Source organism: Tachypleus tridentatus, chromosome 1 (assembly GCF_004210375.1).
Source record: "Tachypleus tridentatus isolate NWPU-2018 chromosome 1, ASM421037v1, whole genome shotgun sequence".
In the NCBI taxonomy this organism is placed as follows: Eukaryota; Metazoa; Arthropoda; class Merostomata; order Xiphosura; family Limulidae; genus Tachypleus; species Tachypleus tridentatus.
Window position 1 is genome coordinate 170,423,704 of NC_134825.1, and position 107,245 is coordinate 170,530,948.

The 107,245-nt window shown below is 36.2% G+C and overlaps 3 protein-coding genes across 4 annotated transcripts; all 3 read right to left on the reverse strand.

Annotated features, from left to right (window-relative positions):
- Positions 1-571: 571 nt before the first annotated feature.
- LOC143233601 (uncharacterized) lies at positions 572-43,120 on the reverse strand. Its single transcript, XM_076469983.1, has 9 exons — positions 43,067-43,120; positions 40,329-40,470; positions 17,445-17,605; positions 16,456-16,533; positions 13,295-13,474; positions 12,630-12,702; positions 9,350-9,529; positions 2,411-2,584; positions 572-727 (listed from the first exon to the last, which is right to left on the reverse strand). Exons 1-9 carry the CDS (start codon positions 43,118-43,120, stop codon positions 600-602), a joined length of 1,170 nt encoding a protein of 389 aa, XP_076326098.1. The 3' UTR covers positions 572-599.
- Positions 40,339-65,236, reverse strand: LOC143233606 (uncharacterized). The gene is made up of 11 exons (XM_076469998.1): positions 65,224-65,236; positions 64,701-64,866; positions 63,996-64,141; positions 62,812-62,876; positions 57,787-57,987; positions 56,132-56,224; positions 53,835-54,059; positions 53,034-53,294; positions 48,477-48,695; positions 46,864-47,021; positions 40,339-40,470 (listed from the first exon to the last, which is right to left on the reverse strand). The coding sequence occupies exons 1-10, from the start codon at positions 65,234-65,236 to the stop codon at positions 46,902-46,904; spliced, it is 1,509 nt and encodes a 502-aa protein (XP_076326113.1). The 3' UTR covers positions 40,339-40,470; positions 46,864-46,901.
- On the reverse strand, positions 59,028-88,089 carry LOC143230178 (E3 ubiquitin-protein ligase NEURL1-like). 2 transcript variants are annotated; one of them, XM_076463298.1, is made up of 7 exons: positions 88,029-88,089; positions 71,585-71,970; positions 70,770-70,923; positions 64,701-64,866; positions 63,996-64,141; positions 62,761-62,876; positions 59,028-59,162 (listed from the first exon to the last, which is right to left on the reverse strand). In XM_076463298.1, the coding sequence occupies exons 2-3, from the start codon at positions 71,890-71,892 to the stop codon at positions 70,812-70,814; spliced, it is 420 nt and encodes a 139-aa protein (XP_076319413.1). In that variant the 5' UTR covers positions 71,893-71,970; positions 88,029-88,089; the 3' UTR covers positions 59,028-59,162; positions 62,761-62,876; positions 63,996-64,141; positions 64,701-64,866; positions 70,770-70,811. The 2 variants fall into 2 exon arrangements, with proteins under 2 accessions (XP_076319413.1, XP_076319422.1); XM_076463307.1 differs by lacking the exons at positions 59,028-59,162; positions 62,761-62,876; positions 63,996-64,141; positions 64,701-64,866; positions 70,770-70,923 and having other exon boundaries at positions 71,181-71,970.
- Between the last annotated feature and the right edge of the window lie 19,156 nt (positions 88,090-107,245).

Here is a 107,245-nt window from a genome sequence, read left to right on the forward strand (position 1 = left end):
ATCCCTTTCTTCATAGCACTCAATAAAGTCTATTCCCAGCTATTTAAATAATAAGTATAATTTTATAATGTCTTTGCGTTTATCATTATTGAAACCCATCTGCCATTTATTTGTCTAACTCACTGAATGATCTAAATCCTTTTGTAAATCAGCAGCATCCTCTTCACAGCCAGCAACACACAAGACCTCGACATCATCTGCAGCTTTTAGTAATTGATTGATCATTCCTTCATTTATGTCATTCATGCAGATCAAAAGAGAAAGGTCCTAAGACTGAGCCCTGAGGTATCCCCACTTGTGACACTATATGATGTTCTACAGCTGATTTATGGGCTTTCATTGAAATAACATTGTTATCTAAATAATCTGCCAACTTGAAACTTTCAGTCTTAATTAACAGTTTAAATAATTATACACATTTCATAAGCGCGACCTATTTAGATCTTCATCCACTGTTTAAGGAAAAAAATAATTTACTTTAAATTCGAATACATTTTGAATAATAACTGTGTATTTAGGGTAAGGAACAACTTATTCAAATCGACCTTTGCTCCACTAATGCTAACTTCATAAATCTTCCCATAAAGAGAATCTCCACCTCAAAGCTGGCCAACGTCCATCCAACACGGGTAGCCAGCAAGCTCCAACCTCCTTCGAAGTTCAAGTACTAACTCTTGGGCATCCCACTGGTAACTAATGAACACAGACGGACAAGGGATCTCTGGCTCTGATACAAAAAAACAAACAATCTACATTATTAAAAGATTGTTATGTAAAGTTTCACTTGTTCTTTCCAATCTAACCCTCTTGATCAAACCAGTTGCTGGTGAACTCCACCACTCTTCACTTTCTGCTTGTCCTTGACCTTAAACAAAACGTGTTAAATGTATTTAAAATGCGGATTATTGATGTAGAAAGAATATTTTTAATGTATTTTTTCATCAGAGTTGATGATGTAAAATATTGAATTGAATCTTGTAGTCATTTGGACTAGAAAATCACATGTTGTCCGAGTTATATGTGAAAAACTTCACGATATGATAAAAAAATGTTTTCAAAGGATACATGTTTAACTAGTTCACTAAGAAATTACAGTTAGAGGAATATATGGGACGTATCAAGTGTCCTTTTTCTGTTGCTGGGAAGAAGACACTTGCTGTTTCTATAAGTTGAAAATGCTGGCAAACAACATCTTTACAGAAAACTTGTAGTGGGTCATTACCATTACAGGGTACATTGTGTATGTTTTATTCCTTACTACGTTCTACTATAACTGTTTTTATTGATTCTAATTATGATTATATTATAATTTCATATTGTAATTGATAATTTAACATGGATAACAACTAACATACGATATTGCGGTCCTTTTCCTTTAATACTGGCTTGGATTTTTAGATTAGATTATAATTGATTATAACAAGGATTAAAATGATCTCCTTGTTGTTTTGTAATCAATTACATTGTGGTCCAAAACTGTCTGTATTATTTTAAACTTTAATAACTAGGGAAATACAATCATGCAGTTTCAAAATCTTGTAGCGCAACTCAAACAGTTCTCACTGACATGTCAGTAGACTTATAAGTGTGCACCACTAATGGCTCTCATAACATCAGCCGATATTCCAGTTCAGTCCACGTTCGCTGCAACCTGACAAAAGTTATGGTGGCGATGGTATCTGTTATCCTACTCTTTAGTTCCGTAATGTTTGCTATATGGTTGCGATCACGATGTCTTTAACATACCCTCAAAACAAGTTATGTTATGCCTGACGAACACAGAATTGGACTACCCCAACCAATCTATTTCATTGAGAAGTAATCATTTTACTGTATAACACTACATATTGAGAGAGAAAAACAATGACAATAAACACTGTTTGAGTACTGCTACAAGATTTTGAAAACTGATATTCTATTTTGGCTTGAAATTCGCGCAAAGCTACTCAAGGGCTATATGCGCTAGCCGTTCTTAATTTAGTAGTGTAAGACTAGAGGGAAGGCAGGTAGTCATCACCACCCACCGCCAATTCTTGGGCTACTCTTTTACCAACGAATAGTGGGATTGACCATCACATTATAACGCCCCCACGGCTAAAAGAAAGGATGAGCTTGTTGGTGTTACGTGGATTCGAACCCGCGACCATCATATTACGAGTCGAGTGCCTTAACCCACCTTGCCAGGCCGGGTACCTTGAAAGCTGAAGTTTCAGAGTTATTAAAATAGTAAATTATCTTTTCTTCCACACAAAAAACGTAAGAGCATGACCTTAGTGTCAATCCACTGTTGTAACACAATTAAGGTTACAGTTAATGTAAAATCATATAATAAAATAAATATATTATTATATTCTCGCATTTACTTTTCAATTTTCTAGAAACAAATTATTTGTTAAATGCATGTTATTACCTAGATTCGCCTGAATTTTCTCGCATATGTCTTCTCTCCCCATCTGACTTAAATAATACATCAGTAGCTCCACGCAGTAGCGGGTTCTGCCATTATTTTTTAACCAATCTTCAATCATGGCCTGACTTGGGTTAACTTCGTCTTGGAACTTCATGGTTATTCGTTCGCTGTAACCTGAATATCAACTGATACATTACGAATCTTCACAATAAACGTTTTGTTGCATTAAAACGTTAACAAAGATGAATTTCTCAAGAATAACATAAAAGGCGAAACGTACATTTGTATACGGAAATTTAAGAAAATGAAATATACTTTTATACGAATATTACAAAATAAAAAACACCTTTTATAAGGAGATTGCAAAATATGGAATATATTTTTATATGGAGATTGTAAAATACGAATATCACAAAATAAGAAACACTTCTTTATTGAAATTGCAAAATATGGAATATACTTTTAGATGGAGATGGTAAAATATAAAGATTGCAAAATAAGAAACTTTTATACGGAAATTGCAAAATATGAAACATTTTTATATGGAGATTATTAAATACGAATATTTGCAAAATAAGAAACTTCTACAGGGAAATTGCAAGTTCTACCTCTAGTACAGCAGTAAGTCTACGGATTTATGAGGCTAAAATCAGGGGGTTCAATCCCCCTCAGTAGACTCAGTAAATAGTCCGATGTGGCTTTGCTATAAGAAAACACACACACACATGGAAATTGCAAAATATGGAATATATTTTTATATGAAAATTGCCCATCTAGCAAGGAAAAAGAGTTGTGAATTTCTAAATCTCTTTTAACCCTTTCACTGTTTGTTTCTTTGTTGTTAACGTTATACCTTCTCTGTCCACCATGGGTATCAAAACCCGATTTTCAATCATTTTTGACAGTAAAAACTGAAACATGTTACCTATCAAGTACATTCTCGAAACACATAGCCAATGAGTTAACATACCAGACTGTTTATTTGAGAGTCCAATGTTCGCTTCTCGTTGCCGATAAAAACGTGCTCCGGCCTTTATGACTGTGAATGTGTTGTAAGAATAACGGTTAAATCACGATATATGGTTAAAGTTGTTCGAGAAGTTGTTAGTTAAAAATTAGGGACCACTAGCGAAGATAGCATTTATTATACTTGTGAAGACATTACATAAATAAAACAAATCCTAGCGCCATCTATATTCGTTTTGATCAAAGTTCACTCTACTATTCTTCACTTTCTGGCATTCTATCATATTTTAGTTATCCTTACCCTACTACTCATATTCTGATTGTCCTCACCCTACTACTCATATTTTGATTGTCCTTACCCTACTACTCATATTTTGATTGTCCTTACCCTACTACTCATATTTTTGATTGTCCTTACCCTACTACTCATATTCTGATTGTCCTTACCTACTACTCATATTTTGATTGTCCTTATCCTACTACTCATATTCTGATTGTCCTTACCCTACTACTCATATTCTGATTGTTCTCACCCTACTACTCATATTTTGGTTGTCCTATCCTACTGCTCATATTTTTTGAATTGTCCTTGCCCTACTACTCATAGTTCTGGTTGTTATCCTTACTACTACTCATATTTTGGTTGTCCTTATCCTACTGCTACTCATATTTTGGTTGTGTATCCTGCTACTACTCATGTTTTTGGTCATTACCTTACACTACTTTACTCATGTTTTGGTTGTCCTTACCCTCCTACTGCTCGTATTTCAGTTATCCTTATTCTATTACTCATGTTTTTTTTTGTTGTTACCCTACTACTCATGTTTTGATTGTCCTTATCCTACTACTCATATTTTGGTTGATTTTGATAACCTTCCTGCACTCTCATATTTTTGATTTGTCATTTGCCCTACTACTCATGATTCTGGTTGTTCCTGCCCTACTACTCATATTTTGAGTTGATGTAACATCTACTACTCATATTTTGGTTGATGTACCCTACTACTCATATTTTTTGTTGTCATACCTACTACTCATGTTTTTGGTTGTTCGTATCCTGCTACTCACATTTTGGATTGATCGTTGCCCCACTACTCATATTCTTCTGTTGTTCCTTTCTCCTTACTACTCATGCTAATTTTGGTTTGTCCTTATCTCTACTGCTCATGCGTGATTGTTTGCCTTGTCCTACTGCTCATATTTTGTTGTCCTTACCCTACTACTCATATTCAGGATTATCCTTATTCTACTACTCATATTTTTGGTTGATGTGTCCTACTGCTCATACTTTCGGGTTGTTCCTTACCCTACTGCTCGTATTCGGATTATCCTTGTTCTAATGCTCTCTATTTTGATTGTCCTTACCCTACTACTCTGTATTTTTTGGTTGTCCTTACCCTACTACTCATATTTGGAGTTGTCCTTACCCTACTACTCATATTCTGGTTGTTCTTCCCTACTCACTCATTTTTGCGGTTGATCCTACCCTACTGCTCATATTTTTGGTTGTCTTGCCCTACTGCTCATATTCGGATTATCCTCTGTTCTAATGCTCTCATATTTTGTTGTCCTTGTCCTACTACTCATATTTTTGGTTGTCCTTATCCTACTACTCAGCGATTTTTGATTGTCAGCACCTACTGCTCATATTCGATTAATCCTTGTTTATACTACTCATATGTTTTGAGTTGATCCTACCCTACTGCTCATATTCGGATTGTCCTATCCCTGCTACTCATCATTTCGTTGATTGTCCTTACACTTCTATGCGGTTGTCATTTCTACTGCTCATGGCTTGGTTCATGCCCTTGCATACTACTCATATTCTGGTTGTCCTTGCCCTGCTACTCATATTCTGGATTGTCTGCCCTGCTACTACTCGTATTCGGATTGTTCCTTACCCACACTACTCATGTTCAGTTGTTCTCACATCTAATGTTCATCATTGCATCCTCAAAGACTCATATTTTTTGGTTTGTTTACATCCTGCCCAATCGTGTTTTTCCATTGTCCTACCCTACTGATCGTGTTCGCGTTGTCATTGCCCTACTGCTCATGTTCTCATCGTTCCTCATGCCCTACTATTCTCATGTTCTTTATCCTTGTTTTTCATTGCCCTACTATGATTTTGATTGTCCTGCCCTACTACTCGTGTTCTCGTTGATCATTGCCTACTGCTCATGTTTGATTGTCTACTCATATTCTGGTTGATATGCCCTGCTGCTCATGTTTTTGCGGCGTCGCCTGCTGCTCGTATGTTCTGGTTGTCATCTGCTCCTGCTACATGTTCTCGTTGCTCAGCCGCCCTGCTGCTCGTATTTTCTTCGTTGTCACTGCATGCCCTGCTACTCTGCTCATGATTCTCGTTGTCATTGCCCTGCTACTCATGTTCTCGTTGATCGTGTCCCTTACTGCTGTACGTTTCATTTATGTACCTCACTCCATCGCGTTGTCATTCCAGCTGGTTTAATTCCGTTGTCGGCGCTTACCTGCTTTGCCTGTTAAATTATTTCTTGATCATCGCCTGCTACTGCGTCATTTTGTAGTTGATCGGCCCTGCTGCTTGCATCGTTCTCGTTGTCATAGCCCTGCTTTGCTCATGGATTTCTCGTTTAATCCTACTGCTCGTCGCCTTATGTGACTGCTCATGCGCCCGTTTCATTATTCATCACCCTACTGCCCATGTTCTCGTTGTCTTGCCCTACTGCCCGTGAATTCTCGATTGTCTGTGCCTTACTGCTGCTCATCCATTCTGGGTTGTCCGGCTTACCTACTGCCCGTAATCATCATTTATCCATGCCCTACTGCTCGTCGGTATCCTTCTCCCTAATCGTATGTTCCTTGTACCCTACTGCCCATGTTCTCGTTGTTGTCATACCCTACTGCTGCTTATATTTCGGTTTATTTTTCATTTCATTTCACTGCTCAATGTTTTAGAATGCAGTCTTCACCTCCTGCTCCATGTTGCGGTTACTCTTATGTCACTTCGTTTCACTTGTATGTTACCCTTAGGGCATCGTTTAAGAACCTTTCTCTGGGCATCTATTGGTCAGACAGCTCCAGAATACCCTCCTTTTGTTGCTGTGTATCCTTGCTCATCACAACATTGTTTTCTATACAGTTTCTCCTCTCTTAAATTTTATGTTAGTAACTCACGATGTAACAAGATACGGAAGAGAGGCGAGTGTTTGATCAGTAATAGGTTACTTTTAAAAAGATCTTTTAATTAGTTTCATTGGTTTAAACGGCATTTTTAACTTTCTAACTTTTCTAGTCCAATGAAAGACGGTTATTTCGCATGTGCTCCATATCCACAATTACATACCAATTTACGTAACTGATTTCACAACTTGTGAAAATAGAAAAGTGTAAGATACTCAGGAAAGGTAGGCCTCAAAATGACTCAAGTTGTTTCTCACGACGACTTGTGTGGCTTGGTTAGCTGTTTCTCACAACAACTTAAGTGATTCAGTTAGCTGTTTCTCACAACGACTTATGTGATTCAGTTAGTTGTTTCTCACGACGAATTGTGTGGCTTGGTTAGTTGTTTCTTACAACGACTTCTGTGGCTTGGTTAGCTGTTTCTCACAACGACTTGTATGGCTTGCTTAGCTGTTTCTCACAACGACTTATGTGATTCAGTTAGTTGTTTCTCACGACAGGTGTGTGGCTTGGTTAGTTGTTTCTTACAACGACTTCTGTGGCTTGGTTAGCTGTTTCTCACGACGACTTGTGTGATTCAGTTAGTTGTTTCTCAACGACTTCTGTGGCTTGGTTAGTTGTTTCTTACAACGACTTCTGTGGCTTGGTTAGCTGTTTCTCACAACGACTTGTATGGCTTGATTAGCTGTTTCTCACAACGACTTGTGTGGCTTGGTTAGCTGTTTCTCACAACGACTTAAGTGATTCAGTTAGTTGTTTCTCACGACGAATTGTGTGGCTTGGTTAGTTGTTTCTTACAACGACTTCTGTGGCTTGGTTAGCTGTTTCTCACGACGATTGTGATTCAGTTAGTTGTTTCTCACAACGACTTCTGTGGCTTGGTTAGTTGTTTCTCACAACGACTTAAGTGATTCAGTTAGTTGTTTCTCACGACGAAGTATTGTGGCTTGGTTAGTTGTTTCTTACAACGACTTCTGTGGCTTGGTTAGCTGTTTCTCACAACGACTTGTATGGCTTGCTTAGCTGTTTCTCACAACGACTTATGTGATTCAGTTAGTTGTTTCTCACGACGAATTGTGTGGCTTGGTTAGTTGTTTCTTACAACGACTTCTGTGGCTTGGTTAGCTGTTTCTCACGACGACTTGTGTGATTCAGTTAGTTGTTTCTCACAACGACTTCTGTGGCTTGGTTAGTTGTTTCTCACAACGACTTAAGTGATTCAGTTAGTTGTTTCTCACGACGAATTGTGTGGCTTGGTTAGTTGTTTCTTACAACGACTTCTGTGGCTTGGTTAGCTGTTTCTCACAACGACTTGTATGGCTTGCTTAGCTGTTTCTCACAACGACTTATGTGATTCAGTTAGTTGTTTCTCACGACAATTGTGTGGCTTGGTTGGTTGTTTCTTACAACGACTTCTGTGGCTTGGTTAGCTGTTTCTCACGACGACTTGTGTGATTCAGTTAGTTGTTTCTCACAACGACTTCTGTGGCTTGGTTAGTTGTTTCTTACAACGACTTCTGTGGCTTGGTTAGCTGTTTCTCACAACGACTTGTATGGCTTGATTAGCTGTTTCTCACAACGACTTAAGTGATTCAGTTAGTTGTTTCTCACGACGAATTGTGTGGCTTGGTTAGTTGTTTCTTACAACGACTTCTGTGGCTTGCTTAGCTGTTTCTCACGACGACTTGTGTGATTCAGTTAGTTGTTTCTCACAACGACTTCTGTGGCTTGGTTAGTTGTTTCTCACAACGACTTAAGTGATTCAGTTAGTTGTTTCTCACGACGAATTGTGTGGCTTGGTTAGTTGTTTCTTACAACGACTTCTGTGGCTTGGTTAGCTGTTTCTCACAACGACTTCTGTGGCTTGGTTAGTTGTTTCTCACAACGACTTGTATGACTTGATTAGCTGTTTCTAACAACAACCTGTGACACCAATAAGACAGCGTACTTTAAATAGATCAAGGTTAATATTCTTGTCGTCACATATTGCTTCAGTTATTAGTATGTCAGTGACTAAATAAAAGCAATGGTTGCTATTCCCAGGTGTTTTGTATATATTATAACGCCAAAAAGTAAAACATAGTTTTGACAATATTAAATAGGGTTGCGTTCACTTTGCTGAATTTCGTGCAGAGCTACTTGAGGGTTATCTACACCAGGTGGATATTGATTTTGAAATGATAGCCTGGTCAATAACGCTCACAACAAAATCTTATGAGACCGAATAGCGAGATTTGAGTCACTTTTATTATGTTACTGCGCTACCAATGTACAAAATGATTTTTTTTATTCTTAGCGGTAAAGAAACGCGAGCTGCAGGTGATCTGATCCACAGCGCAGCACGCAAATCATTAAATCAGGCTAAGCCTATGTTGCATAAGATTCACGTTTGGCCTAAACGTTGTACTGTTTTTTTTTTTTAATAATAATAATAAACGTTTTTTCTTTCTTTAACCTACTTTGTTTAACAGCTTATTGACTCTAATAAGTCACCGACAGTTTTTGTGTAAAAACATACAGAAGCTTTTACAGTTTCTAATATTAAAAGAAATCCATATCTGTTAAGATTTTTCACTTTACTTTTGCTCAATAACTCAATCAAAAATGATCAAATTTTTATGAAATTTTGTGGACATATCAAGGATATTGTTCCTCATTGTCCTGCCAAACATAATCCGTGGCCATTGATAGCCACGGACATACGGACACATTTACATATTTTTTATGAGAGCCGAATATGACCAACAATGGATGGCAAGAGATACGGACTCTCCTGAGTGTTCCTTCGGTTGTAAACAATTTTGTTCCTACCTAGTCGCTTTGCTAAAGCAAGCCAGTCTTTTCCCAAGTTAACATCATTGAGAAGACTCGAGACAACTTTAATACAGTCATGTTCTTTCTGATAATAGGTGTCACAATCCCAACGATACTTCGTCACTTCATTCTTAAAAGGAAGATGGCGGAGGTCAGCGTAGCTTGAGGCTCCGCAGTCTGAAATAAAATAGAAAGATTGAATTAAGTGAGCAGTTTAAAATTAATTTAAAGTAGGTGTTTATATCAATGTTTTTAATGCAAAAATTCCCATTTGTGTTTTATTTAAATAAACGTGTGTGTTTTCTTATAGCAAAGCCACAGCGGGCTATCTGCTGAGCCGACCGAGGGGAATCGAACCCCTGATTGTAGCGTTGTAAGTCCGTAGACACACCGCTGTATTAGCGAGTGGCCATATTTAAATAAGTTTTCTTTAAAATGTTAAATAACTATATATAATCCAATGTTTGTTTGTTTTGGAATTTCGCACAAAGCTACTCGAGGGCTATCTGTGCTAGCCGTCCCTAATTTAGAAGTGTAAGACTAGAGGGAAGGCAGCTAGTCATCACCACCCACCGCCAACTCTTGGGCTACTCTTTACCAACGAAAAGTGGGATTGACCGTATTATACGCCCACGGCTGGGAGGGCGAGCATGTTTTGGCGCGACTCGGGCGCGAACCCGCGACCCTCAGATTACAAAGTGCACGCCTTAACGCGCTAGGCTATAATCCAATGAATTATTTAAATTAATCTATACTGATCGCTCTTGCTACTACATAGATTAGTAAAAAAGATATACTAACCTTGAACTTTGAGGAGAGTGATATAATACTGTGTGATTTGTTATAATATGACACAAATAATTTAAAATATTTGCCCTCCAGTATCAAAACCCAGTTTCTAGTGGTGGACACAGCAGAGATAGTCTATTGTGTAGCCTTGTGATTAACTACAAATGCGCGAACATACATGCATTTAAATTACTAAAGTGTTTGCTTTGAAAACGCAAAAATTACACACCGGATTATTTGCTCAGTGCTTACCTAAAGGATCGAACGCCAAACTTTAGAATTATAAGCCCTCAAATTTAATGAATCGATTGATACGTTTATTATCGAGAAACCTAAAATACCAATAGAAAAAAGTATTAGATTTTCTAATACTTTTCCTAGTTTTTTCTATTCCTAGTTTTGTTACGCCCCATCACCTTTTTATTTTTACAAACACAATGTCAGTAGACACTAAAGAACGCACCCGGCATGGCAAGGTGGATAAGGCATTGGAATCGTAATCTGAGGGCCGCGGGTTCGAATCCTCGTCGCACCAAACATGCTCGCCCTTTCAGCCTATGGGTGTGTTATAATGTGACGGTCAATTCCACTGTTCGTTTGTAAAAGAGGAGCCCAAGAGTCGACAGTGGATGGTGATGACTAGCTGCCTTCCCTCTAGTCTTTTACTGCTAAATTAGGGACGGCTAGGGCAGATAGCCCTCGTGTGGCTTTGCGTGACATTCAAATCAAACAAACAAACAAACACCATTATTAGAAAATAAATTTTTGAAATGTCTTGAATGTGTTGCGAAATAAATTTTACTACAGATGTGCATCGTTTCAACAAACTTACGGTACCTGATGATTAAATTACGTTGTCGAAACGTTGTACATTTATTACAAGTTCCTTTCATTGCCCATTCAAGCCGTTTCGAAACGTTACAACGTCAGTTCAATAACTATATGCTGGATTTCTAACCACTGTTCTAATACTTCAAATAACGTAAAATATATTTCAGTTTTTTAAAATAATTACCAGATCACGATTTTATTTCAAGTGAAACTCTTTGTTTTGAGGAAGCAGTTTCACAAAAACGTACTTTAAATTTATTTAAAGAAATAGTTTGTAAGTTTAAGTTCTACTTAGCAAACCCTACCGAAGTGATCGATTTCCAGCATTGACACTAACAGATGTCTGTTGAAACAGTTCAACAGTAGCTGTCTTTAAAATAGTGATTAAAAATATAAAATGTACAGTCAATACAATTTCTTGGATCAGAGTGTATACGCAATATGATTGTCTAGTGGGCAGTTTACAACCGTCTTTTGACATTCTATGTCTTATATCAATAAACCAAATTGCAATACGTTTGTTTTTAAGCCAAGAGAACTGACTGCAAAGCATGTTGGCAAAAATGTTTCAGTTTCAACGCAATGGGTGCATCCAATACAGTAAAGCGATTAACTTCACTGAATAGCCACGAAAATATTTTTACACTGGATGCCACCGTTCCCCGTCATTGTACTGAGCGCAAGAAAATAACGCTACCGAAGTGAACGCTTTGTGACAATTGTCTTCTCCATAATGAAGGAGAAATATATATTCAACCAAATTCAAACTAATTTACTGGAAATGGTAAAAAAATAATGCATGTATAAAATACCGACATGAAATATATATATATAAATTGAACAACAACAAATATGCTCTCAAACCAGTTTCTCTCTTTATGCGTTTTTCCCTCCATACTCCTATCTTCAGAGTATTTCTTTCAATCAGTCGATGGAGAAAGTCCAATTTTTCTCGTGAAATTTCCTCATAAAAAGTCACATCAGAATGGGTGTTCACCACATCGAAAACTGGCTAATCTCACATCAGAATGGGTGTTCACACCATCAAAAACTGGCTAATCGTTGTTGACATTTTGAAATTTTAGGAATTGCAAAAAACGAATAATTTTCCTCTGGTGTATTCTTAAAAGTAAGTATTTTAATACATGATTACTGTTGTGCGATTAAGCGATGTTTTTGCTACAAATCTTCATATTGCATGTGGTTAATGCAACAACGTGCCATATTTATAGTCAAAAGAAACTATTGTTCTAGAAACAATGCAGACAGAGATATTATTTGCTTCCTTCTTGATGTGCACAAGTTTTTACATTATGAATTTTTTTTGTGTATGCTTTGTTGTTGAGTCATAAACTTTCTTGTAGTCAAAAGAAGTTAGTCGGTGGTACAACAATAACTCTGAGGGGGGTTTATAACCAGCGGTAGGCTGAAAATAGATAACTCATTGTATAGTTTTCTATTTAACAATAAAAAATTTAAGAAATCGAAATAAAGAAACGCTTTGTTTATAACCTCTCCCCCGGTGATTCATTGGCAAGTTGTGAAGTTGATATTAAAATTCATGCTTCGATACCAGCGGTATTTACAATGTTTTAATTTCCAAATTTTACTACTTTAATAATATATTAATATAATATAATAAGATATATTAACTTACCGTTCAACGAGGAAAATGGGAAAAATGTTCGAATGAAGTCTGTTTTTACAATTCTGTATTCACACTGGATTGTCTGCAGAAATTGGAAAAAAGGAATATTTAGAAAGAAGAACTTTGTGTTTTCATTTTTTCATCTGTAAAAAATGGTAATTTGTGCCCATACAGTAACATTAGTACGGGGTTACTTAAGGAACGTACAGACTTTAAACAAGTTACGAAATATTTTTCGTAATATTTAAATGAAATATGTATCCTCAATACTTTTAACGGATATCAGATTAAACTGTATCGAATTATTAAGTAAAGAAAAGTTAAACTCAACTTCTTATTTACTTCAATTACTTCTTATTTTTCTCCATTGTTAAGACAAACCATCCATCAAAGTCCTCAATGTTGGAGTAATTTGTTTATTTCTTTTTTCAGAAAAAACTGTTACATTGTTACCGGCGTTGTGAGCGAAACGTACTTAACTTCCTAATACAACTTCCATCAACAATCCTATATGGAAAATACTATAAAACTCAATGAACACATAAAAGGAGGGGAGACAATAGAAAGGGCGAAATACGATCAGGTTTATTTGGTGTTATCCAAAGAAGTAAACATTTCCTTGGTCACGTGTGCCTATAGAGCAGTAAAGTAAATCTGTCGGCCATTTTTCTCACCTTCTGGACTAGGCAATCACTGAGTGGTAGCAGATGAAGACATGAATGACCTACACATCCTGGTATGCCGTGTTGTACACAAGTCTTCTTGCATGGACATGACACGCAGAGACTGAAGGACAAACGTTTATACCAGCTGTTACGCAATGTTTCAAGCTCAGCTTCCAAAAGATGGCGCACCTATGTTAATATTCTATGAGTTAATAATAATTTCAGGTAGTGAAATAATTAACAGTTAAGAGTTATACATAATCAACAAGTGACTTAACAATGACGTTTGAACGAACAGATATACGCAAAGAAAACTTTGTTTGTTCGTTATTAATGCAAAGGACCACGATGGCTTCAGCGTTACAATCTTTACGACTGAGCCGCTGTAGAGGGTTATGAACAGAAATATTTAAAATAAATTAAATAATCAATAGAAAACAACAAATTATGTTCGTTTAATGGTAGAAAATGGGAGAGATTAACCATTCACCAAAGATTTAATAAAACCTGTTAATGTTAACCATTTTAACAGTATCAAAATGGAAATAATATTACGAATTTGGTTTCCACTATTTGTGAAATGTTGTTAAGATAAAAGGCAAAATAAAACAAGAAAAGATTTTTTCTAATTTAGATTTCTTTCTTATTTCGTATACTTGACATGTTTGCTTCGGAATGAAAAGAAACATTGGATTTTATTTATGAAACGCACTGCAGACATATACTATTCAAAAAAAAAAAAACGCAAAAGGCAAAATTTGAGACATATTGTTTACAAGTTTATTCCGGATAGTTCAGTATGACATGTGTGAAACTTTGCACATTCACTGCTGAACATCTAAAGTCTGCAAAGGCGAAGTCCACGATCACTAGGTGAAGTTTAACGTCACTCAACGTCAATAACGAGTATGCCCCGCGTGAGCATCAATAACTTCTTGGCATCTCCTGCCCATGGAAGCGATGAGATGACGAATCACATCCTGTGGAATGGCTGTCCACTCAGCCTGCAAAGCTGCTGCAAGCTGAGGTAGAGTCTGCGGTTGAGGTTGTCGCCGTCGCAGACGTCGGTCCAACTCGTTCCAAAGATGTTCGATGGGGTTTAAATCTGGTGATCTGGAGGGCCAGGGAAGAACGTTGATGTTGTGGTGTCTCAAGAAGACAGTGGTGAGTCGGGCTGTGTGAGGACGGGCATTGTCATGTTGAAAAACGTCGTTGACGTTCACCATGATGGGTTGCACATGGGGCCTAAGAATCTCGTCGACGGTTGCGTACGGTCTGATCGAAAATCCTACGTAGCCCTGGTATGGTTGAGGCAGTAGACGTCACAGTGGTGGTCCTATCCCGAAGGTGACGTAACCGGATGTAGCGATCTTGTCCGAGCGTGGTCACGCAAGGTTTGCCACATCGTGGACGGTCACAAGTTGATCCATGTTGTTGGTGACAATTCCATAGCCTTGTGATGGTGCTTGGGTGGACATTCACAGCTCTGGCAACATCTGATCGAGATTCGCCTGCTTCCAAGCGACCAATGGCGTTGTTGCGTTGTGCTTCAGTCAGTCTTGGTGTAACTGTATTGTGTGTCGGTGGCTTAACACTGAGCTACGGAAACCGAGAACCCGTCACTTTTATAGGGATTTTGCACATGTTGCACTTGCAGAACATACAGATTTCTCAAACAAATTTATTGGACACGCATGCATTTTGGCGAAAAATCCGATGTTTTCTTCCGTTTTCAAAGTGCACAACTTTTATTGTCATTTTGGTCTGACAATCAGTGCCTTAACACGTGTAACATCACATACTCTGAGCTTGTAACGTTATTACATATATTTCTCTTTAAAATAACAAAAATATCCCTTTTGCGTTTCTTTTTTTGAAGAGTATATTAATAAAGGTCTGGGTTTGTCAGGTGGTTAAGGCACTTGACTCCTAATCTGAGGGGCGCGAGTTCAAATCCCGTCACACCAAATATGATCGCCCTTTCAGCTGTGGGGCGTTATAATGTGACGGTCCATCCCACTAAGAGTTGGCGGTGGATGACGATAACTTGCTGCCTCTCTCTAGTCTCGAACTGTTAAATTAGAGATGGTTAGAGTTGAGAGCTCTCGTGTGGCTTTGCGCGAAAATTCAAAACAAACAAACACATTAATAAGGTACAATAGGAGTGTCTGTATACACACTATGTATGTGATTTAAACAATAGTTTTTATATACGAAATTATAACTTGGTAGCAAGCTTAAGGAAGCATATAATACTAAAATTCGATCTGTAGAGTAAGCACAGTACATGAAATGTTGTTTAAACAAAACAAATTAATTTATCGATGTATTTAACTCTTTCAAGCATCCAACAGTGTTAGAATTCAAGTACAGGATGATTATTAAGTAAACCACTCAGGTGGGTGTAAAAAAATAAAATTTTAAATGGTTTTCTTAACTAACTTCTGAGAAAGAGAAGTATTCTCCATTTCAATTGTTTTTACATCAAACTTCGTACTTTAGAGTCAGTATACGTACAGTTGAGATTTTAAAATTACGTACAATATAAACGTTTATTTTGTAGTTTAACTTTACGTGAATCAGTTCACATGTATATAATCATTATTCATCGTCATGTAATTATTCACCTATAGATGGCGCCCTATCCCAGATCAATTGATTTTTTTTTTGTTATAAGTCAGAACTGAATCAAATAGCCAAAAAATAAAAACGAAATACGCATATTTTATTATATTGTGAATTAAGGTACAGGCCCACAATTTTTCGGATTTAAGAACAAATGTTTTTTAAATCATACACAATGGTACTTCCGACACCATATTCTTCAGTGAGACGCCGCATACACACACGCCACGATCAAACTTCTGCAATAACTCCACTTTCTGTGTTATTGATGACGTCAAATGTTTCCTTTTCTTTCTCACTGTTACCTATAGGGGTCTCTGCAGCTCTTTTTTCTTACTTTTTCACAGTGAAATTAAACACAAAGTCACAAAATAAAAAGCAATAAAAAATACCAGCTTACAGCAGACACACGTGTGACCAGTAGGAGCGCTGAGACACAACTGACACGTCTGTGTGAGGTGGGTCAAGTGGGTGTGAAGCTGGGTCAGCTGTTATACTTCGGACACGAACTGTGGACCTGTAGAAGTTAAGTTAAATTAACTTACTTTCTCACAGACTTGCACTGAGGGTGGTTTTCCACTCCAGTCTGAATGGTCAGGTTTGAAAACTCTAGTTACAGTAACCTACAAATAAATACAGAAGAATTAGATAACTGTGTAATTTAAATATTAATATGTCATTACGATAACTTAATTCTAGATTCGCTGTTGATAACTAGCTTTATTCAAGCTCGGTTCACCGAAACGTCGTTATGTTAGATTTTGAATCTGTTCGTGGACTTTCATTATGTTTCCAATTTATGTGCATAAGATATTTTTAAACAGTGTGTTTGACTCTCGTAATTAAGAATTGCACAGATGTTTCTAATTTATGTACATGACATATTTTTAAGCAGCGTGTTTGACGTTCATAATTAAGAATCGCACAGATGTTTCTAATTCATAAGTACACCGTTTACGGAATCATTCTTATGCTAGGTCCAGCGTTTATATAACTACACACAGGTTCGGTTTGCCGAAGCATCGCGACGCTAATGAAACTGTTTTTGGAGTATTCATGAAGTAATCTGTTCACGTCAATGAAACAGGTCACATTCCACACAACAGTAACGGCACAGCATGCACATAACTAATGTCCTAACGTTCAACGTTTCGTTTTGAAATACTCCTTCAGTGTAATCTAAGATCTACGATATGTTCTTAACTGTAGTCATATGACAGTAGGTTCACTAAACTTTGTAAACCTTGTTACCTTGAACCTATCTATCATTATTCTATCTATCTACAATGATAAAATAAATTACGATAAATGATTAAAGTTCTTCTTTCCAAACAGAAAAAAAAATCCACATTTGAACAATGAAATTCAATTCCTGTCTTTCCGAACAAAAAATTAGAAGAAACGTCAGATTTCCTTTATTCAGTAAAACAGACTTTGAGGTTTGCACGACATACGAGGATCATATTCCAAGCCACAACAAATGAAAATAGAATTAACTTAACACTTGAGTGATTTTTATAGTAACCTAACTTACTACAATTTGGGCGTGAGCAAACAGAGCTTTCTCAATCAGTAAATCATGTCCCGGATGTACAGCTATTCGACACTGATCAGCAGATAACTGAGGTAACCTAGTCCACTCCTGTCTACATGACCAACCTCCAAGTCTCGCCACCAGGCGGGAAAAGAACCCTACTGGAATATCCAAAACGATGCCATTAACACTCCCTCTACAAGATCAGTTTTATTCACAACATGTACAATTTATATGCAAAATTGAATATTAAGTTCGTTTTTCTCACAATGTTATTCACCAATCAGAGAAAAAATAAATTAGACATAGATTCGACATTGAGTGCTCTAATAAGAAATTGTGAACAAAAACATATTTACTACAGAAATCCAAAGTAAATTAGAAAAATACTATATCTTAACTGAGAAAAAACAAACAAACTAGAGCCTATAACGTTAAGATTTCACTACCTGGATTTACTTGCTTTTAAAAATAATTTATCGTCTTGTTTTAACACCAGCTGGAGAACCCGTCTCCTGGGCGAGTTTAATGAAAAATTCCTTCCTTTTTTATAGTTGTAAAAAAAACCAACAACTCAAAAACGTCCATAAAACTGCAAAACACAGAATGTGAAACCATAAACATGCGTGGATGTCCGCATAGACCCAACAAATCTTTATACCAATGTTAATGAAGATCCATCTACACTCTGCGAAGTAGTTACATGGACGTACAACAGACAGTACTATTATATTTATATAGATAAGTAGTTGCATGGACACACAATAGACAGTAGTGTTATATTTATATATATAAGTAGTTACATGGACACACAACAAATAGTACTGTTATATTAATATAGATAAGTAGTTACATGGACACGCAGCACACAGTAGTGTTATATTTATATATATAAGTAGTTACATGGACACACAACAGACAGTAGTGTTATATTCATATAGATAAGTAGTTACATGGACACACAGCAGACAGTAGTGTTATATTTATATATATAAGTAGTTACATGGACACACAACAGACAGTAGTGTTATATTCATATAGATAAGTAGTTACATGGACATACAACAGACAGTACTATTATATTTATATAGATAAGTAGTTGCATGGACACACAATAGACAGTAGTGTTATATTTATATATATAAGTAGTTATATGGACACACAACAAATAGTACTGTTATATTTATATAGATAAGTAGTTACATGGACACACAGCAGACAGTAGTGTTATATTTATATATATAAGTAGTTACATGGACACACAACATACAGTAGTGTTATATTCATATAGATAAGTAGTTACATGGACATACAACAGACAGTACTATTATATTTATATAGATAAGTAGTTACATGGACATACAACAGACAGTAGTGTTATATTTATATAGATAAGTAGTTACATGGACACACAACAGACAGTATTGTTATATTTATATAGATAAGTAGTTGCACGGACACACAACAGACAGTACTGTTATATTTATATAGATAAGTAGTTACATGGACACACAACAGACAGTACTATTATATTTATATAGATAAGTAGTTGCATGGACACACAATAGACAGCAGTGTTATATTTATATATATAAGTAGTAACATGGACAAACAACAGACAATACTGTTATATTTATATAGATAAGTAGTTGCATGGACACACAAGAGCAGTAGTGTTATATTTATATAGATAAGTAGTTACATGGACACACAACAGACAGTACTGTTATATTTATATAGATAAGTAGTTGCATGGACATACAACAGACAGTACGATGATATTTATACAGACAAGTAGTTACATGGACATACAACAGACAGTACTGTTATATTTATATAGATAAGTAGTTACATGGACATACAACAGACAGTACTATTATATTTATATAGATAAGTAGTTACATGGACACACAACAGACAGTGGTGTTATATTTATACAGACAAGTAGTTGCATGGACACACAACAGACAGTAGTGTTATATTTATATAGATAAGTAGTTACATGGACATACAACAGACAGTACTATTATATTTATATAAATAAGTAGTTACATGGACATACAACAGACAGTACGATTATATTTATATAGATAAATAGTTACATGGACATACAACAGACAGTAGTGTTATATTTATATAGATAAGTAGTTGCATGGACACACAATAGACAATACTGTTATATTTATATAAATAAGTAGTTACATGGACATACAACAGACAGTACTATTATATTTATATAGATAAATAGTTACATGGACATACAACAGACAGTAGTGTTATATTTATATAGATAAGTAGTTGCATGGACACACAATAGACAATACTGTTATATTTATATAGTTAAGTAGTTACATGGACATACAACAGACAGTACGATGATATTTATACAGACAAGTAGTTACATGGACATACAACAGACAGTACTATTATATTTATATAAATAAGTAGTTACATGGACATACAACAGACAGTACTATTATATTTATATAGATAAGTAGTTACATGGACACACAACAGACAGTGGTGTTATATTTATACAGACAAGTAGTTGCATGGACTCACAACAGACAGTAGTGTTATATTTATATAGATAATTAGTTACATGGACACACAACAGACAGTAGTGTTATATTTATATAGATAAGTAGTTACATGGACATACAACAGACAGTACTATTATATTTATATAGATAAGTAGTTACATGGACATACAACAGACAGTACTGTTATATTTATATAGATAAGTAGTTACATGGACATACAACAGACAGTACTGTTATATTTATATAGATAATTAGTTACATGGACACACAACAGAAAGTAGTGTTATATTTATGTAGATAAGTAGTTACATGGACATACAACAGACAGTACTGTTATATTTATATAGAATGTTTATTCTCTTCGTTCATTTGTACTTTCCATAGTCCCTTCACATTCACCCAGTTTGTTATACTTATCTTTAATAGTATTATATCTTACAGCTTTCCTTAATCCATTGCTAATCTAATCTTTCTAAGATAATCTCTTAGGTTTACTGTAGTTTTTTTTCAGCCAATCTTTTAGGTTACACATATTTTTACTAGTATTACATCTTACCACTGGTCTTAAACTACCATAATGTTTCTCAGGCTGTCAACTAGGTTTTTGTATTAAATAATTTATTAATTAAATATGCCTATAAATTTATAACTAACCACTGGTTTTAACGCAAATATTGAATTATAATATTTATGAGCCACTCTTCGTGTATTACAGTATTAAACCAGCCTGTAAACCTGAAGTTTATTATAACAATCAACCTCAATATTTATTTAATATATTTTACCAAATTCCTACTAAATTTACTACTTTCAACACATTATTAACAGAGGAGTTTAATTCTATCTAAATCCCGCATCTATCCTCTTTGTCTCTTAATCTACCTGTGACCAAACTAGTCTCTCCTCTTTGTCTCTTAATCTACCTGTGACCAAACTAGTCTCTCCTCTTTGTCTCTTAATCTACCTGTGACCAAACAAGTCTCTCCTCTTTGTCTCTTAATCTACCTGTGACCAAACTAGTCTCTCCTCTTTGTCTCTTAATTTACCTATGACCAAATTAGTCTCTCCTCTTTTGTCTGTTAATCTACCTGTGACCAAACTAGTCTCTCTCTCTTTTGTCTATTAATCTACCTGTAACCAAACTAGTCTCTCCTCTTTTGTCTGCTTAATGTTTACCTGCTGACCAAATTGGTCTCTCCTCTTTTGTCTCTTAATCTGCCTGTGACGAAACTGGTCTCTCCTCTTTGTCTCTTAATCTACCTGTGGTGAAACTGGTCTCTCCTCTTTGTCTCTTAATCTACCTGTGACCAAACTGGTCTCTCCTCTTTGTCTCTTAATCTACCTGTGACCAAACTGGTCTCTCCTCTTTTGTCTCTTAATCTACCTGTGACCAAACTGGTCTCTCCTCTTTTGTCTCTTAATTTGCCTATGACCAAATTGGTCTCTCCTCTTTTGTCTCTTAATCTGCCTGTGACGAAACTGGTCTCTCCTCTTTGTCTCTTAATCTACCTGTGACGAAACTGGTCTCTCCTCTTTGTCTCTTAATCTACCTGTGACCAAACTGGTCTCTCATCTTTGATATCTTAATCTGCCTGTGACCAAACTGGTCTCTCTCTTTGTCTCTTAATCTGCCTGTGACCAAACTGGTCTCTCACTGTTTGTCTCTTGTCTGCCTATGACCAAACTAGTCTCTCCTCTTTGTCTCTTAATCTACCTGCGACCAAACTGGTCTCTCCTCTTCGTCTCTTAATCTGCCTGCGACCAAACTGGTCTCTCCTCTTCGTCTCTTAATCTGCCTGCGACCAACCTGGTCTCTCTCTCTTTGTCTCTTGTCTGCCTGTGACCAAGGCTAGTCTCTCCTCTTTTGTATCTTAATCTGCCTGCGACCAGAGCTGGTCTCTCCTCTTTGTCTATGTTAATCTGCTGCGACCAAACTGGTCTCTCTCTTTTTGTCTCTTAATCTGCCTCTGACCAAACTGGTCTCTCCTCTTTTTTATGTAATCTGCCTGTGACCAAAGCTGGTCTCTCCTCTTTTGATATGTAATCTGCCTGTGACCAAACTGGTCTCTCCTCTTTTGTCTCTTGAATCTGCCTGTGACCAAACTGGTCTCTCCTCTTTTGTCTCTTAATCTGCCTGTGCCATGACTGGTCTCTCCTCTTTTGTCTCTTAATCTGCCTGTGACCAAACTGGTCTCTCCTCTTTTGTCTGTTAATCTACCTGTGACCAAACTAGTCTCTCTCTTTGTCTCTTAATTTACCTGTGACCAAATTGGTCTCTCTCTTTTGTCTGTTAATCTGCACTGGGCCGATGACTGGTCTCTCCTCTTTTGTCTGTTAATCTACCTGTGACCAAACTGGTCTCCTCTTTTTGATATGGCCATTTTGCCTGTGACCAAATTGGTCTCTCTCTTTTGTCTCTTAATCTGCCTTGTGATGAAACTGGTCTCTCCTCTTTGTCTCTTAATCTACCTGTGACCAGAAACTAGTCTCTCTCTTTTGTCTCTTAATCTACCTGTGACCAAGCTAGTCTCTCCTCTTTTGTCTCTTAATTTACCTATGACCAAATTGGTCTCTCTCTTTGTCTCTTAATCTGCACCTGTGACAAAACTAGTCTCTCCTCTTTTGTCTCTTAATCTGCCTGTGACCAAACTAGTCTCTCCTCTTTTTGTCTCTTAATCTGCCTGTGACCAAACTGGTCTCTCTCTTTGTCTCTTAATCTACCTGTGACCAAACTGGTCTCTCTCTCTTTTGTCTGCTTAATCTACCTGTGACCAAGAGCTGGTCTCTCCTGTTTGATCTCTTAATCTGCCTATGACCAAAGCTGGTCTCTACCTCTTTGTCTCTTAATCTGCCTTGGCCAAACTGGTCTCTCCTCTTTCGTCTCTTAATCTGCCTTGTGACCAAACTGGTCTCTCTCTTAGATCTCTTAATCTGCCTTGCGACCAAGCCTGGTCTCTCCCGATATCTTGTCAATCTGCGTGTGACCAAGCCTGGTCTCTCTCTTTGGTCTATATAACGATAGTCTGCCTGTGACCAGAGCTGGTCTATATGCTCTTTTTGTGATATCTAATACTTGCGAGCCAGACTGGTCTCTCCTCTTTTTTGTCTCTTAATCTGCCTCGACCATGCTGGTCTCTCTCTTTGTCTAGCTTGATCTGCCTGTGACCAAAGCTGGTCTCTCCTCTTTGTCTGTAATCTGCCTGTGATGAAACTGGTCTCTCCTCTTTTGATCTTAATCTACCTGTGACCAAGGCTGGTCTCTCTCTTTTGTCTGTTAATCTACCTGTGACCAAACTGGTCTCTCTCTCTTTGTCTGCATGCCTACCCTGACTTCACTGGTCTCTCCTCTTTTGTCTCTTAATTTGCCTATGACCAAATTGGTCTCTCACTATTTTGTCTCTTAATCTGCCTGTGGGCCAAACTGGTCTCTCCTCTTTGTCTCTTAATCTGCCTGTGGCAAACTGGTCTCTACTCTTTTTGTCTCTTAATACCTGCAGACCAAACTGGTCTCTCCTCTTTGTCTGTTAATCTGCCTGTGATTGACTGGTCTCTCCTAACTTTCTGTTAATCTGATATCTACCTGTGGCGGATAAGCTGGTCTCTCTCTCTTTGATCTTGCAATCTGACCTGTGACGAGAAGCTGGTCTCTCCTCTTTTGTCTCTTAATCTGCCTGTTGTGACCAAACTGGTCTCTCCTCTTTTATGTGCAATCTACCTGTGACCAAACTGGTCTCTCTTTTTGTCTCTTGTCTGCTTGACCAAACTGGTCTCTCCTCTTTAGTCTCTTAATCTACCTGCCAGGGAGGCCACCAAAGCTGGTCTCTCCTCTTTTGTCTCTTAATCTGCCTGTTGAGCCAAACTGAGGTCTCTCTCTTTTGTCAATGTAATCTGCCCTGTGACCAGAATTGGTCTCTCTCATCTTATCTCTTAATCTGCCTGTGACCAAACTGGTCTCTCCTCTTTTGATGCTATGTAATCTGCCTTGCGTTGGCCAAACTGGTCTCTCCTCTATTGCATTCTGTTAATCTGCCTGTGACCGGTAAGCTGGTCTCTCCTCTTTTGATATCTTAATCTGCCTTGTGACCAGGCTGGTCTATATAACATCTTTTGATCTCTTGCCTGTGACCAAACTGGTCTCTCTCTTTTTGTCTCTTAATCTGCCTGTGACCAGAGCTGGTCTCTCCTCTTTGATATGTGATCTGCCTGTGACCAGAGCTGGTCTCTCCTCTAACATTCTTAATCTGCCTGTGACCGAGCTAGGTCTCTCCTAACGATGCTCTTAATCTGCCTGGCCGACCAAACTGGTCTCTCTCTTTTGATCTTGAAATCTGCCTGTGACCAGAGCTGAATCTCTCCTCTTTTATACTCTAGCCAATCTCCACCTGTGACCAAACTGGTCTCTCTCTCTTTTGTCTCTTAATCTGCCTGTGACCAAGAGCTGGTCTCTCCTCTTTTGTCTCTTAATCTGCCTGTGACCAAACTGGTCTCTCCTCTTTGTCTCTTAATCTACCTGTGATCTGCTGAGTCTCTTTTTGTCTGGTCTGCCTGTGACCAAACTGGTCTCTGCCTTTGATATGTAGGCTACCTGTGACCAAACTAGTCTCTCCACTTGTCTTAATCTGCCTGTGAGCCAGGCTGGTCTCTCACCTGCCTTAACTTGTCTGCCTGTTGGGGCCAGCAGCTTCAATGGTCTTTTTGATTCGTCCTTAATCTGCCTGTGTAACCAAACTGGTCTCTCACTCTTTTTTTGTCATCTTAATCTACCTGTAAACCAAGGCTCTCTGTTACTGTCTACCTTTTGACGTTAGGCCTGGTCTCTACCATAACTTTGTCTTGATCTGCCTGTGGACCAAGACCTGGTCTCTCCTCTTTGTCTCTTGAATCTGCACTTGCCATTGACCAAACTGGTCTCTCTCTTCCTTTTGTGGCCTTGGTTGCTTTGTGGGCACCAAGCTGGTCTCTCCTCTTTGTAGTCTCTTGTCGATGATCTCTTACCTGTGACTTCATAAAAGCGATGCTCTCTCTTTTGTCTCTTGATCAGCCTGTGCTGGTTGTCTCTCCTCTTTTGTCTTTTTTTAATCTGCCTGGCGAGGCAGCCTCCGTTCTCTGTAACGTGTAGCCGATCTTGCCTGCCGGCCAGAGCTGGTCTTAGCTGGGTCAGCCTGCTGAATCTGGTCTCTAACGTGTAATCTGCCTGTACGACTAGGCTACGTCTCTCCTCTTTTGATACTTCTTAATTTGCCTGTGGCCGAGCCTTGTCTCTCCTCTTTTAGTCTTTTGGCGTCTGCCTGTGACCAGTAGCCTGGTCTCTCTCTTACCTTGTCTCGCGGCTGGCCTTAACTGGAACTGGTCTTGCTTAAGTCTGCCTGTGTGACCAGCCTGGTCTCTCCTCTTTTGTCTCTAAATCTGCCTGTAGCCAAACTGAGGTCTCTTAATCTGCCTGTGGCGATGACCTGGTCTCTCCTCTTTTGTCTGTAGAATCTGCCTGTGCCAAACTGGTCTCTTCTTTTGAACGTGTATGCAATGTACACCTGGAACCAAACTGGTCTCTTAATCTGCCTGTGACCAACCTGGTCTCTCCTCTTTTTTGATGCTCCTTAATCTACCTGTGAGCAGGCTACCTGGTCTCTCCTAACGTTTTGTCTCTTAATCTGCCATGAAACCAAACTGGTCTCTCTCTTTGTCTCTTAATTTACCAGCTGACCAAGTGCTCGTCTCTCCTCTTTGATCTTGCGTAATCTGCCGTAGCCAACCTGTCTCTCACTCTTTTGTCTCTTAATCTGCCTTTTGACCAACTGGTCTCCTCCTCTTTTGTTGTCTTTTGATCTGCCTGTGGTGACCGATAGCCTGGTACTAACTCTTTATGGCAATCTGCCGCAAGGCGGCCAGGCTGGTCTCTTAATACTACCTTGTGACCCATTGCCCTGGTCTCTAGCTCTTCTTTTGATCTCTTAATCTGCCTGTAGCCAGGCTGGTCTCTCTCTTTTGTCTCTTAATTTTACCTGTGACCAAACTTGTACTTCTACTCTTTTGTTTTGCAGTCTGCCTGTTGACCATACCTGGTCTCTGTGACATTATGTCACCTTGTCTGCGCAGTGCCAAACTGGTCTCTTAATCTTGACCTCGGTGACCAGCCTGGTCATCTCCTATCTTTGTCTCTAAAATCTGCCTGTAACCAAACTGGTCTCTTAATCTACCTGTAGCGACCAAGCCTGGTCTCTCTTCTTTGTCTCTTAATCTACCTGTAGCAAACTGGTCTCTCCTCTCGATATACCACCCTGTCTTTTTACCAATGGTCAAACTAGGTCTCTCTCCTCTTTGTCTCTTAATCTACCTGTAGACCAAACTGGTCTCTCTCCTTTTTTTGTCTTTTAATCTGCCTTTGACCAAACTGGTCTCTGGCACTTTGTCTTGTAATACTTGTGAGGCAGCCTGGTCTCTCTCTCTTTTGTCTCTTATCTACCTGTGAGCCAAACTGGTCTCTCTCTTTTGTCTCTTATGTTAACCTGCATGAGACCCAATCTCGTCTCTCCTCTTTTTGATATGTTATCAACCTGTGACTGGCCTTGTCTCTCCTCTTTTGTGCTCTTAATACCTTACCTGTGACCAGGCTTGGTCTAATCCTCTTTTAAATCCTTTCTCTTGTACCTGTGTTGACCAAACCCTGTTCTCTCTATATGTCTCTAATCTGCCTGACCAAACTGGTCTCTTGTTGAATCTACCTTGGCTGCAACTAGTCTCTCCTCTTTGCGATCTCTTAATCTACCAGACAGCAAACTGGTCTCTTAATCTGCCTTGTGACCAGCCTGGTCTCTCTCTCTGTTTGTCTCTTAATCTACCTGCTGACCAAACTGGTCTCTCCCTCTTTGTCTTAATCTACCTGTGACCAAACTTGTCTCCTCCTCTTTCCACTCTGGGCTTTTTAATCTTACACTGTGACCAAGCCTGGTCTCTCCTCTTTTTGTTCTTATCTACCTGTGACTAACCAAACTGGTCTCTTAATCTGCCTGTCCTACTCCAGCCTGGTCTCTCCTCTTTTGTCTCTCCTGTCTTACCTGTAGCCAGGACTAACTGTCTCTTCTTGATCTAATCTTGACCAGGTTCAACTACGTTCTCTTCTTTGTCTCTTAATCTGCCTGTAGACTAACCAGAGCTGGTCTCCTCTCTTTAGACCCACCCTGTAACTAAACTTTTTGTCTCCTTGCTGAGTCAGCTACTGGTCTCTAAACCTATAATCTGTGAACTATGCTAATCCTGGCGGTTAAGGCTGGTCTCTCCTCTTTTGTCTTTGATCACCTTTGACCAGCCTAGGTCTCTCCTCTTTTAATCTCTTAATCTGCCTGTAACCAGAACTGGTCTCTCTCTTTTGTTCTTAATTTTACCTGTAATGAAACTGGTCTCTCCTCTTTTGTCTTTTGTCTACCTGTGACCAACCCTGGTCTCTCACTCTTTTGTCTCTTAATCTACCTGTGACAGGCTGGTCTCTTAATCTGCTTGGCCAAAGCTGGATTCTCTCCTCTTTTGTCTTTTAATCTACCTGCGGGCAACTGGTCTCTTCCCTCTTTTTGATCTACCTAATCTAAACTAGTCACCCATTGCCAGAGCTGGTCTCTCTCTTCTTTTGTCTCTGGCTTTAATTTGCCTGTGAGGTAACTGGATGTCTCTCCTCTTTTGTCTCTTAATCTGCCTGTGGCCAACCTACTAATCTCGACTCATCTTTTGATGACTCTTAATCTGCCTTTATTCAAAAGCTGGACTATACTCCTCTCTTTGTCTCTTAATTTTACCTTGTCTTGACCAAACTGGTCTCTTAGTCTCCCTTGACTCCAGGACCAAACTGGTCTCTCCTCTTTGTCTTCTTTAATCTGCCTGTGGGCAGCCTGGTCTCTCCTCTTTGTCTCTTTGTAATCTACCTTGTGACAGAGCTGTCCTCTCTTTTGTCTTACCTGTGACCAAGCTAGTCTCTCCTCTTGTTCTGACTTTTTATTTTAATCTGCCTGTGACCAACCTGGTCTCTCTTTGTCCTCTTAATCTGCCTGACTAACCAAGAGCTGGTCTCTCATTTCTATGTCTAACTGACGTGCAATTTGCCTGTACTAAGCTGGTCTCTCCTATGTTATGTAATCACCTGTTGACCAGCCTGGTCTCTCCTTCTTTTGTCTCTTAATTCTGCCTTGTAACCAAACTGGTCTCTCCTCTTTTGATATCTTAATTTTGCCTGTGACCAAACTGGTCTCTCCTCTTTTGTCTTTAATCTGCCTGTGACCAGCCCTGGTCTCTCCTCTTTGATGTTCTTCTACCTTGTTGACCAAGCTAGTCTCTCTCTTTGCGTGCTCTTGGTTTACCTGTGACCAAACTAGACTCTCCTCTTTTGTCTTTTTTGATCTACCTGTGACCAGCCTGGTCTCTCTCTTTTTGTCCTCTTAATCTGCCTGCTAGTAACCCAACTGGTCTCTTGATCTGCTGATAATTCCAGCCACGGACTATACTAGCTTTTGTCTCTTAATCTACCTGTGACTAACCCAAACTGGTCTCTTTGTCTCTATCTACCAGGACTAACCTGGTCTCTCTCCTTTTGTAGTCTTAATCTGCCACTTGGTAACTAAACTAGTCTCTCTCTTTGTCTCTAACTACCTGGACTAACTCTAGTTATCTACCTAGTGACCAAACTAGTCTCTCTCTCCTTTTTGTCTCTTAATCTAGCCTGTGACTAAACTAGTCTCTCCTCTGTTTGTCTCACCTGTCTACCAAACTTGACCTTAATCTACCTGACCTAACCTGGTCTCTCCTCTTTTTATTCTTAATCTACCTGTGACTAAACTAGTCTTAATCTCTCCTCTTTTGTCTCTTAATCTACCTGTGACCAAACTGGTCTCTCCTCTTTGTCTCTTAATCTACCTGTGACTAAACTAGTCTCTCCTCTTGTAAAAATTTGCCTCTCTTTAATCTACCTATCTACCTAAACTAGTCTCTCCTCTTTGTCTCTTAATCTACCTGTGACTAAACTAGTTCTCCCTCTTTGTCTCTTAATCTACCTGTGACTAAACTAGTCTCTCTTCTTTTGTCTTAATCTACCTGGCACTAAAACTAGTCTCTTTGATCCTTCTTTTGTCTCTTAATCTACCTGTGACTAAACTAGTCTCTCTCTTTGTCTCTTAATCCACCTGTGACTAAGACTAGTCTCTTCTCTTTGTCTCTTAATCTACCTGTGACTAAACTAGTCTTCTCCTTCTTTGTTCTTAATCTGCCTGTGACTCAAACTGGTCTCTCCTCTGTTTTGACCTACCTAGACTAACCTTCTAGCTCTTGTTCCTCTCTAGAACTAAACTATTCTTTAATCCACCTGTGACCAAACTAGTCTCACCTCTAACTAAACTGTCTTAATCTACCTGTAACCAAACTAGTTCTCTTGTCTCTTAATCTCACCTGTGACCAAACTAGTCTCTCCTCTTTGTCTCTTAATCTACCTGTGGACTAAACTAGTCTCTCCTCTTTGTCTCTTAATCTACCTGTGACCAAACTAGTCTCTCCTTTGTCTCTTAATCTACCTGACTAAACTAGTTCTCCTCTTTGTCTCTAATCCACCTGTAGACTAAACTCTCTCCTTCTTTGTCTCTTAATCTGCCTGTGACTAAACTAGTCTCTCCTCTTTGTCTTAACTGGTCTACCTAGGTGACTAACCTAGTCTCTCCTCTTGTGTCTCTTAATCCTACCTACCTAGCAAACTAAACTAGTCTCTTAATCTACCTTGTGACCAACCTAGTCTCTCCATAACATTGTGTCTGATCTACCTGTGACCACAAACTAGGTCTCTAATCTACCTGTGACTAACCTGGTCTCTCGTCTTGTCTCTTAATCTACCTGTAACTAAACTGGTCTCTCTCTCTTTGTCTATTCCACCTGTGACTAAACTAGTCTCTTACTCTTCTTTGTCTTAATCTACCTGTAAACTAAACTCTTCCCTCTTTGTCTCCTAATCTACCTGTGACTAAACTAGTCTCTCCTCCTCTTGATCTAATCTGCCTGGACTAAACCAGTTTCTGGTCTCTTAATCTACCTGTAGACCAACCTAGTTCTCCTCTTCTTGTCTCTAAATCTACCTGTAACTAAACTAGGTCTCTCTAATCTACCTGACTAGGCCCCTTGTCTCTCTTCTCTTTGTCTCTTAATCTGACCTATCTAGTGACTAAACTAGTCTTCCTCTTTGTCTCTTAATCTACCTGTGATCAAACTAGTCTCTCCTCTTTTGTCTCTTAATCTACCTGTGACTAAACTGGTCTCTTCCTTCTTTGTCTTTTAATCTACCTTTGACCAACCTGGTCTCTCCTTCTTTGTCTTTCTCTTGTAATCTACCTGTAACCAAACTAGTCTCTCCTCTTTGATCTCTTAATTCTACCTGTGACTAAGACTAGTCTCTTAATCTACCTGTGACTAAGCCTGGTCTCTCCTCTGTTTGATCTCTTTAATCTACCTAGAGCCAGCCCTGGTCTCTCTTAGATCTTTGTCTCTTAATCCCACCTGTAACTAAACTGGTCTCTTAATCTGCCTGTAGACCAGAGGCTAGTCTCTCCTCTTCTTTGATGTTTTTAATCTACCTGAACTAAGGCAGTCCTGGTCTCTCCTCTTTGTCTACTAATCTCCCTGTAACTAAACTAGTCTCTCTCTTGTCTATAATTTACTCTGTGACTAACCTTGTCTCTCCTCTTTGTCTAATTATAATCTACCTGCTGACTCAACCTAGTCTCTCCTCCTTTGTCTCTTAATCTACCTGTAGACTAAACTAGTCTCTATCCTCAGACTGAACTTGTCTCTTGGATTTACTCCACCTGACCAAACTAGTCTCTCCTAACCAAGTCTTGTCTTTTAACCTACCTGTGACTAAACTAGTCTCTCTTCTTTGTCTCTAAATCTACCTGTAAACTAAACTGGTCTTTAATCTACCACAGACTAACCTAGTCTCTTGGTCTTTCTTCCTCTACCTACCTAACTAAACTAGTCTTAATCTACCTTGACTAGCTCAACTAGTCTCTCCTCCTCTTGTCTCTTAATCTACCAGACTAACTATTCCTTGTTCTTAATCTACCTTAGACTAACCCTAGTCTTCCTCTTTGTCTTTTAATCTACCTGTAAACTAAACTAGTCTCTCCTCTTTTCTCTAATCTACTCTAGACTAAACTGCCTCTTGACTCTATCTAGCTAAGTCTGGTCTCTTAATCTACCTGTGACTAACCTGGTCTCTCCTCTTTTGTCTCTTAATCTACCTGTAACTAAACTGTCTCTCTTAATCTAACACCTGTGACCAAACTAGTCTCTCCTCTCTTTGTATTTAATCTACCCAGACAAACTAGTCTCTCATTCTTTTGACTAACCTAGTTCTTGAATTTACCTGTGACTAAACTAGTCTCTCCTCTTTGTCTCTTAATCTACCTGTAGACTAAACGTCCTGGTCTCTTCCATCTACCTAATCTAATCAGACTCCTATGTCTCTTAATCTGACCTGTAACTAAACTATTCTCTCCTTTCTTATCTAATATCTACCTGTGACCAAACTCCCTTCTCCTCTTTTTGTCTTTATCTACTGACTGGTTATCTGTAACCTACTTTCTTGTTCTCTGTACTTCTAACCTACTAGTCTCTCCTCTTTGTCTTGATCTACCTGTGACCAAACTGGTCTCTCCTCTTTGTCTCTTAATCTACCTGTAACCAAACTAGTTCTTAATCCTTTTGTTCTAGACTAACCTCAGACTAAACTAGCTTCTCTTGTCTTTAATCTACCTGTGACTAAACTAGGTCTCTTCTTTGTCTCTTAATCTACCTGTAACTAAACTAGTCTCTCCTCTTAATCTACCTGTGACCAAACTAGTCTCCTCTTTGTCTTGATCTACCTGTAACTAAATCTAGTCTCTCCCTTTTGTCTCTTAATCTACCTGTGACCAACCTGGTCTCCTCTTCTTGTCTTAATCTACCTGTGACTAAACTAGTCTTCTCTTTGTCTCTTAATCTACTCTGTGACTAAATCTAGTCTTCTCCTTCTTTTGTCTCTTAATCTACCTGACCAAACTAGTCTCTCTCTTCTTTTTCTCTTAATCTACCTGTAACCAAAACTGGTCTCTTAATCTACCTGTGACCAACCTAGTCTCTCTCTTTGTCTTTTAATCTGCCTGTGAGGCAACCTAGTTCTCCTGACCTTTGTCTCTACTTACCTGTAACTAAACTAGTCTCTCCTCTTTGTCTCTTAATTTACCTGTGATCAACCTAGTCTCTCCTCTTTTTCTCTTAATCTACCTGTAACTAAACTAGTCTCTCCTCTTTGTCTATTTAATTTACCTGACTCAAACTAGTCTCTTAATCTACCTGTGACCAAACTAGTCTCTCTCTCTTTGTCTTTAATCTACCTAGAGCAACCTAGTCTCTCCTCTCTTTGTCTCTTAATCTACCTGTAGACCAAACTGGTCTCTTAATCTGCCGCAGGACCAAACTAGTCTCTCCTCTCTTTGTCTTTTAATCTACCTGTAACCAGACAGCCCTAGTTCTCCTAAACTTTGTCCTCTTAATCCACCTGTAAGCAAACTAGTCTCTCCTCTTTGTCTCTTAATCTTACCTGTGACTAAACTAGTTCTCTCCTCTTGTCTCTGTAATCTACCTGTGACCAACCTAGTTCTCCTTCTTTGTCTCTTAATCTACCTGTAACTAAACTAGTTCTCCTCCTTGTCTCTTAATTTACCTGTGACCAAACTAGTCTCTAATCTACCCAGCTGACTAAACTAGTTCCTTGTCTTTTTTTAATCTACCTAGAGTAACCTAGTCTCTCCTTCTTGTCTCTTTAATCTACCTGTAACCAAACTAGTCTCTTAATCTACCTGTGACCAAACTAGTCTCTCCTCTTTGTCTTTTAATCTGCCTAGAGCAACCTGGTCTCTCCTCTTTGTCTCTTAATCTACCTGTAACTAAACTAGTCTCTCCTCTTTGTCTCTAATTTACCTGTGACTAAACTAGTCTCTCCTCTTTGTCTCTTAATCTACCTGTGACTAACCTAGTCTCTCTCTCTTGAGTCTTAATCTGCCTGTAACTAAACTAGTCTCTCCTAACTTTGTCTGTCTTACCTTGCCTGTGACCTAACTAGACTAACTCCTCTTTGTCTTTTAATCTACCTGTGACCAACCTAGTTCTCCTCTTTGTCTCTTAATCTACCTGTAACCTAAACTAGTCTCTTAATCTACCTGTGTGACTAGCCTGGTCTCTCCTCTTTGTCTCTTAATCTACCTGTAGCAAACTAGTTCCTCTCTCCTCTCTTAATCTATCTAGTTTCCTAACCCTAGTTCTTCTTTGGTCTATTCCATTACCAGACTAAATCTGTTCTCCTCTTTGTCTCTTAATCTACCTGTAGGCTAAACTAGTCTCTTCTCTTTTGTCTCTTAATCTACCTGTGACTAAACTAGTCTCTCCTCTTTGTCTCTCTTAATCTACCTGTAACTAGAAACTGGTCTCTCCTCTCTTGTTCTCTTAATCTGCCTGTGACCAAAGCTAGACTAACTCTCTCTTTGTCTCTTAATCTGCCTGAATTGACTAGACTAAAAGTTCTCCTTCACCTCTGGTCTACCTCTAAACTATCTCCTCTTGTCCTTAATCTACCTGACCAAACTAGTGTCTCGACCTGTCTCTCTTCTTTCTCTCTTAATCTTACCAGTGACTAAATCTCTCCTCCTCTTTGTCTCTTAATCTACCTGTGACTAAACCTGGTCTCTCCTCTTTGTCTCTTAATCTACCTGTGACTAAACTAGTCTCTCCTCTTTGTCTCTTAATCTACCTGTGACTAAACTCGTCTTTCTCGTCTTTGTCTTAATCTACCTGTAACTAAACTAGTTCTCCTCTTTGTCTTTTAATCTACCTGTGACCAACCTAGTCTCTCTCTTTTGTCTCTTAATCTACCTGTAACTAAACTAGTCTCTCCTCTTTGTCTCTTAATCTACCTGTAACTAAACTAGTCTCTTAATCCACCTGTGACCAACTGGTCTCTCCTTTGTCTTTTGACCTACCTGGGAGCAACCTAGTCTCTCCTCTTTTGTTAAAGATCTGCCTGTAACCAACTAGTCTCTCTCTTTTGTCTCTTATTTTACCAGGACTAAATCCTCGTCTCTCCTCTTTGTCTCTTAATCTACCTGTGACTAAGCCTTGTCTCTCCCTCTTTGTCTCTTAATCTACCTGTAACTAAACTAGTCTCTCCTCTTTGTCTTTTAATCTACCTAGACTAACCTAGTTCTCCTCTTTGTCTCTTAATCTACCTGTAACTAAATCTGGTCTCTTAATCTACCTTGTAGACTAACCTAGTCTTCCTCCTTTGTCTCTTAATCCACCTGTAACTAAACTAGTCTCTTAATTCCTACCTGTAGACCAACCTAGTCTCTCTTCTTTGTCTCTTAATCTACCTGTAACTAAAACTGGTCTCTCTTTTTGTCTCTATTCTACCTGTGACCAAGGTTGTCTCTCCTCTTTGTCTTTTAATCTACCTGTGACCAAACTAGTCTCTCCTCTTTGTCTCTTAATCTACCTATGACCAAACTAGTCTCTCCTCTTTGTCTCTTAATCTACCTGTAACCAAACTAGTCTCTTAATCTACCTGTGACCAAACTAGTCTCTCCTCTTTGTCTTTTAATCTACCTGTGAGCAACCTAGTCTCTCCTCTTTGTCTCTTAATCTACCTGTAACCAAACTAGTCTCTCCTCTTTGTCTCTTAATTTACCTGTGATCAAACTAGTCTCTCCTCTTTGTCTCTTAATCTACCTGTGACCAAACTAGTCTCTCCTTTTTGTCTTTTAATCTACCTTTGACCAACCTAGTCTCTCCTCTTTGTCTCTTAATCTACCTGTAACCAAACTAGTCTCTCCTCTTTGTCTCTTAATTTACCTGTGACCAAACTAGTCTCTTAATCTACCTGTGACCAAACTAGTCTCTCCTCTTTGTCTCTTAATTTACCTGTGACCAAACTAGTCTCTTAATCTACCTGTAACCAAACTAGTCTCTTAATCTACCTGTGACCAAACTAGTCTCTCCTCTTTGTCTTTTAATCTACCTGTGAGCAACCTAGTCTCTCCTCTTTTGTCTCTTAATCTACCTGTAACCAAACTGGTCTCTCCTCTTTTGTCTCTTAATTTACCTGTGACCAAACTGGTCTCTCCTCTTCTTTGTCTCTTAATCTACCTGTGACCAGCCTGGTCTCTCCTCTTTGTCTCTTAATCTACCTGTAACCAAACTGGTCTCTCCTCTTTTGTCTCTTAATTTGCCTGTGACTAAATCTAGTCTCTTAATCTACCTGTGACCAAACTAGTCTCTCCTCTTTGTCTTTTAATCTACCTGTGAGCAACCTAGTCTCTCCTCTTTGTCTCTTAATCTACCTGTAACCAAACTAGTCTCTCCTCTTTTTTGATCTCTTGTCTACCTGTGACCAAAGCTGGTCTCTCTCTTTGTCTCTTAATCTACCTGGGACTAAACTGGTCTCTCCTCTTTGTCTCTTAATCTGCCTGTGACCAAACTGGTCTCTCTCTTTGATCTCTTAATCTACCTGTGACTAAACTAGTCTCTCCTCTTTGTCTCTTAATCTGCCTGTGACCAAACTAGTCTCTCCTCTTTTTTGTCTCTTAATCTACCTGTGACCAAACTAGTCTCTCCTCTTTTGTCTCTTAATCTGCCTGTGACTAAACTCGTCTCTCGTCTTTGTCTCTTAATCTACCTGTAACCAAACTAGTCTCTCTCTCTTTAACTTTTAATCTACCTGTGACTAACCTGGTCTCTCTCTCTTGTGTCTTAATCTACCTGTAACTAAACTAGTCTCTCCTCTCTTTGTCTCTTAATCTACCTGTAACCAAACTAGTCTCTCCTCCTTCTTGATCTCTAATCTGCCTGTAACCAAACTAGTCTCTTAATCTGCCTGTGACTAAACTAGTCTCTCTCTTTGTCTTTAATCTACCTGTGAGCAACCTGTTCTCTCTTCTTTGTCTTGTTAATCTACCTGTAACCAAACTAGTCTCTCCTCTTTTGTCTTAATTTGCCTGTGACCTAACTCGTCTCTCCTCTTATTACCTAATCTGCCTGGACTAACCTTGTCTCCTCTTTGATCTCTTAATCTACCTGTAACCAAACTAGTCTCTCCTCTTTGTCTTTTAATCTACCTGTGACCAACCTAGTCTCTCCTCTTTGTCTCTTAATCTACCTGTAACCAAACTAGTCTCTTAATCTACCTGTGACCAACCTAGTCTCTCCTCTTTGTCTCTTAATCTACCTGTAACCAAACTAGTCTCTTAATCTACCTGTGACCAACCTAGTCTCTCTTCTTTGTCTCTTAATCTACCTGTAACCAAACTAGTCTCTCCTCTTTGTCTCTTAATTTACCTGTGACCAAACTTGTCTCTCCTCTTTGTCTTTTAATCTACCTGTGACCAGCCTGGTCTCTCCTCTCTTGTCTCTTAATCTACCTGTAACCAAACTGGTCTCTTAATCTGCCTGTGACCAACCTGGTCTCTCCTCTTTGTCTCTAAATCTACCTGTAACTAAACTGGTCTCTTAATCTACCTGTGACTAACCTAGTCTCTCTTCTTTTGTCTCTTAATCTACCTGTAAGGCAAACTGGTCTCTCTCTTTTTGTCTCTTAATTTTGCCTGTGATCAAGCTAGTCTCTCCTCTTTTTGTCTTTAATCTACCTGTGACTAAAACTGGTCTCTCCTCTTTGTCTCTTAATCTACCTGACTAACCTGGTCTCTCCTCTTTTTCTCTTAATCTACCTGTAACCAAACTAGTCTCTCCTCTTTGTCTCTTAATTTTACCTGTGACCAAATCTAGTCTCTTAATCTACCTGTGACCAAACTAGTCTCTCCTCTTTGTCTTTTAATCTACCTGTGAGCAACCTAGTCTCTCCTCTTTGTCTCTTAATCTACCTGTAACCAAACTAGTCTCTTAATCTACCTGTGACCAAACTAGTCTCTCCTCTTTGTCTTTTAATCTACCTGTGAGCAACCTAGTCTCTCCTCTTTGTCTCTTAATCTACCTGTAACCAAACTAGTCTCTCCTCTTTGATCTCTTAATTTACCTGTGACTAAACTAGTTCTCCTCTTTTGTCTCTTAATCTGCCTGTGACCAACCCTGGTCTCTCCTCTTTGTCTCTTAATCTACCTGTAACCAAACTAGTCTCTCTCTCTTTGTCTCTTGAATTTACCTGTGACCAAACTAGTCTCTCCTCTTTTGTTTTTAATTTACCTGTGACCAAACTAGTCTCTCCTCTCTTTGTCTTTTTTAATCTACCTGTGACCAACCTGGTCTCTCCTCTTTGTCTCTTAATCTACCTAACTAAACTAGTCTCTTAATCTGCCTGTGACCAACCTAGTCTCTCCTCTTTGTCTCTTAATCTACCTGTAACCAAACTAGTCTCTTAATCTATCTGTGACCAACCTAGTCTCTCTTCTTTGTCTCTTAATCTACCTGTAACCAAACTAGTCTCTTCTCTTTGTCTCTTAATTTACCTGTGACTAAACTGGTCTCTCCTCTTTTGATCTTAATCTACCTGTAACTAAATCCAGTCTCTCTTTCTTTGTCTTGATCTACCTGTGACTAAACTAGTCTCTCTCTCTTTGTCTCTTAATCTACCTGTGACCAAACTAGTCTCTCCTCTTTGTCTCTTAATCTACCTGTGACCAAACTAGTCTCTCCTCTTTGTCTCTTAATCTACCTGTGACCAAACTAGTCTCTCCTCTTTGTCTCTTAATCTACCTGTGACCAAACTAGTCTCTCCTCTTTGTCTCTTAATCTACCTGTGACTAAACTAGTTCTCCTCTTTTGTCTCTTAATCTACCTGTGACTAAACTCGTCTCTCGTCTTTGTCTCTTAATCTACCTGTAACCAAACTAGTCTCTCCTCTTTGTCTTTTAATCTACCTGTGACCAACCTAGTCTCTCCTCTTTTTTATCTTAATCTACCTGTAACCAAACTAGTCTCTCCTCTTTGTCTCTTAATCTACCTGTAACCAAACTAGTCTCTTAATCTACCTGTGACCAAACTAGTCTCTCCTCTTTGTCTTTTAATCTACCTGTGAGCAACCTAGTCTCTCCTCTTTGTCTGTTAATCTACCTGTAACCAAACTAGTCTCTCCTCTTTGTCTCTTAATTTACCTGTGACTAAACTCGTCTCTCCTCTTTTGTTCTCTTAATCTGCCCTGTGACCAACCTTGTTCTCTCTCTTTTGATCTCTTAATCTGCCTGTAACCAAACTGGTCTCTCCTCTTTTGATTGTCTTTTAATCTACCTGGGACTAACCTGGTCTCTCCTCTTTTTCTCTTAATCTACCTGTAAACCAAACTGGTCTCTTAATCTGCCTGTGACCAACCTGGTCTCTCCTTTGTCTTAACCTACCTGTAACCAGAACTGGTCTCTTAATCTACTTCTAGACTAACCTAGTCTCTCTTCTTTTGTCTCTTAATCTACCTTAAACCAAACTAGTCTCTCCTTTTGTCTCTTAATTACCTGTGACTAAACTTGTCTCTCCTCTTTGTCTTTTAATCTACCTGAGACCAACCTAGTCTCTCCTCTTTGTCTCTTAATCTACCTGTAACCAAACTAGTCTCTTAATCTACCTGTGACCAACCTAGTCTCTCCTCTTTGTCTCTAAATCTACCTGTAACCAAACTAGTCTCTTAATCTACCTGTGACCAACCTAGTCTCTCTTCTTTGTCTTAATCTGCCTGTAACCAAACTGGTCTCTCTCTCTTTGTCTCTTAATTTTACCTGTGATCAAACTAGTCTCTCCTCTTTGTCTCTTAATCTACCTGTAACCAAACTAGTCTCTCCTCTTTGTCTCTTAATCTACCTGTAACCAAACTAGTCTCTTAATCTACCTGTGACCAACCTAGTCTCTCCTCTTTGTCTCTTAATCTACCTGTAACCAAACTAGTCTCTTAATCTACCTGTGACCAACCTAGTCTCTCCTCTTTGTCTCTTAATCTACCTGTAACCAAACTAGTCTCTTAATCTATCTGTGACCAACCTAGTCTCTCTTCTTTGTCTCTTAATCTACCTGTAACCAAACTAGTCTCTTCTCTTTGTCTCTTAATTTACCTGTGACCAAACTAGTCTCTCCTCTTTGTCTCTTAATCTACCTGTAACCAAACTAGTCTCTCCTCTTTGTCTCTTAATCTACCTGTGACCAAACTAGTCTCTCCTCTTTGTCTCTTAATCTACCTGTGACCAAACTAGTCTCTCCTCTTTGTCTCTTAATCTACCTGTGACCAAACTGGTCTCTCCTCTTTTTGTCTCTTAATCTACCTGTGACCAAACTGGTCTCTCCTCTTTTGTCTCTTAATTTACCTGTGACCAAACTAGTCTCTCCTCTTTGTCTCTTAATCTACCTGTAACTAAACTAGTCTCTCCTCTTTGTCTCTTAATCTACCTGTAACCAAACTAGTCTCTTAATCTACCTGTGACCAAACTAGTCTCTCTCTCTTTGTCTCTTAATTTACCTGTGACCAAACTAGTCTCTCCTCTTTGTCTCTTAATTTACCTGTGACCAAACTAGTCTCTCCTCTTTGTCTCTTAATCTACCTGAAACCAAACTAGTCTCTCCTCTTTGTCTCTTAATCTACCTGTGACCAACCTAGTCTCTCCTCTTTGTCTCTTAATCTACCTGTGACCAAACTAGTCTCTCCTCTTTGTCTCTTAATCTACCTGTAACCAAACTAGTCTCTTAATTTACCTGTGACCAACCTAGTCTCTCTTCTTTGTCTCTTAATTTACCTGTAACCAAACTAGTCTCTCCTCTTTGTCTCTTAATTTACCTGTGACCAAACTAGTCTCTCCTCTTTGTCTCTTAATCTACCTGTAACCAAACTAGTCTCTTAATTTACCTGTGACCAACCTAGTCTCTCCTCTTTGTCTCTTAATTTACCTGTAACCAAACTAGTCTCTCCTCTTTGTCTCTTAATTTACCTGTGACCAAACTAGTCTCTCCTCTTTGTCTCTTAATCTACCTGTAACCAAACTAGTCTCTCCTCTTTGTCTCTTAATCTACCTGTAACCAAACTAGTCTCTCCTCTTTGTCTCTTAATCCACCTGTGACCAAACTAGTCTCTCCTCTTTGTCTCTTAATCTACCTGTGACCAAACTAGTCTCTTAACTTGCTTCTTCAGTTCTCTTTTTTCAATTTAAATTTAACTAAATCAATAACTTAACCAAAATGCATCTTTGTTGTCATTTTTCCCAAAAAGCTTAAATATATGCATATATATTTGTTTTTAGGCTTACAATAAAAAAAAGCTTTGACAAGTTATTTTGATACAATTGTGGACTGTATTGACAATGTCTACCTGGTAGCAAATTATGAAAGTCTATGTACAACCGTAGACAGCATGATTCGTCTCTTAAAGTCGTGGTGTGTGATCTCTGTTTCCTAGCAATCCAAGGAATCCAATATGTATTCGCTAACTTCTTGTCAACGCCATCTGGGTCCTGGTTAAAAGAAAAAAAAAGAGGATCTTTAATTAATGGCCTAGCATGGCCAGGTGGTTAAAGTACTCGACTGCTAATCCGAGGGTTGCTGGTTCGAATCCCCGTCGCGTCAAACATGCTCGCCCTTTCAGCCGTCTGAAGTATCTGAAGATTATTGACGTTATAATGTTACAGTCAATCCTACTATTCTTTGGTAAAAAAGTAGCCCAAGTGTTGGCGGTGGGTGGTGACAACTAGTTGCCTTCCCTCTAGTCTTACACTGCTAAATTAGGGACGGCTAGCGCAGATAGCTCTCGTGTAGCGTTGCGCAAAATTCAAACCAAAATAGAAACAAGAAAGTCCATTAGAGATGCTTTAGGGATTTGACAAGCATGTGGTCAGACTCGTCCATTGTCACTCCAGTTTGTTTGTTTTTTTAGTCACCTGCAACCACTGATTTCGAAGTGTGGCTGTAAACGTTTAGATCAGCTCTAAATCCTTGTTTCTTGCAACAACTTTTTTGGGTCGGAAGGATACTTTTCATAACCACAGGCTTTACTTTACCAATGATAATTTTTTTACAATTGGCTTGACAAATATTTACAGTGCTTTATATTTTAAACATTCTGCTGCGGTGGTTCTTTTGCTTCCTTAAAATTTACTGAAAACTTTTTTATGTTATTTAACTTTACATCTACAATAACAGTTTGTACAGTTTTACCTAAAGAATTACTGATGTAACTATTTTGAAATATTTATAGTATATTGTGTAAAACCAATGTGAAGGCTAACTCCATAGATACAGTTAGGACAGAAAGTTTTCGTACCCCTGCGTCGTGAGTAGTTTTTTCCTTATAACTTAAAAAGTATCACAATTAGGTTAATGAAAGTACAGTACATTATAAATATTATACTAACACACGTCTACATACATTTTTATGTAAATTGAAAGACAAATAAACTGTTTATAAACAAATAACCAAACATAGGAGGGGCAGAAAGTGTTTGTTGTGGTCAGTTGTGTAGCCTTTCAGGTGAATTACTTGGCACAATCTCTCCTCATATCCCTCCATGATCGTTTGACAGTACTCGATTGGTATTTTCTTCCATTCTTCTTTACAGAAGGCCTCCAACTCTTGCAAGTTTTTCGGATGACGCTGATGAACCCTGGTCTTCAACTCATGCCAAACGTTTTCAATTGGGTTGAGATCGGATGACTGCGATGGCCACTCAAGAACACTTATATGGTTCCTCTGCAACCAGGATTGCACATATTTCGATGTGTGCTTAGGGTCAGTGTCGTGCTGGAAGATCCCACGACGCCCAAGCCGCAAGTTCCGAGCATCATTCTTGATATAAATTGCCTAATATATTAACGCACTCTTCTTTTTTCATGATTCCGTTGACGCTGTGAAGGCTGCCTACATCAGAAGAGCTGAATTAACCCCATAGCATGATCGAGCCACCTCCGTGTTTAACTATAGGGACGATGTTCTTTGAAAGATTTCGTTCCCCCTTCTTACGGAAAATATAGCGAACATCATTGTGGCCGAAAAGCTCGATTTTAGTCTCGTCTGACCAAAGAATACTCTTTCAATAGGTAAAGGGTTTGTCTACATGCTTTCTTGCATACCTCAATCGTGCTTCTAAATGAACTGGGTTTAAAACATGCCGTCCGCGTAGAATTCCATATTTAAAGCCTGTTTCCCTTACCAGTTTCTGTATGTCATTACGTGTTAAACGAGGGTTCCTACTAACTTCTCTGAGAACCTTCCTCTTGGTTCTCTCTGGAATTTTGATGGGACGTCTGGAACGAGGGGGGTTAGCAGTTGATCCTGTAAGCTTAAACTTGGAAATTATTCTTTGAACAGTAGATTTCGGCACAGTAAGTTGTGTAGCAATACCGGAAAGAGACACACGAGACTTGTATTTTACATTAATTCGGTTTTTAAATCACTGGACAGTTGTTTCCTGTTCGCCATGATGACCAAACAGATAATGACGGAGATGATGCTAAATTGCTGGAAGTACATTTTGCTGGCTAAATTTCAATAATTATGAACCCAGTGTGAAGTTCTGGAATGGTATAGTGTAGTTTATTTGCCAAACTAAACAAATGTTTTACGGGAATATCAGTTTTTTCACATGTTCTGAAATGTACGAACACTTTCTGCTCCTCCTGTTTTTGGTTATTTGTTTCTAAACAGTTCGTTTGTCGTTTACTTTATATAAAATATCCATGTAGATGTGTGTTAATATAATATTTATAATATATTATACTTCTAGTAGCCTAATCGTAATACTTTTTATGTTATGAGCAAAAAACCACTCGGGACGCAGGGTAAGGAAAACAATTTCTGTTGTAATTGTAAGTAGTGGAAATTTAGCTACGTTTTTGAAAAATATTCATATTAATAAAACGATTTTGCTTTCTAAAGGTAATTATTGAGTTGAGTAAATCGTAATACCTTTATTCAACAGAATATATGTCTCGTGATATTTTATTCAAACTAATTAGATAATGTGTGACCTTCGGGATTATTTACTCCTCTAAAAATAACTTTTAATAAAAACACAGATGTCAGCTAGCAATATCAGAAGAAGAGATAGCACTCACTGGCATATCCACAGTCTTTGTGATAAAGAAACGGGAGTCTCGTTGACTGATCATAGGTTTTCCTCCTTGTTGTTATACACAAAGCTAAACAATGGCCTATCTATGATTTGCCCTCCACTTTATCGTAACCGGATTAAACTGCACAACAATTTTGTTGAAAAGTTTTTGCTGATTGTGACAGGTACCTGGTGGGTATGTACAAATATAGTTTTGGTTTTGCTTCATCAACTCTGAGAAATAGACAGTTAACTGTCTACCGGCAATAACATATTTAATTGCGTTTATGTTCCTAATACACTATTAAGTTCAACATAAAGTGTTTTACTCCTGAGTTTCGTTTGTATTCAATATCCGGTGCATCACGTTGCAGTGTCCAACAGTTGTCAGCAAACATTGACGGATTCCAGTTGCCCTGATATCGTTTTTCCATTGTATCAATGTCCTGGTAAAACTGAAGATTTCGATGAAACGGTACATGGTGGGCAAATTTGGATGTGATTTTCATGATCAGCAGCCAAAAATCTATAAGGAACCCCCAACAGTGTTCAAGAAGCAAAAACTTTGTTATGCAGTGTTATTAGCGTTGTAAGCTAATCGTGGTATTAATTGCTTAAAGGAAATATATCCGTTGGAAACCTATTTATAATATTAACTCTGTAATCTTAGTACTTAAAACAATAAAATTATAGTGCAGATATAAAAAATATTTTAAACAGTGAAGTTATAATAAAGAAATTAACTATATATAAAACAAGAGAATTATTATAATACGGAAATTAACAATATTTAAAACTATTCAGTTATTAGATTAAATATATTACAATATTTAAAACAATTCAGTTATTACATTAAATATATTACAATATTTAAAACTATTCAGTTATTACATTAAATATATTACAATATTTAAAACTATTCAGTTATTACATTAAATATATTACAATATTTAAAACTATTCAGTTATTACACTAAAGACATTAAACTATTTAAAACATTACAGTTATTACACTAAAAATATCACAATATTTAAAACAATACAGTTATGACGCAAAAAATTACAATATTTAAAACAATACGGTTATGACACTAAAGAAATTACAATATTTAAAACAATACAGTTATGACACTAAAGAAATTATAATGTTTAAAACAATACAATTATGACACTAAAGAAATTACAATATTTAAAACAATACAGTTGTAACGCAAAAGAAATTACAATATTTAAAACAATACAGTTGTAACGCAAAAGAGATATTTAAACAATAAACAATATTTAAAACAATACAATTATCACAATAAAGAGATGAACAATATTTAAAACAATACAATTATCACAATAAAGAGATGAACAATATTTAAAACAATACAGTTATTATAATACAAAAATTAACAATATTTCTTATTCGTGGATTGTTTCTTCTTGTCACTGAAATTACATGTTTTAATGCAAAGACAATTCACTGATAAGTATTTTTATTGTCAAGAATTTTTAACTTAAGATATACATCAGATAAATATTGATAAGTTTACGATTTCATCTTATCACCATCGAAAGGCTAAAATAAATATTTGTAAAATCAAAACTGTAAACGGGAATGATTTTTTTTAAGTTTCGCACAAAGCTACTCGAGGGCTATCTGTGGTAGCCGTCTCTAATCTAGCAGTGTAAGACCAGTGGAGAGGCAGCTAGTTATCACCACCCACCGCCAACTCTTGGGCTACTCTTTTACCAACGAATAGTGTGAATTGACCGTCACATTATAACACCCCACGGCTGAAAGGGCGAGCATGTTTGGTGCGACCGGGATTCAAACCCGCGACCCTCAGATTACGAGTCGAACGCCTTAACCAACCTGGCCATGCCGAGCCGTAAACGGGAATGTATATTGTTCAAAATGTTTAAAGATTCTGTCTGGTAGCAAAGTGCACTTGCTACATGATATTCAACAGTTATGAGTGTTATGGTAATTAACTTTCAGTAACCGTTAACCCTAGCTTAAGTAAGATTTTTACACACTTAGTTCTAAAAAAGAATCAATGAGAAATAAATAGCCAAATACTATAGAATATTACATTTCCAGAACAAAATACCTGTCATGAAAAATACGGAAAAAACCTTTTTATAAAATAATATTTTAATAACTATTCCGTTTTTGGAAGTTCCATCTGAACCATTTTAACAAAGTCAACGAATCTGAATTTGAAACCATTACTATTATTTTAAATATTACTTTATCTTAACATGCTTATTATCTTTAACTAGCTGGAAGCGCAGATAGCCATCGTGTAGCTTTGCGCGAAATTCAAAAACAAAAAACAACTAGCTGGAGTGTCCATCAGTCGGACAGGCGAAAACCAAACTACTTTGTAATAAAGGATAAAAAATTGTGCTTCTATATTTTTAACACAATGATCATTAAAAGTCCCAGTTTAGTTTGAATTTCGCGCAAAGCTACACGAGGGCTATCTGCGCTAGCCGTCTCTAATTTATCAGTATAAGACTAGAGAGAAGACAACTAGTCATCACCACCCACTGCCAACTCTTGGGCTACTCTTTTTCACCAACGCATAGTGGGTTTGACCGTCACATTAGAACGCCCCCACGGCTGAAAGGGCGAACATGTGTGGTGTGAAGGGGATTCGAACCCGCGACATTCGGATTACGAGTCGAGTGCCTTAGTTACCTGGCCAAATGTTCTAATAACGAGAAGATGTACATAATATTTCCAAGAATTCTATCTACATGAAACGAGATGCGAGTCAAATGCCTAAACCATTAGGCCATGTCAGACCTACTTGCTCATGTGTTGGCGATGGTTACTGACGAATAGCCACCTTCTGATCTCTTATAAATTAGTGACAGCCAACGCAGACATCCTTCAAATAGTTTTGTGGAAAATTCAACAAACAAAAATTTTTTTCTGTAGCATTTGTAATTTTAAAGATGATACTAAACTATACCTATAGCATTAGTAACAAATATCAAAGTGCATACTCAAGGAAAACATTATAAAGATTTTTAGGAAACTTCTGAAAGAGTGTTTTCAGGGTTTATTTTCTTTCCTTATGCATAACTGTAACAGAAGACACGAGAAAACACGCGTGTAACTTTGTACTCATTCCCAGCTTTCTGTTAATAATTTTAAATCCATATCAAAAGGTATAGTTCTGATTAACTTCTTGGGAATAGATTTTAAACAGGACAAAGCTTGCAATGGCCCGGTGAATAGGGTGATCGACTCGTAGCCTAGGTTCGCAGGTTCGAATTCTTGTCAACAAACATGCTTCCCCTTTCAGTCATGGGGCAAAGCAACATGAGGGACAACCTCACTATTCGTTGTTAAAAAGAGTCGCCCACGTATTAGCGGTGATTGGTGTTTATAAACTGCCTTCACTCTAATTTATCACCACTGAATTAGGGACAACTAACACAAACAACCCTCGTGAAATTAAAAAACAAAACAAAACAAAACAAAACGGAACATCCTCCAGCGAGTGACAGTAAGTTGACGAATTTACAAAACTAAATTTCGAGGTTCTATTCCCTGCGATGGACAGAGCCGATAACCTAATGTGCCTTTGTCCTAGAACAAATTCAATAAACTGGAAACAAAACCTATTATTGTATCTCGGAGCAGTTGGTATGGGTATTAACACCTGAAGATGATCTTGGAAAGTCGAAACGTTGTTCTCTGCTTTATTAGTAAAAGTGTTAATATTCATACCAGTCGTTCTGAGAAACCTTTTTACTTAAAGTGGGTTTCTTATCATCAATAAAAACCTGTTACTGGTACCTTTTCTTTTCGAAGTTCACATAAAAGGTCCAGATTTTCTAGAATTCAATGAACGTCTGCTTGCAAGCTGCTACATCACTCCACACTGAATTAAAATACTCATCAGAAAGGTAGCCATTGGTCACACTAGTACTTCCACTTTGGTCCTCCTTTGGTTGCTAAGGTAAGAAACAACAAACAGTTAAAGACCCCATTACACAAGCCTACACTTTTTTTTCTTGTTGTTGTTTGTTGTTTTATCAATATTTGGAAGTCCACTACATGCATCAGTCTCGGACTTTGCCCAAGAAAATTACCGAAGAGAATCGAAGATATCAGTAGCCGGAAATATTAGTAATGGTACATCAGCGCATGGGTTAGTTATGTGCACGTTTTGGGGTTGTGTAATGTTAACCAAATGCACACGAAATTAAAACCAGCTCGTCGAGTCTTCCAACATTCTGAGAGCAAAACTAGTCTGAAGTACATCGACAAATAAAAACAACGTAACCAATCGTTCTTCGAGCAATAGTATTAGTACCAAATAATATGAACAGAGTAATAGTATTAATACCTGATAATATGATCAGAACAACAGTATTTGTGCCTGATAATATGAACAGAACAATAGTATTTGTGCCTGATAATATGATCAGAACAATAGTTTTGTATCTGATAATATGAATAGAGCAATAGTATTTTCACGCATCTGATTCTGAATTATAACATAAGACACTTTCGGGACAAACCAGACTTTATAACATCTTCAAACCGGAAAATATAACCCAAACATACAATTATGGTTTCTTTATTAAATAACAAATACAACAATTTCCTGAATGTTATTTGTCAAATTCAATTATTCAGTGATAAAATGTTGTTCATAAAACTATAGCAACAAGCCCCCAAATAAGTGGCTTTCTCAGTTAGTGCCCGGTTAGGACCTCTGCTTTTCATAAGACGAAAGCTGAAAAGTTAGGTTACACTATGTAACACAAATTTTGTTCCTGGATAGTATGTATTATTTCTTAATTACTTGTGTTGTAAAAGTACAGAAAATGGCCATTATTCCATTCAAACTTTGCTTTTGTGAACCTGGATAAAGAAATTTAGAAATTAACCTATTTTCTAAGTAAAAACGGGCAAATTTGTTTATTTTCATTTGCATAAGGTCTGAATAAAACAACATATGAGTGAAGATTTACATGTATTTATACTAAAATTATACAAAAATGTTTAGAAGTGAGTAGTTTTTCGAGATTTACGACTGTAATGTAAATCACTTTCATGTACCAGCCCCCAAATATAGTCTCCCATCGTGTTTGCGTTATATGCTCCCAGGTCACAAAAGCAAAGTTTGAAGAGAAAAATATGTCTTTTCCATTTACTTTAGGCATAAACAATTGGGAAATAACACTTTCTGTCCAGGAACAAGAAAAAGTATTTTTTTTTTTACGTAATGTTATTAATGACAAAGTTTCTCGTCTGTAAAAAGTTATAAAAGTTAAATACATATACTGATTTGCCTTTTAATTTCAAACGCAAAAAATATGTATACATAAACATTTAGATATACGTATATATATATAGGCAAACTGAGTCATAACAAAGTATACGTTATAAACGTAACCTACCTCAGTTTTATTTGATATTAACGAAGGGTTGAAAACCTTGTAAATGTGATTAACAAACCACTGGGGACTCAGTACAGCGATTCCCTCCCACTTGTCTCTGGTTTTGTCAACTAAGTTACAAGGGAACGAAGACAGTTTTCCCTGATCGTGTAAGAAGTTCAACATTGCCCAGAACTCGTCCTCTTTGCTAATCCCTTGTCTCTGAGCGACCTCATAAAGCTAGGAAAAACAACAAATTCATCATCAAAGATTTCCTGTGCATCTTAATAGTACACATGTTTTTATCCTAACACTAACATTCAAGGTAAGTATTAAATATGTGAGCTAAGAACTAGTAGACTCATGTCATTAAATAATAATGCATAAAATTAATTAGGAGGTGGGCGTGACCAGTAAATTAATTAGGAGGTAAGCGTGGCCAGTGGTTAGTGTACCAGACTGTAAATCCGACGTATTTTGACTCCCGTCCCATTGCAATAGAAATTGCGTTTTGCAGTTTGAGATAGCGAGGGCGTTATGACGGTAAAATTCCGTTATTTAACTATAGTAGTCTAATTTATAGTAGTGTAAATTATAGTAGTCTAAATTGGCAGAAGGCGTTGTTGACTGTCTGCCTTCCCTTTGGTCTGTAAGTTTAGAATTAGGATTTGATTTGTTTTAAATTTCGTGCAAAGCTGCACGAGAGCTATCTGCGCTAGTTGTCCCTAATTTAGCAGTATAAGACTAGAAGGAAGTCATCACCACTTACCGCCAACTCTTGTGCCACTTTTTTTACCAACGAATAGTAGGATTGAGCGTTACGTTATAACCACCCACTTCTGAAAGGGCGAGCATGTATGGTGGGACGGAGATTTGCACCCGCGACCTTCAGTTTGCAAGTCGAGCACTCTAACCAACTGGTCATGCTATCGTTGATAGCTCGTGTGTAATATCCGAAACTAACATTCCAGAATTACTTACATATCCAGGGATGTATACACTGCAGCTAAGACTATTGATATAACGGTGTGATATGCAAATTAATACCACTGCCACTTTATTCTGTAAATTATTGTTTTGTTTGTTTTGTTTTGGAATTTTGCACAAAGCTACTCGAGGGCTATCTGTGCTAGCCGTCCCTAATTTAGCAGTGTAAGACTAGAGGGAAGGCAGCTAGTCATCACCACCCACCGCCAACTCTTGGGCTACTCTTTTAAGAACGAAAAGTGGGATTGACCGTCACATTATAACGCCCCACGGCTGGGAGGGCGAGCATGTTTGGCGCGACTTGGGCGCGAACCCGCGACCCTCAGATTACGAAGCGCACGCCTTACCGCGCTAGACCATGCCAGGCCTCTGTAAATTATACTATTAAAACAAAATAAAAAATCCCTGTCAAGGCATTGTGTTGCTTATTCCTCAAATTTAATGTAAAGTTTTAGGTGATTACTGAACACAAAATTCTTGTGATCATAATTTAATTAATTAATTTTAAAAATTTAGCACAGTCAATGTTTTCAGTGTCAATTATTGCAGAATGTAAAAGGTATTTGAAGAATATTACATATCGTTATTTAGTACTCTCAACGACAGATGCTCTAAACAAAAGGGGAGGACAGATCAGAAACCAAGAGGCTCAGACATAACCCACCCCACAATTTAGAACTGCTGTCTAGAGAAAAAAACAGTCAGTTAGAAACACCCGCTGTATAAACGATTACTCGTAGCAGAATTGACTATTGCGATATAACAACACAAAGCTTACAATACTGCATATAGAGACTCGAAACACGGATATTATTATCCTCAACCCATCGTGGGCGCTGGGAGATGTACCCTTCCCTACGTTTTTCGAAAATAGGAGAGTGACCATCTTTAAAAATTAAAATATATTGTGTTCGAATATAAATAAAGTTAGTGAAACAATACGTACAGCTTACAACTGTAAGGCGGGTTGGGCTAGCCTGCATCCTTACTGGTTCTTTTTAATTTAACATTTTTTAAACATAACTGTAAAACTTCGATAGGTAGTAGGTTCAAAGTGCTTTTGCCGCCTATGGGCCACACCTTGCCCAAACATTGCATCTGGACTGATGATAATTTGTTTACATTAATTATTTGTTTTGAATTTCGTGTAAAGCTAAACCAGGGCTATCTGCGTTATCCGTCCTTATTTAGCAGTGTAATACTAGAGGAAAGGCAGCTAGTCATCACCATCCACCGCCAACTCTTGGGCAACTCTTTTACCAATGAATAGTGGGATTGACCGTCACATTATAACGCCCCCACTGCTGAAAATATGAGTGTAGTTTAGTGTTACTGGGATTCGAACCCACGACCCTCAGATTAAGAGTCGAGCGCGCTAACCACCAGGCCATGCCGAGCCCGATTTGTTTAGAAATAAATAAAATTGGAAAATAACATTTATTCTATAAATTCATAATCGACTCTTACTTTTTACTCACCACAGTTAATCTATTCTACATTAACCAGACCATTTTCATCACTACAGTTAATCTATTCTACATTAACCAGACCATTTTCATCACCACAGTTAATCTATTCTACATTAACCAGACCATTTTCATCACCACAGTTAATCTATTCTACATTGACCAGACCATTTTCATCGCCGTCATTTGAACACAGTTAATAAGCAAAGGTTGTGAATTTGGCTTAAACCTTAATTAGTATACACTAGGCTTAACAAATAATGACCAAGAGATGAATAACAGTATTACGCCACATTGCACACATTAAAATGAATGACTCTCTGCCTTTCTACAACTGGATGAGAGTACGAGCTGGTAGTTAGTACTAACGTTCAGTCCCAATGTGGATGACTGGTTTGGTTTTGGTAGTTTGTTTTTAAACTTCGTCCTAATTTCGCAGTGTAAGACAAGAAAGGAGAAGATTGTCATCACCACCCATCCGCAACTGTTGGACAACTCTTTTACTATCGAATAGTGGGATTGATTCCAACGTTATAACGCCCCCACACGCGGCTGAAAGGGTGCGACGGGGATTCGAAGCAGTGGCCTTCAGATTAAGAGTTGAGTGCCCTAACCACGTGGGCCACCCCACGTGGATGAACTAGTCAATTTCTGTTAATTATTTACATCCTGTGTTTGTACCGTAATACTAAAACACCCAAAAAAGTGTTAAAAAGTGAGTTAGGACAAGTGTAAACACCTTATCAACACTTATAAGTTGTTTGAAAGGTGTTAGTAAGAAAAATGTAATGTAAACTTCCCTCATTAAGTGCTTTTAAAACCCCAATCGGCCCGGCATGGCCAGGTGGGTTAAGGCGTTCGACTCGTAATCTGAGGGTCGCGGGTTCGAATTCCCGTCACACCAAAAATGTTCGCGTTATAATGTTACGGTCAAATACCACTATTCGTTGGTAAAAGAGTAGCCCAATAGTCGGCGGTGGGTGGTGATGACTAGCTGCCTTCCCTCTATTCTTACACTGCTAAATTAGGGAGGCTTGTGCAGATAGCCCTCGTGTAGCTTTGAGCGAAATTCAAAACAAACCAAAACAAAACCCTAAACACACCTAAATAATACTTTAACACTCATATAAGTGTGGGTATAAAATAGGCTTAAGTACACTTCATGCAGTACGTTGGTCAACTTCTATAGAAACAGTTGCATACGTTATATTAAAACGATTTTGAATACACAATTTAGTAAATCGCATGTTAATCATAGCCTATTGTCATCTATTAGAACTACATGAGGCATTGTTTGGCGTTCGTAAATCGCTTTTAGGGGGATATGTTACAGCCCTTCCTAGGTAAAATATTTATACATTCAAATCATAAAGCTATGTTTAGGTCGAAAACCCTTGTACTTATTTGCAACAGATAATGAAACAATATGGATCAACCTGAGATACCAGAACCATTCATTAAGATACCAGAAATAGGTCATACTCCAGTTATGGTAAGCAAAATGCGGCGTTTTTTTTATAGGTAAAAATCTACGAACAGAAATGTTAACAGTAGAAACTGCCTACAAAACCCAAACTTGAACAAAATCTTCGTCTGGCAAAATCAACACAAATCACATGTACGAAGTTGCTTCCCTACGTTACCTATCCAACCGTCGCATACCTCAAGCACTTGGAGAATGAAACTGGTATTTATGCTATTCCGTACGAAAACATACATTTAGGTTCACAGTAAGAACTAGGCTATTCTTAAGCCTATGGACTTTTGTGTGATTGATCTATTAAATGAAGCGTTAAGAAACTGTTATGCTCGTACATTAGAAAGGATATGGAAGGTAAGTAGGAAGAAGTGGTGCATTTTGGAAATAACAGCCTTACGACAGAGTTTAGTTTTTACAATCTAGAACTATTGTCAAGATGCACGGTCGTCAGATAGAGCACGATTGGACACGACAACACGGACTATTACGATGTTATGAGGTTCCACAATCGCTTTAATACAACGTACTAAACCACTTTATAACATAAATATTCTGACTCTGCCTGTTTTAGAGAAAGCTCAACATAATTTATTCTACCATTTTATTTTATCTTTAAATCACACCAAGAAGAGTTAAACAAGTTACCTGACAGTAGTTTGCCATGTAAACGCCTTTCTTCAGCAAATTTGATATCTCTCTCTGAAAGGCTAACCACCGCAAGGGGACTTCCACAGGCATCTGGGGTTGGTTTACTGCCAGCGTCCTCACCGTCTCTCTTAGTTTTTCCATGTGTTCTTCCAGTTTCTCCGTATCTCTCCAGTCGAGCATAAAACAGGTAGGCACCACGTGGTGTTTGTAAGGAGAATCCCGGAGACTTTCTCTAATTTTAACAAACATTTCTTCGGCCTGAGGACAAACAAGTGCTACAGATAATTCATCTCTGATTGATATAATAATAATAGAACACTGTTTTTGAAACCTTGTTTTTAGGTGTTATTTTCATTCTATCCGTCAAAATTATAATGCTTAAAGTAACCATAACGAGAACCAGCGAAAACAGAGAAGCAAGTTAAAATAACAACCAGAAACGACCAAACTGTCTAGACATATATACGAATATATAACATTTTACTGTAAACTCTCAGGCATGTTCTTTAATACCGTGATATATTATATATACGAATATATAACATTTTACTGTAAACTCTCAGGCATGTTCTTTAATACCGTGATATGTTATACATACGAATATATAACATTTTACTGTAAACTCTCAGGCATGTTCTTTAATACCGTGATATATTATATATACGAATTGATATATTATATATACGAATATATAACATTTTACTGTAAACTCTCAGGCATGTTCTTTAATACCGTGATATATTATATATACGAATATATAACATTTTACTGTAAACTCTCAGGCATGTTCTTTAATACCGTGATATGTTGTCTTTCTTCATTTATGTTATCTGATTTTCTCAGCATTCCAACGATAACCACAGGTGGACGAAGTGCGGGAACTCCGTCTTCTTCCTCTGGAAGATCGCCTCCATCAGTGTTACTGTTGATTTTGTTATTCTGCGCAACAGTCAAATGAAGCACCGTCAGCCATGCGTGTAGCAAACTTAAAGGGGTAAAGGTCAAATTCGCCAACGGCCTTGTCTGCAACGACAAAAGTTAAAATTAGAGCCTGCCTCAGGAATAAAGAGTAACTGATAGACCAATGTATGAAGTTATAATTTGTTACTTCCAGCTGTGTATCAGAGCTTTAACCTCTAGTCGTGGCATACAATCAACATACACAAACTTTATCATCCAACAAACAAAAACAAACACATCGAGTCCAGAAACTTCGTAACCTTCTGCGAAATTTAGAAAGAATTTAGAAGTAAGAAAGACAGAAAATGTATTATTATTGTTGAACATGGATGGGCGTAGCTTTGCGACTAACATGTCGGGCTACGGTCGCAAGGTTCAGGAAGTGAGACGTCATACCGCCGGATACGCCCTGCACTTTGTGGTGCTGGGTGCTCCTGGTAATCTATCTTACCTAGGGGTCTTTGACCACACCCTTTGACCCATGTGCGCATTAGTTGCTGCTCAGGCCAAAGATTATTATTATTATTGCTAAACTTAATTTAAAGCTTGCCCATTAGTGACACAGCGGTATGTCAGCCGACTTCTAACGCTAGAATCCGGGTTTCGAAACCATCGTGGGCAGAACATAGATAACCCATTGTGTTGCTTTGTGCGTAACTTCAAACAAACAAATATAGTTAAAGCTACGCCCTATTAACTAATATAATGATTATTTTAAGAAGAAATTGTAAAAAATACTTTAATACAACGAACGTCTTACAATGGAAGATATTCAGTTAATTATTGTTCGTTTGATACTATTTCTCACATTATTGTTATAGTAACAAATCGTTCTAAGACATGGTTTCGGCGTTGTATACTTTACAACTAGCTTGTTTGCTAGCTATTTAGCACAAAGCTACGCAAAAGAATGTTTGTGTTCTGTCCACCAAGGGTATCGAACCACGGATTCTAGCAGTATAAATCCGCAGACACAAAGCTGTATAGCTGGAGGACTACAACTTAGTTTCAAAACGAAAGACAAACAATGAGTTTCGTTGTTGTTTTATTTATCGTACAATATTTTAAGCACATACCACGAAATTTTTACTAACTTAGTTTTTCCACGTTTTCTTAAATTTCTTTACAATAGATCATTTCTACATTGGTCCGTCTTGGACAAATAGTTAAGACGCTCGACTCTTAATGTGAGGGTCGCAGGTTCAACTCCCCGTCACACCAAATATGCTCGTCCTTTCAGCCATGGAGGCGTTATAATTTACGGATAGTCCAACTATTCGTTGGTAAAAGAGTTGGCGGTAGGTGGTGATGACTAGCTGTATTCAAGGACGGCTAGCGCAGATAACCCTCGCGTAGCTCTGGGCGAAATTCAAAAACAAATAAATCATCTCTACATTGTCTGTATTATTACACGCTAAATGAATGCAAGGCTACCAAGCGATTTAGAACTTTCAGTTTCAATTAAGTAGGCCCCAAACCGACTCCGATCCGTCGGATAAATAACCTGACGAAACATTCATTTGTAAATCCTTGTGATTTTAAATTGTAATCGCATTTTAGTGATCCGTAAAGCGGTCCTTGATTTTGTTTAACCGTTTACTATTACCAAATAACCTAGGCAACGAGCTATCTGTCCTACATTAGTAACAAAACTCGCTTTTCAGCGTTATAAGTCTTCAGATTTACTGCTGAGACTCTCGGGACCCAAGCCCCCAGTATCGTAAAGGTTAAGTAATGAAAAATACGTTTATGTTCAGTTTATTAGCTTTAGTCTAATATTAAATATCACTCTCAGCATTTACTTAGATTTCCCTAATGAAAACTTTCCAGTAAACTTATAATTTCCTTCACCTCTGAGCAAATAAAACGAATAATAGTGTAGAAATTATTCAATAGATGTCATTATATTTATAAAACAATCAAGAATTTTTAGCATGGTATATTTTGCTTTGTTCATTTAAATGGCATTAATCGCATGTTTGGGTTTACTGTTTACACCCCAGTCCTTCCTTCTAATTTATCTTGCTTGACTGTTTAGGTATTAATTTTCTATCATCTCTGTTTTGAGTTTAAATTATATGTTAAAAAAAGTATTTACTAATTCTCCTAAAGTAATATTAAGAAATATCTTTTACCTCACTAAATCCAGTTAGGGCAGTGATTGGTTCATCAACAGCACGGTTCAAGTCTAGAACATATATATATATAGCTTGTGAAGTTGCAAATATCTAGAAGAAACATTTAAATACAACATCAGGTTAATAAATTTAAAACATATCAGAGAAAATTGAATCAGTAATTTCTAAAATCTATAGGTTGTAATAAAAAATACTGCCGCTGTGAAATATTTTACGTCCATTTTGAGTGTACGAATCCTAAACAAAGGCTATATTCGTGCAATCTGAAACTTCTACACGTCTATAACAATTCATGAAAATCGACTATAACATTTGTTTCAGGTGACCTACATATTTTCTCAGATGGTCTTTTACTTTTGTTATACCCATAAAACCATGTCAGAGCCTGGCATGGCCAGGTGGTTAAAGTACTCGAGTCGTAATCCATAGGTCGTGGTTTCGAATCCCAGCCACACCAAAGATGCCCGCCCTTTCCCCCCGGAGAGTGTTATAATATGACGGTCAATCTCACTATTCGTTGGTAAAAGAGTAGCCCAAGAGTTGGCTGTGGATAGTGATGACTAGTTGCCTTCCCTCTAGTCTTACACTGCTAAATTATAAACGACTAGCACAGATAGCCCTCGCGTAGCTTTGCACGAAATTCAAAAAACCAAACCAAAACCATGTGGTCTAGTTGCCTCCAAAATAATTCCTTCATGACATCACAGAAAATCTTCACTCGAAACAACAGCAACAAATATGTGAACTTTTACATACGTTACTGACTGTACTTGTTACGTGAAACATTTAAATGTATTGTCCATCTGGTTATGTTTATATTAAGTGTTTGTTATCTTAAAATACAGACAAGCACAACATCGACGGCCCAGACGTCCATTTAAGTCAGTATGGTCAGATTAAGAGGTCGTTGAACCAAACATGCTCGCCCTTTCAGCCGAGAGGGCGTTATAATGTAACGATCAGTCCCACTGTTCGTCGGTAAAAGAGTAGCCTAAGAGTTGGCGGTGGGTGGTGACGACTAGTTGTTTTCCCTCTTGTCTTAGACTGCTAAATTAGGGACATCTAGCGGAGATAACCCTCATGAGCTTTGCGCGAAATTCAAAAACAAAGAAACAAAACTGTTTTTGTTTGTTTGTTTTGGAGTTTCGCACAAAGCTACTCGAGGGCTATCTGTGCTAGCCGTCCCTAATTTTGCAGTGTAAGACTAGAGGGAAGGCAGCTAGTCATCACCACCCAGCGCCAACTCTTGGGCTACTCTTTTACCAATGAATAGTAGGATTGACCGTCACATTATAACACCCCACGGCTAAAAGGGCTAGCTTGTTTGGTGCGACGGGGATTCGAACCAGCGACGAATCGAACGCCTTAACCCACCTGGCCATGCCGGGCTAAATTAAGGGAAATGTTAAAAGATATAAACAACTTTTGTACTTTCGTGATTTTTATCACAACATTTAAGCATAGAGGTTTATAAAATACAGGTATCGGTACTCGTCTTTGGTACTGGTGAAGTAAAACAGATAACTGTTTCGATAATTAACTGTAATAAATGAACCCACTGTGAGCCTGAACTTTACGAATGTTGCTTTTTTGTTGACGTCTATGTACCAGTGAGATACGGGTTTTCACCTCGTTATGGTTTGCATTCCCACCTGATGAGGGAGAAGATGGAACATCTCTTCTGAGAACTCCCAGATATTAAAAGAAATATTTATACGAGGGTTAGATAATGCTTCTATTTCTTTCTTGTCCCAGTCTTCCTTGAGATCTGCCTCTTTCAGCAGCGATTCCACAAGATCCACAACTTTTTCTGGAATCTCTTCCAAAGTGTCCTCACTCCATGGATCTCGTTTCTGTAAGACAGAGAAGGTAGATGGTGTACAAAGGCCAAATCAGACAAAGCATAAACCGTTTTACAATAACAGACGTGAAAAAACATCACTACAGTTCTTCGGGTAATGTTAGCATTTCATTCTACTGTTAACACAATAGCGACTTACTCGGAAGAAAAAATTATTATATTATGTCTGTTGTGGGGTACTGCTGGAAATAAATTATGCATTTCAAGTATTAAGATAATTTTTGGTAAACCCATCCGGTATGGAAAATTCATGTTTTAATTTTTAATAACAATAGGTGGCGTACCTCATGAGTTAAACCTAACTTGAAAGTAAGAGAACTTCAAACACTACCAAGAAGAACATGGGTTTATATAACAACATTCACCATGATATTATGTTATAAAACTCATTATATGTAAAAGTCACTACTGTACGCCTTAAGTAGTAAGTAAATTAACACTGGTAGCTCTACAATTCGAATTTCTTCTTAAAGTACCCGAGTACGGTATAATACATTATTTAGTTACTGGTACTTTCATTATAACTGGTTATACTATGTGATGTATCCAGTATAATTACTTTTTAATTAATTTTTTTCTTTTAATAGTGAGGTTGTTTTGCATTTTTACTTTAATATATATGTTTAGAACTAAGCTACATCGAGTAAGTTGGCTCGACCTATATGAGCTATTATTGGGATCACGGCCGAAAATATCGTTAATAACGATGGAAACCAAGTAATGAAACAACGCATACTTATCTTTATGAGTAAAAAAGTAAAAAAAGAAAGAATATATCGTTATCTATACTGATTGCGTTGTTGATTTTTAGTTTCACTCAAAAGTGCATTCCTTGCTTTGAACGGAAGTTAATACTAAATAGTTTTTATTGAGACTAAGAATGATAATAATGGATAAAATAACAATATTATTATCTAGGTTTAAGTAGTAGTTTGATACTTAATGTTTTTTTGTTAATGTTGACATTTTCAGTATTCTCAATTTTATTTGAACGACGACCGATAGTTCCCTTCTTCAAAAGGCTTGACTGTAGGCGTTGGGCGCTTTTTGCAAATGGCGTTCTCTTTTTCGCTTCGGGTTTCTTCTTTCGTTGCAAAAGAAGCTCTTTGACAACGTTTACAGCAATCGCCCTGTAATACTCGTCTTCAAATCGGTCGTTCTCTCCCACTGAGAAAATAATAAAATCGGTAAACAAGATAACTGGTGTTTACAAGGTTCTGCTCTGAAAATCAAAATGGCGGAACAGGACGAGCTTTGTAACTAGAGGAAATATTGCATAAATCAATTTAAAACTTATTGGTTATCCACAGTAAAAGTGCCTACAGCTCTTACAGATTTGGGGCTATTTATTGTTCTGGAACCTTAATATGATTTACATTTAATAAATAAAAACACATTCACTTCATCAAAACAAAGTAGGCCTAACAGTTAAATATCACACAGGCTTAGAATTAAAACTTGGAGAAAACACCTGCAGTTTACTTCATTTTTATGCCAAACATTGGGTCTTTAATAATTATTTTATTACTCATGTAGGCGTAAGCTAAACTTCCATCCATGTAATAAAAACGTTTGTAATCGAAACATAAAACTTTTAAGTTAATTTATCAAATAGTGTTTTCCAAATATTTGCCTTTTTTTCGCAGTTCCTAGTTAATGACAAAGCATACTTTTGTTTTATGAATAGTGTGATTGAATACAACATCATAACTACTATTCATAAAAGCACATGAATTACATTAACAGTCTTGTCCTAGTGGTTAACACCGAATATATGCTGAGAGTAAACCAAGAGTACTTTCACACCAGAAAGGTGTGGAACCCCTGTATTTATAAACCACAGGTGTGTGTTATTTCTGTACATTTTTAACGATACACCTGGTGTGCAAAATTTGAAATGAAATGTAGTTTGTTACTTTGCTTGTTTTGAATTTTGCACAAAGCTACACGAGGGCTTTCGGCGATAGCTGTCCTTAATTTAACAGCGTAACACTAGATGGAAGGCAACTAATCATCACCACCCTCCGCCAAATCTTGGGCTACTCTTTTAACCAGCAAATAGTTGGATTGACCAAAACATCATAATGCTTCCACTACTAAAAGGAAGAGCAGGTTCAGTGTTACAGAGATTCGAACCCGCAACCCTCAGATTGCAAGACAAGTGCCTTAACCACCTGACCATGCCAGGCCTACTAATACAACAAAATGGATTATCAGGTGATCATTGCAAGGATTTAAAAATTCAGTTGTATGTAGTAAGAATGGTTTCCGTTAGAAAGGTTCGTTAATAGTAGTTCAAATAGTACTTGTCTGTAGTAGGTGCAAGCAGTCTACCTTAGCAGATTGTGGCGTGGCCCTTGTGGCTAACTTGCGAGTTATTGAGGGTAGCCTAACAAAGTTGAATAATAACATTATATCAAATTATGCAACAAAACAAAAAGATAATCAAAAGAAACAAAAGTGTTGGGTAGTTGTTTATTTGTTTTTAATTTCGCGCAAAGCTACACGAGGATTATCTGCACTAGCCACCTCTAATTTAGCAGTGTAAGACTAGAGGAAAGGCAGCTAATCATAATCACCCACCGCCAACATTTGGACTACTCTTTTACCAACGAACAGTGGGATTGACCGTCACATTATAACACCCCATGGCTGAACAGGCGAGCATTTTGGTGTGACGGGGATTCGGCCCCGCGACCCTCAGATTACGAGTCGAGTGCCTTAACCAACTGGTCATGCCGGGCCCGTTGGGCAGTTGGAAAAAGCAATTCACATTAGAAAGACACTACTATCTCCTCATATATGTTTCCTAACGAAATATTACATTAAAAAAAATTAAAAGAGTAGATTAAAGAATCGGGTAAGATCACTGATTGGAAGAATAGGCCAACATTGACTTTTGTGTATAATATTTGTTTTTCCATGCCATTCTTGGCAAGGAAAAAGTACCATCATAAGTCTCCTGGGTAAAAGTACAGATTGCTTATAAGCCAGCCATGATGATAAAAATCATTCAATCATTAAAAGTTATCAAATCAGATGTTTTCGAAATTTAAAAACTTTATATGTTCAGTTATGACTTTGAACTTTGAATACTGTACAAATACTGTAATATGTTTCACTCCTCCATGACTTTGAACTTTGAATACTGTACAAATACTGTAATATGTTTCACTCCTCCATGACTTTGAACTTTGAATACTGTACAAATACTGTATTATGTTTCCTCCTCCATGACTTTGAACTTTGAATACTGTACAAATACTGTATTATGTTTCCTCCTCCATGACTTTGAACTTTGAATACTGTACAAATACTGTAATATGTTTCCTCCTCCATGACTTTGAACTTTGAATACTGTACAAATACTGTATTATGTTTCACTCCTCCATGACTTTGAACTTTGAATACTGTACAAATACTGTATTATGTTTCACTCCTCCATGACTTTGAACTTTGAATACTGTACAAATACTGTAATATGTGTTTCCTCCTCCATGACCTTGAACTTTGAATACTGTACAAATACTGTATTATGTTTCACTCCTCCATGACTTTGAACTTTGAATACTGTACAAATACTGTAATATGTTTCACTCCTCCATGACCTTGAACTTTGAATACTGTACAAATACTGTAATATGTTTCACTCCTCCATGACTTTGAACTTTGAATACTGTACAAATACTGTAATATGTTTCACTCCTCCATGACTTTGAACTTTGAATACTGTACAAATACTGTATTATGTTTCACTCCTCCATGACTTTGAACTTTGAATACTGTACAAATACTGTAATATGTTTCACTCCTCCATGACTTCGAACTTTGAATACTGTACAAATACTGTATTATGTTTCACTCCTCCATGACTTTGAACTTTGAATACTGTACAAATACTGTATTATGTTTCACTCCTCCATGACTTTGAACTTTGAATACTGTACAAATACTGTATTATGTTTCACTCCTCCATGACCTTGAACTTTGAATACTGTACAAATACTGTATTATGTTTCACTCCTCCATGACTTTGAACTTTGAATACTGTACAAATACTGTAATATGTTTCACTCCTCCATGACTTTGAACTTTGAATACTGTACAAATACTGTAATATGTTTCACTCCTCCATGACCTTGAACTTTGAATACTGTACAAATACTGTAATATGTTTCACTCCTCCTTACATAATAATACAGGAGTGTCTGGAAACTTATTATTTTGTACATAACCTCCTGGGTCAATAAGCCCGGCACGGCTAAGCGTGTTAAGACGAGCGACTCGTAATCAGAGGGTCGCGGGTTCGAATCCCCGTCGCGCCAGACATGCTCGCCCTTTCAGCCGTGGAGGCGTTATAAAGTGACGGTCAATTCCACTATTCGTTGGTAAAAGAGTAGCCCAAGAGTTGGCGGTGGGTGATGATGACTCGCTGCCTTCCCTCTAGTCTTGCACTGCTAAATTAGGGACGGCTAGCACAGATAGCCCTCGTGTAGCTTTACGCGAAATTCAAAAACAAACAAACAAACCTGGGACAATTACGGTATTTCTTGATTACTTTAACCTACTAGACCCATATTAGTTTATCAACTTTTTAAATAAAACATCTGAAACACTTATATTATAAAAGTTCTTAACTGGTTATCCTAAAACTATGTTTTGCATTTGTTTTTATCTATGTGACTTCTTCCCTTCTGACAACACACTTTCTCCTAACCAAGAATAAATTGGCATCTGAAAACCCATAAGTGAATACCTAGCTCACCTACAAAAACTCTGATCTCCTGGTGGGTCAGTAGTAAGTCTACGAACTTACAGCACTAAATTCCAGGGTTCCATTCATAGTATTGGGCACAGCAGACAGCCCATTGCGGCTTTGGTCTAAAACAAACAAAAAATTCGTACTGTGATGACCTAAATATTTCAAAGCATCAGAAGTTCATTGATTTGTTTGTTGTCAAGCGCAAAGTTACAATGGGCTAACTGTGATGTACCGACCATGGACATTAAAACCATTTTTGACCATTACAAGCCTTTAGACTTATCGTTGAAGGGGACATTTCATCAGTTGTATCAAAACTATTAACACCAAAAACTAGTCGCGAATAAAAGTTTACATAACTCGAAAACCAAGGATACAAGGTGTCTGAAAAGTCTAAAACCATAGGCTCTTCAACGAATGTTTCAGAACAAGTTTTAAACTTATTTCAAATTACAAGTACAACATGTACTTTGAAAAATGTTTGGATTAACAACAGGAGTAAGTCAATTTTCTTATGCTCTCACAGCACCATAATAAGTGACACATCTGAAATTGAGAAAACCTGCATATTAATTATGGTCCTAGGCTTTTCTGATGCATTGTATTAAAAAGTAACTTTATCAAAACAAGCAGAAAGTTCGAAATTTGTTGACGAGAAACCCACTTTTAGGAAAATAAAGTTTGGAAACAGGTTAAAATGGTAGTAAAAAATAATTTGTTACAAATTTACAAGTCTTCGATAAACTTACGCCATTATCTTGTACCTAATAATAACATATGCTAATCGAAATGTCAGACATTTGTAAAAAAAATATATTTTACTACCCTTTCAAGTCATCTCCAAACTTTATGACGTCATTTTAATTACTAAAAGTAGGATTTCTTGGTTGTGGGAAGTGGAAAGGATTTTCTGGATCGTAGTTTAACACAAAATTTGATATTTCTTGTAGGAGTTTTTCTTCTTAAACAATTAAAAAAACAGTAACAAGAGATATCATAGTTCGTAAATAAATATAGTGATCAAATTCGATTCCTAATTAAGCATAATATAGGTGATCCAAAGAAATATATATCAGTGTTATTTAACAAAGTTTCAGACATGAACAATACGTAATTGTAGATAAAGGTTTACACAACTGAGAAACCAACACCTACTTATGGATAAAAGTTTACATAACTAGGAAACCAATACCAAATTGTGGATATGGGTTTACATAACTGGGGAAACCAATACTTACTTGTGGATAAAAGACATTCCTTCACATCCTGAATGTCTTCTTCTGTTGTACTGCTAACAATGTTCCAGGTTTTTCCTTTTTCTTCAACCGTTTGGCACGAGAAATGTGTATTAATTCCTAGAAAATCTTCCTCCACTTCTGGCAGCCTGTTTCAACGACACCTTGTATCGATTTCAATAACTTCTACAAATAACTAGCACGTGGAAGCTGTACTTTGTTAATTATAAAATGATTCCATATAAAAATACTAATAACTTTTGTTTCAATGCACTCTTAACGATAAGAACTATCCTCTGAATTTTGATAAAAATGTGTTATATTGGACTAATAACGAAGGAATATATGGTAAACAAAAAAACAGTAAATGATCTCCTAGTACAAAATAAATATGTGTGTGTATATGTATAGATAATGGTTTAAAACCAAGTTGAAATTATAAAAATGTTAGTGTAATTGAAAATAAATTCTCAGTACCATGATTGGGCAAAAAAATATTAAACCTTTTTTGACGTGACTCATGCAAAATTCTTATTTAGCGCACGTGATTGCACATATTTTCGTTGCAAACAGAAGTATTGAAATAAAAATTAAAAATCAGAGGTTTCTTTTAATAAATCTGTTTTTGTTTCTGAATAACAAATGAATATACAGACGTGTTTTGATGTCTGTTTTATGACTCACTTCATAGCATAAACTATTACGTACCTTTCCCCAACTAACTTCCATTTCAGTAAAGTAGTGTTGCCACCTGGCGGTCCAATGAGAAATATCCGTGTACGAAAGAGTGAGATACTGCCTTCACAACATGAGTGCTCATAGGCACGGAGAGCTTCAGGACCCCTAGCGACTACTTCTTCAGGTGGGTTGCTTTCTAGGGAGGAGATAAGAAACAACGTTTTGATTCTTAGCAGTGTTTTATTCCAAAACTCGGGAATTAAAAACGAACATAATCATCTGACCACCGCAATAACAGGAGATCCGAAGATTTAGTATAAGAATAAATTTAACGATTTGTCGTCTGTTAAATGAAAGAGAGTGGACAAAGCGAGTGTAAATTACAAATGAAAACAAATCCTTCATTCGAATCGTGTTAGCAACCTGAACGATCACCTAAGCCTACTTATTAATTAGTTCTTTGTTTTAATATAAATAGACTAACTACACTTCTGTAAATTATACAGACAGTGAAAGTCTTGGAGGAAGGAAATGTTTGTTTTTTTTAGGTTACTTCTCCAGGGCATTATCCTCAAGTGGCATTTTGAGCTAAGAAATTGCTGTCCGTTTCAACTTCGTCTGTTAATCACTAATTAGTTTTTATCCCACGTTCTTCTTTCTCATTTGCTACACTGGGTGTCCGAAAAGTCTGGAACCATGGATGATTCGAAGCTCGGAAGTCCAAGCTTGGTTGATTCACACCTCCCCAGAACACTGGATTGCCAGACGTGACCTCCAGGAATTAGCCCCCAATACCTCCGTAATTGATTCACTTTTTCTGAGGACTGCTCGAGGTATGTGTACAAGTAGAAGGTCAGGAATACTGAACACAGAAAACTAAACAAATCTGCGACGAGCATCGGACCATGGACAATGACATTAATATCTTCTGCAGTATTTAGAGAGAACAAAATATCGCCTCCAAGTGTCCGAATTTGATTTGAGCTATAATAATAGCTTGTGGAACATATTCTGTAAATTGTCTATGGTTCCAGAAAACTTTTCAGACATCCTGCAATATTCAAGTAAGTCCTAAAAAGGCGTCTTTCTGTGTCGATAGTGACCGAGGTTCAACTGTGCATCTTCTTTATTGGTTTGGTTTTTGAATTTCGCACCAAGCTACACGACGTCTGTTTCTGTGCTAGCCTTCTCTAGTTTAGTAGTGTAAGGCTAGAGGGAAGTCAGCTAGTCGTCGCTGCCCACCGCCAACTCTTGGGCTACTCTTTTACCAACGAATAGTGGAATTGAACATCACATTATAACGCCCTCGTGGCTGAGATGATGGGAATGTTTGGTGCGACAGGGATTAGAACCTGCGACCCTCAGATTACGAGTAAAGCGCACTAACCACCTGACCATGCCGGGCCTTTCTTGGTAAGAGTCTGGTGAGTTGACCAGCAGATTCAATATTGAGCAGTACCTTTTCATAATTTCTTTGAAAACTGTAGAAAATTGAAGATAAAAACGTAGCATAAAAAACTAATTACTAATCCAGTTGTAAAAGTAGTTATTAATTAATAAATATAATTAGGTGACGTATGGACTACCAACAATAGGAATGATTAATATCGACCTCCACGGACTGGACGCCGGCATGGCCGTGTGGTTAGGGGGCTCGAATCCCAGTCACATCAAACATTCTCACCCTTTCAGCCGCGAGGGCGTTATAATGTGAAGATCAATCTCACTATTCGTCTGTAAAAGAGTAGCTCAACAGTTGGTGATGGATGGTGATGACTAGCCATCATCTCTCTAGTCTTTCGCTGCCAAATTAGAGTTGGCTAATGCAGGTAGACAAGGTGCAGCTTTGCGAAAAATCCTAAAACAAACTAACAAATCCACAGCCTTACCATAAGTGATCGAACTTTTGTTATTAATAAAGTCGCCAGTAGTAAACAAAGACAGTCCTTGAAAAGTGGTACGAAATGCGGACGTAAAAAATATTTAATTCATAATACTAATTGCAAATATGGGTCAAGAGGTTTGATTGCAAAAAGAAAAGTAAAATAGGTATTTGAAATATATCATCAAAGAAAAAGTACAACTGACAACAGTACAATATTAAATATGGAGACAACACCAAGACTTGCAACAACATACTCTGGCTGTTGGAATGTCGAAATGAATATTATTGTAAAAGCCCAAAAAGCCTTCAAGCTGACCAACCACATTGTTCTAGAAATTTGGCAATATTTCTCGTCCACATGTAACATCACAAAATACACACACAAAGAGCGTAATGCTGACTACTGTACAACTATCCCATATGATAAATATATATATATCACCTTTAACCAAATCTTATTACAAAAAGCAACGCTTAAGACTAATTTTATGTTCGCTTTGGCGGGCCGGCATAGCCAGGTGGGTTAAGGCACTCGACTCGTAATCTGAAGGTTTTGTATTCAAATGCTCGTCACGCCAAACATGCTCGCCCTTTTAACCGTGGACGTGTTATAAAGTTACGGTCAATCCCATTATTCGTTGGTAAAAGAGTAGCCCAAGAGTTGACGGTGGATGTTGATGACTACCTGCTTTCCTCTAGTCTTACATTGTTAAGAGTCCGGCATGGCCAGGTGGTTAAGACACTCGAATCGTAATCCGAGGGTTGCGAGTTCGAATTCCCGTCACACCAAACATGCTCGCCCTTTCCGCCGTGGGGGCGTTATAATGTGACGGTTAATCCAACTATTCGTTGGTATAAGAGTAACTCAAGAGATTGCGGTGGGTGGTGATAACTAGCTGCCTTCCCTCTAGTCTTACACTGCTAAATTAAAGACGGCTAGCGCAGATAGCCCTCGAGTAGCTTAGCGCAAAATTCAAAAACAAAGCCTTTTTACAGTGTTTTATCTGATTCACACTTCTACTAAACTCTATTAAATATATATGTTGCGTTATTGTTTGTTATTACGCACAGAGCTGCACAAAAAGCTATCTGTGCTCTGCCCACAACGATTATCAAAACCGAGATTTCTAGAGGTATAAAGATGGGCTATTTTCATGCAGTGGGGACCAAAATATGGTAGACATTAGAGGGGAACAACAAGCGAAATTATTGTGAAAATAAACAACTTCTTTATTTGGCCTTAATATTTAATGTTTTTATACTGTTTCTACATATTTATATGGTTACAGTAGTCATCATTAAACATGGACTATCCTGTTATGAAACTGACACACAGTACATCGGTTAATGATAAAGAAAGCAGATCCCGTGGCATGTAACCTTGTTTGTTTTGGTGTGTTTATTGTTGTTGTTGTTATTTTCAGGGAAGAATCAAAACAAAAATGCAGGTTTAAATCAATAAATGTCAAACTACGTTATCAGAACTGCGTAAAGAAATTTATTTTCATTTGAAATTAAACATAAAAAGTACCTCCATGCCAGAAAAGGTACTAAAGTTACCGACTTAACACCAGTTACCGAGTGGACGACAATAGTACGAAATTCTTACTTCTCGAGATGCCAGTTAGTCGCAGATTAACCGGTTCTTTATTAGCCAGGGCCGATTTTACGTCTAGATAAGCATCTCACTCAAAGACACAGCGGCTGAGCACAAGCGAGCATCGAACACGCAATATTTCGATAAAGAGTCCAAAGTGTTAACCACTTGGCCAAGAATTCTCCGATATTTAAAACTATATTTATGACCCAACAAGGAATAGACAGTTAATATTACAACACTCAGACTGTTTCTTCTGGAATTTCTGCCAAATATTAATAATAATGTCAACTACATTATTACATGAAGTGAAAACGATAACTTTATCAATATAAGAATAATATACTATCATTTACAGTACTTGGTGTCATAAAGATTGACTATCATATAAACCTATTATTATTTACAATATATTGTATCAAATATATAATACTACTTACAACACCTAGTATTACATAACTATAATTACATAACTATATTTATTACTCACAACACCCTATATTATATAACTACATTTATTACTTACAACACCCTATATTATATAACTATATTTATTACTTACAACACCCTATATTATATAACTATATTTATTACTTACAACACCCTATATTACATAACTATATTTATTACTCACAACACCCTATATTAAATAACTATATTTATTACTTACAACACCCTATATTATATAACTATATTTATTACTTACAACATCCTATATTATATAACTATATTTATTACTTACAACTCCCTGTATTATATAATTATATTTATTACATACAACACCTAGTATTAACTAACTATATTTATTACTTATAACATCCTATATTTACTACTTACAACACCTAGTATTATATAACTATATTTATTACTTACAACACCCTATATTATATAACTATATTTATTAGTTACAACACCCTATGTTATATAACTATATTTATTTAGTTACAACACCTGGTATTATATAACTATATTTATTACTTACGACACCCTATATTATATAACTATATTTATTAGTTACAACACCCTATATTATATAACTATATTTATTACTTACAACACCTGGTATTATATAACTATATTTATTACTTACAACACCCTATATTATATAACTATATTTATTAGTTACAACACCCTATATTATATAACTATATTTATTACTTACAACACCCTGTATTATATAACTATATTTATTACTTACAACACCTAGTATTGTATAACTATATTTATTACTTACAACACCCTGTATTATATAACTATATTTATTAGTTACAACATCCTATGTTATATAACTATATTTATTACTTACAACACCTGGTATTATATAACTATATTTATTACTTACAACACCTGGTATTATATAACTATATTTATTACTTACAACACCCTATATTATATAACTATATTTATTACTTACAACACCCTGTATTATATAACTATATTTATTACTTACAACACCCTGTATTATATAACTATATTTATTACTTACAACACCTAGTATTGTATAACTATATTTATTACTTACAACACCCTGTATTATATAACTATATTTATTACTTACAACACCTAGTATTGTATAACTATATTTATTACTTACAACATCCTATGTTATATAACTATATTTATTACTTACAACACCCAGTATTACATAACTATATTTATTACTTACAACACCCTATATTATATAACTATATTTATTACTTACAATACCCAGTATTACATCACTATATTTATTACTTACAACACTCTGTGTTATATAACTACATTTATTACTTACAACACTCTGTATTATATATTTATTACTTACAACACTCTGTGTTATATAACTACATTTATTACTTACAACACTCTGTATTATATATTTATTACTTAGAACACTCTGTATTATATATTTATTACTTACAACACCATGTATTATATATTTATTACTTACAATACCCAGTATTACATCACTATATTTATTCCGTATCATATCAAAAAATATTTTGATACAACTTCCTCCAGTGGCACAGTTGGACGTCTCTAAAACCCAGGTTTCGATACCATTGGTGGGCAGAGCACGAATAGCCCATTGTGTAGCTATTATGTTACAAAATGGTGTTATATTCTGATAAACAACTCTTAATTATTCATGTTTTTTGTTTTTTTTAGAATTAGGCACCAAGCTACACAATGGGCTATTCGTGCTCTGCCCACCAAGGGTATCGAAACCTGGGTTTTAGAGACGTCCAACTGTGCCACTGGAGGAAGCTTCATGTTTTTGTATTGGAAGTATTTCTGACCAAAATATAATTGAGATTAATGTGATATTTCATGTTGATGCGAGTCGAATAAAAGGTTTTTTCATTGGCTTACAAACATTGCTGTTTATATTGTCTTCTGTTATATTCATCGTGGGAAACAAAACTCGTAATTTAGTGTTATAAGTTCGTAAGCTTACTGCTGTCCCACCGTTGGATCTCTAATTAATTTAATGATTTCCCTCTTATTTGCTATAATACATCTTTGAACAAAATATTATTTGACTGTTTCATGCAGTTCATGGGTTAATATTTATGTGACATACTAAATTTAAATAATTCAAACTGGTGTGGAAAAATCTGTGTATCAAAACACTTACCTGTTGCTATAAATTTGATTGATACGGTTATTCCATAGAGGTCTAAAATAGGCCACAGCTGCTCATTGGCTGAAAGTCCTGATAGGAGTGCCCCTTATGTTCGTTATTCACGAACACGTGAAAATACCCTTGGCTGTTGACATAAAACGTTAATCTGTCAAATAGCAGTAAGATGCCGATAAGTATGTACTTACGAAGCAAAAAGTGAAACATAAATATCAAATTCATTATTTAAATGTGTTTAAACTTATCGGTAATGTTGTGAGGGTAAAAACTGAATGGAAAATTTTCTGTGAAAATGGCGTCTCTTTTAAATGTTTATTTTAAATCACAAAACGAATTTATTTCCTCCCACGAAAAACAATATATGTTATTGTGGTTAACATTTATAAGTTTTCATATTTCTTATTCTTTCTTTATTTTCTTTTGTGAGTTTATGTTTAACGTAAAACTACACAATGAGTGTTATCTGGGTTGTATTCACATCAATATAAAAACCCCGAATTGTGACGTTAAAACCGAAGTTAAAGCTCACGGATGAAACACCGTTGGCTTCTGTTTATGGATTAAAAACTTGGAAAAAATAACTTAGTTTTTGTTTTCCTGATAACGTTTATCAAACTTACTGAGCTGTGAAACGATATTAGATTTATATTATATAATTTGTATTTATATATTTATAATGTTTATATAAATATTTATTTATATTATTCCAGTGTGATTTATTTCGAATAGCGCCACCTTTTTTGTTTGTGCACATATTACAATGTTTAGAAAAAAAATACATATATACAAGTTTCGTCAAATTTTCCTACTTGGTTCCATCCTTCGCCCATTCTTCTGGTATCGGTCGAGCCCAAAACCCATCTTTAAAAAAAACGTCAGGACAGGCAAAACGAGGTAACATGGAGGGTGTTAGTGAGCTGGGATCATGTGACGTCACTCCCAGACGTAGGGCTCCACTCCATTCTTCAGAGGCGTTAAGCTGGACAGAAATTCGGGAATTTATCGACAGCGGCTTATTCCCGAACGTTATAGCATCGCAAAACGAAACAGTGCGAACTGCTCGAGTGTCGCCATCTATTAGCTGAATGTTCCGGCCATGAATTGAGTGGAATTTCATTCTTAGAAGGACATATTACTATTTTGGTGTGTTGTCGGACTCAATACCAAGCACGTGTTGTGGACACATCAGAGCGACCTATAATACAAAATACAGTAAGAAAACAGTATTTGAATCAAGACAAAATTTGGTCTTCGAGACAGAAAGAAGTGTCGTGACTTCGAGAATGTTCTAAAATGTCGTCATACTCTGCAATAAGCTTTATATTCTGAAATCAGTTATCGCTAATTACTTCTGTTTGGGTCTTAATAGTGGTCACAAAACATTAAAAAATTAGACATTTTGTATCGACGATTCGATAATCGAGTACTAAATTTAAAAAGAGAAAAACATTTAAAATGAACTATAATCGAACAAGATGGTTTTGGTATCTTTGGTAGTCAAGTATAAATGTATTTCATAAAATGTAACATATTTAATAGTTTGTGATGCTAGTAAAATGACTCTGACGTATTTTTAATATTGTAACAATCTTAGATTGTTTATTTTAAGTATATCTGTGTGAGGGGATACTTCACACATCATTTATTCAATGTAAGTTCCATATCTAAGAATACTTTCAATCTTCCAGTGTGGTCTTGGTATTCAATGTCCTAAGTTCAAGTGATCCGTTCACTACTTTTTTATCTTCTGATGACGGAAATGCACAGGTAAGTAACGCCACTAATGACTGTTATTTCGCCTTGTGACGACCAACATATCAGACAAGTAACGTAACTAATCTTTGTTATTTCATCTTGTGACAACCAACATATCAGACAAGTAACGTAACTAATCTTTGTTATTTCATCTTGTGACGACCAACACATCAGACACGTAACGTAACTAGTCTTTTTTATTTCATCTTGTGACAACCAACACATCAGAGAAGTAACGTAACTAGTCTTTTTTATTTCATCTTGTGACAACCAACACATCAGAGAAGTAACGTAACTAATCTTTGTTATTTCGTCTTGTGACGACCAACATATCAGAGAAGTAACGTAACTAATTTTTGTTATTTCGTCTTGTGACGACCAACATATCAGAGAAGTAACGTAACTAATATTTGGTATTTCGTCTTGTGACAACCAACACATCAGACACGTAACGTAACTAATCTTTGTTATTTCATCTTGTGACGACCAACACATCAGACACGTAACGTAACTAGTCTTTTTTATTTCGTCTTGTGACAACCAACATATCAGAGAAGTAACGTAACTAATTTTTGTTATTTCGTCTTGTGACGACCAACATATCAGAGAAGTAACGTAACTAATTTTTGTTATTTCGTCTTGTGACGACCAACATATCAGAGAAGTAACGTAACTAATATTTGGTATTTCATCTTGTGAGAACCAACACATTACAGAAGCAATGTGACTAATCTTTGTTATTTCATCTTCTAGTAACCAACATATTAATCTTTGTTATTTTATCTTATGGTAACTAACGTACTAATCTTTGTCATTTCATCTTCTGGTAACCAACATACTAATCTTTGTTATTTCATCTTCTGGTAACCAACGTACTAATCTTTGTTATTTCATCTTCTGGTAACCAACATACTAATCTTTGTTATTTCATCTTCTGGTAACCAACATACTAATCTTTGTTATTTCATCTTCTGGTAACCAACGTACTAATCTTTGTCATTTCATCTTCTGGTAACCAACATACTAATCTTTGTTATTTCATCTTCTGGTAACCAACATACTAATCTTTGTTATTTTATCTTATGGTAACTAACGTACTAATCTTTGTCATTTCATCTTCTGGTAACCAACATACTAATCTTTGTTATTTCATCTTCTGGTAACCAACATACTAATCTTTGTTATTTTATCTTATGGTAACTAACGTACTAATCTTTGTCATTTCATCTTCTGGTAACCAACGTACTAATCTTTGTTATTTCATCTTCTGGTAACCAACATACTAATCTTTGTTATTTTATCTTCTGGTAACCAACATACTAATCTTTGTTATTTCATCTTCTGGTAACCAACATACTAATCTTTGTTATTTCATCTTCTGGTAACCAACGTACTAATCTTTGTTATTTCATCTTCTGGTAACCAACGTACTAATCTTTGTCATTTCATCTTCTGGTAACCAACATACTAATCTTTGTTATTTCATCTTCTGGTAACCAACGTACTAATCTTTGTTATTTCATCTTCTGGTAACCAACATACTAATCTTTGTTATTTCATCTTCTGGTAACTAACGTACTAATCTTTGTCATTTCATCTTCTGGTAACCAACATACTAATCTTTGTTATTTCATCTTCTGGTAACCAACATACTAATCTTTGTTATTTTATCTTATGGTAACTAACGTACTAATCTTTGTCATTTCATCTTCTGGTAACCAACGTACTAATCTTTGTTATTTCATCTTCTGGTAACCAACATACTAATCTTTGTTATTTCATCTTCTGGTAACCAACATACTAATCTTTGTTATTTCATCTTCTGGTAACCAACATACTAATCTTTGTTATTTCGTTTGTTGACGACTTACGTACGAGATAAGTTATGTAACCGTTTTTCATAGTATTTATTTCAAATTCTGACGACCAGAATTTTATAGATGTAACTTAATTGTTAAATAATTAATTAACTAAATGTTAATTTGTTCTTTTCTCTTACGACGAACATCAATTTAAAAATATATATTTTTAATATTAATATTCTATCGTCTGAAGATAAACTTCCAGAAACATTAAATTTGTATTTTTGATATTTTACGTTCAGAGTAGTAGCATTCCTAATCTATGTTATTATATTTTCTAGTTAATAATAATTCAGGGAAATATAATTTTTTAAGTTTTTACATTCTCGTTTTTGACGAACATGGCTTCATAGAATTGTGTCATAAAACTTAAAGAATACTCCTACAATTAAGCCCGGCATAGCTAGGTGGTTAGGGAGTTCAGCTCGCAATCGAAAGGGCGTGGGGTCGAGTTTCCGTCACACCAAACATCCTCGCCCTTTCAGCCGTGGGGACGTTATTATGTTACAGTCAATCCCGCTATTCTTTAGTAAAAGAGTAGCCCAAGAGTTGGCGGTGGGTGTTAACAACTAGCTGCCTTCCTCCTAATTGTTCCCTGCTAAGTTAGGGACGACTAGCCCAAATACCTTCTCGTGAAATTAAAAACCCAAACCAAACTTTTGCAATTCGATTTAGTGTGTATTACAAATACGTATATATACACGGCGACGGTTATCTCGCTGTTCTTTATACACAAAAGTATTAAAAAGATGGCCAGGTGGTTAAGACGCTCGACTCGTAATATGAGTGTCGCGGGTTTGAATCCCTATCACACCAAACATGCCCGCCCTTTCAGCCGTGGGGGCGTTATAATATGACAGTCAATCACACTATTCGTTGGTAAAAGTGCAGCCCAAGAGTTATTGGTGGGTGGTGATGAATAGCTGCTTTCCCTCTAGTCTTACACTGCTAATTTTGGGACGGCTAGCGCAGATAGCCCTCGTGCAGCTTTGCGCGAAATTCAAAAACAAACCAAACAGTTAAAAGAACTGTGAATAAAATCCATAGTCGCTTTGCATGCTACAGACTGGCAATAATAGACCATAGCCTCTCTGTGTGCCACAGACTTAGTGGTATGTTGTATGCTACAATCTGTTTATACGCCATTATCTCGATGTAGCCCAGATTCTGGTAGCATGCTACACATACGCTGCCTTAATTTTGCCATTAATATCGAATTTTCATTCTAACAGTTAATTTTTATTTTACTTAACTAGTTAATCAGTTTTGTCTGCTATTAACATGATGTTCAAATTCTCTCATTCCAAGTGACCGTTAAGCACGTGTCTCTCCTTCTTTTATAGGTAACTGAAAGCCAAACGACTATCTTCTATTTGGACCAAGTATACGAATATTTCAAAACTTAAATTCGAGATTTAATCACGTGTAACGCATCGCTTCCACAGCTACGTCGTCCAATGAGATATAATGTATTAAACACTGGTTCTCTTAGTGATATAATTACTCGTTAAATTAACGACAACAATTTAAGAACTAACGATGATGTAACACATCATTACGACCGTTTACTACGAATACGTTTATACTCTTAGCTTCTCTCGACAATAGTGCAAACAATAATATTGAGAATGGTGTTACCGGTTCCAATATTTATCACAACCAATGACTGTAAACCTACAGTACGTAAAGCTTGTACACCGTATGAGAAGTACATAAGACTTATAGTAACATCCAGTGTGTTTAACTACACTTATAATATTCAGGTTTTATTATCCGTACATTTGAGGTCTTTGACTATTTGCATGGCCTGGCATGGTCAAGTGGTTAAGGCACTGGACTCGTAATCTTGGGTCGCGGGTTCGAATTCCTGTCGCACCAACATGCTCGTCCTTTTAGCCGTGAGAGTGTTATAATGTTACGATCAATCCTACTATTCGTTGGTAAAAGAGTGAGTGGTGATGACTAGCTCCCTCTGGTCTTACACTACTAAATTAGGGACGGCTAGCGCAGATAGCCCTCGTGTCGCTTTGCGCGAAATTAAAAAGAAACCAAACCCTTTAGTCTTACACTGTAAAACTAGAGAACGGCTATCGCAGATAGCTTTACGAGTAACGTTGCGCGAAATTCAAAACAAACCAAACTATTTGTATAATATGCACTTTCTTATTCAGGTTTATATCAGGCGGTGGCCTCGGATTCACGAAAAATATTCGGTGTTAAAACAGAATACTAATAATTAAAGGCATTATTGAGTTTTTATTGAATTTCTCGCAAAGTTACCCGAGGGCTTTCCACCAGCTTTGAAGACTATAAATAAGGCATCTAGTCAACACCACTCACCGTCAACTGTAGAAATTAACTATAATATTATAACACCCTCAAGGCTGGAAGAATGATCATATTTAAGAACAGAGCTCGATCCCATGATTCGTAAATTGCTCTGATACCAGCTCTTGCTAAGTAAACCTCTTGAGAAGTTTATTTCTACGAACGCACAGGTTTCATTCACACCAACAGTTCAAAGAAAGAGAATGTCGTAACACTGCCCATCCTCGAACTAGTGGTGGCGGAGTTCTCTTTAAAATATTCCCAGAAGCTACAACAACTCAAGCCTAAAATAAACCAATACAAAGGAACACTTTTATACCTATATTAATAAATATATCCAACATCTAAGCACGCCCTCTACATTCGTACACTAAATTACACAACCGCCTTCAAACATGTGGCCAGCTACCAGTCAGTAACCCTTTCTTTCTTTGCGAACCTGACAAACGTGTTCGCTCCTCTATTAGTGCTTTCTCTACCCATACCAGCCGTTTTTTAATATATAATTTTCTCTACAAGTGGGTTTTCTCATCATTACGGATTATATAGTTCAATTGTTGCGATATTAAATATATGTGCATTTTACGGATGTAAAATTGTAAAGCAAGAATAGGAAAATAAAGCGAGTGTAAAACTTGCACTAAGATTACACGCCTAGCGGACGTTATTATAATAAAACACCACGAAATCTAAATAAAATTTAATATTCTGATTTACCTCAAGCGTCATTCACCGGTTGCTAAGAAGAAGGCCTTGGTAACTTTGCGGTAAAAACATCATAGATAGATTGCGTAACTATGTGTTTAACAATAAACAGAAGACCACGGCCTGGCATGGCCAGGTGGTTAAGGCACTCGACTCGTAATCTGAGGGTCGCGGGTTCGAATCCCTGTCGCACCAAACATGCTCGCCCTTTCAGCCGTGGGGGCGTCATAATGTAACGGTCAATCCCACTATTCGTTGGTAAAAGAGTAGCCCAAGAGTTGACAGTGGGTGGTGATGACTTGCTACCTTCCCTCTAGTCTTACACTGCTAAATTAGGGACAGCTAGCACAGATAGTCCTCGAGTAGTTTTGCGCGAAATTCAAAACAAGCAAACAGAATACCATAAACATATGATAAAAAATAATATTGCGTATTTCTGTTTCCTATACTAATTTACAAGTAGCAAAAGAAAGTGGGTGAAAACTCACGAAACACAGTGCTCAGAGATGACGCTCATGTCTGTTGTTATAACAACCACAAACCTTTATCTCCAACAGAACGTAAGTCTTCAAGTACTCAATGGAAAATAAAACAAAATAGACTGTGAATCATAGCTTATATAAATATCATTCTTTATATTTAAGCTCACTAAGTCAATCTCATATTAATGGCTAGATCATCAAATAAAAAAAAACTATACTGATAATTTTAAATGGAATATTTACGAAGACAAAAACATATTTAAAAATGGCTTTGTATCCGTCGTCTGTGGTCGCTTTAGCAACGTTAAAGTGTCTAAAATTCCATACCTTTTAACGACAATATATGTATTGGATTTATATACTGTTGCCTTTCCAAACTTCTCTCTTAATAGTTGTTTATCTGTTATTATCTTTTTCATATTTCAGTATTATAAGAGGATCTCAGATAAAACTATACAATTTGAACGTGTGAATGTTCATAACTCTGTTATACAAAAACATTTGAGGACAAAATTATTGGCTCATACAGGTGTGAATAAATCTAAGGTCGTTTTCAACGTTGCCTCAAAATAAAACATATTTATCTACATGACTATATTACACAACACTGTTAAACTGAACACTAATGTTCTATGTTTACCTCAGTTTATTCGTATAATTTGTTATGTATCAGTGCTACGTTGGGACTGTACCTTTAATGTTCAGTGCTATACTGTGGTTAACTATACTACATCAAGATATGCATGGTATTTATTTATTTACGTAGTAGGGTTTCGAAACCCTTTTGTTCTCCATATTGTTACACCCTGCGGTATCTGAACGTGTTAGTTTTCAGTGCACAGCTACTTAAAGGGTTATCTGAGCTTTAACTATCGCAGGGAATCGAATCCTGGATTGTAGTCATGAAAGTTCGTAAACTTATCTGTGACCTATCAAGAGACGAATGTGTTGTTTTGAGTTAAGCCTGAAGAACGTGCAGCTAATATATTAATCAAGACTATGAGGCGTAACAGTAACGTAAGTTATTATTTCATAATGTCACTTACTAACACAAGGCAGTCTGAATTACCATTACATAATGCAACTTACTAACACATGGTAACTCGAATTACCACTACATAATGCAACTTACTAACTCATGGTAACGTATATTATCATAACATAATGCAACTTACTAACACATGGTAACTCGAATTACCACTACATAATGCAACTTACTAACTCATGGTAACGTAAATTACCATTACATAATGCAACTTACTAACACATGGTAACTCGAATTACCACTACATAATGCAACTTACTAACTCATGGTAACGTAAATTATCATTACATAATGCAACTTACTAACACATGGTAACTCGAATTACCACTACATAATGCAACTTACTAACACATGGTAACTCGAATTACCACTACATAATGCAACTTACTAATTCATGGTAACGTAAATTACCATTACATAATGCAACTTACTAACACATGGTAACTCGAATTACCACTACATAATGCAACTTACTAACACATGGTAACTCGAATTACCACTACATAATGCAACTTACTAACTCATGGTAACGTAAATTACCACTACATAATGCAACTTACTAATTCATGGTAACGTAAATTACCATTACATAATGCAACTTACTAACACATGGTAACTCGAATTACCACTACATAATGCAACTTACTAACACATGGTAACTCGAATTACCACTACATAATGCAACTTACTAACTCATGGTAACGTAAATTACCACTACATAATGCAACTTACTAACTCATGGTAACGTAAATTATCATTACATAATGCCATTTACCTGTTGAATAACAGTGTGGCAAACCAAATTTCTTTTTAAGTGTATGGTAATAATGTTGCCTCTTAAAGCACAGTAGGTTGGAAAATTACTGTTTTATAAATCGTGATATATGATTAAAAAGTGCATGCATTGTTCAAATATTGGTTAAAGGTGAATTTTCAACAAATTTAATAATTGCCTTAGAAACTGTACTTTGGTTAGGCATATATCCTGTGTGGTTGCCATATTTTCAAACAATTTAGTTTTTGAGTAAAAAATGAAACAAAATATGCGGGTCCTCGAACTCAAGTTCCTCTCGGTCGTTCGGCTGTTTCCGTGACGTTTTACAACTATGACGTAATAGTTGCCAAATACGCTTCGTTGCGCGCCAACCATTTTGTTCCTTTCAGTGCTGGTGTCTTATGTAAATCTATCGGTGCTTTTTCGGATTACATACTTTGTGAGACTTTTTTTTTGTCTTGATATTGCTACTTTATGTTTGTTTTGTGATAACATGATTTACTGCGTTGCTTATGGTTGTAAAAACAGTTCGGCATCGGGCAAAAGCTTCTTTTCGTTTCCGTGCAAAGAGAAGGAACCGGCAAGGTGGCAAAGTGGGTGCGGATGGTCAATAGGAAGAACTGGACTTCACACCATGCAAAGCTTTGTCAAGATCACTTTGAACGCTCATCCCACTGTTTTGGATTCCGTGGGTTTCAAGCTAGGCAGGTTGAGACTGAAAAAACCATCGGCAGTAGACAGGATCGTCCCCACCATCTTTCGTCGTGTAGAGCTGAGAACTGATCTCAGCCTGCAACGTACAGGTTCCACCCTCTGAAGCCATCCCTTGCCAACACGAAAAGAACAAACTTAAAGGTATGTGTGCAGTATAAAGCGATAAACAATAACTAGTATAATATAATAATTTAAAAAGTCTTTGAAGAATGTAACTAGACATACACATTTCACATTCGTGAGCGTGTTTTGCATTTGTGGCACCTGAAAGTCAGTGAAACCTTGATTTCCTAGTCTAGACAGTGGACAAATCTATCCCTAATAGAGTATATTCCAAGTTTAAAAACATTCTGGAGATGTTTTTGTATCATATGGAAAAGTTTGAAGAATTCCATTTTTCAAATTTAACATTTCAAAATAAATTAACTATTCAGACTGCTACATCTAGTTTGATTTTATAGACAGAATTATGGCGTAAAATTGAAGTTCATTTTGTTACGAATCATAAATACCCGGTACAATGATTGTGGAAGGGCCAAGTATTAGTTACCATAGTAGGCAAAGTATAAACAAATAAAACCCAGTCTGTGATACCAATAATTTATAAACACTAGACAGGTTTCGAGATGCTTAAAATTGCACGTGAAATAATACAGACCATATTTGTTGTTATGACTTAGGCTTACCATTCTTCCACTGGAAGTATGACCGACTCGCAACCGGCCTGGACGCTATCAGTATCACTCATAGTTCCGCTACTCTCACTCGTGTAACTGTTCTCATCACTAGAACTTGTCAGATCTGTGACAAAAGTAACTGTTCTAGGTTCGTTCAGAGTAGGTTCGAATTGATATGGTGCTACTTAACACTGTTCAGAATACAAAGTCAAAACAGACTCCGTCTCTGTTTCTCCGTATGCACTGGCCATGTTTATTCACATTCAACGCGCTGGCGTTGGCGGTTTGTTTGGCAATTATTACGTCACAGTACTTTTCCTAGCGGCAAACGTAAAAACTAAAACGTTGGGATTGCTGCTCGGAAAGGGCTCTTTCTGCACCAAGTTCTATGATTCATTTATTAGCACATATTTTTTATAAAAAATGTGAACCTGCAAAATTAATCAGTAGTTCTCATAATTAATGAGTAGTTCTTTTGACTGCAAAGTTTTCTTTTTTCTGTAATATTCACCTTTAAGGTAATAGTGACGCATTGTCCAAATACAAGGCCCGAATTACAGAAAAAACACCGTTAAAGAAATTTAAGAACATTTTCCATATTGTTGGAAGCTTTATCTTCTGACAAGCAACATCATCACGAACTATAAAAGGCTCATACACTTTGTCATGGTTTCTTTCTTTCTTCTTTTTTGTTTTTGGTAATATTCAACAATACACATTGTCGCTTAGTAACAAGTCTTACGTTACACTTATGTTTTAAGCTTAATGTTTAGATTAGACTACAGATAGAGCTACTATTACTAACGATATAGTTTCAGAGTTTCAAACGTTTTACGTGGTGAATAGATATTAATCAGTGAATATTATTTTGGCATTTTAACACATACATTACTTACTTGGTCTTAAAACATAAAGAAAAATAAACAGATGCCATGTAAGTCTCTTTTAGAGGGCATGCATACTTTTGTTCACGATACAAGTTCATATTTCTGCATAAATTTTATTTAAAATGTGGTGATTATAGATTTACTTCAAGACTAATGAATTAGGTGAAAAGTACGTACATTTTGAAGGTTCAGACAAATTCATTTTAGTCACATTCTACAATTTTTGTTGATCATACAACAATGGCTTCCAGGAATTTTTTACTGGCTTTCATACATTTTGCTCAATATAATTGGATATTTTATCATTTAGAGGTTTGTTTCTGTGATCATGGGTAAACTTTCGTATTGGAACTATTATTTCTATATGTGAACAAACCTACCGGTGTTTGTTTTTTTTTTAAGTTTAAACTGTATTCGTTTGCCAAAGTAATCGTCACAGCCTCACTTCAGGTAGTAACTACATTTTATAAACGCATCTGAAACATATAATTTGTGAGAAAACAACAAGAGGAAAGGTAAAATTTCACTAAACCGATATTAGTCAAAAGCGATCAGTTTCCACGATCTTCGATACTAAACAGTAATAAGGTATGAATAGATTTCTAACTTCTATACATTTACCAAGTAGTGTTTTAGCTAAGCCTTATGTCACATTTATGTGTTAGGCATAATGCTCAAATTAGACTACAAATACCTTATCAGTAGTACTATTACTGAGGCTATACAGCACTACTTTAAACATTATGTCATATTTATGTGTTAGGCCTAATACTTAAATTAGACTACAAATAGACCCACCAGTAGTACTATTACTGAGGCTATACAGCACAACCTTAATTAAACCTTATGTCACATTTATGTGTTAGGCCTAATGCTTAAATTAGACTACAAAGAGCCTCACCAGTAGTACTACTAATGAGGCTCTCTTGCACTAGTGTAAATGTTTTAAGTGATGAACAAATGTTAATTAGTAAATATTATTTTGGTATACACAGTTAGTAAGAAACACCAGGTTTCAAACTGTGAATTATTCAGAGCTCATTTGTGCTCACTGTATTTCAACTTATTTTGAGTGAAAACATATTTTCTAGTATGTAAAATGTATCTTTGGTCAATTTATATAACTCGTAGCTCATCTAGCCTGTATACATCCACTACCAAACAACGAATACAACTGTATATTTACCAGGTACTGTTCTATATAACGAAAGTCTGGTGGTAACCTAGCAATGAGTGCTGAAACTAACAAAGCTACCGCTGTGAGTGTTTATCTCGCTCGTTTCAAACACGAAGACCATAACAAACGGTGTGACGAAACATTTATTTTTCAGAGAAGATTGCACGTTTCGTTCATTTGTAAAACGTTCACAGTTAATTACAGTGTTCGACACGCAATCTCAAGTTGAAAAAATAAAACTGTATTTACCAATTCCTAAACTACTGCCCTTTGTTGAGACAGCAGTAAGTCATTTACCGGGGTCAAATCAAGGGTTCAAGTTCTTGCAGTGGACATAGCAGATAGCTGACATGGCTTTACTCTAAACACAAATTTAAACCATTAAATGATTATTGGACATTATTTTGAGGGTTGGAGCGTATAAGAGGGGTGGGGAAGCTTAGCCTCACCCAACAATCTGTACCTTACAGTTCTCTCACAATTATAAAAATATTACAGCGTGTGTGGATAGAGAGACAGAGAGGATGGATGAGGATGTACGTTGAAGAATGCGAACCCTTTCTTCCCAAGTGTAAAACCTCCCACAGAAACAGATTACCAAACAAAAGACTCTAGTGTCACCTATGATCGAATAAAAGAAATGGTATTATTTTCAGATCAAGTTTAATATGACATAAAAACTGGTTTCAATATAAAAGAAAGCATGGGCCAAAATTGAGAAGTAAAGTGGCATTTGTTATATTCACTCTGCTAGCACTGATCATTTCCTGAATATCCTTTTTACATCATTGTGAATCAGTTAATACAAGCAATAATATAAAGATACATTCTGATTAGATCAGTGTGAATCAGTTAATACAAGTAATAATATAAAGATACATCCTGATTAGATCAGTGTGAATCAGTTAATACAAGTAATAAAATAAAGATACATCCTGATTAGATCAGTGTAAATCAGTTAATACAAGCAATAATATAAAGATACATCCTGATTAGATCAGTGTGAATCAGTTGATATAAGTAATAATATAAAGATACATCCTGATTAGATCAGTGTATATCAGTTAATACAAGTAATAATATAAAGATACGTCCTGATTAGATCAGTGTGAATCAGTTAATACAAGTAATAATATAAAGATACGTCCTGATTAGATCAGTGTGAATCAGTTAATACAAGTAATAATATAAAGATACATCCTGATTAGATCAGTGTGAATCAGTTAATACAAGTAATAATATAAAGATACATCCTGATTAGATCAGTGTGAATCAGTTAATACAAGTAATAATATAAAGATACATCCTGATTAGATCAGTGTGTATCAGTTAATACAAGTAATAATATAAAGATACGTCCTGATTAGATCAGTGTGAATCAGTTAATACAAGTAATAATATAAAGATACGTCCTGATTAGATCAGTGTGAATCAGTTAATACAAGTAATAATATAAAGATACCTCCTGATTAGATCAGTGTGAATCAGTTAATTCAAGTAATAATATAAAGATACGTCCTGATTAGATCAGTGTGAATCAGTTAATACAAGTAATAATATAAAGATACATCCTGATTAGATCAGTGTAAATCAGTTAATACAAGAAATAATATAAAGATACATCCTGATTAGATCAGTGTGAATCAGTTAATACAAGTAATAATATAAAGATACATCCTGATTAGATCAGTGTGAATCAGTTAATACAAGTAATAATATAAAGATACATCCTGATTAGATCAATGTGAATCAGTTAATACAAGTAATAATATAAAGATACATCCTGATTAGATCAGTGTAAATCAGTTAATACAAGTAATAATATAAAGATACATCCTGATTAGATCAGTGTGAATCAGTTAATACAAGTAATAATATAAAGATACGTCCTGATTAGATCAGTGTGAATCAGTTAATACAAGTAATAATATAAAGATACGTCCTGATTAGATCAGTGTGAATCAGTTAATACAAGTAATAATATAAAGATACATCCTGATTAGATCAGTGTGTATCAGTTAATACAAGTAATAATATAAAGATACGTCCTGATTAGATCAGTGTGAATCAGTTAATACAAGTAATAATATAAAGATACGTCCTGATTAGATCAGTGTGAATCAGTTAATACAAGTAATAATATAAAGATACCTCCTGATTAGATCAGTGTGAATCAGTTAATTCAAGTAATAATATAAAGATACGTCCTGATTAGATCAGTGTGAATCAGTTAATACAAGTAATAATATAAAGATACATCCTGATTAGATCAGTGTGAATCAGTTAATACAAGTAATAATATAAAGATACATCCTGATTAGATCAGTGTGAATCAGTTAATACAAGTAATAATATAAAGATACATCCTGATTAGATCAATGTGAATCAGTTAATACAAGTAGTAATATAAAGATACATCCTGATTAGATCAGTGTGAATCAGTTAATACAAGTAATAATATAAAGATACGTCCTGATTAGATCAGTGTGAATCAGTTAATACAAGCAATAGTATAAAGATACGTCCTACTTAGATCAGAGTAAATCGATTATTACAAGCAATAGTATAGATACGTCCTGATTAGATCAGTGTGAATCAGTTAATACAAGTAATAATATAAAGATACGTCCTGATTAGATCAGAGTAAATCGATTATTACAAGCAATAGTATAGATACGTCCTACTTAGATCAGTGTGAATCAGTTAATACAAGCAATAGTATAGATACGTCCTACTTAGATCAGTGTGAATCAGTTAATACAAGCAATAGTATAGATACGTCCTACTTAGATCAGTGTGAATCAGTTAATACAAGCAATAGTATAGATACGTCCTACTTAGATCAGTGTGAATCAGTTAATACAAGCAATAGTATAGATACGTCCTACTTAGATCAGTGTGAATCAGTTAATACAAGTAATAATATAAAGATACATCCTGATTAGATCAATGTGAATCAGTTAATACAAGTAATAATATAGATACATCCTGATTAGATCAGTGTAAATCAGTTAATACAAGTAATAATATAAAGATACATCCTGATTAGATCAGTGTGAATCAGTTAATACAAGTAATAATATAAAGATACGTACTGATTAGATCAGTGTGAATCAGTTAATACAAGTAATAATATAAAGATACGTCCTGATTAGATCAGTGTGAATCAGTTAATACAAGTAATAATATAAAGATACATCCTGATTAGATCAGTGTGAATCAGTTAATACAAGTAATAATATAAAGATACATCCTGATTAGATCAGTGTGAATCAGTTAATACAAGTAATAATATAAAGACACATCCTGATTAGATCAGTGTGTATCAGTTAATACAAGTAATAATATAAAGATACGTCCTGATTAGATCAGTGTGAATCAGTTAATACAAGTAATAATATAAAGATACGTCCTGATTAGATCAGTGTGAATCAGTTAATACAAGTAATAATATAAAGATACCTCCTGATTAGATCAGTGTGAATCAGTTAATTCAAGTAATAATATAAAGATACGTCCTGATTAGATCAGTGTGAATCAGTTAATACAAGTAATAATATAAAGATACATCCTGATTAGATCAGTGTAAATCAGTTAATACAAGAAATAATATAAAGATACATCCTGATTAGATCAGTGTGAATCAGTTAATACAAGTAATAATATAAAGATACATCCTGATTAGATCAGTGTGAATCAGTTAATACAAGTAATAATATAAAGATGCATCCTGATTAGATCAATGTGAATCAGTTAATACAAGTAATAATATAAAGATACATCCTGATTAGATCAGTGTAAATCAGTTAATACAAGTAATAATATAAAGATACGTCCTGATTAGATCAGAGTAAATCGATTATTACAAGCAATAGTATAGATACGTCCTACTTAGATCAGTGTGAATCAGTTAATACAAGCAATAGTATAGATACGTCCTGATTAGATCAGTGTGAATCAGTTAATACAAGCAATAGTATAGATACGTCCTACTTAGATCAGTGTGAATCAGTTAATACAAGCAATAGTATAGATACGTTCTACTTAGATCAGTGTGAATCAGTTAATACAAGCAATAGTATAAAGACGCGATCTTTTAACACCAATTATGCTTTTTTACAATATATATATATATATACGTTGTTTTTCCCATTATATTAAAAAACAAAATACTTACAATTTTGAAAAGAAAACACACTTTGTATTTGAAAGAATCAATGACTGTATAATTTTGTTAGATGAAAACCATAAAATTAAGACACGTTTTGAATCTAATTGTTTTCTATACAGTGCGTGGTTTATGAATAACGTATTTATAAAATAATCCCCCAAAATAATACCATAACACAAACGGGGGCACCTTAACCACAAATGTCACACTTTTCTTTCGGAAGATTAAGTTGCTGAAATGAAAGAAGCCTTTCTCGGTGACTCAGCAGTAAGCTTGAGAACTTATAACGCTAAAATTTGGGGATTGATACCCGTGGTGGGCACAACACAAATAACCTTTGGTATATCTTTGCACTTAACAACGAGCAAACTAAATTAGCCCAAAGGGGGTAGTGTAAAATTAAAAAAGAAAATTGCCTAAAGTATTCTGGTCGTTTGTACAAATACACTATTCTCCTGAAAAATTAAAATAATAATGTCGGTTATCCGTAACTTAAGCTAACCAATTTTAGCTCATTACATTTTAAAATCACTTGTGGAATTTAATTATAAAGAAACAAGCACATCTCAGAACACAATTAAGCAGTCTTCTAAATACCTTATAAGCTCACTTTAATTAAATTCACTTAACACCAACTCTGATAAAACCAAAACAACAGAAATATTTCGTACGTACCTACCACGTTCCTACATTTCCAGCTGCCACGGTACATATGTCATACTGTTTCCCACGTGACTTGAACTGGTGGACTTCTACCTCGCGCAAGTGCACATATGTACGTCGCTCAAAAAAAATTAGCCACGTTACCATGGTGACGAAGTCACACAGTTGAGCTAGATTGATCTGCTTTGACCATACCTACCAGTCCATATAGTTGTACAATGATTAGTGTCGTTTCATTCTAACATACGTGTTATTCATTAATCGTTACCGACTTATTTTAAGCAAACAGTCATGTATATTACACTTGCTTCTAAATAATAAGGGCTTATGTTTAGAAGTGTGTGCACCATGTTGTTCTAAGGAAACATTACGCTACATTGGTAAATCTGGATGTATAGATTTAGACTTACACGTTATTTCATAACGTTTCATGATAAGTTCTCAGGCTGTTTGATTGCTAGGTAAAACGCTCTAAAAGTTGTTACCAAAAGGGCGTATGTTAAAATCTTATAAAATATTATATTTTTTTTGGATATTGACGTTAATGTTAAAAAACAACAACACCTAAGTATAAACGTAAATACGTTATTAACCACCAACTTAATTTATAGCCAGGAAATAATAGTTAGTTTACTTTAATAGCCGTTCCGTTTACGTAAATTATACACGTGGGTGCTAGTGATATAAATTCCAATTCTCCACTTTGGACATAGGGACCCGCTCAAAAGGACACTTCAACTCTCCTTCTTTTGAGGCATACAAAATGTGAGTTCACTAATTGGCAATTAACAGAGTTTCTTGCAGAGAAAATGGCGCATGGCATCCAGAAAAAAATTTCTAGCTTCAGTGAAAGTCAAACAGAGAATTTCGTGTAATTTCAACTATTGTTAACAAAGAAATTTTCCTTCCTTCAGCAACTGTTAACAAGGGTCCTCCATTATTTCAATAATTATTAACAAGTGACTTTAACTCAGTGTATGATACAAGACAGTACGATGTGTCTGCTATACCCTTAGCTAAAAAGCTTTCTTCTTTAATTACAGGAAAACCTGTCTAAGCCTGAAACTGCATAGGGCGGAAATATTAATAAATTTTTGTTTAATTAATAATTTATTTAAACTTTCAAATGTTTGTTTAGTCTTTCTACCTCCATGTACAACATCAATTCTACAAACACTAGATAATGGAAATAATTATACAGTGTATAAAATTGAAATACAGAAAACTGATGCTTCAGTATATTATTGTAAACATGGACGACTGTAAGAGAGCATCTGAAATGACCATGAAAACTGAAGTGTTAGATGCAATTGCAAGTTTAAGTCATTGAATCAAATACTTAAAAGATGAATGCGTAATAAAGTGCTTTCGAAACTGTGGATTTATTCTTGATAATGGCAGAGATTGTAGAGAAGTTGTTTGTTATAATGATTCTAGTGAAATCCAAACTCTGAGAAGATTGAGGCAGATGATTCTGTGAACGTGGAAAGTTTTGTGAACATTGACAAGAATGTTTTAACAGAAACTGATGAAATTGATTTAAAATCTATAATAGAATCGCAAGATGATAACAATGTGAGAAATTCAGAAGATGAACATAATGGAAAAGATAGTGAGGAAATAGAAATTCCTACTTCATCGCAAGTGTTAAGTTATATTAACGCTATCAAACTGTATGCAAAAATGAAAGAGAAAAATGAACTTCATGAAAAGACCGTAGAATTGGCATTCTCTTTTAACCGCATGAGAAAGCCAATTAAAAAAATGAAACAGTTGAAATTGGACGTTTTCTTCAAATAAATTTGATTAAGATTTTGTGTACTTATGTATATTTTGTATGTCTATTTTTGTTCTTATTCTAATAAATATAATATAAACAGTTTAATAACTTTTTCATAAACGTCTTACTTCCCTTAAGTCAAGCAAGTATAACGTTCCGTTCAAAAATTAGATAAAATTACGAAAATGCATGTTCACTGTTTAAGCCGGAAATGCTACTCGGTCCCGTACGATTCCATCTGAGACAGGTTTTAATATATTATATTTTTTTAGATTCTTCACTTTGGACGCAGGTACCCGCGCAAAAGGACACTTCAACTCTCCTTCTTTTGAGGCATATAAAAACCTATGTTCATTAATTTGCAGTTAACCGGGTTTATTGCAGAGAAGATAGCACTTGGCATCAATAAATATAAAGCAATCCTCTCCGACAGTAAATCGGATAACAGTCAGGCTCTAGTACTCGATTCACACTGGACAAGGATTATGTTTAAGGAGTCCATTCTGGGGCAAACTTGGCTTTGTTAGTGTTAATATGTTTTGTATATAAAGCCAGGGTTGTTTCCAGAAGCGTAACTTTTTAATTTCTAGTTGGATTCTACTTTTTAAAATCGGCGACAGAGTTCTGAAGTTGGCGATGTTTTTCGACCCAACATTCTATGAGTCGAAGTAGTCCCTAACAAAGATAGTTTCGCCCAAATGTCTTATGCACATCCCTGGATTAACCATTAAGTAAAATAAGCAGGTGCTTAGGGCACCAAGGGTATGGGGGGCACCACAGAGTTTTTCCCCTAGCTATCATGCCCTTAACTCTTTCACTGCCACACTCAACTTGAGTTGATTTTTTTTTGTAATTGTCTTTATTTGCCGTGTTCGACTTTACTTTGCATTGTTAAGAAAACGTTTTCTTTGGCTCGATGAGTGACTAAAGTTTCGAGAAACTACTAAACTATGTACTAAAGTAAGAAGTCATTGATTTACTAAAGATTACTGTAAAGAACAGCACAAAATGTTGATAAAACTTCAGGTAAAAGATGATCGTATGTTATGATGTCTGACCTTGAAGATGAAATATTTTTTTCAATCATTTCTTCTGTTGTGGTTATTTATAAGAAATTATAGCCAGTGGAACTGTTTTGTTGTGCCTTTTACTACTTTATTCAGTCATATCTACAGAAAAATAATAGTATAATACCACAGAAACATAAGTCAAACAAAATGGTGACAGATGTGTACAGAGACGTGGCTAGTTTTATGTTTTTTTAGCTTCTGTTTTCGTACGTTATATTTCGGTTATTGTTTCGTTTGTTTTAGTTTTATTTACGTTAGTATTGCATTATTCATGTGTGTTTTGTAATATTTTTATTACTGAGCTCCTCACTGAAGCTTTTCTGAGCCGTAAGTGTTTTGGCTTCAAACAACTTGCTTTAAAAAAAAAACAAAAAAGATTTTGTTAGTTTTGGGAATTTTGCACAAAGTTACTCGAGGGCTATCTGTGCTAGCCGTCCCTAATTTAGCAGTGTAAGACGAGAGGGAAGGCAGTTAGTCATCACCACCCACCGCCAACTCTTGGGCTACGCTTTTACCAACGAATAGTGGGATTGACCGTCACATTATAATGCAAACCCGCGACCCTCAGATTACGACTCGCACGACTTAACGCGCTTGACCATGCCGGGCCACAACAAAAAAGAACTTTGTGTGTGAGTACATGTTTTGAAATTTATCATACCAAGAAAAAATTTAGAAAGGAATACTACTGTAGCAATGCCACCGTTCATAGATTACATGTAGCCTTTAAGAGTATTTGGGCATGTATGTATTTCCTTGTGATTATGTAATAATATAAACAGATCTGAAGCTGAGATTTACTTAGGGGATAAATAAATTTTAAATGTGTTTTAAACGTGAATTAAGACCGGGCACCCTTGTTTTTATCCCCATTCATAAATAGCCAACAAAATATTGTCAGATATGCCATTTTTAGACACAAAAGTGGAGTTCACATTATATTATCCTTACTTCTTCCTTGTTCCTATCCTGACGTCATAATGCCTCGGCCCGGCCCTCTGGTGATATTTTTATGAGACGAATGAACAATCCGAGACAGAAACACAGAGACAACGAAAAACTTTTAAGCGTAATTCAACTATTTTGCGACTATAAATTCAGATCATTATGTGTTCTATTACATTTCTGAAAAGCTGGAAAAACAGCTGACTGATCAGAGCAGTCTAAAGGCGATAATTCGATCTTTTAGGTCAAATTGCGTAAGATTTCCACACGTATGATAATATGATTCTTAACATTGTTATGTACACACTATACTACTAGTAGTAATACAGTTATGTAGCACCGTGGTCATACAAAGACACTGTGAATAACCGACAAATCAACAAAATTAATTTAGGATTGTCTGAAAAATGCATGAATTGAACAAGTTTATGTGAGCAAGGTTAGTACTGAGTACTAGGCTTAACGCTAGTGGTCTCAGTTGCAATGAATTAATATTAGGCCTAACGTTAGTGTTGTTATCTGAAAACTGAGTGACAATAACGTTAGGCCTAAATACTGTAACTAGTTTAGTGTAAGTACACTAGAAACGCTACTCTAGTCTGGAATAATGAAGTGGACTATTCCCAATTTAAGGCCGTCGTTTTGAATTTGCGTTTGCATCCAGGTATGCATATAAAGTTTCAGAAATATGCCTATTTTGTTGATGTATGGCTTGTTGGCTCATCTAATGTCAAAACTGAGCTCGAAGTTGAAGTTACAACTCATTATTCAGATATATGATTAGGATTAAGGTAGTTTAGCCTAGGCCTAACCCAGTATTTAGTAGTTCAATATGCAGTACAGTTTACAATTGATTATATGTTATGTATGTGTACCAGTACAGAATGATCACTGTGTTTATAGGCTACTACAGTATGTGTTGTTGATCACTAATTGTTTAGGAATACTTTTTTGCTCACAATGGATTTGTATATTACCATTAACATTGCTTCTTGCATACAGCTATCATAGCAACAACCTTAATGAAACTTTTGCAATGAATGAAAACTAATTCTTCTAAAATGGATTGAAGCCAGTCACGAGAGGTTTTCAACCAATCAGAATGCAGCAAATCAATAAAGGTATTTATGAATTCACGTTTATGTGCTGATGGACCTAGGATAACTTTCTGATAATCTTTGTCTAAATGCAGACCTAGAGTTTAGTATGTTTGACTGTCTTACCAACGTTTTTATTTATGAATTTCAGTGTTTTTCTAATCATTATAACTTTATATGATCCATATTCTTTTGTGTTTTTTAAAATTTTTGTTTCGTATTTTTCAGATTGCAAGATGAAACATGTTCAATTAAGTTGTGCACAGAAGAGAAAACTGGCAAAAAGAACCAACAAAAGGCTTTGGATTTAGTGGTCAAAACTGGAAAGCTGACTAATGTTTTCACTTAACTTACACAACATGATCTTTCAGATCAAAACCCATCTCTGCCATCAGAAATCACTTGTACTTCATCTGACTTTGACAAGATATACAGGTACCGCTTTGTCCACTTCAAGGTCAGAACATCATGATGACGTTGAGGTGTCACAGGCTGGCTCAACTAGCACAAGTCTCACAACTGATTTCACTCTACCTGTAAATTTTCCTGATATCTCTAGTTTTAATATTAATGCAAGTTGTTTCACAAGACAGTCTGAAGTTAAAATAATTGTTGAAAATGAAATTCTACTGGACTATGGTAAGTCTACAAAAGATGAAGAAACTAAAGCAATAGATCCACGGTTGTGGCTCAGTTTCTCTGCTGATGATGTGGCTTATTGGATTGCTTGTGAACCCACTGACTGTCAACACCGCAATGGGTCATTTGGCAAATCTTGCCAGACTTTCAGTAGTGGAAAAGCAAATTAAAGAAAAGTGCAATTATGTGAACATGTTTGGGAGCATGTAATAGCTGTTATTTGTACGTTAACTGAACATGACCTGGCTTTTCGAGGAACAGATGAAAAATTTGGTCCACTGCAGAATGAGAATTTTTTTAGGTCTGCTTGAACTCATAAGCCAGTTTGATCTGTTTTTAACAGGGCACATTTCGAAATATGGAAATTCTAGAAAAGGAAATCCTTCTTACTTGTCCAAAACCACCTATGAAGAACTCATTGAACCAATGGTTTAGAAGGTCCACACATTTATTGTTGATGAAGTAGATTATTCTGGTTGTTTTAACTTGTCAGTTGACTCGACGCAAGATCTATCATGTATAGATCAGTTAAGTGTTGTACTTCGATATTTTAAAGATGAGAAGCCAACTGAACTATTTTTAACCTTTCTGTAACTGAAAAGTCATACTGGTGAGAAAATGGCAAACCAGGTATTGCAGTATTTACTTAGGGGTCAGTCTTACGACAATGCTATTGACATGTCTGGATGTAGCAAAATATCTTAGAAGAAAATAGGTTTGCCATATATGTGTCCAGTGCAGCCCATTCACTAAATCTGGTAGGCCTAAATGCTTTTGTCTGCTGTCAAGTGACAGTTAATTTTTCTCTACAATGCATTTGCTCTATACATTTTTAGCCTCAACAATCCAGTGGAAAATTCTTAAAGCTTGTCTTGGAAATGATAGTGTGTTAAAATCCCTCTCTGATACCAGAGGGAGACACATGCTATGGCAACAACAACAATTTTGGAAGCTTTAAAATGTCTAGTTGAAGACCAGTCACAAAAGGGAGACACGAGAAGAGAAACAGACAATATTACAAATAAGATGCAAGAGCTATAATTTGTTTTTATATTGATCATGTGGGATGAGATTTTGCAAAAGTTTCATAAAGCAAGTCAAGTTCTGCAAAATGAGGATGTGAACTTAAAAACATGTGCAGATCTGTACGGGTCATTAGCTGACCAAGTACGTACTTTAAGAGATGACTTTGAAACACTTGAAGCAGCTGCAAAGTAAATACTACCAGATGTTGATTACAATGTAACTCAAACTTACAAATGTGTCAGAAAGAAGCTACTCAGTGATGGATATGCACAAGAAGTAGATCTGAATGCTAGAGATAAATTTCGTATCACCACCTTCTACACAGTTGTTGACAAACTAGAAACCCAGATGAAAAGAAGAGGAGAGGTTTACAAAGAAATATCAAACAGATTTTTCTTCCCTAAGTGATGAGCCAAGTGACGCCACTTCATCTGCTGAAACTGAAAGGTGCTCTCTGTGTTACCAAAAGCTAAGTGAAGCTTACCCAGAGGACTTGGACACTAATCTCTGCCAAGCTTCAGCAGTTTCACTCATATGTGCGCCATAAGTTCAGTGCAACAAAAACTGTAAAAACCAGATTCAGTCATGCTGAACTGTATAAAATAATTTCAGTAGACAAAATTGAGTGCGCGTTTCTAATCGTAGACATTGCATTGCGTATATTTTTAACATTAATGGTCACAAATTGCACGGCTGAGTGTTCATTTTCTCAACTCAAGCATATTAAAAATCCCAACAGAACAACTATGCGACAAGACAGGCTGGATGCCTTGTCTCTGCTAAGTATAGAAACAGATTTGTTACGCCAAATTAGTTTTGAGGATTTGATCAAAGACTTTGAAATTTAAAAATCTAGAAGAAAACATTTTAAAATTTAAATAAATATTAAGGTATAAGTAAATAATTTGCTTACAGGGTATTAAGTTCAAAGTGAGAATTTGTTAACATCAGAGTGTGAATTTGTTAACATCAGAGTGTGAATTTGTTAATAAAGGTTTTGAGTAAATTCTTCATTTTTGTTAACATCAGAGTGTGAATTGTTAACATCAGAGTGAAAACAAATATACAGTAAAAATAATTATTTTTTATTATCATTAATCAAACAAGTGATTTCCCTCATCATTTCTAAATAAAAGGCCTCAGTCATTGTTTGATTTTGATCCATGCTGAATTTGTTAAATAAATAAAATAAAATAAGTTTTTATTTAATATAATTGTGGGGTCTGGTCTGGGAGAAAACTGAAGAAAGGATATAAAGTTTCAAACCTTTCACTTTTTTTACATATATATACACTTAATATAGTTGTGGGGTCTGACCTGGAAGAAAACTGAAGAAGGGTTATAAAGTTTCAAACCTTTCACTTTATTTATATGTATATACTTAATATAGTTGTGGGGTCTGACCTGGAAGAAAACTGGAGAAAGGATATAAAGTTTCAAACCTTTCACTTTATATATATATATACACTTAATATAGTTGTGGGGTCTGACCTGGAAGAAAACTAGAGAAAGGATATAAAGTTTCAAACCTTTCACTTTATATATATATATATACTTAATATAGTTGTAGGGTCTGACCTGGAAGAAAACTGGAGAAAGGATATAAAGTTTCAAACCTTTCACTTTATATATATATATATACTTAATATAGTTGTGGGGTCTGACCTGGAAGAAAACTGAAGAAGGATTATAAAGTTTCAAACCTTTCACTTTCAGCAATTATTGAGTCTTAATGTCTTGTCAGTTAAGCAATGGAGAGGTACCATTGTTGGGCTGTGCTTAGGGCGTCAGTTGCCCTTAATCCGGCCCTGCTTATGCATTTAGATTTCCCAAGAACCTTTCAACAATGCAAAGCTAATATTTTTTGATTCAACATTCTGTGAGCCAAAGCAGTCCCTAACAAAGATATCTTCGCCCAAATGTCCTATACATCAAGATTTTCCAAGAATGTTTTAAGAATGTAAAACTACATTCAATATGACTTCACTATTAAGATTTCCCTAAACTAAGAACGGCCGATGAGTGTAAAATTATCAGAGCATCCAACCAATGATACATGCTCGCCCTTTTAGCCGTGGGAGCGTTATAATGTGACGGTCAATCCAAGTAGTCGTTGGTAAAAGAATAGCCCAACAGTTGGCGGTGGGTGATGATGACTAGCTGCCTTCCCTCTAGTCTTACACTGCTAAATTAGGGACGGCTAGCGCAAATAGCCCTCGAGTAGCTTTGCACGAAATTCAAAAACAGACAAACCTATGATACAAGGTGTAACATATTAATTAATAACTCAATTCGGAATGTTTTTATTTATTTGTAAATTTAACGAGAAGGCAAAATAATAATAATCATGGAGTTCAAACCAAGAATTTGTCTTATTTCTTCCTTGATATTTATTAACAAAAAACTAAATTTTGTGCGATCTTTTTAACGCCACCTATAGTGCCTTTTTGTAACTATCTTTAAAGACTATGTTTTTCTATTCTTTCCCCCGTCAATCATAAACGTCCATCAATGATAGAACGTTCTGTGTTTATGAGTTCCCATCAGTGATACAACATAACGATACAATATCATTTAGTTTAGATTCCTCCGTCAGTGATACAGTACCGTGTATTTTTGGTATCTGTATATAGTTAAATAAAATGTGGTTGAAGACTTTCATATCTGAAAGTACGTCATCGTATATCGAGGCTGCATAATACTCGAAATGTCACGTATGTGCTATCCCAGTATGCAGTGTGACCGAAGGTTTTAAACAGCTCAAAGTGCAGATAGAGCCCTCGTGTAGCTTTGCGCGAAATTAAAAAAACAACAACAAAGAACTAAACACACATCTGAACGGATATATTAATTGTTGAGGTTAAAGTTTGACAAAAAAGCAATTTAAATTTAAATATGCTGCCAATCTTAACGGCATTAAATTAACACATTTTTATATTTATTGTCTCTGACTTTAAAAGGTCGAAAATAACTGATTAGAGGTGATGACAGATCCGACTGCTCTCTAGCGGGAAGAATTGACACGAAATTCATTCTACTGAAACCTGGTTATACCGAAAAACCCTCAAACTACGTCTATCCTGTATCTTCATCTAATCATAAAAAAATCATAACTTATGGCCTTTTCTTTGCACATGGAAAGTTAATACGTTACGAATGATTAAAATAATGATTGAGTAATAATTAAACTTATATTTGTTACTTCATAGACTCATTAGATATAAGTTGTTACTTTATTAACTTGTATTGTGAATTAATAATGGCCGCTGCTATGGTTTTGCCTAATTTATTATCTCGTTGCTGTGCAAATTTGGGATCTTTAAAGTTTAAGAAAAAAGGAAATAAAGGGAGCCCAACGTGGATGTTTGCCCCAACACCTGTGCTGATTCTGGACGCTCCTCTCTGGGCTCGGGATATTCGTGACTACACTTGACTGTTCACGAACAGTTGAAAATTAAAGGTATAGATAAGTACACAAGATGAGTTTACAGTCACATCCTGATCGTTTTGTGAGGTTGGAATGTTGTCGAAAGACAATGGATGTCTTTAGCACACACCTAAAGAGTTGTGTGGACTATATAGTAATAAACAACTGTAGTACACATCTAGAGAGCTGTGGGAGGTAATAAAGTATTGAACAACTGTAGTACACATCAAGAGAGCTGTGGGAAATAATAAAGTATTGAACAACTGTAGTACACATCAAGATAGTTGTGGGAGGTAATAAAGAATTGAACAACTGTAGTACACGTCTAGAGAGCTGTGGGAAATAATAAAGTATTGAACAACTGTAGTACATGTTTAGAGAGCTGTGGGAAATAATAAAGTATTGAACAACTGTAGTACACATCAAGATAGTTGTGGGAGGTAATAAAGTATTGAACAACTGTAGTACACATCTAGATAGTTGTGGGAGGTAATAAAGAATTGAACAACTGTAGTACACGTCTAGATAGTTGTGGGAAGTAATAAAGTAATAAACAACTGTAGTACACATCTAGATAGTTGTGGGAGGTAATAAAGAATTGAACAACTGTAGTACACATCAAGATAGTTGTGGGAGGTAATAAAGAATTGAACAACTGTAGTACACGTCTAGATAGTTGTGGGAAGTAATAAAGTAATAAACAACTGTAGTACACATCTAGATAGTTGTGGGAGGTAATAAAGAATTGAACAACTGTAGTACACATCAAGATAGTTGTGGGAGGTAATAAAGTATTGAACAACTGTAGTACATGTCTAGATAGTTGTGGGAAATAATAAAGTATTGATCAACTGTAGTACATGTCTAGAGAGCTGTGGGAAATAATAAAGTATTGATCAACTGTAGTACATGTCTAGAGAGCTGTGGGAAATAATAAAGTATTGATCAACTGTAGTACACATCAAGATAGTTGTGGGAGGTAATAAAGAATTGAACAACTGTAGTACACGTCTAGAGAGCTGTGGGAAATAATAAAGTATTGAACAACTGTAGTACATGTCTAGAGAGCTGTGGGAAATAATAAAGTATTGAACAACTGTAGTACACGTCTAGATAGTTGTGGGAGGTAAAGTATTGAACAACTGTAGTACACGTCTAGATAGTTGTGGGAGGTAATAAAGTATTGAACAACTGTAGTACACGTCTAGATAGTTGTGGGAGGTAATAAAGAATTGAACAACTGTAGTACACGTCTAGATAGTTGTGGGAAGTAATAAAGTAATAAACAACTGTAGTACATGTCTAGAGAGCTGTGGGAGGTAATAAAGTATTGAACAACTGTAGTACACGTCTAGATAGTTGTGGGAGGTAATAAAGAATTGAACAACTGTAGTACATGTCTAGAGAGCTGTGGGAAATAATAAAGTATTGAACAACTGTAGTACACGTCTAGATAGTTGTGGGAAATGGTAAAGTAATAGATAAATAGTTTTAACACGCGTCTACATAACTGTGTCGACCAGTAAAGTACTGAATAACTGTAGTAAACATCTAGAGAGAATGGACTAATAAAGTAATAGATAAATAGTTTTAACATGCGTTACATAACTGTGTCGACCAGTAAAGTACTGAATAATTGTAGTACACATCTAGAGATAATGGACTAATAAAGTAATAGATAAATAGTTTTAACATGCGTTACATAACTGTGTCGACCAGTAAAGTACTGAATAACTGTAGTACACATCTAGAGAGAATGGACTAATAAAGTAATAGATAAATAGTTTTAACATGCGTTACATAACTGTGTCGACCAGTAAAGTACTGAATAACTGTAGTACACATCTAGAGAGAATGGACTAATAAAGTAATAGATAAATAGTTTTAACATGCGTTACATAACTGTGTCGACCAGTAAAGTACTGAATAATTGTAGTACACATCTAGAGAGAATGGACTAATAAAGTAATAGATAAATAGTTTTAACATGCGTTACATAACTGTGTCGACCAGTAAAGTACTGAATAATTGTAGTACACATCTAGAGAGAATGGACTAATAAAGTAATAGATAAATAGTTTTAACACACGTCTGCATAACTGTATCGACCAATAAAGTACTGAACAACTGTAGTACACATCTAGAGAGAATGGACTAATAAAGTAATAGATAAATAGTTTTAACACGCGTTAGATTACTGTGTCGACCAGTAAAGTACTGAATAGTTGTAGTACACATCTCGAGACTTGTGGGAAATAAGTAATGGACAAATGTACTTCAAACCTAGAGAGTTGCCCACCAGTGACATAGCGGTATGACTGCGGACTTATGCTGATATCAACTGGGTTTTGATACCTGTGGTGGGCAGATCGCCCTTTGTGGAGCTTTGTGCTTAATTGCATAATAAACAACTGGAGGGTTATTTTACTTATAAGACAATGGATAACTCGCATATCTGGATAGTAGTATGAAATATAAATGCAGAACCTTACTGTAAATTACTTAATTGTCTATCGTTTCCTGATATTTAACTTGAGAATATAGTTTAAAATGTGAAAACATGTTGACCTTGATATAATAATTGGTATGAAAATCTGTTACTAGATGGCACCCTTTTGGATTTATTCTGTCACGGCTGACATCCAAACTACGTAAAGTCAATCACTCGCCGTGAATAATTACCTGATATTTTCAACTAATACTTCGAATGATAAAATCAGAATTTTTGTGTAGCTCATAAATTATATTTTTATCTGATATTTTCATTACATTTACGCAAAGAAATACTGATGTATATACATATGAAAAACTAACTTTTATGTAAATTTTAGTAGATATTGGTTAATTACGTTCTGCAGCCACATCTGATAAAAATAACTGATAAACAAGAGGTTTCAATAGTCTCTGTGTGATAATGTTTTCTCAAAAACGCCGGTAGAAAGATATTCCATTTTAGGTATTTGTGAGAACAAGTAATATCATATGATGAAAGTAAAATCGCTTTTGTGTTGAGTGAAAGGCAGTTCAGTAAATATTACGTCTTTTGCCTACTAGTTCTTAAACCTAAACCGTCTGGAGCAGTCAATTAAACTACGTTTTAAAGAAGATGGTACCGAGAAAACTACCAGTTTCCATGTCTAAATTAAAGTAGGATATTTGTAAGTTATTTTATTTTTTAAACTAAGCAATTTTAGATTTTTGAGGCAAAGGTACATGAAACAAATTAAACATGATGGTTAGTTATGTATCACCTCGGGTTTTGAAGCACTTTAATTGTGTTTATTTGTTTTAAGTACGTTTTTAATGGAATAAAAGTAATGTAAAAAAAATCTAAATTATTTAATATATATGTTAGTTACTAGATGGCGCTGCAGTTTCAATCTAACTCTTTGGCTCCCACGCCCCACCAGTGAGTCGTGTGCTCTGATTTCTTTTTGAAGGGACACTCACGGGTTGAGACACAACGTAATTGTAGAATGACTAGTGGGATCCTGGAAAGTGTCGTCCAAATAGGCTTGGGAGCCAACATGTTAATATTTCTCTAACTCATACTCAGTAGCGGATTTAAGCTTGTGTGGACCCAGGGGCTAATAATATTTGTGGTCCTACATCTGACGTAATTTTACATAGGATAAAATTATCAATGGACCCCTATTGAGGCCATAGGACCTGAGGCTGAGTCCCCTCTAACCTTTACTAAATACACCGCCTCTCGTAGAAGCGTTAGCTAAGCAACTGACGTCTTAACAAAAGTACGAACTTATTGTTATGACGTATATTTAGTTGTTATTCAAGAATAACTGTCACTAATGTAGATATATATTTTAATATTGATTCAAAATACGAGTTACTTTAACAGTTCACCAGTTACTAATTGATGCCATAAGTTGGACCTATTTTACTTAACGTGTTTACGTATTTTCAAAGGCAGAACTCGTAATATTAAAACGTGGCTCTACAACCAAGAGACCACAGCAGATATTTCGCAAATTATTTGTTAACTATAAAATCCAACACCAGGTTATTTCCCGGTATATCCCCAACAAGAAAAACGCATTAGGTAACATTGCTTGCGATGGTTTTCTTATTGTCCTGTATCCCCGTCGCACCAAACATGCTCGCCCTTTCAGCCGTGGGGGCGTTATAATGTGACAGCCAATCTCACTATTCGTTGATAAGAGAGTAGCCCAAGAGTTAGCGGTGGATGGTGATGACTAGCTGCTTTCCCTCTAGTCTTACACTACTAAATTAGGGACAGCTAGCGCAGATAGCCCTCGAGTAGCTTTGCGCGAAATTCAAAAACCAAAAAACAAACTTATTGTCTAGCCATTTTACGTGTTTTATAGTAATTTCTGTACGCTGAATCCCAAAATGATATCTTTATGTTTTCATCACGAAAAGAATTTTCACAAAACGTCATATGTAAGTTTACGTAAATGAATCATTTCTTTGAAATTGTTTGTTTTTTAATTTCGCGCAAAGCTACACGACGGCTATCTGCGTTTATTCTCCCTTATTTTGCTGTGTAATGCTACAGAAAAGGCATCTATTCATCACCACCCACCGCCAACGCTTGGGCTACTCTTTTATCGACGAATAGTAGGATTGGCCGGAACATTATAACGCCCCCACAACTGAAACTTTATAATTGAATTTTATAATTTTATGCTAATAAATATCCAGTTTATTTATTAGTGCTGAAAAAATACATGAAGTATAAAAATAACTTATTCCAAGATGGAGTTGTTTCTAGAAACGTTTATAAAACACCTAATCCTTACATCTAAAGATAGCTTCTCAGTCGGACAGCATTACTCTGTGGCTCGATTTCCCGAAGTGGGCAGGGCGCAGATAGCCTGGTTTATTTTAGTGCAAAAATACATCAAACAGGTGTACTTCTAAAGATATATAGTTGAAATACGGTGCACCAAAACAAGGTCTTCCACATTGGAACTGGAACTTTTTCGTTCGTGTTAGTAACTGACTAAAGACGTCGTCTAAGCACACGCTTGTTAACACGCGGCCTTCCTTAGCCGTAGTAAGAAGTTTATTTTGAATTTAGTCCAGTAACTTTCAAGTTAACCAATCATTCACAACCATAAGCAGCTAACAGCACGTAAAACTAATGAATGTTTACCAATAAAATTAAGCGGACCTATAGTTTGGTTTGACTGTTGTTTAAATGCAAAGCTATGTGCTATTCCCAATACGGGTCTTGAACTCCGAATTTTAGCGTTATAAGCCCTCTGACTTACTGATGAAGCACCTGGTGGGGTGTACCTGAATTAAAGAGAAGTGTAATTTATGAATATATTTGTTTAAATAGACCGTATTCTTCCTAATTTAAAATATTCGTCTGTTTCTGTCTGGAAAAAGAACAACAGCGTATCTTTACAATTGTCCTTACAAATATTGTTCATTTATCAATTATTCGGGGTGTAGCTGTCCCTCGAATCATATTTCTATTTTATTATTAAAGCTCACAAGGGAGCTTTTGATATTGTCACGGAACGGCAGCAGTGAGTTATGATATTATGAATCAAACTCTGGTAGACAGACAATCGAGTCTGATAAAGGACCGTGTTTTGTGTGCCTCCACACGTTGGTAGGAATATTATTTCTGGTTTAGGCTAGAACATGAAATAAACATAGATTCTGAACGACACTTTCGGCCATCAGCTAACGTTTCAACAGTAGTTTGTTATTATGTTACAACACCCAAAGAAGCTTTCTGTTTGATTTATATTTCAACACTCCCGAATGGTTTTACAGGAACCTGGAGAAAAGGAACCACTTCTGTAATCGGGTCAAACAACGACTGGAACAATTCTTAAAATGCCAACAGAGGGCACTCTGCTCAATAATTTTCCATTTCAAACTGATACAATGCATAATATTACTTATTTCAGTGTAATGTTAGCGAATGTTAGTGTAATGTTATCCAAATATTAGCATCTCAGTACGTTATAAGAAATGCTACTGAGCATGCTCGCACATTTCGCGGATTCGTACAGACAAATTAATGGTAATATTGGTGATTTAGGACTGTCAGATATGTACATTTTAAAATGAATTCATGAGAATGTTGAAATGAACGTAGCAGAAATCAATTGTCGACAACGTTAGCATCGTGTCTGTTATCAACCAGCCTATAATATGTTTAACTTCGATAGAAAAGTTTATTTTAAGATCCGTAATAATTAGTAGTTAGTTATATTAAATACTTGTTTGTTTGTTACCGAACTGAATCGATCCATTACATTAGAATAAAAGCTGATAAATTGTTCAAGGTACTAGACTGAGTAAAGCAATCAAATGTGATTTTTGCTTTAAATTTGTGAACGTAATGACAGAAGAAAGAATAGAAAGAGAATGGTAAGAAACACGAGTTGTCATAGCAACAGTGCTACTTCACCACATGTTATAATAACAAAGTACAGAAAACAGAAATAAACAGAATGTTGAGAAACACGAGTTGTCATAGCAACAGTAATACTTCACCACATGTTATAATAACAAAGTACAGAAAACAGAAATGAACAGAATGTTGAGAAACACGAGTTGTCATAGCAACAGTAATACTTCACCACATGTTATAATAACAAAGTACAGAAAACAGAAATAAACAGAATGTTGAGAAACACGAGTTGTCATAGCAACAGTAATACTTCACCACATGTTATAATAACAAAGTACAGAAAACAGAAATGAACAGAATGTTGAGAAACACGAGTTGTCATAGCAACAGTAATACTTCACTACATGTTATAATAACAAAGAACAGAAAACAGAAATGAACAGAATGTTGAGAAACACGAGTTGTCATAGCAACAGTGATACTTCACCACATGTTATAATAACAAAGTACAGAAAACAGAAATGAACAGAATGTTGACAAACACGAGTTGTCATAGCAACAGTGATACTTCACCACATGTTATAATAACAAAGTACAGAAAACAGAAATGAACAGAATGTTGAGAAACACGAGTTGTCATAGCAACAGTAATACTTCACTACATGTTATAATAACAAAGAACAGAAAACAGAAATGAACAGAATGTTGAGAAACACGAGTTGTCATAGCAACAGTGATACTTCACCACATGTTATAATAACAAAGTACAGAAAACAGAAATGAACAGAATGTTGAGAAACACGTGTTGTCATAGCAACAGTAATACTTCACCACATGTTATAATAACAAAGAACAGAAAACAGAAATGAACAGAATGTTGACAAACACGAGTTGTCATAGCAACAGTGATACTTCACCACATGTTATAATAACAAAGTACAGAAAACAGAAATGAACAGAATGTTGAGAAACACGAGTTGTCATAGCAACAGTAATACTTCACCACATGTTATAATAACAAAGTACAGAAAACAGAAATGAACAGAATGTTGAGAAACACGAGTTGTCATAGCAACAGTAATACTTCACCACATGTTATAATAACAAAGTACAGAAAACAGAAATAAACAGAATGTTGAGAAACACGAGTTGTCATAGCAACAGTAATACTTCACCACATGTTATAATAACAAAGTACAGAAAACAGAAATGAACAGAATGTTGAGAAACACGAGTTGTCATAGCAACAGTAATACTTCACCACATGTTATAATAACAAAGTACAGAAAACAGAAATGAACAGAATGTTGAGAAACACGAGTTGTCATAGCAACAGTAATACTTCACTACATGTTATAATAACAAAGAACAGAAAACAGAAATGAACAGAATGTTGAGAAACACGAGTTGTCATAGCAACAGTGACACTTCACCACATGTTATAATAACAAAGTACAGAAAACAGAAATGAACAGAATGTTGAGAAACACGTGTTGTCATAGCAACAGTAATACTTCACCACATGTTATAATAACAAAGAACAGAAAACAGAAATGAACAGAATGTTGACAAACACGAGTTGTCATAGCAACAGTGATACTTCACCACATGTTATAATAACAAAGTACAGAAAACAGAAATGAACAGAATGTTGAGAAACACGAGTTGTCATAGCAACAGTAATACTTCACCACATGTTATAATAACAAAGTACAGAAAACAGAAATGAACAGAATGTAACGAATATTCTACTATCAAACAATTGTCTATATTAACTCTGAGGAAGGCGGAACGGCGAAACGTTGGTTAAAATAAATATTCATATATATATATATATATCTGAAGAGTAAAGTTCGTTTTTCTAAGTTTTCTTATCAAAATGTGTAAATCCCTCCAGTATGCACTAAAATTTCAAAATATTACAGAAAACTCCCCAAATTATTGCAACAATAAGCAGGATAGATCCAATATTTTCAAAAGTGGGGTATAAATGAATTGATAGGGGAGAAACTAGAAGGGGTACTTGTCCATCTCTGAGAAGCTGAATATTTTATTAAATTTGAAATTTAAGTCCAAATACCTGACACCTTTTTCATTTATTTTACTCGGTCACTTTTAGCGAAATCCGCATGACCGATAAATTCTGCTATCATCGAAAGCGTCTTTTCTTTCATTTGGTCGCCCGTTGATACAGCGCTAAATTTTCGGGTTTACAATGCTAAAGTCAGGGGCTCGATTCCCCTCGGTGTACACAGCATATAGCCCTAAAAAAAAACACACTTTCTTCATTTCAGAACCGAAAACATTCAATTGTGGAATTGACTCCTAGAGTCAAGATCCTGTTCAAGTGGGTGCTAGATAGAAGGAAGCAATGTTTGATACCCATACCATGAAAAGGTCGTCTTCAAAGGGCTATGTTGGGTTTGAAATGAGTCACAATCCTTGGTGAAACACAATATTTAACATGTTACAGAAAGTCCAGGACCCATTTCTATAAGTGACTACTACCAGAAAACTACCACTTGAATCTTAACTGTTTTCTTTATATTTAGTTTAATGTTTTATTGTTTTCTTTGTAATTATAAAAGGATGAGGGTTTGGACCTCCAGGACTTCTCGTCTCCTGGATCTGCACTTGACAGGACTTCGCTAGTCATTCTTGTAATCACAAAGTTAAAAAAAACTTTAATTATCACAAAAATAAGACTCTGCCAGTCATCATAATAATAAAGTTCAGTTAGCAATCTGAGGATCGCGAATTCGAATCCCAGTTCCACCAAACATACTCGCCCATTCAGCCGTGGGGGCGTTGTTATTTTTCGATCAATATCACTATTCATTGGTAAAAGCGTAGCCTAAGAGTTCGCGGTGAATGGTGATGACTAGCT

Excerpts from the sequence above, each read along its gene's own strand:
- LOC143233601 (XM_076469983.1), bottom strand. The coding sequence starts at position 43,120 with ATGATCAGTCAACGAGACTCCCGTTTCTTTATCACAAAGACTGTGGAT. Across the intron at positions 17,606-40,328 it reads CTTTCATAATTTGCTACCAG|TAGGGTTCTTTTCCCGCCTG; the intron begins GTAGACATTGTC and ends TGGATATTCCAG. Across the intron at positions 16,534-17,444 it reads TTGCTCACGCCCAAATTGTA|GTTACTGTAACTAGAGTTTT; the intron begins GTAAGTTAGGTT and ends ATTTATTTGTAG.
- LOC143233606 (XM_076469998.1), bottom strand. Across the intron at positions 64,142-64,700 it reads TGGAAGTTAGTTGGGGAAAG|GCTGCCAGAAGTGGAGGAAG; the intron begins GTACGTAATAGT and ends TCGTTGAAACAG. Across the intron at positions 62,877-63,995 it reads GGAATGTCTTTTATCCACAA|ACCAAAGCCGCAATGGGCTG; the intron begins GTAAGTATTGGT and ends TGTTTGTTTTAG.
- LOC143230178 (XM_076463298.1), bottom strand. The coding sequence starts at position 71,892 with ATGAAATTCCACTCAATTCATGGCCGGAACATTCAGCTAATAGATGGC. Across the intron at positions 70,924-71,584 it reads TGGGCGAAGGATGGAACCAA|ATTAACGTTTTATGTCAACA; the intron begins GTAGGAAAATTT and ends GCTATTTGACAG.